Source organism: Cottoperca gobio, chromosome 24, assembly GCF_900634415.1.
Source record: "Cottoperca gobio chromosome 24, fCotGob3.1, whole genome shotgun sequence".
In the NCBI taxonomy this organism is placed as follows: Eukaryota; Metazoa; Chordata; class Actinopteri; order Perciformes; family Bovichtidae; genus Cottoperca; species Cottoperca gobio.
The window spans coordinates 11,300,574-11,415,162 of record NC_041378.1 but is presented as its reverse complement, the minus strand read 5'-3'; the positions used below and the strand labels follow the sequence as shown (position 1 = coordinate 11,415,162).

General features: G+C 41.2%; 7 protein-coding genes across 14 annotated transcripts; 3 read left to right on the top strand and 4 right to left on the bottom strand.

Moving 5' to 3' along the window:
- Positions 1-511: 511 nt before the first annotated feature.
- On the top strand, positions 512-16,571 carry wdr26b (WD repeat domain 26b). 2 transcript variants are annotated; one of them, XM_029462951.1, is made up of 14 exons: positions 512-1,260; positions 3,389-3,488; positions 4,846-4,902; positions 6,598-6,734; positions 7,821-7,918; positions 8,021-8,177; positions 8,553-8,691; positions 9,354-9,494; positions 9,853-9,972; positions 11,022-11,167; positions 12,013-12,091; positions 12,198-12,327; positions 12,541-12,735; positions 12,938-16,571. In XM_029462951.1, the coding sequence occupies exons 1-14, from the start codon at positions 956-958 to the stop codon at positions 12,961-12,963; spliced, it is 1,830 nt and encodes a 609-aa protein (XP_029318811.1). In that variant the 5' UTR covers positions 512-955; the 3' UTR covers positions 12,964-16,571. The 2 variants fall into 2 exon arrangements, with proteins under 2 accessions (XP_029318811.1, XP_029318810.1); XM_029462950.1 differs by having other exon boundaries at positions 8,021-8,201.
- Positions 16,572-17,710: 1,139 nt separating this feature from the next.
- On the top strand, positions 17,711-27,340 carry fez2b (fasciculation and elongation protein zeta 2b). Of its 5 annotated transcripts, XR_003831674.1 has the most exons (12): positions 17,712-18,115; positions 21,541-21,649; positions 22,204-22,320; positions 22,512-22,653; positions 23,602-23,729; positions 24,128-24,277; positions 24,542-24,622; positions 24,745-24,769; positions 25,219-25,294; positions 25,440-25,505; positions 26,167-26,194; positions 26,612-27,340. XR_003831674.1 is itself a non-coding variant. In XM_029425302.1 (11 exons), exons 1-10 carry the CDS (start codon positions 17,808-17,810, stop codon positions 26,175-26,177), a joined length of 1,188 nt encoding a protein of 395 aa, XP_029281162.1. In that variant the 5' UTR covers positions 17,711-17,807; the 3' UTR covers positions 26,178-26,194; positions 26,612-27,340. The 5 variants fall into 5 exon arrangements, 3 of the variants coding, with proteins under 3 accessions (XP_029281162.1, XP_029281161.1, XP_029281163.1); XM_029425302.1 differs by lacking the exon at positions 24,745-24,769 and having other exon boundaries at positions 17,711-18,115; XR_003831673.1 differs by lacking the exon at positions 26,167-26,194.
- Positions 27,341-29,968: 2,628 nt separating this feature from the next.
- Positions 29,969-34,236, bottom strand: LOC115003630 (usherin). Of its 2 annotated transcripts, none has more exons than XM_029425506.1 (5): positions 33,929-34,236; positions 33,075-33,241; positions 32,201-32,975; positions 31,930-32,121; positions 29,969-30,816 (listed from the first exon to the last, which is right to left on the bottom strand). In XM_029425506.1, the coding sequence occupies exons 3-5, from the start codon at positions 32,210-32,212 to the stop codon at positions 30,727-30,729; spliced, it is 294 nt and encodes a 97-aa protein (XP_029281366.1). In that variant the 5' UTR covers positions 32,213-32,975; positions 33,075-33,241; positions 33,929-34,236; the 3' UTR covers positions 29,969-30,726. The 2 variants fall into 2 exon arrangements, with proteins under 2 accessions (XP_029281366.1, XP_029281367.1); XM_029425507.1 differs by having other exon boundaries at positions 31,948-32,121.
- A 6,218-nt stretch (positions 34,237-40,454) lies between these two features.
- On the bottom strand, positions 40,455-68,101 carry LOC115003998 (estrogen-related receptor gamma-like). Of its 2 annotated transcripts, none has more exons than XM_029425955.1 (8): positions 67,854-68,101; positions 54,505-54,756; positions 54,253-54,410; positions 52,240-52,356; positions 46,688-46,798; positions 45,583-45,765; positions 40,991-41,260; positions 40,455-40,699 (listed from the first exon to the last, which is right to left on the bottom strand). In XM_029425955.1, the coding sequence occupies exons 2-8, from the start codon at positions 54,741-54,743 to the stop codon at positions 40,455-40,457; spliced, it is 1,323 nt and encodes a 440-aa protein (XP_029281815.1). In that variant the 5' UTR covers positions 54,744-54,756; positions 67,854-68,101. The 2 variants fall into 2 exon arrangements, with proteins under 2 accessions (XP_029281815.1, XP_029281816.1); XM_029425956.1 differs by having other exon boundaries at positions 54,253-54,407.
- A 4,704-nt stretch (positions 68,102-72,805) lies between these two features.
- Positions 72,806-79,774, bottom strand: gpatch2 (G patch domain containing 2). The gene is made up of 6 exons (XM_029425858.1): positions 79,729-79,774; positions 77,559-77,685; positions 77,005-77,044; positions 76,777-76,841; positions 76,458-76,546; positions 72,806-74,828 (listed from the first exon to the last, which is right to left on the bottom strand). Exons 1-6 carry the CDS (start codon positions 79,772-79,774, stop codon positions 74,659-74,661), a joined length of 537 nt encoding a protein of 178 aa, XP_029281718.1. The 3' UTR covers positions 72,806-74,658.
- A 5,345-nt stretch (positions 79,775-85,119) lies between these two features.
- On the top strand, positions 85,120-95,994 carry lpin1b (lipin 1b). Its single transcript, XM_029425227.1, is given in 20 exon segments — positions 85,120-85,319; positions 85,705-85,800; positions 87,269-87,558; positions 88,506-88,619; positions 88,717-88,834; positions 88,931-89,198; positions 89,710-89,803; positions 89,909-90,093; positions 90,203-90,296; positions 90,481-90,550; positions 91,095-91,187; positions 91,747-91,779; positions 91,781-91,809; positions 91,901-92,039; positions 92,187-92,335; positions 92,775-92,861; positions 93,042-93,194; positions 93,369-93,483; positions 93,625-93,728; positions 93,814-95,994. Coding segments are annotated over 20 exon segments (2,598 nt in total). The 5' UTR covers positions 85,120-85,127; the 3' UTR covers positions 93,989-95,994.
- A 4,093-nt stretch (positions 95,995-100,087) lies between these two features.
- LOC115003440 (NLR family CARD domain-containing protein 3-like) lies at positions 100,088-111,290 on the bottom strand. Its single transcript, XM_029425219.1, has 6 exons — positions 111,105-111,290; positions 109,236-111,024; positions 108,955-109,128; positions 103,155-103,328; positions 102,947-102,994; positions 100,088-101,058 (listed from the first exon to the last, which is right to left on the bottom strand). Exons 1-6 carry the CDS (start codon positions 111,139-111,141, stop codon positions 101,049-101,051), a joined length of 2,232 nt encoding a protein of 743 aa, XP_029281079.1. The 5' UTR covers positions 111,142-111,290; the 3' UTR covers positions 100,088-101,048.
- Between the last annotated feature and the right edge of the window lie 3,299 nt (positions 111,291-114,589).

Here is a 114,589-nt window from a genome sequence, read left to right as displayed (position 1 = left end):
CCTTTGCCAACTAGTCTTCCTGTGACGCTTATTTGAAAAATGGGGCTTGGATTGTTTAGTTACAGACACAGTCTGTGATCTAAATGTCTACAAGAGCATTGCCCCAAAACAACAGAAAATATATTATTTTAAGGTGACTAATTAAATAGATTCAATGTGACAGCAGAGTTTGAAGGAAGTGTTCAAAGTAGCATATTTTACAGAATATAATAACCACCCTTACTCTAGTCTATAATATATGTAATTATGGACTGGTCATGACAAGTTATTGCTGCTTTTATTTTAATTTAATTGTATGCTTACATAGTTAGTGTTTAATGTTTTTTTACTTTAAAAAATCTGCAAACCTGTGGACGTTATGGTAATTTTTAATTCCGGATATATTAAAGTCATGACTCTGGAGACATTCAAATGAATTTTTATGTGACATTATTGTTGTCAGTTAGTTATTATGCTAACTAGGTTCTCATGCGCCACCCATGGATTATAATTCTACCCGGAAGTTTGGTAGTGTAGGAATTTCCGGTTACGTCAGGGCGTAAGGACTCCATTAGAGCTGCAGCTGTTTTGAGAGAAACAACAACAAAAACGGGCTAACTGACAGCGCTCCCACAGTGACAGTCCGCTCTGAGCCCGACAACGAGGCCTCAAATCTGGAAGCTTAACCTTCATTTCCCACCCGGAGCTCCGCCGGCTTCTAACCACGGCCGCTCTCGGTGAGGAAACTCTGGCCTCCGCTTCCTCCTCCTCCGACTCGGACACCGGCGGAGCGTCGCCGCCCCCGCGGAAGAAGCACCGAGCCTCGGCGGCGGAGGGAGCAGGAGAGTCCGGGGCTTCAGCAGTTGTAACAGGCCTTTCTGGAATTGTCTTAGGACTTGCGACTCACTCTCCACACTCTCAAGCCACCTCAGCCATCCACTTTAACCGAAGTGTTGTCAACGACCTCAGCAGCAGTATGCAGGCAAACGGGGCAGGACAGGGACAAGAATCTTCAGATCTTTCCTGCCTTAACAGCGCACAAAACGGGGAGTCATCCTCGGCTGGCGGAACCCACTCCAATGGGCTCCTCTCCAGCACAGACAACGGGAATAGTGTTGGTACCAGTAACGGGTCTTCAACCGGGCCCGGTTCGGGGACTTCGGCTGCCTCTACGGCTTCGGGCTCTGAGGTTGGCTCTCTGAAAAAGAAAAAACGACTATCGCAGGCGGAGGAAGATGTCATACGATTAATAGGGCAACATCTCCACGGACTAGGGCTAAAGTAAGTTTATTCAAAGTCGAGGAAAAAAACTACAAAAGCATATAACGTTAGCGTTGAACATATGATGTGTAATATACATTACTCGTGTTTCGCGTGAAACTGCTAAATAGCGGATGGTAAAAGCGCTGTTAGTGCGCTTGACAGACACAAACATGGGGGGATGGGGTAGTTAGCCTGTGAGCTCGGCAGTTGGTAGAAAGAAGGGGTCCATCTTGCACAATAACAGTTAGCTTGATGGCTAGCAGCACTAGCCTGCGCTGAGGTGCTATGTCCTGACATTAAACCTTCACACAAACATAAAACACAATCTAAGATTTGTCTGCTTAACACATCCATCGTTAGCTGAAGTATGTTTTATATGCCAGTTACGCCATGATGCAATGAATAACGTTGTAGATTTTGCACAGAATAAAAGGCATTACATCATCTAACGTTAGTAACGTTTATTTAAAGATCCGTTGATTTGTTATGGTATGTAAAGCATACAATGTAATGTCATGCGAAGGGATCAACATGATTTAGCATCTTAATTAAGTACACAAGCAGGATTGTCGAGTTTGCACTGTACATGTTTGTTTTTCGATGCTATTGCAAAAAAAAAAAAAATGCGGAGGAAATGTTAATGTGCGGATTGTCAATGTCGGTTTTCGCCCTGATTGTTGGTGTTTTCCTTCTTGGCTGCCTCGGTTAAACCGGAGGAACATTAATAGGTCGGCCACAACGTAATAACTAGCATGGTTATGAAAACTGTCCTGGTTATTTTAGTATTTAAACTGCACCGTTTGCACGTCCTGGGCTGTCATTTTGTCTAGTTTTTTATTGATCAAATTAATCACCCTTTTATACAACTATCTCATGAACATAATAACTTTCTCCCTGGATTAATATCTTTATTTTTCTGTCGCTGTCACCGTGTCTGAGCAATTTGTCAACAGTCAGTCACAAACACTGACGCGCATGTTTTTATTTAAAGACGGCAGTCAATACCGTGGGCGACAGTTGGTCCTGTATTTTGCAGAATATGTTGGTTTCATGGTGGCTGAAGAATGCGCTTTCTACCAGCTGTTTTACATGTAAGCGCTGTGTTTGGAATCTAATTATGGCATAGTGGGGGTTTCAAGAAATGTATGTCTAGCCCTCTGCTTCAAAGTGGCAGTGGTAGTCACTGTTGAATAGCCAAACATCCGCAGATCTCTGGTATCCAACTGAGCAAGTGTAGCTGCCATTACAAGGCATTATAAAACACATCGTTATGTTTACAAATAGGGTGGGTCAGGGGGAAACACGACATTGCCTGGTATGAAACAGAGCCCCTACATTTCAGCTGTGGAAATGCAAGATAAATCAGTGTAGCAGCCAGCTGGATGAGAGGCTCAACACAAAGCTGCTGCGCCACTCTATTGATACCTGAGAATGATGTCATCATGCTGAAGGTGTCAGCCACCCCCATCCCAAGCCCACTTTCATTATCTCTCACCCTCACACATCTCAGCAGACATGTTTTGTGGTGGAGGAGTGTGTTTAGCAGAGGTGCTGTTTGGACAGATGGTTATGGTTCATGGTTGACAGGCAGAGAGGGTGATGTCAACTGCAGTGGATGCTCGGTTCATGTTAATGTACCTCCTACTGTTCCACAAATAATGCTCTGGTGACATAACTGCTCTGGACTGACTTCCTCCAGACATTGTTGGCCATGAAATTGCCTTCATCCTATTGTCGGCCAATGACGTTCTTATTGTCCCAGTGTTGAAATGATTGTTGCCGATCCCCCACTCACTCACCTATTTGCTCTCATTGTAAACATGGCACAGTGGTGAAATGACATGGGTGATTAGATAATCCAGAACATTTGAGTAATCTGCCTAGAAATGCCACTTCATTAAATCATGAGCTAACTTTTTCATTATACTGATGAGCTCACTTTTTCTTAGTCCTGACAGGGCTCCTAATTCTCATCTCTCCACTTGATTCTTAAGTTTAATCATCTCATGTTTAATACATTTTAAAGCTACCCTCCCTCTCCTTTCTTTTATTCCAACTGTCTTGTGTCTATATTCCAGTCTAACTTTGTCTGCCTCTCTCCTCTCTCTCTATCTATCTCTCTCTATCTATCTCTGTATATCTGCAGTCAGACAGTGGACCTGCTGATGCAGGAATCAGGCTGCAGACTGGAACACTCCTCAGCTACCAAGTTCCGCAACCATGTCATGGAGGGGGAGTGGGACAAGGTTGGTCTTGGGTTACCATGGTTACATAATAGCACACATTTTGATAGACAGGGAATTGGTGAGCTTTCTAGTCATCTGTTGTCCATACTGTACTGTAAAATTAAGAGTTTGGTAAAAAAAAAAAAAACACAACAGAAAACATATTTTTGCAGATCGTCGCATATTTATAGACAAAAGAAAATATTATTCCTGTTCGGAAGTGTTGAAGGAATCCTGGGAAAGCTTAAGCAAAGTACTTAAAGTGGTCTGCATTTTTGCCACAGTTGCACAAGCTCATACTATTATTTGACTTACTGTTAAAGTGCCATTTGACTTTGAAATGGGCAATTAAAGGGCACAAAGCTTTATTGAAACACTTTCTCCGTCGAGCATAGAATTAGTGTATTTCATGTCGTGGATTGTATTTGACAGAAAAATCTAATTGTTTCTTCTAATTATTATTATTATTATTATTATTATTATTATTATTATTATTATTATTATTATTGAGATTTAGGGAAAAATCGAACTTCTGGTGGTTGAGAAGAATGTTTGGTCGGGCAACGGGACATGAATTATTAAGGAATAGTATATGGTGGAATAAAACTGCTCATTATTAAAATAGCTTCTCTAGGAAAACATTTCTGTCATTTCTATAGCAAAATAACAAGACACATGCCCCATTATGTGCCCGTTATTTTATTGTAATATCACAACAATGGTTTATCAGAATACCCAAAGTATAACAGATCGTTATTGCAGGTTGTTGTGAGAGCTCAATTAGTCCGATAGTGTGGAATTCGCAAAACATCAGGTTTATATTGGCACATTTTAATGTAATTTGCTTTTAAATCAACACTCTCGGCTGTATAATCCTGTTCTCGCTGCAGAATAACTCTCATTCCAACATTTCAGATCCGAAGCTTATAAAAGATCTTATTAAAAATGGCCTTGAGAATCTTCTGGAATAATGAACCTATGTCATAACTGCAGGATGGAAAATTAACACCAGCTTTGAGCCAAATGGTGGTGCCTTTTTTGATGTAATAGGTAGGTTTGTACTTTCCACAAACCAATCATACCAGCCGCTGTTTTGATTCCTGAAATCTAGTTTTTCGACTGGTACAATGTTACAGAGAGACATAAATGTGTTATGTTGTCATTTATAATAATGATCACAGCACATGAAGATCAGCGCCATTGTTAAAGCCTCAATCCACTCCTCTTGAACAAGAAAGTGACAATAAGATCTGTATTACTGTTCATGTGATTTTTTTTTTTTGATTTTTTTTTCCCCTGTGTTTGCATGGAAACTGCTGAACTGACCATTTCTCTCTCTGTCTCTCCCCTCCATCACCCTCCCTTTGTTTTGATCCAGGCTGAGAATGATCTCAATGAGCTGAGAGCACTGATGCATTCTCCCAATGCCATTGTGGTAAGCTCCCCTTGAACTAAACTGAATGACAGCCGGTCTGGAGGTTCTCGAATGGTACTGTTATATTGCAGGGCCGCAGGTTCACTGAAAGCTTAAATGTTCTGGATGACGCCTCGGAAAGTATAGCGGCAGGAATGGACACCACATTGCAATTAGGGATTGAATGCGGGTTTCTGTTGTTTCTAAAAAAAATAAAAATGTGGTTCGACACTGCTTTGCTTGATTAAAACTAATAGGACTCAAAAATAGGCCTGTTTCTCTATTTATATATTTCATGCATCTAGAGCTCTACTTTTTGGCTGATTATAACCTGTTGCAGACAGAAATGCCAAAGATATGTTTTGCCATTATATACTTTGTCCACTGGAGTTTACTGTAATATCTTATTTAGTACATATGGTCACAATTCCATTTTAATACAACAAATTAAGGGATACTTGAAAATGTTAATTTGTCACATGTAAAGAAAAAATACTACCTGCCAAAATATTTTTTATCAGAATATATATAAAAGCTCAAACATCCATGTCTACTTTAAAACCTATTTTTATTCAAATGTTACTGCGAGAGTATAACCAAACTGATGCAATTAAAAGTGCACTTACTACTCAGAGATTTTAGTATGCATGCCAAATTTGCTTGCTTGTGACACTATTGTCCCACAATGCATTTGCACACCAGAAATAAAGGAGCTACTCGCAGCTGGAAATCTTAAAAAAAAAAAAAAAGTTAAATATTAAAACGAAATTTAAACTGTGCACATTTTAAGTGTGTTCCATTTTTTTTGCTGTTATACACATTTCAAAGTACATGTATTGTGTATACTAACTGCATACTGTGAAGATTTGTAAGATAGTACACACTACTGTACTAGTTTGGAAATGGTGCTTAGCTACGGCTAATTAGCCCCAGATAGCGTGCTAATTAGCAGACAAGATGAGCTTCAAAAAACGGTCCCATGTGTCTCAATCAAGTGCCTGCTGCTCTCTGTCAGGAGTCTGTCTAATTGCCGTTGCCAGTTGGGTTATTGAGAGAATGACTGCAGCTGTTGATTTTCAGCTGTACAATTTGGGTAGCCATTTTAGGTCCTGAGTTGTGGCAGGTTTGTGTTGTCATTGTCAACATGCAGTTCTAGCAGGCAGTTTACTTTATATCACAGGCCGAGTTGGAGAGTTAGGAGACGTCTGTGTGTTCTTGCACTCTTTATTTGTAGACCTTTTGTGGGTGGATGTTCTCATGAATTTATGTGAAGTAGATTTAACTGCTTGCACCCGTTGTCAGGGCTGCAGCTCCTACTGAATACCTGAGATAAGACATACTCTTAATACCACAAATGTCAACGCTGACTAGCAGCAGCGACTGGTAAACACTTGCCAGTGGTGTTCGGTATGAAGGAAATAGGCTACTGTCATTACCATAGGTCTGGGTTTCATCTAGAAATATGTTCTGAACCTGCTTCCCTGCAATATGCTACGACCATTTCGAGCTTTGAAGGAAAATGACTGACTATAAAAAAAGTTTTGCAATGCACAGCAAGCTTTTTATGTCCTTCTGTAGTTCTGCAGACCAGCTGCTGTTCTTATCAATATCAAAGGGAAACCTGACACACTAGTGTAAGTTTAGTTGTCATTCTTTCTTCCTTTTTTTAAAATAGTTTTTATAAAATCTCTTCTCTGTCTCTCATCTTCTTCTCAGCGTATGAAGTTCCTGCTGCTGCAGCAGAAGTACCTAGAATATCTGGAAGATGGCAAAGTCCTGGAGGCTCTGCAGGTGCTCCGGGGAGAGCTCACGCCACTCAAGTACAACACAGATCGCATCCATGTACTCAGCGGGTACGGTTCCAAATTTAATACTGCCACACAAATACACACCTACAAACTTAGTAACAAGACAGTTTTAACCGGTCAAATCCACTGTGAAATTGATATTTATATATGTAATAAGTATTTTTAATGTTCAATGTTGCAACACAGCTACTGTTTATCAGGGAAAGCTTGACTATTGATGATAATAGTCAAACTTTATATATTATATATATTTAAATAGTCCTTTAAAAGAACTACTTTCAGTATTTACCCCTGATTTTGTTTCTGTGCTAATGTATGCTTTTACATTATGTTAAAATCAATGGCCTGAATCCCATTGTTCCATCTTGTTTAGTTTGTTAATAATTTGGTTCTCCAATAAGTTGTTCCTCTGACATACAGTATAAAGGTGTCAGTAGCTATAGGATCACCTGATCTGTGTTCTGATGTGCCCGATGCCCTCGGCAAACACATTCCTGCGATCTATTACCGAATCAATTAGTGTGTATTGATCATTCAACACTGCCGACAAGCCTGTTTTATCTTAACAGACTGTCACTCGGTGTAATCTATTGATCTGTCAATTGTTTTAGGCGGATCGGTCGGCTGTTTCCGAATGTGTCCTTGACTCTCGTCATTGTATTTTTCTCAGCTCGTTACGAAAAACAATACCTGCATTCAATGCACTGTTTCCTCATTTTGGGTTCCGCAGCATATTGTATTTCCCACATCGATTTCATTGTTTCATTCAATCTGTACCGGGTGTAGAACTAGTAGAAAGTGTAGTACTAGATTAGTAGCTCAGAAATGTTTAACAGTGTTTAATGTCTGTGTCGTGTTGAAGATGATGTCACGGCAGTTTCACGCGGCATCACTATGACGATTCACTAAGACCCCTGCCTATATTCAGGGCATATTATCTGCAGTGGAAAACAAAATCGAGAAAAGTACCTGCGTACCAAAGGGGACACAAACCGAGCTGTACCATGCGGTGGAAATTCAGCATTGTCCCATCACACTAATCACTATTCTGTTACTATGTTATGCTCTTGTTCTTGTCAAAGGTTTTTTGTGTATGTAGTTTCTGAGCTGTGTGCTTGTGTCTTCCTGCAGGTACCTCATGTGTAGCCATGCTGAGGACCTGAAGGCCAAGGCAGAGTGGGAGGGCAAGGGCACGGCCTCCCGCTGCAGACTGCTGGACAAATTACAGAGTGAGGAGACATGTCTAACCCTGTTGTCCTAACACGCACATTGCATACCTACAACGCCACAACGTACTTAACCAGTATGTCTGCTTTTGTCTGTCTTCATAGCGTACCTGCCACCTTCTGTGATGCTGCCCCCTCGGCGCATGCAGACCCTGCTGCGGCAAGCAGTGGAGCTGCAGAGGGACCGCTGCCTCTATCACAACACCAAGCTGGACAGCAGTCTGGACTCGGTCTCTCTCCTCCTCGATCATGTCTGCAGCAGGTCGGTACTGCATAGCCCTCACTGGTAAATTATCATACTGCAGCATCTGATATTTATGTATCTGTTGACCTCATGCTGAGGCATATGCACTGAAAGCTTTGCTTTGTATTTGTCTTATGTGCCTGAATTCTTAACTCATTTCTCCTCTCCTTTTTACGTCTCGCCCCTCGCACTCTCACATCTCACTATCTTATTATGGCTGCACTACGCTTGTTGTTTCATACCTTTTATCCTTTTCCCCCTTTTATCCATGCCATTATATTGTATGACTCTGCAATGATTGCAACATTTTGAGATATAGACAATATAAGCTAACTGCTGTTGCAGACTCACACGATGAAGATGTTAAACCTTTGGTCTCTCTCCGCATCACAGGAAGCAGTTCCCTTGTTACACCCAACAGATTCTGACAGAGCACTGTAACGAGGTGTGGTTCTGCAAATTCTCAAACGACGGCACCAAACTAGCCACGGGCTCCAAAGACACTACGGTCATAATTTGGCAAGTGGACCCGGTGAGTGTGACAAATACTCAAATAAACATAACTCCTTTTTTTTATGATTTCGTCCACAGCTAGAATTACCCTGCAGGAATGTAGTGGTCAGGGCTTTATTCTTGGCATTTTAAAATGTGTATCTTGCAGTACTTTTTTAGAATTTACCATGGTAACCCTTATGTGTGTATTTTATCCAAATAAACACACTTCTATTTTCTGTTTTAGATTATGTTCTTTATGTATCTTAAGTTGCCACTCTTAAACCTTTTAGACAAAGTCTGTCATTGTCTCAAATGTATTACATGTATATTAGTATGGTACTCTTCATTGCATCCTTAACCTTTTTAGTTTTTGGTTGTTTTTTATTAAAGTAGAAAGTCTGTTTACCTTTCATTTACTAAATTGCGTCCATTCACAGATTATATTTATTTTAATTCTGGTTAGAATTTTTAGTGGACCTTTTGACATGGAATGAGGAAAATGAATTTGACGGGCAGACTGGACGCTGTTATACCTTGAGAGCAGTCTGGAAACTCTTTGAATTTTTCTCTTAATGTCACGGAACTTCTTGACTTCGGCTTGAAAACTCCTAACAGTAGCGTCGCTGCAAACGAGATGCCCAACACTCAGTGTGTCAGAATTAATTTCATTATAATCCTCTTCGTCTTATCTCTGTGTAGGAGAGCCACCAGTTGAAGCTGCTGCGAACCCTGGAGGGTCATGCATACGGCGTCTCTTACTTAGCCTGGAGTCCCGATGACACCTACCTGATCGCCTGTGGACCCGACGACTGCTCTGAGCTGTGGCTCTGGAACGTTCAGGTAACAGTTACTTGTGATACCGCTCAACAAACTGTGTTTCCATATGCCAGCCCTGGCCGTTTTTCATGTGAACATGAGTGCACAAAGGCATAGATCGTTGTTGTCAAAGACTTGAGCTGTCTAATTCAAATTCAGTAAACAAGCTGCAAAGAGAAACAGGCCATAAGCCTCCCATAGATACTCTGTAGGCTGTATGTACTCAATGACTTCTCCTATCCCTTTCCCTCCCCTTTTCTTTCGTTGTATCCACCCCTCCCCCACTCTTACTTAATGTTTTTTCTTGCTGTCTCCCTCCCCCCCCATTTTTCTCCTCTTCTCTGTTTTTCCCACTGTCTCTGACAATCCCCTTGATGATCAGACGGGGGAGCTGCGGACCAAAATGTCCCAGTCCCATGAAGACAGTCTGACCAGTGTGGCATGGAACCCAGACGGCAAACGCTTTGTCACCGGAGGGCAGAGGGGACAGTTTTATCAGTGTGTAAGTGAATGGATCATTTCTTTCCGCAAACAGTATAGATAGGGTGCAAACGCGTGACAAAACTGTGTGACGTATGCGTGCGACACCATGTTGGATGATATACAAATCAACAATGGCGTCTAAAGCGAACAACAACAGCAATACAACTCCGACTTCTTCAAAGTATTGTGACTCTCTGGAGTCCTCTGCAAAGGCAAGATTCAGAGGGAAAAGTCCAAATTTGCGGTCGTGACCCGTACACGCTAAAGCCGTCGGATTATATTGTTGCAGCAACTCCCACGCGAACGGGCGCCGTCTTGGTTGTGTATATCATCCAACATGGCTGATTTACGGGTTGGGACGTAAGCGTGAAGTCACATGCACACGATCTATTGTTTAATGTGTTTGAACCAGTAAATGTTTCCAATGTTTATTGTCTATATTCCTTAAAAATGTTGAATAATTCAATCAATGCTGAAGGCGGGTGAGGGTGGGGGCAAAAAAGGGTTGCGATTGTATGTCAGTCAGGGTGTGTATATACAAAGTGTTGCTTTGACCTTAAGCAGGCCGCTTCAAAAAAATGTGATCTTTTCTTTGTATTGATTTTCCAGCCCAAACCCGATAAACCCATAAGGATGATTTCTTTTATTATCACATTTTGTTGTGTAGGACCAGACCTCTGTGTAGTTCATAATGTCTGTAGATGTTAGTCAACTGGAAATGAACATTTAAACTTATTTCACCCAGATTAGAAAAAGCTGCCAAGAAGATGACCTAGAAACAAGCTTAGTAGAAATGTCAAAATGTACAGCTGTTTAATTTGCGTTGTGTGACAAACACACATGTGACATTTTGTTGAGAGAGAAAAGGAAAGCAGTTTGACCTTTTGAAATGTTCTTCAAATTTCACTTCTTTTTTTTTTTTTTTTATAGTCTGATTGTTGCACTGTGTTGGTGCCTGAGCAGAAAGAAAGAGATTCTAGCAGGTTAAATAAGGTGGACTACTGTGTCCATGTTTTCGTTCCCCTGTTAAGAATGTGAGATTGAGGGCTCTGCTGTCTGTGTTGTCAGGACCTGGACGGTAACTTGTTGGACTCCTGGGAGGGCGTGAGAGTGCAGTGCTTGTGGTGCCTGGGCGATGGCAGAGCAGTGCTGGCCTCGGACACACACCAACGTATCCGGGGGTACAACTTTGAGGACCTTACGGACAGAAACATGTATGTGTCGACCCTAATAATCCCTATACTGTGGTGTGTGTATATACATAAAGGTTAAATTATTAGTGGAAAATACAGCTCATTTTGCTCATGAGTTTGATATTTAAGGGAAAAACATCGCATATTGGTCTGTTTTGAGAGTTTGGGCTATTTTGCTTCTTCTTTCTGACAAGTGGAAAGAAAACATCCAAAATACACATTCGGGTGTTTATTTTACTAACTTTTTGTCTATTTGCATCTGTAGATGACCTAAATTCACCAAAAGTTAGCATAACATAATACCTCATTTGCATATTTAAACATAACATTTCAGAAAACTGGGAATGTTTCATGGTGATATCTATTACTTAGAATTGTTTACCCCATTCTCCAGTTGTGTCTTGCAAATGCATGGAATTTACTTCTCTTCAGTTTCCTTCCTATCTACATACTGAAGGTTTTTACAGAATGGTTTCTTCATACATCATTCATAGCCTGATTTTTGTATTTCTTTGTATTTTATTCTTTTTATGGCTGTCGACAGTATTTTCTGATTTATGGAGTGATATCCAAAATTCCCTCTGTAAAATGTTTTGACTCTAAACATATAAACACCCCCTCTCCCCTTAAACATTTATGCAAATGAACAAATATTTAATAATATAAATTCAGAACTTTTTAAATAAAAAAAATACATTAAGATAAAACAATATTATCTTAATGTAAGTCATCAACTGGGGAAGTTTCATGGTGATATCTATTAGTTATCATTTGTACACACTATTCTGAAGTGTCTCACAGGGGTTTTGTATGTTGCATTATTCAGTACGTTGCCTTACAGCCTGTTGTTTACATGTCCTCTACAGAGTTCAGGAGGACCACCCTATCATGTCTTTTACTGTTTCAAAGAATGGAAGATTAGCTTTGTTAAATGTAGCAACTCAGGTAAGCTTTTTAACCAACTCCACCGTTATCAATATCAATACTTTGTTTTGAGAAACACTATGCAGGACGTTCCAGCAGTTATAGGATATTCTTTCTTCTTTTGTAGGGAGTGCACCTGTGGGACCTTCAGGACCGGGTGCTGGTGAGGAAATACCAAGGTGTGACCCAGGGCTTCTACACAATCCACTCCTGCTTTGGAGGACACAACGAAGACTTCATTGCCAGTGGCAGCGAAGGTAGAGTCAAAGGAATAACACAATGGCTGCTTTGTGATCAACTATAGACCGCATTAACGTATCTTCTTCTCATTCGGTGGAAATCTTGCTTTCTCTTGCATGTTCTCGCTGTAATCTGTAACATTTATCCGTGCGTTCTCACTTTTCCTCCCGTGTACTGAATATCTCCACATCCACCTGTTTTTTTATTCCATTCAAATCCCTTCTCTACAGACCACAAAGTGTACATCTGGCACCGGCGTGGTGAACTTCCCATTGCTGAGCTAACAGGCCACACGCGCACTGTTAACTGTGTGAGCTGGAACCCGGCCATCCCAGGACTCTTGGCTTCCGCCTCCGATGACGGCACAGTGCGAGTCTGGGGTCCTGCACCCTTCCTCGACTCACAAGAGGCGGACGGACTCAACGGTAAATCGCCAAATCTGTTTTTACAAGTACAAGTAAGCATTTGTAGCAAAAACAATTACCGAAATGATCGTTAAAATTTGTTCGGCTGAGAGTTGGGGGAGTTGTTTTTGTAAATTGTTACTGTCGTTTAGAATGTTCTTGAATCGCAAGGTGTTGCAAATCTATTTACGTGATCTCTTTAACTTTTTATTTTCCTCCCCAGAAAACTGCAGTAACATGGACAGTTGATGGTCACTTACGGAGCAGATGACATCTCTCTTTAACAACAATCCAAGAACCCAACAATAAAACAAAAATCGAAACGGGCAAATCAAATCCAACACCAACCGAAAGCAAGACAAGAATAACAAACGAAAAAAAAACACCCAAGACAAAAAGAGAAAACAAAAGTGAGAAAAATGTGTCTCCTGACTGGCCTAGACAAAAACGGTGGAGGTGATGATGGAAAATTCAGGTCCTCATCCAAAAACCTGATCCTGACCCAGAGGAAAAAACCAGCGGGGATTCAACGAGCTGTGACGGCTGTTCTCCTCCTCCAACCGACCCCTTCTTCCCCCCATCTCGCCGCATGGTCACCAGCCATGCCAGGTCCTCGCAGTGTTTTCCAGTAAACCCACCTTCAGTTTGAGCTTGGAGCACATCAAGTCCCCCGTGATGCCTCCAGACAGACACCGCAGACCAGCCGTCTATCATTGGACTAGATCTGTCTGCCTGTTTTGTCTCTCACATTACCTGTATAATGTCTCCATCGATATGGGTGGGGTGTTGTTGGGGGAAGTTGGTGCATAAGGGGGATATAGCAACTCTTCTGTATGTATGTTTTCCTCTTCCCCACTCTCTTGCTATATTCTTCGTATTTCGATCCGTTGGACAAAGGCTGAAAATCCATCATAAAAAACATTTGACCGACCAGCTGACAAAGAACACAGACAAAAAAAAAAGGCTATGCTAAATGTTGGAATTTTTTTATAATAGTCATAGCGTAATTCTCATTTAAGAGGTGAATCTTAGCTCAAGTAGTGCCCGTGGAAAAGCTTCAGCGTGAAGATTCCACTTTGTGTTTCTCGACTTTAGGAAAAACAAACTTTTTATTCCTTAATTTAACTTCTAACAAGGACAGTCGCTGTAATGTTTTCAGCTGACAGCCCACCCCTCCCCCCAAACCCCTCCTCTGTCGAGCTAGCTACCGCACAACTCTATAACATCTGCCCATGAGGAGATGGACCGAGGGATTCACAGGTCACATATCAACGGTGAGGGGGTCAGACTGGTGGTGAGGTGGGGTTTCCACTGTCAGGACACATACTATGACCTTTTCTCAAAAGACACGCTTTCACATGTGAAAGAGTTCAAGTGCAACTCGGATTGCACGCCGGTGACTGCTGTCCCTCCTCTGTGTGTGAGTGTGTATGTGTATGTGAGAGTGAGTGAGAGCGATTATGCATGCACACATTAGTGTAAGAGTTGACATTTGTGGGTGCAGGTTGTAATTGCCGCGTGTTTTTTGTACATGTGTTCAATTCACACCAGCAGAAGATTCACCCCCTCTCCGCCTCCTCTCCCCAATGCTCCTAATCCCATAGTAAAATTGTAAAGAGGATTTTAAAATTCTAAGTTATCCAAAGCCCCATAGGGACCTCTATCTGTGGAACAAAGAATACTTGAGAGCCATTTTGTAAAGAAAAAAGAAAAAAAACTTTTCTTTAATCTGGGGCTTTAATTTTTTACATTAGAATTTTTTTTCTCCTTACCGCGTGGCATTCGAACAGCACTGAGTTATTGGCAATGGATCGTCTGCGGGGATAAGAGAAAAAAAGGACATTTAAATAGAGCAATTTGAGCGAGGCATGTTTAAAAAAAGCAAAAAAAAAAAAAAAGCTGTAAAACTGTCGTGTTGTTAGCAAAGGGTCATTTCATATGAGAAGTTTAATGATTGTTAAATATTGAGCGAGTAGTTAGCGCGGCCCTAGAGAGAAGAGGCACCAATAACCAGAACCACTCTCTGAGCATACAGTGATGGGGAGTGCTGTTGCAATCTTAATTTAACACACACACAACTGCCTTCCTGTTCATACAGTTGCACACAAACCTTCAGTATGTATGAAACCCCCCCCCCCCCCCCCCCCCCAACCACTGTACTTTGAGTGGTCTTTTTTTTGCTCACTCACACCTACTGCAATGGCATAAATCCATAAGCTTCTCAGAGCCTTATGGTCGCCACACTTGCCGCTCTGATGGTTTATAAGGTTGCATTGGCAAAGACTCTAAACCTAACGGGAGATCGCTAAAGGATTTGAACCCTCACTCTGCCTCTATGCACCCAAAAGCAGTGACTGATCATCTTGTAGACATTATAAAGCAGAAACCTCGCACGTATAAGGCATAGCAGCCTCATCTCGAGGGTACCACTCTTGGAGTTTCAGAGAAAATTCAGCATTACAACCCCCTCCCTCCCTGCGCTCCAGCCAAGTTATTCAGTGGTCCGTGCACCATTCAAAGCTTTCTTCCTCCCTTTTTCAGGGTATGTAATGACTATTTGCTACAGACTGATATACAGTAAAACATGTTTAAAATCAGTGCTTTTCTGTCTGTTTTTATTGAACTTTTTTGTTACTTAAATTTTTTGTTCACATTATATCATTTTTTTTGGTTGACCTCTATCCCTGTATGATCATATTAAAATATAACCAGACATTTGGAGTCCTCATTTCTTTTGTAGTCTTTATAACCACGCCCCCCCCACCCACCTGTTATCTTTCTTTTATATATATTTTGTTTGTTTCTTTGTATTCAGTTGCATTTTTATCTACCACTACTATTACAAATGAATATGCACAGTAACACCCATGCCAGCTACAGTTGGAAGAGTTTTTATTAGGAAGTGTGTTACCTACAATCAAATCAGGTTTGAACTTATCCACCCCTCGCCTTTTAAAAGAGTTTCCTTCATGTGAAAATCTACTTTATCGCATGTCTGTGTAATTAAGCAAAATCTCTCTCTTGGTGTGCCATTGTTGATTGACCTGACCCTCATCGAAGCCAAATCACTCGCGGCACACTGGTGTTTTCTGTAGGTTATGTGTGTCACGCTCTGATATTCACACTTTAGAAACCTATCTCTACTCCTGGACTGCAGAATGGACTCTTCTTCCACACACAATATTATTTCAGAAGACTTGAGGCAAATCGCACACACTAAAGCCCAACAAGAGTTTCAGTAAAGCCCATCATTCACCTGCTGGTGACAAATGCTATGTCTGTATGCAACCTGGTGTTTACTCTTCTTTTGTCTGAGTTTACAAAAAGAGTTGTTTCTGATTTTAACTATGTCTTATTTCAGGTGGTGGGGAGGGGCCGGGTGGGGGATACTAAGGGCTTACTGTAGCATCTCTAAGTTCCTTGGCGGGAAGGGGTGATGTGTGGCTTTGCGTTCAATGTGTTATTTACAAAAGTGATTGTACTGTTTTGTATTGTTGTGTAGGAAAAGTGTCATGTATGCATATTTTCAATAAAGCATTCAGGGTTTTAAAAAAAAATAAAAAGGCCCTTGGAAATTTGATGGGGTAAGAAATTGTGTAGACCCCTAAAACAAAGTTTCAGATACCCAGAAAACCCTTCTCTCCCACCCCTTAAACGCAGAAAGAGGACCCTGAATCACTGCTTTTGGCAAAGCATGTGTCCAAGGGTCTCTGGAAAACAATGGGTTTAAACGTTATCATTTATTTCTAAATGTCTTTAAAGCTATTTTGGGGCCAGCATGTCTGGTAAGAGGCTATCTTCGATGCGATTAGGAATAATGACAACAATTGCCAATAAAGTGACGTTATTTTGACTAAGTCTTGTTGTTGACCATACATTTCTTTACAAAACTTGCCATTTACTTTAGAAAGTGGGTGTCTGCTGGTAAAATGTGAAAATATCTTTGTAAACCCAAAGCGTTCAATTTAAAAAAAGTTATGAATCCTGTGAATTGATACAGACAAAAATATAAATATCATATAATAAAACCATGGAATTGTAAAATAATCCAATTTCACAAAATGCCCTTTTTGTCTTGATTGAAAGATAATGGCTTTGTGATAAAAAGTGATATTATATAATAAAAGGGCCATTGGGAAAAATGTCATTAAAAAGTACTTGGGGGAGGACCCTATGGAATAAAAACTGCTGGACTAAAATAAAAAAATGACCTGCAATAAACTCTGTTATTGTGATAGAAAAAAAACTTTTTATAATAATGACATGCATTTTTGTACAGGATTATTTCACTATGTAGTAGTTATATTAAACATTTTGTGTGTATTACTTAATTTCATGTTTTATTTATGTAATTTAGACCACTGTGGGTCTCCAGACACATTGTGCCACCTGGTGGTATATTTCTTAGTGAGTAAAAACAATAACACATTTAGACAAATATTAAACTTACTGCAAATAAATGATAAGAATCAAATAGTAAAGGATAAAAAAGGGCATTAAACCATGAATAAATAAAACTTGAACAAAACAATGCTGTTTTATATTATATTATTGGATTTTAATCATGAATGCATTATTATATGTATCACTTGAATTGTGCAGCTGGTAAAGGTGGGGCTAATTGTAAGTATAGCTGAATATATATCAATATATCATACTTTATTTGTTTATAATAAGCAATAATCATTGCTAGTTGAATAATTGCACAGGTTATATAAGTATAGTATATAGTACAAATAGCTGTAGGAAAACATTGAGTTCGCTTGAGACGCAAGATGTCTGAGCTGTTTTCCTAAAATAAAATAAAAAAATATATAGTTAGAGTCTCTTCTGGCTGATAGTGACATGGCTCTAATATAAAGAGCACAATAGAAACCCAGCCGACATGGGTTTGTTTTGCTCCATTTGAGAGGGAGGGGCGTCCAAACCTACGTCACCCTGGTCCCCCCTCCCCTCCCCTCCCCCCCCCTCCCCTTCTCTCTCTCTCTCTCTCTCTGCCTCACACCCTCACCGTCTAGTCCAGTGCATCTAAGCCGAGAACAGAGCACCATCGAGGGGTGTAACTGGCTGTCAACAGAGCTCCTACGGCAGTCATGGCGGCGCCGTTAGCCCACTTCGACGAGGACTGGCAGGATTTTAACGAGTTCAAGCCGTCCTCGGCGTCGGCCGAGGAGCTGGATCAGCTGAACTCAAACGTGGGCGACCCCTCGTCAGGCCTAGACGATTTCTCAGACCTGGACAACAGCTTCTCCGGGGAGATCTGCAGCTTCAAATCGATGGAGGACCTAGTCCAGGACTTCGACGAGAAGCTGACAGTGTGTTTCCGAAACTACAACACCACGACGGAAAACATAGCGCCCATTAAACCTATCTCAGAGGATAATTACTTGAAGGACGACGAGTGAGTGTGAATTTTATGCGGGTTTTTATTTACGCTAACTTTTAATCTCTTAGCTAGCTAGTGACGTTAGCCTCAGCAGGCTAACCTGGCGTTGATGTGACCCAGTGAGGGACTCTTATTAGCTTAGCTGCAATCAGTGTTGTCCAAAGTTTAGCCAGCTAGCTAGTGAATGTTTGCGAAACGAGACAAGACTCGTAATATACGAACTCAGACACTGGAGAAGCAGCAATACGTTACAGTGTTACAAATGACACAAGTATTAACATATTTGACTGTTCAGTTCTTGAAGGAAGTCCTGCCACGTTAGCAGTACTTGATTTGATGTTTGTTGATATGAACTATGATCCCTTTGATCCATAACGTGTATGTTGAGAGTAGGTGACTGTTGTTCACCGCTCACTCTCTGTGTTTATATCACAATGATCCTATGAGAAAAATACATTTTAGACTTTACTTTTAGGAGCCCTAGTCAATCCTCTTACTGCAAACACATTATGTCATGTTTCGTACATGTAATAGTTTCTTTCCGAATAGCTACACTGTCAGCAACAACCCTTGTTATCTCAGTCGGAGCTACACATTCACATTGACAACAAGTTATTACTTCCCAGCAGCTAGTCACGTCAATCCAGGAGCATGGATTTACATGAACACACTGTAATTAAAGACCTGTGTGTGTGCTGCACACTTCCCCCTCCGCCTTCTTCTGCATGTAATATTGCAACATTTTCATACTGTTATTTCACATACTGTATGTAAGCTTCACTTGTTCCACTAAAAGGGAAATCACGCACATGTCCGTTCAAATGTGTTGCACGGTAAGCAGATGACCACTACCATCATGCATTTATATAACTGGGATAAAAAGTAGTGCGAAGTGCACACTTTTAACAACATGTAATCTATTTTGATAATCGATTAATTATTTGAGCTAAAATGCCAAACATTTAGTGGTTTCAGTTTCTTAAATGTGAGGATTTGCTGCTTTTCTCTTTATATAGATTAGCTTTTCTTGCCTTTACCATTTTAAACTGAGTGACTTTGGTCACAGATGGTCAGACAAAAAAAAGATGTTCACATTCACACTCTGGGAAAATTGCAATGTCCATGTTTTTCCCAATTAATAGATAATGATAAATAGTTTAAACGAGATTTGAGACAATTATTGGCAGATTAATCTATAATGAAATTATCCAACAATTTCAGAGTTAGTTGACGAACCACCTGATTATTTGTTAATTGGTCTTTAAAATGTTGACAAAGAAAGCAGCAAATGTTCACGTCTGGAGCTTGTGCATGTTTGGTATTTTTGCCTAAAATAAATAAATGTAACAACTAATCCTTTATTAAAATTGTTGGCAGTTAATTTACTGTTAATCGACTAATCATTTCAGCTGTACGATGGTTTGTGTTAATACTGTATCATGCTAGCTACCTTTTTGTTTAAGCTAATATTAGAGAAATATCCAGCAGGTTATGTCACTCGGACATGAGCACTTGTGACTGGACTCAAACAAGAAAAACAACCTTGGGCATTGTCTTTTTCCGTGAACATTTTGTAACTTAACTGCTACTTTGCCACGCATGGTCATAAATACAGCAGTGGAGAGCTTGTCACAGCAAAGAGCAGTAACAGTCTCGCAGGTAATTGTGTTTTAAATGTTTAGGGGAATGTAGGAAGGCTGTTCAGACAAGGAAACAAGCATCTATGGTTATTGTAGTTGAAGAAACAGGAAAGAGGGAATGGAATAATTGGACAGCAGCCTAGTGAAGCCCAAAGAGCAGCGCCAAGCTCAGTGAGAGTCTTTTCTGGATGACTGCACTTTTGCTGGACGTGCCCAGGCGCTTAACAAGTTCTCAAGGAAGACCATGGCATAGACGAAAAACGGGGACGACAAGGAGGAAGTGTGTGTGTGTGTGTGGGTCGAGTGAGAATAGAGAAAGAAAATTGTGTTTGTGTTGAAGCCAAGTCGTGCATGTGGATTAAATGTGTGCGTGTGTGTGCGTGCAAGATAAAAACAACATCCACACAAATATATTCCAGCAAGTAATTCAGACAAATTGGCAGCGTTGAAGTAGAGACATGGAAATTGGTCCCTTGAAATCTAGACTGGCCTCGTTTTGAGATGTAAATGCTCTCAGTGAAACTAAAGCTAATCGTGTATTTGGGCGTGCACTCACATGCCCGACACAGTGTCATTGCTTGAAGCACAAAAAAATATTTCCTGTCAGCCTTTGCCCTATTTAGAACAACCTCTCGGCCCCCCAATCCCCAAGCTGTGCAGGAACACTTCGGGGGGAAACATGCAAATTACGTAAATACTTGTGTGTGTGTGTGTGTGTGTGTGAGAAAGAGAGAGGGAGAGAAGGGGGGGGGTGTATGACGATGCAAGGCCACTCTGACACATTGGTTCACAGCATCCATCATCACTCTGCTCGCAGCAGTCGGTGACAGGAATAAAAACACAGTGACTTGCACGTGCACTTGAATCATTGTCCTCCACAGACTCCGTTTCCTGTCATAGAAGTTTAAAACATGCACAATGTCATCAATTATTAGTTTTGTTTCCCAAAGGGTACCACATGAAGGGGCAGGGTTATTTTTTAGCATTCATAGAATTGTCTGTCAACAAATCCTGAATTACATGTTAACATGTAATTTATCAGGATTTAATAATTAGCCTGAACCGTAAGCTGCTCGTTGACTTATCACTGGTTAAGTGTAATGTGTAGAGCATATCAAGACAAAAGTCTGATTTTCATTTCATTGTTCATCCCTTTTAATCTGGAAACCAGTAACTTTAAAAAAAAAAAAAGATGGTGGAATTCACATTTGAACAGTAAACATGTTTGTTTTACAGACTCTGTGCCACCATCTGCTGCGGCTGTGATGGCTTCTCTGCCAGTGGGCATGCTGCAATGTCTTGCAAACATTCAACAGTCTGTTGGCGTAATCATGACACTGGCATTATCAGCAAACTTACAAAAGACTCTAATGATCCAAACACACTTTTCTCACGGAAATTAATTCCATATGAGCTACCACAAACGTCGCTGACCTTTTGCTTTAAGGTTGGAGCTACTGTATATGCGTCAATGTTTCTCACCCGGGTTTACTGGGGCGAAAATGACGTGTGATTTAAAGAGTTGTTACATTCGTCAGAGGTTTCATGCGGCTGCTGCTGCGAGCAGGAACACAGTGACGTGGAGAGGGTGATCAGAGAGCAGGACATAACGCTGCCATGTAATGCTGTGTCACAGTAAAACCAGAAGGAAACCGCGTTTGTCTAATCTACTGCGAGTTGGAAACTCTTCACTTAACTTCCGTCCTTACCTCACAACGTTATTCTGTTTCTTGTACTGTTATATTATATATTATTCTCCAATCCTAATTTAATAATCAAAACCTTTTTACCTTCCTCCAGGGTGTGGAACGCTCTCACGGATAATTATGGCAACGTGATGGCGGTGGACTGGAAGACATCACACACTCGCTCACTACACCTGCCCACCCTCAACATCACTGAGCACGAGGTAACACACACACACACACACACACGCCGAGTAGAGAGCTGAAAGTCGTCTTCAGTGTTTGATAATTATGAGCAAAATAATTGATGATAAAATATATTAAGAATTGCATTGATTCCACAAACGAGGAACAAACTCACTAGTTGACTGAAAGCGCTTTATTTTCCATATACTGTACGTCACACAGACGTTTATGGGCATAATGAATGAATGAATGATCTTTATCTTCATTGCAAGTTTCACAGAAGATCCATCTCTAAGACTCATTGAATTATGCAATATTTAAGATCTGTGTATATGATGGAATAGTGGTATTGGAATATGCCAGAGGCCACCTTTTTATCCCTGTGGAAAGCCCTGACACAGTAACTGCTCAGGGCTACATTTCCATAATCCTGCACTGTTTTTGAACTTTGCAGAAGAAGAGCCAAGACTTAAATGTAAGCAGTTTGCTCCTCTGCCTTCAATCTGCTTAACCACCTGTTTGTCTCATCCAAGTTCTCTTTCTGTCTCTGTCCCTCCCTCTCAAATCTCTCCCCTCCTTCCCCGACGGTCAGAAGTTGGATAACCAGTCTCTGGATCTGTCTGACGACGAGGAGCTCAGGGAGCAGATGGATATGCACTCCATCATCGTCTCCTGCATCAGCGACGAGCCGCTCTACACGGCCGAACAGGTATCTTTTTAATAATATTCTACAGCAAAACACCGTTACCAGCTGTAAACATCTATGTGTGAACCGCAGCTTGTAAATGACAACCCTCCCTCCACTATGTCCATAAAGCAAACACAGTCACACACACCCTTTTAAGTAAACCTATAAATGAAAAATGTAAAACGTGTAAGAATCTAAAATGTGTTGTTTAGGTGATCGAGGAGATCGAGGAGATGATGCAGGAGTCTCCAGACCCCGAGGACGACGAGAGTCCCTCACAGTCCGACCTCTCCATGCTCTCTCAGGACTTCCACACCCTGAAACGCTCGGGCTCCAACACCAGCTACGAGGACCGTGAGTACTGCCGCCGCTGTGTACGTTTTTCAAGAAGAGAATATAACTCTTACTGTTGTTTGTGTTCTCCTCCCTGTGAGACAGCAGTGCTTTGCCATTTGACAGTTATCTAAATAACTCAATGAAGTGTGATGCTCTGTCTGGTTCACGATGAAACGGTGACATTCTTACGTAATGTGTAACAAATGCAAACAGACAGCAATTACGCAACACAATTTCTAATGCAAGGCTGGTGTAGACGGAGCAGCTGCACCCAGGTTGCATCAAGGCTGTAGATTTTGTTTCAGATATCTGCAAATATTAACTACATTATGTAGTGTGTTTATCAGACAGTTTTTCTTTTAAGAATTGCCAGAATGACCCCATTTATCATAGCCAGCAACTGTAGAAACAGAAATGATCGACAGATTTTCATATTTCCGACGACCCTTGAATGAATCACGTGACAAAAAGGTTGAAATTGTGATATTTCAACAAAATCACTTCCTCTACTTTTCTCAGTTAAAGTTTTGACAAAAATAAAAAAGTTTGCAAAATAAAAAAACAACAACTGTAAAATCTGTTTCAATCAATGCAGGACTCGGTGAGTAAAAATGAGCTAGGAGAAAAAGACTTCAGAGGGTTAAAGTGTACCACGAGACACCAGATTGCCGCAAGATTTGTTAAAATGTATCAATATATTTTCCCTTAAATTCACGTCGCTTCCAGCTTTTGACTCCTGTCTTCACCCGAGATTTTCACACATTGTGTCTTTATCTCCGTCACGCCACGTGTGTTTGTTAACCATGTGACATGTAACCGATGTTAGTAATGGAAGCCACGACATAAAAGGGTTCATGGGTAATCAACATAATGTATAGTAGTTGACTTCTGAATACTCGTACCCGTGCACACAGCAAGTACACAAATCTGCTACTTCTTCCTAATCTATCTGCACTCCGTCCTCAGGGCTGCGTCAGCTGTCTGTGTCTGAGCTGACGGAGACTCTGGAGGAAGTGGAGACGGCCATTCGCCGCTACAGTGAGGAGCTGATCCAGGCTCTGGCCCTGCGAGACGAACTGGACTATGAAAAGGAGGTACTTTGATTTTTATCTTCTTAATCGCTTCGGCATTACCACAACGAGGCAACAACATAAAACTGCATCTGGAGTCTGTGACAAGCTAAGAACCCGTCCAAAAGTGACCAAATTATTAGCATTAGACTTTACAGTTCTAATCCGCCAGACAATTGAAAACAGCCATTTGAACATCTGTTCAAACAGACTGCAGCGTTCTGTCTGCTGGCGAGAGGTCAGTGAAACGTTCGCAGCTTTCTTTTTACTTTTTGCTTCAATGCCGTGACTGTCGCTGTGTATTTTTAACTGCAGATAAAAATAGATTTTGCTTAGAGCATTGTTTTACAGGAGAAAAAAAAAAAAGGGAATTGCAGTTTGATCCTTAAAAACCTGCATAAATAAAGGAGTTTTATCTCCAGGTGAAGAACAGCTTCATCTCGCTGTTGATCGACGTGCAGAACAGACAGAAGGAGCACCGCGATCTGCTGCGGAAGAAGAAGAAAATCAGGAGTACGACTACGATCGGGCCCAACGGCCAGAGGACCGCCAGCACGCACATACCAGGCACGGTGAGTCATGTGGCGACACGGCGTGGGAGGCACAGATAAAAAACATATGCCTCGAATGCATGAATATAATGACATATACACACTTCTTCAAAGTATAAGCAGAAATGCTTGATGCATGACTTGACAGTTTGCGTGGGAGAACTGCTTTCACACGAGCACCGAGGGTTTTGTGCCAAACCTTTCTCCTTCTTTTCCCTTAAAATAGAAACCTCCTCATCTGTCTTTTACTCTTTTTTTTCCCCTCCTTCCTCTCGTTCCTTGTAGCTCCTCACTCTTGAGGGACTCTCCAATGTCATTCAAAATGGCCTCCGTCAAACTTTTGGCAACACAGGAGGGGACAAACAGGTGCCCCTGCTCTTTCTATCTTTCAACTCGCGTTGTTTTTTATCTTTTCAGATATTTCTGTCTTCTTTCAGTTTTGTTTTTTCCTCTTTTTTTTCACCACTGGCATGTTTCCTTCTCCACAGCTACCGCTGGCGTTTGGTGTCACATGTACGCCCATTTATTTGATCTGTTTTCTCTTTGTGGTTGATTTTAATCTTCTCTTTTTGCTTTATTTAGTCGTGCAAATTATCTTTTTTTTTTTTTTATAATTTGCTTTATGTCCATCATCACTTATCATTTATTCATTGTGTCGTAGTTTTTTTTCCTAAATTTATTTGTATCACTTCTGCAGCTTTTACTGTGTTGTCATCTTGTTCTGTTGTTTTAAGCCGAGAGGCTTTCATTATCTCGCATCAGGAAGCATTTACCATCTCATCATGTGTTCATATGACCTTCATGACACTGACATCTCTTACAACACAGTTTTGTTTTAGATAAAAGTAGAAGACAATGCAATGAAAACAAATGTTCCAATAATGGATTTTCATTTGTAATTGTGCACCTGTTTGTGTACCAGCATTCTTTCATTGTGTCTTACACCATCGTCTCTCTTTCAGTACTTAACCACAGTAATCCCTTATGAGAAGAAAGCTGGCTCCCCGGCAGTAGATGACCTCCAGATCCTCACAAAGAGTGAGTGTATCGACACCCTCGCAAAAACACACACACACACACACACACACACCAGCTGGACCATAATGACAAAATTAGATGTGGTATTCGCCGCAATTGTTTGTTTATGTTTTCAAAATGTAATGTGCTGCTTTGTCATTGCTAGTCCTCCACGCCATGAGGGACGACAGTGAGAAGGTACCTGCTCTGCTAACAGACTACATTCTCAAAGGTAAACGCACAGCTGTCCTCGATCAGTAAAACAATTAAAAAATCTGAGCAACTTCAGTCATAATAAGGTGATTTATTGCAGTAATGTAAAAAAAAAAAAAAAAAAAACTACGGAAGCCCTGAGAGGCAGGTAAGAAATAAAACTTCTGGTGTTACAATAACAAACACACACAAAAGTATCCACCTACCAAAACTTTTTTTTTGACCTGGTTTAAAGTAAAAACTTGAAAGCTTTTAAATCCGCAGCTGTTTCACGATTGTGAAAAAAGAAAAGAAAAAGGAACGTAGAAAGATTATCCCTCACCTGCTCTTAATTCATAAACACACGAGAGATAAAACAATTTATCTCAGGCTCAGCAAATCGACCACCAGAATGTTTTTTCCTTCTGTAGAAAAGTGACTTTAGAGAGAATTCCGTGGTGTGTTTCGCTTGTGTTGGTGTTACCTGACTTCCTGCCCCCTGTTGCCTGAAAGAGGAAGTACAAAATGTTCCATTTTCAGGGAAGCCGACAGTAGAATAAAAACAGGACAACACAGAGAAAAGTAGCACTCGACACAAACATTATTAGAGGGAGGGCGGGAGAAATGCTTTTCTTGCCACCCTTCACTGTTGACCTGTACCTTCCTTGTCTTTCGTCTGTGCTGCATTGTCCTCTGGGTAGCTCTGGTATGAGAGCGGTGGAAACTGAGGTTTGTGAGGCACTGACACATTAACACAGATTCTTCACCTTCAGCCTTCTTCTTCAGAGTCTTGTCAAACGCCCCTTTTCTCTTTCTCTCTCTCTCAGTCCGTCTTCGTAGTTTCACTCCACCCCCCCCCCCCCCCCCCCTAAAAGCAGCAGCACTCGCTCTTCGCTATAGTGCGTGCTGTGCGGCGCTTGTGGCTGCACTACACCTGCCCTGAATCACGTGAATACACATAATTCCTCCGTTACTGCGAGCTTGTAGTAGCAGCTGTTCTCGTGTGTGCTTCTCACCTGGTTCCCCCCCTCTTCTCTCACCCCACATTTCCCCCCGTGGTAGTTGCTCTTCCATCATTTACAGCTCTCCATCATGTGGGTATCAAAGCAGCATTGATCATAAACCGATCTGTTCTTGTCTCTGCAGTGCTTTGTCCCACGTAAAGCCAAAAGTGAGCCTCCTGTTTCCAGAACCATTCGTTGGACCATCAGAAGAGGGTTCTGGTCATCTGGAAGATAACGGATTCAAAAAAAAATCCTTCTTTCCTCCATATCTTTCATCACATTGACTTTCTTTCCTTGTGGCATTTTTTTTTACTCTGCCACTGTTGTTGCTCCCAAGATTTTAACTCTAGTTATAACTCCTTGCTCTTTATAGTTCTTTTCATATGTAATGTTTTAACTTTTAATGCCTGAGTGCTACAACCCTGTATATACTGATAACTTGTCTGTGGATGCCAGTAATCAGTATTAGTCACTTCCTGATCGGCCAGTGGCTCTTGAACGGAGCAGGGTCGTCTGCATGCCTCTGCGAGGGAAATGCAGTCCAATCCGTCTGTGTTGTAAAGCCAATGCGTTTGCATCAGCGTGGCTCATGCCTGACGGCGGAAACAAATCCTGGCAGAGTCTTTGAAGTGCCAGGCTGGTTGTGGCATCGAGCTTAAATCCTGTTTTCCCCTTTATGGAAACCTTTGCTTTAATGGCCGATTGATTGCATATAATGTCTTGGGGTTGAGAAGAATTAAAGAGCAAACCCTTTCATTTTAAAATTCAAAATAAGTCGATCGCTATTTGCATGTTTGTTTTGGGTTTACTCTCAATTTTGGCTGTTAGTTGAATGTTAAAATGAAATATTTTGTATACGATTTAAGAGAAATTGCAGAGTTTTGGGAACTTTTTACTTTTTGAAAAAGGAAAAACAAAAAGGTGAAATGACTTGAGAAATAATTGCTGGATGAACAAACATGTAAAGCATATTTTTGGAGAGGGAATTATTTTTAAGTGAGATTAGGGCGTTGTCAGTCGCCACCTTTTGTGACCGCAGTGCAACATCCTTTTGTAAATTCTGTCCATTGACCTCTGAGCCCTCGAGTAGCGACCGCCACCCCCAACAACTTTATCACTTCCCCAGGAAGTCGTCATTACATGAGTCTGAAAATACCTCGTATAATATTATTGCGTTAGTAGAAAATGGCCGAACGGGTCGTGTCTTTAGATAAACAGTAAGATTATGTTAGCTTTGATAATTGTGTAGTTAAGCTTCTGTTATAAGTGGGTTTTCTATCTGTTAACCCTTTAACTGTTGTGGAAATGTTGTGGTAGCACTTTAGTCCGTCAGTGATCTGGTCATGTAGTAGTGGAACATGTGGTTAGATTAGCGTTAGATGAAGCTTTAGCTAGCGGTGCCAAAACACGTCAACATGAAGGATTGTTGTCATGCATCCAACTGTTTACCTTATTAGTCATCATAGGAATTCAAACAACCTTAAAGGGGCACTCCACTGATTTTACACATCGAACCATTTCAGACAGAACTCCTCGGCCTGTTAAAACAGTTGTATCGTCTCGTCTGCGGTTCTGGAGGAGTTTTTCTCAAACATGACCCCGATGACGTCATGGTGATGTCATCAGGGTCATGTCGACTTGGGTTTTGAGACTCCGAAAAGCCTTTGTTACAAACTTAGTGCATGGAGTCTGAAAGAAACAGAACTACAGCACAGAGTTGGATCATGCGAATTGTAGGCTCCTGTACGAGAGACTAGAAGTCAGAACATTCATTATTCCGTGTCTCTTGCGAGTCTCGGGTAGAGCAATACTAAATCCCTGGAGCGTCCCTTTAAAGCCTCGTAGCGCCAACTAGCACGCCGTGTCTGTTGGTGCGCTAACGTTCAGATCACCAGCTACTACAGGTGCACCACTCACTGTCGAGATCAGGTCTCGTCTAGCTCTCAGGTACGGCCATCAGTGTTAGTTTAAAATCTTGTTCTGAAAGGTCCTGACATTCCTGAGTCTTTGTATGTTTCTGGCAACATTTTTAGTAGCTAGACTTTGCTGCACTTTTGTCTTCTCACAAATTTCTCTTAAGTACCTGGACGAGCCAGTGGAGGTAACCATGGCAGCCTCTTGACTAAATCGGGGTAGCATTACAGATGTTTACTTTGTCGACACACAATTCAATGCTTAAAGTCGTAGTCTCCGCTTAGTAGTGTAGCTAGCTAAGAAACGGCACAGTAGCATCCGCTTGGTGTAGCAGTCTAGTGACGATAGCGTAGATGCGTCTAAACTTTGGAGGAGGAAGAGAAACTCTTAAAAAATAATAATAATAATTTCCTTTTTACTGGTTAAACATTTTTATGCATGTCTCTCATGCATGTGGCCAGAAGAAGATGGCCTGGGAAGATGACGAAGGGGTGTGGTAAAGTTATTAAACGTTGGGGAGATTGCACAGCAGGTTACTTACATCTGAGGGGTCCATTTCTATTATTTTGTAAAGGCAGACAAATGCTTGTAGTGCGATATTGAACTATTTATATGTGGCTGTTGTTTCTACTGTTGATAGCTTTGCAAACATCCTTACCCTAGCATGTGCTAAATGCACTTTACTGCTGCAAACACATTTCTTATAATGGTTCATTTGTTTGTTCACGGACGTATTAATATCACACTAAAGGGACGAGTGCATGTCGCAACTGAATGCAGAGAAACTCAAAGCAAATAAGCATTAATTTAAACAGTTTGGAAGGTGTATATATATATATATATATATATATATATATATATATATATATATATATATATATATATATATATATATATATATATATATATATATATATATATATATATATATATATATATATATATATATATATATATATATATATATATATATATATATATATATATATATATAAAAATAAAAAAAAAAGGGGGCAAAGTTAATCATCAGAAGGCTTGTGGAAGTGAAACATCTCTCTATTGAGCCTAATCTTACAAAAGCTTAAATAATCTTTTTAGTTTTATAATGAAATGGAGGTCACTGGAGCTTCTGGATCCCGTCTCAGGCCAGAACCCCTCACCTGGTCTCTTGTTAGCGGACATATCAGTGTAACTACAATTTAGAGATTTATATTTATAAATGTACAACAGAACAAGCGACAGATAAGAGGCTGCCTTTGTAAATGCCGGATAATTTTTGTACATTAAAACAACTCCTTTTTGTTTTTAATGCAATAGAATTCCCCAGTTTTGGGGTTTTATGTTTACTGTCCCATGTGGTACTGCATTATATTAATTTATTATGTGAATGTTCAGTTTTGTAACCATATTTTTGACTGTACCGGTACAAGTGTTTTGTGCCCCATTGCATTGCTACTCATTTTAAATAAATTAATATGTGAAGAATTGTATTTGGTTTTGGCTTTGTGACACTTTCAGATAACATAATGGGTTTTATTATGGTTTATTTATTATCTCAGGAAGCAACCTTTTTTTTTTAAAAGAATACTTAAACCTACTATGTCTAAAACAAACAAAATTACCACATTTGGAGATCCATGGTTTTCACAGTGACTGACACAGGTACAGTTTTTAAAATGAAAAATAAGTTATAAAAGAAAACCAGTTCTGTAGTTTAAAAACAAATTCCTGCATCAAAGTTTCTCAAACCTGAAATGTGATTAATGTAAGTTGTATTCACTAGTCCTCGGGTCCACCAGACAAACAGGTTTTTTATTCTATTAACCAAAAAACTTCCAAAGATGTGTGAAGATGACTGCAGAAGTTCTCAGTCATGAAACTCAGTTTGTCTGTCAAATAAAAAAGTATCCCTCTTACAAAATGACCAGTTAAAAATACTCTTTATAGAGGGAAAAAAAGCTCAAATGGATACCTATGTTCTGCTGCATCACCACACAGTCTCTTTGGTTTGTCTTTTTCTCCATGTGTGCTCGGAGTCTCTACTCTGACTTCCTCTTTCCCACTCCAAGAGAATGTATTTTGACAAGTTGTGCTAAAACTTCACATCCTCGCTTCCTTTCTCCTCCCAGTTGCCACAGTTACTCCAGTGATCTTGTCATGAGTCATGTTTCCTTAGTGAGGGAGAAGAAACCTTGCCTGTGTCTGACCTCGTTACAGCTCCTAAGCAGCCACAGTGACACTTTAACGGGTCAGGGTTTTACGCCAGCGAGTTGCCTCGCTTATCAAAAAATGTTAAACATCCATGGCCGGTGTGTCCTGTTAGGTTCAGAGGTCATCCTCGGGTCACAGGTTGGTGTCGGTGAACATGGTGTGCTCCTTCCTCACCGTGCTGAAACCTTTGACGGTGTCAACAAATTCCTCATCGTCCATAAACTGAAAGGGAGGAGGGCAGAGTGTGTTAGGCGGGAGTTAGCGCATGAATTCGAGTCAGGAAAACTTTGAAGTGTTTTGGCTTGTAGGACATCCTGCATAATGTGTATCTGTCTGTCCTCAGCTAATCTAGCATACTACTTAACCCATCACCCTAACATTTGTTGTACTCATTTATGACTGTATGCTCAAGGACCTCGAGTGGTTGCAGTGATTCACAATTTTTGAAAAACGCATTTTATTGACTGTTTTATACTGTCATTGACTGTTTTATACTGTCATTGACTGCGAGCTCCTCACACCTCTTAACCGGCCCGTGGGAGCCGCATGTGCTTCTGTAGCAAGATAAATATCCGGCAATCGGTTTGGCTAAAAACAAGCTTTACTTTGTCCACATTTCAGCCTTTGTTGTGGCTCTAAACTGGCATCTATAAAAAAATAAAATTGGCCTCATTTTTGAACCATCTGCAGATTAATTCCATACCCGAAATGTTATGATCCACTTAATGTAGGCACGATGCGAGATGATTACATTTCTGACTGCGTTCCAAATCGCATACTTTTTCTTTTTACTTTTAGTAAATGCTGCAGGTACCCGATCAAAGTATTTACTGTTGCATGCAGCATGCACACAATTTGGACACTTCGTCCTAACATGGCGCCTTGAACTTTGACCCTATTGCTTAAATAGATGGTGTGCAAAGGATTGTGAGTCAGAATAGCCTGAAAAGCAGGCTGGCTTGCATACTGTAAATTGCAGTCGGACATCATGGCGTTTTTGGCATATTGCATTTGACACACTATGTTGACCTATTGGGACACACTAAATCTATTCTGGCATAATAAAAGTTTTCATTGTCTTCACCGCCATCTTGACTGTAAGGGAGCCGGGAGGGACAATTGAGGGAGATTTAAGTGTGAGGGGAGAGGGAGAACTGCACTCTACTGAATACACTTTTCTAGTTCCCCTATGTTCTCCCTTTATTTGTATTTTGGTGCACCGTTGCAAATGTGCGTAAGACCAGCAGTGTTGGAAAACGCTCTGAAATAAGAGCACACAGCTCAGCTCTGTAATGTGACTGTGGTAGCAGAGTGGTCTGAACAGGTTCAGCATACGTTTTTGGGGTCTCTCACCATCCCACTGTCATGGCCTGAAATGTTTGGGTCCCAGGTGTCGTCGTCTCCCGCGAGAGACTTCCCGTCCATCACCTGGCTGACGCTGCGCCTCAGGGAGTTCACACTGAGGATCCCCAGCTCACCCTGTGGCGCGACCTCATCCATGGGCTCACATTTAGACTCCAGCACTTCCTGGTGGGAGCCGGAGAAAGACAGATATTTATGCACACGTGCCTGTGCAGCTGCTTTTTGTGATTGTGATGATTTGTACCTCTATCTTCATGGTGAAGCCCTTGAGTGTCACACTGTTGGAGAAGCCTGTTGTGTCAGGCACAGTGTCAAACTGAAAAGGAGAGCGGATGTATCATTTACACTCATCAAGTCCGTCTCACTGATATTATGGAATTATATTTGTGCCTGGGATTTTCCTGGGAAAACATAAATGAGATTTTTTATAGATTTTTTTTGTTTGTTCAAATTAAGTAGTTATTTGCTTGATGATAATTTATCTACAAAATATAATTATTGAGCTTGCAAAAGTATTTTTCTGTGCTGAGAAATGAGCCACAAATATAACTCCATAGTTAAATAGCGCAGACCTCATAGAAGGAATTTGCCGCATGTATAAAATAAACATAACATTTCAATTAAAATACAGGCAAACTACTTCAAAAGTCAACAACACAAATATAGAATAGAAAAAGATACTTTAATATATGGGCAATAATAATTTTTTTAATGAGAGAGCTGTGTAATAAAACAAAACTAGTGACTAATCTTTTTTTTAATGTATTCTATTGTATATTTTATATAACTGTGTATTCTAGTTTACTTGTCCTAAGTTACAGGTCTGTTGTTCTCTGCTGCGACGAGGCAGAGTGTCGACCATTAAACAGGTTGTTTCTTCATGTAGTGAATAGTGACAGTAAATGTGCTCTCACAAAAACCGAGTTGCTGGCTGGATAAACAGCCATGGGGCGCCTCTTCTTCATGGGCAGGGACACCAGCGGGGGTCTCTCTCTGGTGAAGGGGGGTTTGTTCAGGGCCTGGAAGGAAAACATAGATACTGACCTGTGCTGCTGTTTGGGGTCATTTCCTCTACTGGCTGGCTGTCACACACTTAACCCGGAATAACTGTCTCTTACCTTATGGAGCATGACACCTAACACGATGGCCAGCAGCAGCAGGGCGATGGCCGTCATCACTACGATGAACCACAGCTCCCGGACGAGCGGCCGGTCTCCCTGACCTCCCTCTGCCCGCTCACCTCCACCTCCACCTCCTCCTCCAGGAGGAGTGAGGCTCCGTGAATCTGGAGGGAAGAACAGCATTTTGAATCTGTGGTTTGATAGTCTTTTCAACATTTACGATCCCAATTATTACATTGTTTTTGTATCCATGTATTCATATATCATTCTACAGAATGATCAATAACTGAAGCTTTGTTAGGCATCATGTGTAGGAATATGTGAGATTTATTTGTATATTGTCATACAATTTAAAAAATAAATAAATAAATAAATAAAAAAAAGCCTTCGATATTATCCATAGAACATAAAACCTGCTCATCTAAATGTCTCTAAATGTATTTATTCAGACATCTGTTGGGTTCACGTTTGATAGGAATACATCACAAGTCAAGTCTCCGTGAGATAGAAAGACGATCACACATGTGCTGCCGTAGAGATAACACTGTAACTAGAGACGTACTCGTTCCAAGGCCTAGTTTCTAGCCTGCACCTCACTCCATTATTGGCCACTTAATCAATTCCTTCACACGTCTGTAGTCTTAAACATGTGAAGTTATACTATAGAGAATAGTGGTAGGCCCTAAAGGCAACATGATGCTGTGAAAATGTATATAAGAATGCTTCTTCTTGTTCCAGGGAAAAGTGTGTCCAAAATACAGTCTAAAAATCTTGTTTTTATACTGACGGTGAGAGAAAAACAGTTCTGAGTTTAGACCCTGGATGTGGAAAGTGTCCATCCAGAGACTTACCAGTACTGAGGTCCGTGGTTCGGCCTGTGGCGGGGTTGCTGGCAGCCCCTCGCTGTGTGATGCATCGATCAGAAGGGCAAAGACCTGCCCGGCGTTTAGGATCACACTTGTCGCCCCATCAATATTTTACACCATGATACCTTTACCTGCAGACTGCACACAGATGACCAGAGACTTCAGAAAATGTTTTTCCCTCCCCCCATGTCTCGTTCTCCCTGCTCTCAGGCCAATGTTTCCTAGAGAGCATGAGGTAGAAACACATGAGCTAAAAAAAAGAGTCTGCGAGTGGGTTCCTCTCGCTCCATCAACCTTTGCTTTTTCTTTTTTTTCTTCCAGCAGTGCCATGGTAACAGCCAGGTGTCAGGTTTCAGTTTACCTGCAGAGGCATGGCAGCAGCCATATCAGCCTCTGATCCTCAGGAGCAGTTAGTTTGTCCTGTCTTATAAGAATGTATGCCCCATGTGTGTACATAACATTCCCAGAGTCAAGAGTGGGACATCCTGTGTGCTCTTCAGTGAGGGGACACAACACTTGAGGTATTACATTTCATGACAGCATAAAAATACATTTGCTTAAAGACATACTGTGCTTTCCTAAGTTAGAGAACATAAATACTGATTAAGGGGCTCCACAAAGACTTTTAATAAAGTATAGAATCCCTTTTTTGTTTTGTTTTTTTACCATATTAGAGACAAAATCTAATTACCCGCCGTTTAGTAGAAAGGAAAGAGTCACTTAATACAGCTCTCTCTGCCCTGCAAGTTGTTGTTGTTTTTTTTACAAATAGAAATCCAATACCCTACTGTTTCCTTTTATTCATTAAAATAAAAAATATATAAATTATTGTATGTTCTTTCTTTTTTTAATTATCATTATGTTCCGTTCAGTTTTTTCTTCTCGTGTGTGTACATAGCATGCAACTTAATATACATTATTGTACCACTTAAATAAAAAATAAAAATGAGCAAAAGGATGAAACACACATAGAAGTGAAGCTCATAGAATTTGCTCCCCTCCCAAGTCTAAAGTTCACAATGATAATAATATATTTTATCTGCGCACAAAACAGAAACATATGTGATTTAATGAGTGAATATATAAGCTGAAATACTAATGATTTTATATGACTGCTACAAATACTATTATTTATTTATTACTATTATATGTTGTTTAATTTTTTTTTTTATAATGATATAATCTCTATAACTATGTCTTATCTTTTATGTTCTTGTGTATGCTGTTGGGGGTTTTATTGCAACCAACCAGGTCGTATGTAATGACCAAAAAGATAAACCTCTAATGTTGCTATATAATGAAGTCATGCTTTATTCTCTAACATACCTGCTGAAATTCACTTATGAGTGGAAATAAATTTGTCCCATCGTCCCATTAATTGAAAGCCCTTTTTTTTTTTTGCTATATGCCTGTTTAAGTTATATTAATGTGTTAACCTTGCCATGAACTGAATAACCACATGATGGCGCTAAACCGCAGCTGCTGTGTGTCCAGTATAATGAGTCAACAGCAGCAGGGCAGAAACTCAATATGCAAGTACAGCTGCAGTGCCTCTTGTCCTCAGTCATAGCTGCTCAGAAATAGATCAACAGAACTCTCCCTTTGTCTCCCCGATCCAGACAAACCAGCTCAGTTGAGCTGAAGACCCCGATGTGCAAAAAAGTCACTTTTCTTCTGCGTCGTCCTCAAGTGACCTCTAACTGTACATGTACTGTTGTCCATCTGCTGGGGGGGGAATGATTGAGAATGACAGGCCAGGTACAGCGGCAGATTTTAACAGTTTGTCAGGTTGTTCGTGGTAGTTCCTGCAGGAACGGCATAAAACTTTAAAGCGTGGAACCCTGGGATGACTTTATTTCTTCTTCTACCTCAAAATGTCTAAATTAAACATGATCTCCATGGTGTACTCGACAGTGGCGCCTCCCAGACATTATATTTTAATATGATGTATTCACCCACTTAATGTTAAAGTCCCACTAGAATGTGTTTTCTCGTTGTCACTTCCTCGGGATGTTTGACCTTCACGGTGCAGAAGAACGTAAAACGGCAGACTGTCTGTGCGCACCTTAAATCGGAGTTTGAGATGCGTTCGTACGAGCAGGATTTGTGATATAACAAGTAGTATGGCAGCCAATTCAATAAAGAAATAAGTAGAATACTTTTGAAATGAATGAATATTTGCATATTCATAGATTATGGCTTTTTCAACGAGGGAAAGGGGAGTAGATGTTATTTTGACAATTTGGATAAACCCTATCATACACAAATGTAAGTATTAAAGTCTTAAAACATGTCTGGAGGAGATCTTTAAGATTGAAATGTTTGATATGCAGTACGTTTGTAGAAAAACTCACGTTGGAGACGGAAGTAGAAAATGTAAAAGAGTTTTAAATCACCAGGTTTAACATGTAACTCATATTCCAATGTATATTTTATTTCATTTTTATGACAGATTCCTCAGACTCCTGATCCAGTGAAGGGAGGTTCACCGCAGTAGCAACAACGTCCTTTATGTCAAGTTCCAAAGTTTTAATTACTTTGGGATGAGTAACATCTCTTTAGGATTTCAGCAAAAACACACTTGAGTGAAATCATGAAAATTATAATCGTTATATTTGGAGAAACCCAAAAAAAACGTATTTCCTGCAACACAAGGACCACTTTGAACACTGTTGCATAATAATTTCACCAAAATCAAAGTCATTATTTAACACGTTCTTTGAATCTTTGAGCCTTTGGTCCCCAGTCCCAGACATCACCACTCTGTATAAGAGGGGGCCCCCACATTAACTAACTGCTCATTTGATTTATTTTTTTACAGAAAAGCTCTCCTCAATCTAATACCCTAATCAGCATTCATACCTTGCCATGATGATTCGGGACAATGCTTTTTTATTGAGGAAGTGATCTCACCCTTGAGTGCCAGAATCAGCCTTTTTTTACAGCCCATCTCCTCCGGGCCTCATCCATCACCGAGGTGTCTGGGCGACACGGCCACTAGACACATACTAACTCATTTAAGGAGAGGGACATATATATATAGGGATATATCACTCAAGATCACTAACTCACTTACTGACGGCTGATGTGCTGAAACATCTCCAGCCTGCTCCAAGTCCCTCGGTGCACTCCGTGAGTTTTAAGCACAGAAAAATAAGGAGATTATTCAGCTTCTACTGACAGATGGGGGAGGGGGTGAAGGACAAATGGGTTCTCTTTTGGATTTTGATTTGTCTTTCTATTAATTCATCCATCTTTATTCTTGGGGTTTCGCTGGCATTGTCTCCTCTCGTCTCGTCTGTTCTCCTCGTATGTACAAACAAGATCACATGCTTCATGTTACAGTACCAGTCGTGACTGATTGCCCCTGAATGCAGCACGTCTCTCCAGTTGATACTTCCTTTATGGAGCGCAAACTCAATCAAAAAGCATGTAATGCTACAAAATATCTTCGTGTTCAATCACCTGTCTAACCGCAGCAGAGCGTTGCTCGTCATCGCAATAATTTGCAATTACTTTTTCAAAATGAGTGCCGTAAAACGTGGCTGTCAGAAATATTGGCAACACTTTATATATACAGTATTTAAACAGTTAAAGTTAGACTATGTAGCTTTTGCACAATGACCACAAGTTACAATTATGCGACATCTGAAGTTAGCTACGATTGGCCACCATAAGCTACTTGTAATACCAGACCACGTAAAGATGTAGCAGCAAAACCTGTGAGTGTAATAACATTTAGCAAGGGAGCGTTTTATTGCTTATGAATTCAACTTTTCATTTGCATGAAGAATAATGTATAATTTCTTCTTTCTACATAGTCTAGCTTTAATAAATGGATTAATAAACATATATAATGTATAACTGCTCAGGTGTATAAACAGATTATAACTGATTAACAATATGATGTCGTAAAATACGTCTTCATATATTACGTGAATATAAATATCTTTACTGTATCAGATTTATCAACAAAGTACTTCATATAATTATATCTATACCAATGTATTGATTTATTTACGCTCCATACTCTACCCATCAATGAAGGCCACAAGATGCTGCTGAAAGCCTTGGAATAAATCTAATAAGTGGACCTTGAGTTGAGTTTTCTTCTTTTTTTTTTCAAAGTCAAGAAATTAAGCTTCAATATCAACTTGTCGTCATGAATTTTGAACATATTTATTCAAACCGTTTTAAACCCGCCTGTGAATGATTTGCCGTATTGTATAAACTATAACACATTTGTTCTTGTGTGTTTGTTCATATATCACTAAATAAAGTTACACATTTACAGGATGCTTCATAAGATGTAAATGTTTGCAAATATATTTATGCGCACACATTTTTTTTTCTAACAAAATAGATTAAAGGGGACATATTTTGTTAATCTTTGTAATTCATACTTGTATTTTGGTTTTCTACTCATTCTACTGCATTTTTCCGTGGACTGAGCGTTTTGATACTTTCACAGTATTTATAGAATCTGCTTTATAATAAAACTAAGAAACATGGAAATCTAACTTTTTATAACATGTGCCCTTTAAGTGTGTACATACTGCTTTTAAAGGCTAAATAAAAGGAGGTTTAAAAGCAAAATATGATCACCGTTTTACCTAAAGCTATAAATATATGTTGTAAGGGAGGATGATTGTATGATGAGTGGACTGTCTCTGCTCCCATCAGTCTCCACAGGCATGAGGTGACCAGCACTCCCCGGAGCCACTGTTAAGACTTCATTACATTATAGCTGTTAATTATAAATCTCCATCACAACTTGGCCTAAATGTGCAGTAATAGGCCTTTACTTGGAAATGATAGTCCATTGTCAGACCGCGCAGAACAGACTGCGTCCACTTACCATCGCTTAATGAATTTTCTTCTGTTTATTGAGAAAGACGACACTCGGATGACATGAGCTTTGCATTAAGGGGATCATCTTTATTGCCCAAGAATCCACCTGAGAATGAAATAGCACGGCACAGCTCATCCAAACAAAGCTTATTTGCATCTTTAAACATCTCTCTTGGCATAAGACATGACGTATATACAGCAAAACGTACAGTACATACATTTAAACCGGCATACTGCTGCCGTCATCTTGTCACAAAAATATGCACATTATAGCGTCACAGTACAATACTTTTATTCTTTGTACTGAGTTTCCTTCCGAGTTTCATCCCTTCATTTAACGTGCGCGGAAAACAAGACAAATTTCAGATATAACTACTCTTCACACAAAACACACTAACAGATTAACAGAGCGCCAACACCAGTTTCCCCAAACCTTATGGCTAAAAGTAGTGCACAAATTTCATCCTACACATAGACTTCTACCATAGAAAGGACATCAAATGCCTCTCTAATCCAAATGATACAGTATGGCAGCCATTTTACATAGTTAAAGTTAAATCTACGGGTCTACGACGACTCTACGACATTATGATCAGTACGTTCTCCAATTATAATCATGTTTCCTTGAAGAATGATATGGTATACATAGGTATCAGTGCTGCAGCAGAGAAGCTAGTAAAAAAATCATCTTACAATGATATCATTTAAAAATCTTTTTAAAAAAGTATTATCCACTGTAATTGCTTTAATCTACTCTTTGATAATGCTACATTAGAAAATAATAAACAGCAAACAAACAGAGCCACGTTTAAATAAATATCACTTTGCTGTCGTACAATTGTATTATGTATCATTAAGTACTCTTTCCCTGAAATCTTCTACTAAAATCAGGACGCCGGTTATTGTTTTATGAGATGCTGGCCACTTAATAGCTTCCCTTTAATCATTTATATATGAATGTAGTGGTTAGATAGATATTTTTGCGATACACAACACAGCAGGGATGCATGTTTACGTGAATGTCTTACAGGCCACATTATATTATTGTGGACATATGCTGGTATTAATAGTACGAGTCTTTACTTTGGCAAGACTTACCTCTTCGGACACATTTATCTTTTTCTATACAAAAAGGACAAACAAAATGAACTCATCAAAAGGCTCTCTAAATGCACTAGAATGCAGATTAACAGGCTTCAAGATGGATGAAATAATCCATGAGGATCTTCAAGTATCAGGTGGTCTTTTGACAAAAGAAGCTCTACTTTTGGCATGTTGATGTAAATATCTCTAGAAGGCGCTTTCTTCTGCTTTAATGCTGTCTGTCCATCCGCCTTCGACCTTTTCGAAGCAGGTCAACGCGTTTAAATTAGCGTCAAAGACAGCTAAAATGACAATGTCCTCGTCGTCAAGACACTAAAAGCAAATTAAACTGCTCCGTTCAAACTTTCATTGGGAGAAGAAAGGATGTCGCTCTTAAAATGTTCCATCTGCTTGCCTATAGAACATACTTCCTGACGATCGCAGATTCAAAACTTCATGTCGGAGCTTAAATGGACAAATACATGGTGTCGAACCCCACCATTACCCGTTATCCTTCGCTTCCTGTCACCCACGGCGTCGGGGGTCAGGAGGAAGCTGATGGCTGTCTGTGTTCGGGTCAGGCCTTGGCCTCCAGCAGTTCGAGGAACAGTTTGTGCATGGGCACGCGGCCGTCCTGTTTGATGCTGCAGAAGTGCTGGACAGCACGAGCAGCCGTCTGACGGAGGAGAGGGAGGGTCATGATCAGTTTGCCGGCCCGCCGAAGGTCCTCTGGGTGGTGGGTGGCCTCGTAGTCCTGCAGGGCCCCGTGTAGGACGTCCTGGAGTCTCTGAACTGCCTCCAAGTCCTCAATCTGCATGGAGTCTATAGGGAGAGAGAGAAGTGAGGGATTATGGTATGTCATAGAATTTAAAGCGATAAAATTGTTTTTTTAACAAAGTAAAAGCAGAAATTCAAAAAGCTTGATTCAAGATTTTAGTTGGTGGTGCAAGAGGAACATTTACCAAACCATGAATGTCTGTACATAGTTTCATTGAAATATTTCAGTCCGAACCAAATCTGCGAACCGACTGACATCCATGGAGCAACATGCTATCATAACTAAACATTGTGCAGATACAAAGCCTAAGGGGATAATAATAACTAACTTAATACCTGAGTTAGCGAGCGCGATAGCCTTGAGGACCACAAACTCCTCCTTCTCCAGACCCATGGCTTTATACTTCTTCGCCAGCTGCAGGATGGCGTTGTTGAGGTCGAGCAGCCCGGCCAGCTTTGACTGCTCCTCGTCCATGACGTAGTCCTCAGCGTACACCAGCTTGTCCTCCAAGGCCAGTGAGCGGAACACAACTCGAAGGATCAAAATCTCCATCCAGCCGCTCTGCAGCAGACTCATCTGGTCAGCCAGAGAGAGGGAGGGGAAGCCTAGAGAGATGCAGAAAAGAAAGATTTGAAAAATCACTTTGCATATTACGCATAAAGGTCAGTTTATTTGTCACGGTTAGTCCTCTACTAGGCCTGTAAAAACAGCTATATAATGTCTTCAGGGTCATCTTGGATTTGGCACAAATATTTTACAATAAAACCTGGTATAAAACTTGCAGAATGAAGTTTGAAAGAAATGTGCATTTAAGGTCAAATGAAAGTCGGGATATTTCAGCTTCTACAACAAAAATTATTTTAATCTGTCCCTCGCAAGTCTCCCAACTTTCTCCCAAATCGCTGGAGTACCTTCAAATAATTTGGTTGAACTATTTCTTGTATTGTATCCAAATACCCTCAACCTGCTACTTCTATTTAAATGAGTAATTTCACACAGTTTCCATCTTAATAATAATTTGTATTCATTTGAATAATATTGATATTACAGATTCCTGCATAAGAAGACCACATTGCAAAGGGCATAACAAAGGACAGAGGGAGTGAATAGGGGGTGAATTTAATTACACTCTGTGGGACACACCCACTTTGATTGACAATTACACCCCACCGGAGCATGATTAAACCTGCTCACGTCCCCCACATAAACCCGCATACACACACTCACACGCACGTTTACTGTAATTAAACAGATGATTTTACAGAGCGAGGGGAGGCGGGGGAGGCGTTTGTGTTTTTGACACCATCGGTGATTGTTATCAGGATCCACTGCTCTTTACAATCGCCGCGGGGATGTGAGTGGCGCCCGTTTCCCCACTATAGCTCCCTGATTGATTGGAAACGCTGTCTGTGCACAATTTCATTGGTCGATAGGGATCAGTATTCTGGCACTGGACCATCGATCAGGGACAGAGACCTGTGTGAATGTGTGTGTTGTGGCCCGTGTGACGAAGTATCAGACAATATATTGATATATTTTAAGGTAAAATACCGGTTTAACCTTCAATAAAGAGGAAAGAGCGTGTTTTAGAGGGACGAAGCAAAGGGCGATAAGGAGTGCTGACATTCGGGGAGAATTCTCTTGCCAGTGTTAGATGTATCATATCAACAGCAACATACTTCCAGCCACACCACAGTCGTCTTTAACACACACATTTGACAGCCAACTTGCAGTACGGACTCAAAAAGGCCGAAAGCAAAGAGGGCAGTTGGTCTTTAGCCAGCTCATCTGCCAGTCCGGCCCTCAGACTTCAGACCACATCACCGTCAATCTGCATGATAAAAGCGGACGCAGAGGAGGGGGAGCAGCCAGGACAGTAGCCCCATCACACTCACCTCCCCCTGGGCAAAGAACTCAGATGGCTCGGCCACTTTGCCCAGGACCCTGGTTCTCCCAGCGATGGGGGCCGTGTGGCCTGCCACTCATCCAGAGCTGATGTGACATGGCCATTACGCTGCTAGGAGGGGGCAGTCTTTTTTTTTCTTTTTTTTCTATCCATTCTCCGTGTGTGTGTCTCTTCTATCTACCTTTCTTTCTTTGTTGAGCTGTTTTGGTTTCTTTTACTTCCTCAACCTGTTCCTTGAATGATTCTTCTGTCCCGTGATCTCATCTCGAGTCACTCTCACTTTTCCCATTTCTCTATCTATTTTCATTATAATTCTCTTTATCTCTTACTCATTTTCTTTCTCTGCCTCTCTGCCCCTGTCTTTCTGTCCGTCGTTTTCTATTAAATCGAAAAAGCAAAGGTTCACGGAAGGTTCAATGTTTTCAGGCAACAGTGTCGTTTTTTTTTGCCAAAACAAGAAATTAAATGTATTTATTCTCATGAATAATTGTTGTATATTATTGTGTGGACTTTTGCATCTCTGACCAAATGAAATCCTTCTTTGATTAATAAAGTTACATTTGATTTGATTTTTTTAATTTAAATTTAGTCTATAGAATCTTAAAAGTAAATACATATGCTCATCAGGTGTTATCTGAGTACAAGTAATGTATTCAATTTATTTGGAAAAGCAACAAATATATGTTTTATAATGACTACAAACAGAGGAAAGCTAATTTCAGTGTTTGTAAAGGTGTAACCAGTGAATGTTTGATATTTATAATTAATAAAGGACTTAATTATTAATTAATTGCCACAAATATGTTCATATGCTGATTTTCTTTCTTGTCGAGAGTTAGATGTGAAGATTGATACCACACTCGTATCTGTTCGTTGAGTATGAAGCTATCGTCAGCAGCTTTAGCCTTAGCTTAGCATAAAGACTGAAAACAAATGAAAACAGCTAGCCTTGCTCTGTTGCAAGTAACAACATCCACCTACCAGCAAACCTCTAAATCTTCAAAGTAAAAGTATCATAAAATAGCAAATTGGAATTTTTCCAGCTGTTTCTCCCCTTGTTTCTAGTCTTAATGCTAAGCTAGGCTAACCAGCTGCCGGCTCCAGCATCACATTGATTGTACAGACATGAGAGTGATATCTATCTCACTTATCTATCTAATGTACTAATGAACAGTACCTACGTGCCGATCAGGTTTTTATAATCCTCTCCTGTTTTTTTAATTAAGAAGATTAAAATGATTTATTTGCCTCAACTAGCCTGATGGAAGTGCACTATTTGTTGCATTTTGTTTTTGGTGACGTTTCAAAACTTGAAATAGAATTTGCTTGACAGTCCGGATGAATACATGGCTCTCTGTCTCGCTCTCCCTTCGGGTGGGTATCTGCTGTGTGTACCGGTGCTCTCCCAGCAAAACCCTCCACTGGCAAACGGCTACAAATACACCCATCAGTCGCACTATGTCTGTCTCGCGCACTGACAGTAAAGAGCCGACAACGGGAGGAAAGGGGCAGACAGCGACGGCCTGGGGAGGTGGGGGGGGGGCCGAGCGGGGGTTGTGATGCTCTTCTTCCTTTCCTAACAGAACAATGGAAATGCTGATGAGGGACACCGACACACACTCAAATGGTTGCTTCATGTCCAAGAATCACAGGGACAAATATAGTAGAGATACAAGAACACACACACATAGACACACACACATAGACACACATAGACACACACACACACACACACACTTTGTTTGTTTTGTAAGCATCTCAATCATAGGACATCAACAAAAAAACCCAGGTGATACCCTGGTGATGTTTTGGGTGTGGATAACCACAGCTGATAAAGCAGTCAGGGCTTCAGTTCAAGGGAAAAACTGGTGTTTGCTGGAGAATGATGATTTATTTCATTATTGGGGAACCTGTTGCTGTTGAAAACTTTGGGGTTGACTCTATAAAATACATTTCTGGGGTGTTTTTGAGGTTTGTAATGACCTATCAACTGGTAGAAAGCTTTTAGTTTATAGAATGTCAGAACCTTGAGGTGAAGTCTTGTTTATTATTAGTATTAAAGTATCAAATCTTCACATTTGAGAAGCTGGAAGCAGTGAATATTTGAAATGTTCGCTCAATAAATGGCCTAAATGATTAATCACTTATCAAAATTGTTGTCACTTAACATAACAGCAATTTAACAGGGAGTAATTATTTTATTCCAGCTTTTTCAAATGTGAGAATCTGCTGCTGTTTTCCGTTTTACACCTTTGCAAACTGAATTTCTTTGGGTTTTGGACTCTTGGTTGAAAAAAAAGTAAGATATCAACATCAGTTGAGAGCAGTTCACAACCGAGGGTGGCCCAGATCACACATTCCCAAGTGTGAAAAGTGCCTCTGAATAAATTCAGTTTTTCATTTGTGAGTGTTGTAAAGGTTTCCAAAGCCAAGTATCAAAAGCAGAACTGCAAACCTCTGTTGCCACCGCATACGATTACAACCGCCGACGTAGCTGCATACCAGCGTTTTAATCCCACTAAGCTGTCAGAATTCACTTCCTCTCTCCTTTCCACCGTCTCATCCAAAGGGGGGGAAAAAACTCTAGACATCCCTTCTGCTGTTCCTGTGTCAGAGGAGAAGCTAAGTCTGTTTCAAGTGTCAGGAGGATTTCCGTAATTCAGAGCCGGCCGCAGCCCAGCAAATTAATTAAAACTTCCAGGTAGCCACTGGTCATCTGGTTGATATATTAGGAACACACATTTTGTCTGCAAGGGCATTACACACACATGCACACACACACACACACACACACACACACACACACACACACACACACACACACACACACACACATACGCACACGCACACAAGAGAGGACAAGAGACAGATAACACACAGCCGCGACAGCATGCCCTCTCTCCTCTGGGCATCTTGGCAACTCACAACAATCTCCTCCTCTGATCTGATTATAGACTTAATGTGAGCTAATGTCTGCGGTGGAGTGTGTGAGCGAACAACTGTCTGACTGACTGATCGTACCTGGGATGTGTTTGGCCCAGCCGATGTTGACCACCAGCTCTCTGTCGGCCAGGTCACACAGCGTGGTCAGAGCCTTGATGTCGCTCTCAGGTACGGTGGGGTCCGGCATGGCGAAGATGCTCTCTGGCTCGGCCACCAGCAGCAGAGACACCACCTTGTTTTCTATCACACCGCCAACCATGACTGAGAGAGATAGAGAGGATAACATTAGATTATCATAACCACCTTTTTCTAATCAATTACATGTAATAAAACAATTTAAACACATGCGTACAAATACCATCGGAAACTTGTGTTGCTGTCTAGTGAAAACCATGTATGTCCAAATTTGGTGATTTAATTTAAAAAGGATAAAATGTTCCTTTACGCTAAAGCTGCAGCGATTTGTCGCCCAATCGTTTAGTTTATCGAAAGAAAAATGATCTACAACTATTTTAATAATGCCCGTTTCAATTAAACTGAATTTCTTTGGGTTTTGGACTGACTAAACAAGACATGTAAAGACATCACCTTGGACTTTGAGAACCTGGGATGGAATCTTTTCACTATTTTCTGACATTTTATTGATGAAAAGAATATTTGATTAATTGAGAAAACATATTCACAGATTAATTGATAATGAAATTAAATCATTAGTTGCAGCACTACTTTATGGGTTGAGAAAACATCTTTATTTCTAAAGCTAAATAAACCAACCCCACACTGATTATCTGAAAAAAAACTGCATGGTATTATGTAAAAAGAAAAGAAAATGTGGCTGTTTTCTTTAGCTTGTGAGAAGATGAAGTTTTGGAGATACATGGTTTTCACAGGTCGGCAACAAAGTTCATTACGTTCATTCAAAGCTTCCCCACGTCTCACTTTAAAAACTACAGTTGGCATTGATTAACGCCAACTCATTAGCAAATACGAGCCATAAAAATGATGAAGTGTTACGACAGACACCAACACATCACAGAGATTTGAACTCGCAAACCACCACACAGATAAAACCACAGCCTCTAATATCTACAATGAAACAATCCATCATAGACTCAACAATTATGTACTACAGTCACGTTCATTATGAATTACAGTTATTGGACGCTTTTCTTCGTACACTTACAGGTTTTTTTCTGAGGCAAGGCATTCTGCGGGTGCAGATACGGGCTGTTCTCAGCGTCTATTCTCCTCTTGTACTTCTGTCTGCCGCCTCGAACCCGGTCCAGACGCACACCTTCAGAAACACAAAACATCAGGACATTAATGATGCATTTGGCGTAACAGTCACACTATTAAAACATATATTTCATCTTTGATTTTATAATTAACTAGAATTGCCACCAATCCGTCAAGTTTACAGTTGACGTCTGTCAGTTTATCTTAGCACACTAATTCTTGAGTTATGGCCAAAAATGTGTTTTGTGAGGTCACAGTGACCTTGACCTTTGACCAACAAATTCTAATCAGTTCATCCTGGAGTCCAAGTCAGCGTTTCTGTCCAATTTGTGAAGAAATTCCCTCATGGCGTTCCAGAGATATGAGGTTCACAAGAATGGGACCGCCGGACGGACAGACAACCCGAACACATATTGTCTATGGCCACGGCTAACGTCGGCGCGGAGGCATAAAAATGCATCTATATTGTGTGATTAGAGAGTAAGATCATGGTGAATTTGTTGAAATAAAGGATTAATAATATTGTTAATTTATGAATAGGAGAGTATTTATAAATACAACAACCCCTAATTCATCATATTTCATTAGCATTGGTGAAAAGAGCGTAGATGACAACAGCGACTCCGAACACTGACTGCAGTTCACATAAGTAATCAGTTACCAGAAAGAGGCTTCATACTGACCCATCGGGATGTCGCCCAATCATCTGCTCTCATGTCCTAACAATCTCAAGGAGACATGAACGCAACATGTCTAATGCTGGCACAGCAGCACGCATCCTGTAACACGACTCCCAACGACTTCAGAGCAGCCGATGACAACTGCTCACGTTAACGAGCATTGTGGTAGCCTCGACACCATGGTGATGGGTTTTAAGAGTGTGAGTGTGTGTGTGTGTGTGTGTGTGTGTGTGTGTGTGTGTGTGTGTGTGTGTGTGTGTGTGTGTGTGTGTGTGTGTGTGTGTGTGTGTGTTTGTATGTTTGTGCGTGCTGAGAGTAACAGTCACCAGGTGTATCTCTAAAGAAAATGTGTCCAGCGAGTGTGAACGTGACTCAGGGAGCCTTCAGTAGTGGTGTCGGGTTATCCGATCCACACAGAGGCCATAGTGACCCTGGATGGATCTATAATAGCCACTCTGAGGGTATTATTTGCCCACTTGACACCTCAGAGTGACACTTCATCCCTTTGAGCCTGCTTCCTCCTCTACTTATTCTTACTTATGCGGATATTTATGGAGAGCATGCATGAACATCTACGTTAAATAACATAATGTCCTTTTAATCAGGCATGTAAAATGTGTCGTAGGGTTGAAAGGTTCTTAGTTTTGCGCATCATTGGTTTGAAAAGCTATTTTGTGTCATTTTATAGTTAATCCATTACCATAACAACAATTTTGTTATCGAATTTCTGCTTTATTAGTTAACGTACCATGAACAGAGATAGGTAGGATGGAAAGACAAGGCCTCTCATAACAAAGCGATGGTGTGAGAATCTGATCCATGATCTTTGCTGTAAGACAACAAACTAGTCCACAAGTCGACTATGAAATATCATACTATGTTATAAAACTTCCAAAAGGTTTGATTGCAAGATCCCTACCGAGCCACCTCCTTAAACGTCCTATTACAGTACTGTTTATATTTTCTCAATCTAAATCTCAATTTAACCCTTTACAGTTTGGGATATTTTACATCGGGGATTTGTATTTTCTGTGTTTTTGGGATTGTTTTGTCAAACCATTTCAAACGTCAAGCATGAACTTTGACACAAAGTCCTAAAAGTGTTATCGAACTACTGAGCTAAGATGTCAACAGATCCATGACAACGGACCAAGATGAAGTGGTTGAAGTGAAGCTCCAGAAAAAGCTAGAAAATCGTCCTTGAGTTGGGATTGTTTTTGTCAAAAATAAATAAATAGTTTGAATCCCATTTAATTTAAATTATAGCTCCAACAACCAATTACATAAAACCAACGTTCAACCAACCATCAGCCCAAAGTCCAGTCCAGAATCTACTGTAATCAAGCAAGACAAACATATAACTTGTAAGCCAGTCCAAGACAGGAGATGTCATGCGCTGATGAGTTTTTAAAATGATCTTACACACGATTGTGGATCACATTTGGTTAAACGATTGGTAAAAACGTGAGTAGGCAGTCTTGGGGTTAAAATTAAGAAGTGAAGAGCTCGTACTCACAAGAGGAGTAGGGAATTAAAGAAGGGTTGGTCGGGTAAACTCAATGCCCCCTAACCCTCTGTTGATGTCATGAGGGGCAAATAGTAAGTGTGGATTATCCTGGCCACTTGGCAGGTGCCAGTCCCGGGTGTGAGATAAGAGATGAGGGCGCTTACTTGTACATCCGATTTGACATCAACTGTTGGCAAACACTGGATTAAATCAAACAACTTTGGTCACTCGATATGTCGGAAATATATACGGGTACATTTGTGTGTGTTTGTGCTCAGATCTGACAGTTATACAAACACACACACATCAGAGCTAAGTGTAACTCTTCATAGTGGAATGTGCTGACAACCAAAAGGCCAAGAATAGCTTTGGTGGATAACAGGCACACACACACCTCCCTGTTCTTCTGTACAGCCCATCAGAGTTCGATAAACACGGACTACTCAGACATTGATCTATTTTTTGCCACTTTCAGTGCTCAGCCTTCTATTGGATCTTCAGATGGGAGGCTTTACAGGTTCCCAAAACACATACAGTGGAGCAGATAACAGGTTACCCCCCCCACCCCCACTCCATTAGCCTCCATCACTGCTACCACCAGCATGTGTTCAGTATAAACAATCTCACGCTTCTCAGATATTGTGACAAATGTACACAACGCCACTGTGGCGTAAGATTCCCTGCACACTGCTTCTTAAATTAAAAGGATTTGGAAAGTTGGCAGTGAAAAGCCCACATAGTCTCACTGTTCTGTGTTTCTCAGAATACAGATTAAGGCAGGATGATTAACACACCTGAGACCAAATAACTTAACCGGTAGCAGGAAGTGCGGATGAAACGGTTAAGAAGAGACAAAGGAGAGGATGGTACTTTACAGAGGTATGGCTGCACTACTTGCCATATCTCCTAGGAAAATAAACCATTAAAAAACCGGATCACACAATTACATCTGTATAATAAACTGTATTTTTTTAAGTATTGCACACATTTTGCCAACATACATGTTTTTACTGCCCTTAGAAGCGACAGCAACTACAGTATTGAGCACTAAACAGGGCTTAATCAAATCCTGCCCGGGGTCTATATGTCTTTTAGCCGTGAATTTAATACGGCTCTGACTCTTCCCATTAAACCTCACAGCTCCTCTGTCTCAGCCTTTACTGCGGCCTCTCCGGGGAAGAGGGGCATTACGAGACACGATGAAGCGCGTTACGAGGACGCTTACGACGGGAGTTACGAGGGGCAGTTCGCATTTCACGGAGGTCCAGAAATCCCACAAGGCATCTGGAGGAATTTACGAGGGGGGAGGGAAAGCAAAAGGGGGCGGAGAGAGGAGAGGGGGGTTGAGAGGCGGACTGGGATGCTGTTGATGCCCCTACCCTATTAAAAGCAGCTAATTTAGAAAAATGGCAGACACACAGACACACTCACAAACACAGAGGTGTGTGCAGGCTGACATGTGTTTAAACAAACTCATATACACAAACTGATACGCGTGTAAAGATACTATAATTCTGTGTATCCATAACTCTCTCTCTCTCACACACACACAGACACACACAGACACACACACACACACACACACACACACACACACACACACACACACACACACACCAGCAATAAACAGATGCTGCTGTGTGTTTGGAGATGAGTAGGTGGGATTAAACAATCATTTCAGTTTATTACAACTGGGATCTTATTTTCATAGTTTTAGCCACCATTTCTATTGGTTACGATAACTTTATACTTGTGATAGTAATTGCAAAACTGAGTGCACCCAAAATGATGGTAATAAAACGGTGTGCGCACAACTATGATATGCGCTGTAGACTTTATTGAATGTTTATAAAACACGGTTTGGGTTATTGGCTAATGTTACGGTTTATTTTTTATTTTATCTTCCAAATATGTCATGTAATATAACTTATAACTGACCCGCAAATTCACGCAGTTGACCATTAGCAAGCCGTCGAATAGAGAGCCGAGAAGTCCAAAATGAAGGAAGCTAACGTAGCTTGTCCCATTAGCGACCGAGCTAACAAGCTTCTAACTGACAGCTAGCAGTAAGCAAGCATTTCTCACCTCTTCCCTCTTCTATAACTATTCAAGGAATTAAATGGTGTAAGCTTAAATGCTTCATCTTTACCTTTATTATCACTCTGTCCTAACATTGTACCCACCACAGACACACCCACAAACATTTTATCTGCTCTCCCCTCTTTATTATCATCTCTAGGCCCAACACTGCATGCAGCAAGTGGCCGGTACAGTAGGAGGTCGCTAACGTTTTCCTTTTTGAGTCACTTCTAAATCTGGACAACACTATGTCACCAGACTGGCACACAGTCAGACCAAAGGAGCACCTGACCACTGTCACAGACTCTTATACATGTCACCACTCTCAGTCCATATTTTCAACCATATGTCAAGATGTTTTGCATCGTAGAAATTAGCTGTACAAATTATGTGGGAATGTGAAAGCCCGCTAAAAGAATTTGGTATATTTTATATGTATTCAACCTAATTAAGTCTAAACATGGGTATACAATACTTACACTGTGTAAGGCACCAATGTGTCTATAACTCAGATTTAGACATTTAAAAAACTTTATCGTCCAGCACAAAGCAATAGGCTGGGTTAGGGAATAAACTCTCATTAAATCCCCCACTTGTAAAATAAAATATCTCACACCTTTTTTGAAAGTCCCTACATTTAAATTTTTCTTTTTGTTGTGTCCCAGGAGCCCTTAGTAACAACTTGTTCCCTTATCTTAGCTGCTGCAGTGTTGCAAACACACCTACACGTACACACACGCTGGCAGATTTCCAGAAGCTATTTTGGAGAAGCACTGGTGAAGCAAAGACTGACACAATTGAACAGTTAGAAGCATTCTCTTCCCTCTCAAAGACACGGCTACGCATTGTTCAGCTCTGTGTTTACTACACACACACACACAGACATACACACATCACAGCTGGCACTAAGGGGCTGAAGTTTAACTGTCAAACGTTTTAGGTTTCACTAGAGTCTTCAGAACTACAGTACATGGCGTCGCCGGTTTATCAGGTGAGACATTTAGAGAATCTCAGTTGGTAATCGGTGTACTGTTTCCAGGAATGCACAACATAGAAGTTTCAGTCAGACTTGTGTTAGCCTTCACCCTCTGTGTGCTTTTTCTCCGTCTCAGCTGTCTTAAGGATAAGGTTTGAACTCCAGCCAAGACTACCAACCGATCAATCCCAGAAAAAAAGCAACTCAAACAATGTTTTGACCCAGGAGTGAAAGTGATTTGTTGGTGTATAGCTGACCTTCTCTCAACATGCCCACGGACAAACATTTCACGAATCGACAGGCCTGGCAGGATTTCCTCCTTCTCTTGGTGATTTCACATTCATTGGATGCTGGGCAGCTGTATTCAATGTTACCTGGAGGAGAAGAGAGGAAGATTAAAAAAAAGTTTTTTTCAAAATATCATTGGAGCAAAAGTTCAACATTATCGTTCATCATCTCTTGATTTAATTCTTACAAAATTCTCATATTGAGATGCATAGTTATCATGTCAAAAGTTGACTTTCACTAAAATGTGTCAAAACAAGAGAACTTAAAGGGGCAGTTAAGTGTTCCATAAAGTTAAAGGACTCACGAGAGACAGATAAAAAAAGAATGGACTTCCTGGTGTGATTTATGCCGCCATATCAAAGGATCCTACACTCCCCATAATGCATCAGGAAAGAGCATTTCATTAGACTGTCCCTGCCTTTTAAATTCCAGTTTTTGTGCCTCGCTTTAATACATTTGTAATCTCAAGCAGAAACTGACATGACATCACTTTGACCCGTTACGAGTAAACTGATGAGTGAAATCAGTGGAGTGCACCTTTAAATGATTATTGAGGAAACAGATGAATTGAGGATAAACGTTATATCTTATGATTTGTACACTTTTAAAAACACATAATTCAAAAAAAGTCATTTTCACCATTAACTTTAACTCACAATCAGTGCAATCACATACAGAAACACGTGGTTCCAACACCTAATTGGGAGTAATAGCCATGGCGGCCAAAAGTGTGCGTTAAGCCCGATGGCATTCAGTCAATTGCAGGCGCTCTCAGCTGCCACCCTTGATCAGAAACAGGAAGTATCTGATGAGCCAGACATCAGATCTCCCCGGTTGATCTTACAGCCGTTCATCTGCTTTGCCCTTTGAACCCATTACAGTAGCCAACTTTTAGGCCTAAACACATCGCAGCCTGCCGAGTCCTGACCTGGGCCGCCAGCCCACAGAGCACAGGACAATCCTTTTAATACACCCACACTGAATACTGCTGCCACTAACAGCTTTCAGGGGTGAAGCGAATGCGCGCACATTCAGCACTATATGTTATCTGAAGCTTTAAAGGCTAACCTCAAACATGTTGACTATATACACGATGCGCTGTAAGTTTAACCGCATATCAGCTGTTAGCAAACAGGTCTTTATTCAAAGCCCTTCTGCAGTTTAAGACAGGAGGTGGAATCTGTGAGCTAACTGATTGGGTTTGTTTATACCAAAACAAAAGACTGCATCTGCACCATGTTGCTAGTAAAACAAGTGCATAATGATGCAGGAAGGTATTATCAGCCATGCACAATAAACACTGTTACTAATACCCTTTTTTCACCAAAATTAGCACGTATATGTGTTTTAAACGGGTAAACCTGCTAAAAAATATGTGTAAGCCTTTCTGTTTTTTGGTGTCTTGTTCAACGTCACAGACGGAAAGCAGGGTTAGTAAACAGGGAAAATGTTACAGTGGTTAATTCTTTTTTACATCTGTTACTGTCTCTCTTTCAAACTCTCAACCCAGAGTTGGTGATTATTGGAACAGCAGAAAGACTAACAAAGATGGTTTTGATGAGTTTTTTGTTTCTGTTTAACTTGTTTAAAGTATGTTTTACGATGATCAGCGAGGAAAACTGACTGCTGTCTGACTGGAGTTTGGTGGATTTGAGGAGAACATATTAATTGTATGTTTTGTACGTTAATAAGTTATAATAATTGTACAAGTCCTTATTGATTTTAGTTATTATATAGTCACGTGAATGCTCATCACATAGCATCACGCCAGATTAGAGCTGGAGCCAATAGATACACGTGACTACTGCAGAGTCATTTGTCCCGGAAATGAATTCTGAATGTAAGCTTTCCATCTGAAGACAAAATTGGTTGTTAAGTAGTTTTTTTTTTGTCCAGTTGGAAAAAGGGCTGAAGTACAAAACTGATTCTGATCGCTGAGCCTAAATATGTATTTCATGTGTGTGTTGTTGTCTCTCTCTTACCCTGGATGGTCCTCTTGAAGAACGCCTTGCAGGCTTCACAGGAGGCCACACCATAGTGGTAGCCCGAGGCAACGTCACCGCACACCAGACACACGCGCTTGGCCACCGAGCCCAACATAAATTCACACTTCACTTGTGTTCCTTCCTCCACAAACCTCCTGTATAGAGGTGGAGAGGAAGTGAAGGGGACACATTAAGAGGAATGACTGATTAAACACACACAATAATGGACAGTATAATGCATACACCAACCTGTTTGCTCCTCCATTGTTGGCCAACCCCGCTGTGTGACCGTAGAGGCTCGGTGAGTCCAGCCCATTGATGTGATTGTGGCCTTTGATCAGGGGCCCGTAGCTGGAGTTTGTGTCTGAGGAAGTGCTTCCGGGACTGGGCTGGGCCGGGCTGACGTCGCCCTGAGAGCTGGGGCTGGGACTGGTGGGCTCACGCTTTATAGTGGAGGGACAGGTAGGGTCCAAGCCCCTCACTGACATCCTGCCCAGGTGTCTGGAGAAAAGAAGAGAAGAAGATATTTTATTTACGGTACATATGATCATATATGCACTGCCAAGGAGGTTATGTTTTTTTCCTTTATTTTTCCTTTATACAGTCTCCCGATTCCACAACGTCCACGCCCCTTCATTCATGCATTCATCCATCCCACTCCTATCTAAACCAGCCGTTTGTGATTCCCCACACATGCAAAACTGCTGTCCAGTACACTGCTTTGTTTTCAAAGAGGGACATTGCTTGAGCAAACCTCGGGAAGTAGTCAAACCAGAAATCATCCGCTTCATCATGGCCATGATGTAAAATCCAAACGCGCTCTTCTTTTTCTCTCTCTATTGTCTCCTTGTGTCTCTCAGTTACTCATCATACTCGACCTGTCAACTACTCTGCAGCACTACAACAGTTAACGGCTTTATTTTATTTTTTACTGTTAGAAAATGTTCACATTAAAATAATCCATTGAATAGGAAAATAACAAATTTGAAATGGAATAACTGAGTAAAAATGATAGTGTTAGTTCATTTGTTTTAAGAACAATATACCTTGCTTTATCTGTTATTAATTATCAAAATATTTTTCTAATGACACAAATAGAGACATCTCTAACTTTCTATGAATACATTCAATATAAGTGCTTGAAATAAATCTCCCTCTGCCTGCATGTTAAAGTGTGTATCATTACTTTATTATTGGATCGAGATGTGACCACAACAGACTCCCTGTCACCACGACAAGGAGAAAAAAAGCATCTGAAACCAGCTGAGATGTACACTAGGCTCACAGGCATGTGATCTGTGCTCACACACCCTGAAAACACACACTAACTCACTCACATCGTGGCGTCAGGCGTTCATGTGTGGATGTAAAAATAAAAACCATAGACAGGCTCCCACTTCTCTACACACACTTCAGATTCATGTGATCAGGAACATGTTCAGGCTCCATGCTCTCTCACACTCACACTCACACTCACAGACAGACACACACACACACTCACACACTCTCACACTCTCACACACACACAGACAGACAGACAGACAGACAGACAGACACACACACACACACACACACTTACAAACACATTTTAAAGCAAGTGTCTTTATAAACACCCCGACACATCACTGGTATGCAAATGTTTGTCGCCAGGCCAACTTTAAAAAGACCCCTGTTGTCTCACACACACTTCTCTGCTTCACACACTTCCACATGCAGAGAAAAACACACACACACACACACACACACACACACACACACACACACACACACACACACACACTCTAATCTTGGCCTGGTGAAGTGTATGTCCAACTCAGTCGGTTTCCTGTCATGTAAATCAGTGGCTGGCCACAAGTCATTTGGTAGGCAAAAAGACTGGCTGCATTTAACCACCTCCAGAGTAAATCATGGGCACGCGCTATTGACCCCTCTACAAACCCACAAAAACAGACGCACAGTAAGAGACAGAATGACAACAAGTAAAGATACCAAGAGAGCCAATAATGTTCCTACAAGAAAACCAAGCAACTGCAGTAGCAGTTTACAAACATTCAATGCAATATAATCCTGGCATCTGCTATCTTAAGTGGGGCATCATTCATTTATATTTTCATCCCTTAGTGCAACAATTGACCAATTTTCCTCTTATAAGGTTTTCATGGTGGTGTACATGCTGGCACATATTTGCTTATTTACACAGCAGACATTAGCAATTATTCGTGAGTTGTATCTTTGGTGATCGGACTAATGTAAGGCTGGATTCACACCAAATCTGGCGTAGCAGGGATTAGCTCAGGGTTGTGCGGTGGTGGACTACGGCACGGTTGTATGGCCATTGCAGCGTGAAGTCGGGTTACGATTCTTGTTTTTATCAGCATCTGACGCATGGGAAGACTGGCGGTTTCCCTGCAACGCCTGATTTGGTTGGAAAGTCCAATGTGCACTCTGCTTTTAGCTCTCTATTGGTCTCCACCAACTCCTGCCCTCTTTCGCAACCTCAATCACAGCGGTAAACAATAAAGTTGCGGAAAACAATCAGCCTTAGGATGCTAAAAGGTTCCATAAAGATGTCTGTGGTGATAATTTGCTGTGGGTTTTTTTTATATTACGCCAAGTTATTTGATCTATTGTTGATAAATATTAATTGTGAACAAATACTTCTGTCATCAGTACTGACATTCGGGTATCATGTCAATGCTAGTATTGAAACATTCTCAATAATACTGAATTTTTGTCTTAAGGTACATTTGAACTCAATAACCAATAAACAGGACATTTCAACTGCCCCCCCCCCCCCATTCAATCCACTTTGAAGACTATAAAAACAGTACAGTTAAGAGATTTCAGTTTGCTTTTAAAGTGGCTCACTGGTTTACTTATTGGTCATCCATCACAGGCTTCCATATTGCTGTGTCAAGTCTCTGACAGATATGGAGTAAGATATACTTTGTGCTCCCCCATTATAATGCATCACAGGGAGGAGGAAGAAGAGGAGGGAGGTGTTGGTGTTTTGCTTTCATAATGAAATGGCATTAGAGTGGGGGTGATCAGATGTGATGTAATATTCACTCTGACAGATTACTAATCTACAACTCCTAATAAAAGCCCATCAAAAGACGGTTGGTGCAGCTCCTACAGCGGCATGCAGCGGGGATAAATCAAAGAGGGTGTGTGTGTGTGTGTGTGTGTGTGTGTGTGTGTGTGTGTGTCAATGGGTATTCAAAGTTATCGTACCTTACCCCTTTGTGTCCCAGTATCCAAAACAACTCTAATTGCACCTTGGCAACAAAGGCAAAAAATTCAGCGTGAAACGACAAGGAGACCGAAAGAGAGAAGAAGAGAGGCGGGAGGAAATTACAAGAGAGGCAGACAGATAGAGGGAGTGTGAAAAAAGCCGGGAAGGGACAGAAAGAAAGGGGCTGTGCTTGTGGCTCATTAACCTGGGGGTGTTGAAAAGAAAAGAGAGACGGCAACACTCACTTTCAAATGAGCAGAGTCATAATGCAGACAATGACCCAGCGGATGAAGGAGGGAGGGAGGGAGGGAGAGGGAAACGAAGGCAAGGGAGGGAAGGGAAATACAGAAAGAAACAAGGAACGTGACCAAGAGATATAAAGAAAATGAATTAAAGGCAAATCAGGCCTTGGGAAAGTGAGAATAAAATGCAAGGAGACAAGAATACAAATACTGACTGACCTTTTAGCCCTAACCCTAACCCTGAGGAGCAGTTATTTAGGTCAGTGGGGTCTCAGTAGTGTTTTTTACTAATGAGCCAGTAGGAGATGAGCAGGGATCAGTGGGCACCCCAGCCAGTCGTAAGAGCCTTAGTCAGGCTTTGGACGAAGCTGTTAGCAAGGAGATGAGGTGCCTGTGGCTGGAGCTTTGGACCTGCAGGCTCTGGAAACATGGATAGCGTGCCATGGAGCGGATCATCTGCGGCCAACGCAGCCTTTTTTCTTTTCTTTTTTTTTTACATATTCTTCATCTGGCTGCTTCTGTCACCAGCAATCAGCCGACCTGTACGTCCACATGTCTGTCTGCCTCCAACTCTCATCTTTCTCTGCCATGGAATCTTACTTCCAGTGCTCGGTGAGATGTTTTCTCAGAGCGAGAGTGATTACGCCACAGCTGATAAAAGCTCAGCCGTGATGATAATGAACATGATTTTTTATGATTACAGAAAAGAAAAGGCAATCAAAAAGCTGTCCCGGGGTAATCAAGCAGCTGCTTCGCACATCTTTTCACAGGCTTTCTGCTGATTTAGGCAAGCTTTTCACCAGCCTTGCATGTCCCGGGCTGTTCTCAAACTGGTCTTAACCACTCACCCCTCACTATCAACAATGACAACTGTAAGCAATGCAAACAAACGTCCACACCAGCTTCCCCAAAGCACAGAGAAAGAAACTTTATCTTCGTTTATTCACGTAAATCTTTTCGCGTTACACCTCAATAGAGCTGAAAGGATTAGTCAAATAATTGATTAATCCATAAACAGAATATTAAGCAACTACTTCGATCATCGATTAATACTTTGAGATATTTTTATTTTATAACATTCTCTACTTACTAAATCTTCTCTGCTTTATATAAATGTAAACTGAATATATTTAGGTTTTGACTGTTTTGAGGGTTTAGGAAAGCGTGATGAGCGTTCAGACATTGTATTGACTGCACGATTAATTGATTAATCGAGAAAATCATCATCCGATTAAATAGACCTAAAACTGGTTAAGAAAATATATTTATATCGACTTAATTCAAAAGAAAGATATATGGTGATGATGATTTTAAATGTGAGGCATATGTGCTTCCTTTGAGAGAAACAATGAGACGGAAAATTATAACAAGTGTATGAGCAAATATTGTAAAAGTAGACGATCAAAACGGAAAGTGACGATGCTTTGCAGTTGAATTGTTGAATGTCCTGCAAACACTTTTACCGCTCGATCACACTCGTTTTTCTTGAGTTTTTCTGATATAACATATAATATATAAGTTTGATTTAAATTACCCCGATGAATGAAACTAACTCTTTAAAGTATTCAAATCAACTTGAAAATCAAAAGCATACAGCTTATAATAACTGTGCTGCACATATAGAAAAACAGAAGATATGTGAGCACAAGCAGACACTTTTGAGTCATAAGCAAACACACACACACACACACACACACACACACACACACACACACACACACACACAATCACAATCAGACATCTGAAAGAACCTTATCTTACACAATTCTAGCTCAGTTTGCTATTACATCTTGTTCATTTTGAGATACACGTCATGCTCGTGGAAGTACTTACTCTGTGTCAGAGTGGTAGGTGAAACACTCTGGGAGGTAGAGGTCGACTAAATCCATGTGCACTCTGCCACCATGCTCTGTAGAGAAGAAAATGAACGTCTGTTTCTGTCTCCCTGCTCTATTTCTCTGTATCTCTTTCCTCCCTCTCCTCTGCAGCTTCTATAAACTGTGTCTCTCACTGCACTGTTTGTCACTTTCTCTTTACTCTGCCTCCAAACTTTGTCTCCATCTACTGCTCTTTCCTCTGTGCTATCACACTCACAGCTCCTCTCATTGTCCCTGCATGCGTCTGTCTTCCTGTCACTCACACACCCTGGCTGCCTTTGAAGTCCTGACTGTTGTGACTAGCTGGCTGTGTGTGTGACAAGGGTCTCCAGGCTGAAGCTGGCCCTCATGAATACTCAGCCACACACATTTGAATGGCCTTCCCCCAGAACGCTGAGCTGGCAGCTGATTGGCTGTCCTCTGAGCCAATGAGCCAGCCCCTCACTGAGGCAGGTGGAGATGACAACAGAGGTTCTTAGAAAGAACTTCACAAGGGGATGTGGAAAAGGGAATTCTCACATTAATAGCAGGAGAACGTTTTTTATCATAGTGTTTGAAAACAATTGCCGTCATTTAATGGTGCCAAAAACTACATCCATCTATGTATATATTTAATAAAAATGTTATAAGAGTATAATGATCTATGCAGTGTTTGTGTGAAAAGGTTTTAAAACAATTTAGACAACATATTACAAAACCTCAGTCAGTTTAAAAATAAATATGATAAAAGAAATACCATCAGAAATCAGTTTCTAGCTGTAAAATCAGATTGAATGAATAGATCCACACCAAAGACAATATATACATATATACATTGATAAACATTTATCAAGGAAAAACAAACTGGTTCCAGCTTCTTAAATGTGTAAATAGGCTGCTGTTTTCTATTATTATAAATTGAATATATTTGTGTTTTTATGCACAATATATCAGGATCAAATTCCTAAAAAACTGCAGGGCCACTGCAACTCTCTTTTAAATACTTTTTTGTTTGCTGCTGCCTTTTACTAAATATAAATATCTTCCCCTGCACCGTAACTTTTATTAAAGTTAAAGCCTTTTATTGTCATTATACAAAAAGTACAACGAGATTCAGAGTGCAACTCTGTCCCAGTGTGCAAAAAATACAAAGACATACTATGCCTTATTCTATTTTATGTTGATTGATTTTATATTCTTTGGCATTATAATGACTGTTTTTTACTTTATTTAAGTGTCCTTTTAGGATGTGATTTAGTTTTTGCACTTTGTCTAAATGCTTTTAATGTTTTACAGTGTGCAACGCTGGACAAGCATTACCTTGGAAAATTGTGATGAGCATTTTTCACTATAAATATAATAAAATATAATCAAGAAATGAATCGATAATGCATCAGCATTATTCAGATCTGTAGGAAGAGCTAGGATAGAGGGAAAATGCTGAATGTAATAAACTCAATAATGTTCTCCAAAATAAAAAAATTCTTTTAAATCAATGCCACGTCTAAAACAAAAAAAAGCATCTTCCCACACAGATATGAATGAACATATGAACACAGTTTGTACCCTTAGCTGACTTATCTGATCTAATAAGCTATGGCCATGAGCTTAATGTGATCACATAAGTGCACACACAATAAGAATAACAGTAAGGAGTGCTTGGCATGGAAAAATGGTTAACAGGTGCGACAAGATCTAATGTGATTGTTAAAACAACAAGGCACAGGAAAACAGAACATGTACAAATTTAGTTTAAAGTTTCTCTCAGCTAAACCTCCAACGTCCAAATTCATATTGTCCTGTTGTTGGAGTAGCTTTCCTTTTGTCTGGTGATGCATCAGGGACTTTGCATATGATATATGTAATAAGGCTCTATGTTGTTCAATTTACCCTGATTTGATTTGACGAGACTCCAGTAAATATAAGATAATACTTTGATAATAACACTAATAAAACAGTAATTCAGGCTAATGTTATACTGCCATTTCTCCAATGAGAGTGAAGTTACAGTAAGTAGCCCAGGGTGAGATGCAACCTGTTGTCACTACGTCCTAATCCACTTAAAGCAGATTCACAGTTGAGCCCATGTCGACAAAAATCCCTCTTCATCCAGCACACACACAGAAAACAGCCTCACTGTGTGTTTGGCTGTGTGGAGATACACACAGAAACACTCTGCTCAGCCTTGTTAAAGAATTCATGGGTCAAATTCAAATCATGGTGGTACACCCTGAGGTCCCGACTCAGGCCTCGGTGTGGGTGCTTTCCACAGAGCATTGAATAAATGATGCAGTATAGAGTGGAGTGCATAAAACATTTTCTTTTTCATTTATTTCTGAATTAATATATGACACAGTATCGTCTTGGTACAGCAATGATGTGTTCTCCATCAATGTACAAGCACTGGAATGTATCTCACTACTCCAGACCGGTTCTTTTCAAAAGAACAAAACATAATAGAGAGACCAACTTTATTTTTTAACTTCCTCACTAGAAAAACTTGCTAAAATTGCACCCTGTGTCTTTTACGGTGGCGGAAAACAATAGCCAAAAATTCACAAAATGATTACATGGTGAAATAATATTGTAGCATCACAAATGTCAAAGGGAGTTAGGTACTCATAAACTTCAGAATTTCTGCTCTTTTTATGTCAGTCTCGGTCTGTCTCTTTCCATCTCGACGACATGACGTCGAGCTCGTGCTCTGACCTGACCCTCGCTTAACCAACCTCCACAGGAATGAAATCACCTGCGCTAATCTCTTGCTCTGATAAATGCCAGACAGCAGACTGCCTGGAGTGGGCCTTATCTCATTACGCACCACATGAAACAGATCGCCAAAAGAAATACAGCAGCCACATACACAGAAATGCAACACGTGTAAACAAATATGCGAACGCAAGCGCACGCAAACACAAAGGAAGAGAGCACGAATGAAACCCCCTGAAAGATAAAGAGAGTGTGATTTCTAATGGTACATAACTTTATCTCAACTATAAAATACAAAAAGCCAGACACTGAGTGCTACTATCGCATCAAATCTCCTTAAGTTAATGTATCACATAAAACATTATCTACACTGAGAAATTATCTTTTATAAACCATTTAGAAAACTGAATGTTGACGCTAAAGCGGCTCTTATCTCTCAGTGGCTTTTTGTTTGGCAGCTGCCGTCAATGGATTCTTTATTTGCTCAAACAAAGCTGAGGGGTTTTTCACATATTCAGGTTGAAATCAAAATTTGAGATTAATAATTTTATCAATGGTTGATATTTTCCTTGGCACTGGCCGCGTGGTTTTGAGACGCACTACAATAATATAAGGCACACTTGAGCCAAGCCAGAGTGGCGTCAGGCGAGCCACTTGAAGGACCTGAACGCTCCTGAGTACTTTATTTTATCTGATAATTTACTCATTACTCTGTGCCACTTTATAAAAGCTTTTTGTTTCACTTCGCAGTGGTTCTATGTCAAAGGTTGATGTTGTTTGAGGTAATGTAAATAAAAAGTTTACAGACTGAAAAGAAGTCGCACTCACTGAACTAAATCGGTTGATTGAACAGTTATCATCAAAGAGGTTCAGAATAAATTCAGATTAGGGATGCAAATAATGAGTATGAAGTCAAATAATCTTTCAAAGGTTTAACCATGCTAGCGGCGCGGCCCCAGGGATGACAATGCAGGTCTGTCAGTTGGTTGGTCCACCACTTTGTTCTCCCATCTAGCGACATCTTCATGTCAAGATTTAAGTACGTGAAGTACTTTGGTTTATGACTAAATAGCTCAGCTGTAGCTACTTTGTGTTTACTGCTAATTAGCTAATGTTAGCATGCTAACACGCTAACCTAAGATGGTGAACATGGTTAACATTAGGCTACACTTGCTCAACACCAACCTGCTAGCAATGTCATTGTGAGCATGTCAGCATGCTGAAGTTAGCATTTATCTCAAAGCCCCGCTATGCCGCATGTAACCTTGTTTTATTTGATTATTGTTTAGGCTAACCTCCCTCACAACTTCCCAGAATCCAACACTACATCTTCAATTAGCTTGTTTTGACCAAATAACAGTCCAAAACTCAATTGTACTCCATTTTAAATTATATGAAGCAGAGAAAAGCAGAAAATCCTCACATCTCAGAAGCTTTTTCTTCCCTCCAGTTTTTGACATTTTTGCTTGTAACTGCAGTTCTATTATTGTTGTTGATATATCGACTAATCAATCATGTATCTAATTCAGGTTGCACAAAACATTTTGGGAATCTTTTAGAAAGACAAGCTAGACAGATGAATAATCTATGGCAACATATCTGCCAATGTTAGCAGACATATTGGTATTGGCTAATATGTTGGTCAATAACAAGACATTTCAGGACAGAAATGTCAAAGATAGCATCTGTTTGAGATGATTTAGAAATAGTCTCTTTATTACATTGTTTTTCTATCAGAGAGCACTGTTTATTTTGAAGTTTATTTTGAAACCGTAAATAATGGAAGGTTATGGTTTTTCAGCTAATATATCTTTTTTTTCCAGAAATAAGAAGAAACGGAAACAAGCTCAATGCAGCAAATGAAATTGAGCATGCATGGCTGCAGTTAAAAATCAAAATATAATATTTTTACACCGCTGAGGCTGAATCGAAGACAGGAGTTCAATAGCTGCTCCGGAGGGACGCTGCCTGTAACAGAGCACCCAGCTGCCAGCTATTGACCACATGAATCCTTTTCTCTGAAGAAAAGGAAAAGTACTAGTGAAACAGACACCCTGCGCACATGTGTGTGTGTGTGTGTGTTCACCCCTTTCTCCTCATGCCTGAACTCACACCCACCAAATATCAGCCCCTGGGGATGGCTGTCGGATTGACTTCCAAAACTGGACAGTCACTCTGCAACTCCAACCCCCACCATACACACACACACACATTAGCATCATCCCTCAGATCTAGTGAGTGTAATCTGCTTAGTTTATGCCTGACTCACAGTCATCCATCAATTACTGAGACAGAGGGAAAGACTATTGACACTATGTGCAAACACCATTGTCTCGCTGCAGCGACACAGTACCTCTCAGACACTACAAAAGGAGTGATGGGGGAAGTAAAAGTAGAGAAAGAGAAAAGGAAGAAGGTGGAGCTGAAACATAAGAGGAAGAATATGATATAGAGAAATATGAAATGGAAGAGCTTTATTCTGTATGCACACTGTAAAGTTTGGTGTCTTTAAATAGATGAATGGGAGGGAAGTGATACATAAAATGATGGATTAAATGACGGATTGTAATAGGATCATTGTATTGATCTGGAGCGCACTGTACAGGGATCAGAGGTCACACACACACAGACATCCATACCAGAAACCTGGGAAAGCCTCTGGGATAAACTTAAAGCCACGTAACCATAGAAATGTCACTTAGTGCTACTGGGACCTGCTGCCGCTATCCTCGGAGGGTCACTGGTCTTTAAATGGTTTTCACTTATCTGGACATTCTACGGTCCCAATGGGGATGAAGTGAGTCAGTGCTGGGAAACATATGCACAGGAAGGCATTCGAGCGGGCAGGATTTCATTGGGGCTAATTTGGGATAATTTTATGAGTATCTGAGACCAAATACACAGAGAAACACTAGAATCTCAGGCTCTTACAACTGGTTTACATTTCCTAATAATAACTTGGCTGGACTGCCCCCTAGTGGACACATTTCTTTAACATTCGCAGCAGCTTTTCTTTACAGTGAACTCACCACAAGCTTTATTAGGGCTGGTTTAACTTGAAATCATGTTGCACTAAAACTTCAAAACTATCTTGTCAAAATTTAGATAAAACCTCTTTAAATGTTAGTTCAGTTTTTTCTCTAAACCTAAATTGTATTTAATTCTGTTTGCACCAAAATGTTTTATTCCAATTTAAAATGTGATCTAGTATTAACTTTAAACCTTGAGGACTTTGAGGAGGTTTAACTTTTTAAATGGCTGCCTTTATGAGATGGATTGAGCAAAAATAATTAAGTTCTTTCTTTCACTCCAGTTGATCCATTAAAACTGCTTGCCAGTTGCTCAGCAGTCGCTTTTTTCCTCTCTGTACTGTTTTTTTTTAATCTTCTATTATTAGACTATATTGCTCCATTAATTCGGCCAACATTCATATAAATATATATATATTTTTTATTCATTTATTTTACATATTAGTTCAACTTTATTTTGGTTTATATCAATAAAATTGTGTTTGCTAAACTGAGATTAGTTTTTAATTGTAATCTTCTTAATTTTAAATCTGAATTTACTCTTTTTAAACCTAGTTTTGCTTAAACTCCGATTAGAACTGATTTTAGATTGAATTTATCCATGTTGGTGCAACCCAGTTTAATGGGATTGTAATGTGACTGAAGTTTATCCTGATAATGGAGTCGATTGCATTTGATTGTTTCCCCCATTCACTCTTTATGCCATGTGCCCTTCTGAAGGTTCTTAGGGTGATTATGTAACCAAGCCTATCCTAACAACATAATTTGGATTACTGTAGCACCCTCAATATTCTCTACGACCTGTATTGGATTAACAGGTCATCCTCCGGTCTCCGGATAATCGGCCTTTTTCACAGCGACGTTTCGTTTTGAATTGTCATTGTAGGAAAGCGCAGGTGCTACTAATAACACTAACGATGGCTCCGTTTATTCAAGTGTCCCGGTGAGGGGACCCTGAAATCAAAGCAGCTGATCGTTAATTATATTATTTACGCCTGTGCTTTTCCTGTGACAATTCAAAACTACTTGTAATGGAGTATTTGTACGTTGTTATTGGTACTTTTCATACAAATCCTTTCTGTTTTTTTACCTCTCCTTTAATACACACACACCTGGTTCCCAGACCCGTCTCAGGTGAGGAGGCTCCGATGCGGGCCCAACACACACATAAAATCATGGGAGTCAGCACCACACACCTACTGCTGATGTCAGGAACTATTATACGCACTTTCACATAACCACATTCACATAACCACATTCATACACACACACACACACACACACACACACACACACACACACACACACACACACACACACACACACACACACACACACACAACCAGCAGTCTATCTCATCATATCATTTTTATCTCCACAGGTGGCAAATTTAGCCCTCTGGCTCACTGTCAGCATGTCTACAATAAACAAATCAGCACAGACATACATGGAGACTAAAAGAGCTATCCTGTCACGTTGGTTAAAAAAAACAGTCTACCACAGCTTTATGATTTTGCCTGCTGGCTTTCTATCTCCCCATCCATCTAGAGCCAGCTCCTCTAACGTGGCCTAACACATCCTGTCAGCAGCTCCACAGGTGAGCCAGTCTCAGCTCGCGTCACCGCCTCACACCATGGAGAACTAACGCCAATAATCTTTCTCCGATTCCACCGCCTCCTTCTTTTCTGTCGCCATCCGTTCCTCCCTGTCCTCCCTCATCTGATCATACAGATGCACCCATGAGGGCACTGCTGGGATTTCCTTGCTTTCGGATAAAATGTGACGCCAGGCCCATAATTGCCTCATGGCCCCCTCCCCCCACCACCCATCCCCGCTCTCACCCGACACCACCAGGCTTTGGGGTCCTCTTGTAAGTAAACCCCACCTTCCGGTCATCCTTCAGCCCGCTGAGCACGGTTCGCTGGTTCCTGGCTACGCCGAGGTAGACCAGGTCAAAATGTAATTTTCAGCAAGATTACACACGATAATGACTCGTTTTGGAGAGTCGCCAATGGTGACTTCCAATTATAGATGCACTAATAAGAACTAATATCGATCTGTCAACAGAAGAGGCGAGGAAGAGCAGAGAAGTTGTACAGCAATGTTATGTTTACTGACATCTTTCTTGACGCCACACACGCACAAAGACACACACACACACACACACACACACACATGCACACACACACACACACAAAGACACAGTGGACACTGCTGCAGAAAAACTGAATATCTGAGAAACTGAACTGCTTATAAACTCTTACACAAGCTGAAAAGCAAGTATTGAAGGGAACCAATAAAAAGGCTGAGAGATGAGTTCACCTGGGAGCAGAGTAGACCTTCACCTGGTCACACACACACACACACACACATACACACATACGCACACACACACCTCTGTTTCCATTCAAACACCAAACTGGACTGTTTCTAAGCAGACAGGAACAAAAACACATTAGTCCATTTGCTGCAATTAAAAGAAGCCTGCTCTTATTTCATCCCTATTCGCTCATCTTATTGCACTTACTGTCAGTTTCATCCACCGGCTGGTTGGCTGCTCCTCCGTTCTACAGCTGCAGTCAGTCAGTCAGTCTCAAGGACAAACGCTCCAGCTCTCCTCGCCTCCAGTCTCTGTAGCTCAGCGATGCAGCAGCGCACACACACGCACTCTCCCAACACACACAAATACATAAACACACGTTTCCTCTCTCTCCCTCTTTCTCTCCTCCCAGCGGCTCACTCTCATCCAGTGCTGAGTTTACCTACCTACCTGCCTCGCTTGCTCGCAGGGGAGTCCTGAGAGAGTGTCAGACAGAAAGTGTGTCTAAGAGGAGAGGGGTGGCGTGGGGGGCAGCCAGCGTTCCCTTATATGCAGAGGGAGGTGGTGAGTAGAGGGGAGGGTAGAGGACACACAGCGCTCCTGTATTCCCATAGATACAGAGGAGGGATTTCTATTGCAGCCTTGCAAAGATGGGAGAGAGGGAGAGAAAGCCAGTGATGCCTCTTGCAAACTCCTCTGGAATTAGCATTGGCATTACTCCTCTTTGGTTAGCTTTTCTGGTTGTTATTAGCGTCATGAGCTAACGTTTTCGTGCCAGCTATCGTTGGCTAAGTCAACTCACGTTACAACAAACGTCCAACTATTACTAAAGATTATAAATCAACTACAGTGAAGAACCAAGATTCACATATTTAAATCGTGGTATTTTAACGACTGTCGTGGGAACAAAAACAATGAAGAAACCCGTCGATATGAGATGAGCGTTGCTGCTAGCCAGTTAGCATAGCTAGCTTTAGCTCTCTAGCTGGCGGATTCACGAGAGTTGAGTGGACGTGAACAATATGTTACGTCTCAACGATTTCAAAGACCACCTACCAGCCGGTTCCCGCTTTGCCGATGGTTTTTAGATTAGCTGCACGGAACATTAATCCCCCCAAATGCCAGATACCTTTAGCCAGAAACTACGGACAAACAGTTTATACACCACAGAAACCATCCTGACAGAAAAGCTAACGATCAGCTAGCTGGATCAATATGCGACAAGAGGAGGACAAGCAGCAAGAGGTATTATGTTGCCTTCAAGTACAGCAGGAAACATCTTTTAGCATCATGACACGAGAACACAACAGCAGATCTAAATAAATATAATAATAATAATAACTTTATTTGTAAAGCACATTTCATGCAAAGATGCAGCCCAAAGATGCTTTTCATCACCATACAAACAAATTGAGGAGTATGTGCATCTGGACTCAACCAGTCCACAGACATACAGTCAATGTAATTTGAAGACTAGTTGTTCCAGAAAAGATAGTAGCCTACATGGAACTTGAGTTAATTTATTTTTGTCCTATTTGGTCAAATTAACCAGCAAAATCTAACCCGACCTCAATCAAAACACATAAGTGTAAGCCAAAACGTAATTTAAATGTAAGTGTAGAGGTTTAGTTTAGTTGATAAACGTAGGCCTTTGTTTTTCGTAGGATATGTGACTAAGAAGATGCATTTAGTTTCTGGATATATTCAGTGATCATTCACTACCAAAGACACATGAAGTGGAACAACCTAAGAAGGGTCTTTGTAAATCGGAGTTTAAATGTTGCAAACTGAATGCAACTTCAAACCCTTCAAATCTGCACGTATTTACCTGTTTTGACCACTGGAGGGCAGTGTAGACTTTTATTGAAAAGGCTTCACATTAGAGGTCGATGCCATGGTTGCTAGCAGTCTGCTAGCCTATCAATACATACCAAAGGTCCACCAAGTCAAACACATTAGTGGCCAAAGCGCCATATAAATTACAGTAATGATTGGAAGACTCTCTGGGTACCAGAAAGACTTGGAACTTCAGCCCCATGTGACAGGTGTTTTGATCTTTTCTGAATGTCAGTGACGGCACTACCGTGCTCAACATGAGGTCAACAGCAACAACAGGTGTCACAGTTGCAGTGTTAACTAATGAGAAATTTACACATTGAAAAAATTCAGGCTTGAGAGGGAGGGAGACAGAGAGAGCATCATATTTCAGCGATGTTGAGTCAGCATGTGAATGTGATGCATGTGTTGATAGGAGTTGGGAATATTTAGAGGGCATGTGCTTTTATGGGAAATTATGGATTAAAAAGTGAGTGTGTTTGCGCCATTAAAGAAACAGAAACTAGAAAGTTCTCCTGGTTTGTATTTAAGCAGTGGATGTCATGAGAGGCTCAAATGTTGATATCCAGTCAGGAATCAGCTTCATCCACGTTGGACTTGTGTTTTTCAACAGGTTTGATTGTACGAGTTATATTTTGATAAGTAACTAACTATTTTGTTGCAGCTGGAATAGTCCTTTCCAGATGTGTCCTTTTTTTTTTTTAAAGGGGACATCTCACTTTTTCATTGCTTGTGCACATACATTGTGGAGTGATGACCAACCCGCAAACTGTAAAATAATACGTCAGTTATTTTGTTGGCTGCCTCGGTCAGAAAACATGGCATTCAACAAGCCATTTAGATGCGATTCCCCTTCCTATGTCACATGCTGGCTCATTAGAATATCATCACCTCGGGCTTGAGAACTACCTTGGTAAAGGTGCGTCATTTCTTCTCACAAGCCAATCAGAGCAGAATAGGCTTTTATGGCAGGGGGGGGGGGCTTAAAGAGACAGGCACTAAAAAGGAGCATTTCAGAGATTGGGTGAATACAGCTACAGGACTGTCTCAGAAAATTAGAATATTGTGATAAAGTTCTTTATTTTCTGTAATGCAATTAAAAAAACAAAAATGTCATACATTCTGGATTCATTACAAATCAACTGAAATATTGCAAGCCTTTTATTATTTTAATATTGCTGATTATGGCATACAGCTTAAGAAAACTCAAATATCCTATCTCTAAATATTAGAATATCATGAAAAAGTATACTAGTAGGGTGTTCAACGAATCACTTGAATCGTCTAATTAACTCGAAACACCTGCAAGGGTTTCCTGAGCCTTGAAAAACACTCAGCTTGGTTCAGTAAACTAAATCACAAGTATGGGGAAGACTGCTGATCTGACTGCTGTCCAGAGGACCATCATTGACACCCTCCATCAGGAGGGTAAGACACAAAAGAAATGTCTCAAAGAGCAAGCTGTTCACAGAGTGCAGTTTCAAAGCACATCCACAAAAAGTCTGTTGGAAGGGGGAAATGTGGCAGGAAACGCTGCACAACCAAGAGAGATGAGCGCAGCCTTAACAGCATTGTGAAGAAGAGTCGCTTCCAGAATTTGGGGGAGCTTCAAAGACAGTGGACTGAAGCTGGAGTCCAGGTATCAAAAGCCACTGTTCACAGACGTGTCCGGGAAATGGGCTACAATAGCCGTATTCCCATGGTCAAGCCACTTCTGAACTCAAGACAACGGAAGAAGCGTCTGACTTGGGCTATGGAAAAGAAGCACTGGACAGTTGCAGAGTGGTCCAAAGTCCTCTTTTCAGACGAAAGCAAGTTTTGTATTTCATTTGGAAGTCAAGGCGCCAGAGTCTGGAGAAAGGCTGGAGAGGAGCAAAATCCAAGTTGCTTGAAATCCAGTGTGAAGTTCCCACAGTCAGCGATGGTTTGGGGAGCCATGTCAGCTGCTGGTGTTGGTCCACTGTGTTTCATCAAGCCCAGAGTAAATGCAGCTGTGTACCAAGAGATTTTAGAGCACTACATGCTTCCGTCTGCTGAAAAGCTCTATGGAGATGAGGAATTCATTTTCCAGCATGATCTGGCACCTGCCCACAGTGCCAAAACCACCAGTAACTGGTGTACTGACCATGGCATTACTGTCCTCGATTGGCCTGCCAATTCCCCTGACCTGAACCCCATAGAGAATATGTGGGGTATTGTGAAGAAGAAGCTGAAAGACACCAGACCCAACAATGCTAATGAGCTAAAGGCCGCTATTGAAGCATCCTGGGCATCCATAACACCTCAGCAATGCCACAGGCTGATTGCCTCCATGCCACGCCGCATTGATGCAGTAATCCGTGCAAAAGGATTCCCAACCAAGTACTGAGTGCATTAATGGACATTTTCAAATGTTTGATTTTGTTTTGCTGTTATAAATCTTTTTTTTTACTTGGTCTGAGGAACTATTCTAATTTTTTGAGATAGGATTTTTGAGTTTTCTTAAGCTGTAAGCCATAATCAGCAATATTAAAATAATAAAAGGCTTGCAATATTTCAGTTGATTTGTAATGAATCCAGAATGCATGACATTTTTGTTTTTTTAATTGCATTACAGAAAATAAAGAACTTTATCACAATATTCTAATTTTCTGAGACAGTCCTGTATATTCAAACACAGTATGAGGAAAATAATGTGTTTTTTGAACATTAAAGCATGTAAACATGTCTAGTAACCAAAACCCAAAATACAAGTATAGACATGTAAATGAGCAGGATATGTCATTTTTGATGGATTATTGGCATGGTCGATATAACTGGGGGATTTGAGGTCATTTCAGGTATATCTGTATTGGAATAAATGTTGGCCAGTAAGAAACGAGACACTGCAGTACAGAAATGCAAAATATACATATGAAGTTATTTTAGAATGAGTCTTCACTTCATCCATCACAGCACTGTCGAGTTAATTCATCGACTGTAAAATGCATCGCTCAGCTCATTTCTCGGTCACAATTATTTAATTACTAATAAATTAAAATAGTAGTTTAAAATGTTTTTGAATAAACGCGTGTCCACAGGGAATCTGTCCAAAGCTACCACTTCTAAAGCTCAACAAATGAACACATTACATGTTTGTGTCGTCATATCACATTATTCCTTGAAGGGTGCTTATCAAAATGTTTGTGTGCATATTATAAGACAAATATATAATTATCAGTGGTTTATCTCTCGAATTTTGGTATTAATTTGGGCTTCAAAGTCCAAATGAATTATCACATGAGCCTTTGGTTTAAAGTACCTGATGAACTAGCTGGTGGGACAGGACAATAAGTAGCACATAGTTTAGGCAGTCTTTGAGTTTAATGCTTGTTTCTGTCACTGACATCTCACACTTCTCTGAACAGGCCGAGCGGGAGATAAAAGACCATCCATCTGGTGCTCAATGGTTACAACAACAAAGTAGAAGAAACAAATATTGTTACAGAACAACTTCCTGCACATTTATTAATTCATAATTCCATGTTTTTCTAGACCATCTATCTACCTGCACTTAAAAATAATTTCAAATCTGTATTCAGGACAATCTATGGTCGCAGGCAAGCTATATTACCCAATAGTCTAAATGAACACAAGAAACAATATCACAGTTAGGTAAGTGACAATGGGTCTAAAATGAAAACAATAAACTAAAAAGGTCCTGCACAGTAACACAGGTGTTTTCACTTCTGCCTGATTAGACCTGAAGCGGTCTGTACGCGCCCTCAGTGCTGAGACAAGCTCTAATCAGGCTAATTAAATGGAAACACTTGTGAAACAAAAAGGTATGTAGGACCTTCAGATGGCATAGGGCGTGTTTGAAATCGCATACTAACGTACTGCGTACTAACGTACTGCGTACTAACGTGCTGCGTACTTCCTACTAAATTAATGATTAAGTATGTCATTAGCATATGACTATCATCACTGAAGTAAAGTCTTCTCTGCATCACATGACGTAACCAGTCCAAGCTGCCGTTGAATGAATGGAAATTGTTGAAAACGTTGATTTCACAAATCTAAATCATTACATCTTCCACTCAATTATATTTTTCAGTATGTTAAGGAAAATTAAAGTTAAATATTTTAATGTTATATACGATTTCTACAGTACATTATGTGAGAGCTCCCACGTTTTGTACCCTAACATACATATGTATATACTCAATTTTAGTTCATACTTAGTATGAATAGTATGTTAGTATGTAATTTCAAACACAGCCTGTCAGCAATAGTCCGTGATTTTTTCATCATCTGAAGACATTAAATTGAATTAATTAAATTAAACTAAATGTATTAATTCTCTCTTTCATTGGAAATTCCAAAGCTGTATGGAGATGCTTGTAACCTGACATATTCATCATATTCTATATGTAAAGTCATTGAGCATGGCTATAGTAGGTCACAGTCAAGCAAGTCATTGGCAAGACTTAATCTCACGCGTTTTCTTAGTAAACAGCAGCAGAAACTGCAGCAGACACAGCTGCACGTGCATACATAGGGGTGCTTAATGAAGGGAAAATAGTGGGTTTGGTTTAAACTTTTTTTTTTTTCGACAGATGAAAGCATTCTCATGACATGTTCCAATAAATGAACAATAAAATAGATGGGAAAAGATCCTGATATTCCAACACACATCGCTACAGTGCACCCTTACTTCATTAGCCTAAAAAGGTATGGCCTACTCAAATAGTCCAAGATTATTGTGCAATATCGGACAAAACCATTTATCGTTAATTCACTAACCAATTCTGCTGACTGAAAACAAACCACACTGTCATCATTGGCTCAGTATAACACACTGATGAGGCATCAATGTCATTTTCCTCCAACATGGAGTTTCTTGAGAGGAAGTGTTTGCAAGTTGTCTTTTCTCCAGCTCAGTTTTATTCACTTTCACGCGTCAGTCTCTCCAACTGTGTGGATATCCCAGGCTTCTTGCAGTTTCCCCAATATGGGAAAGTTTCTCTTTCAACAGACTGTTGCGAGGACAAGCCTCATTCCTTCCCTTCTTATGACTCGCATGTGTGGATTATTCTGGACTGTTTTTTTATTGTTGATCGCCCTGAGCAGCATTTCATCTCCCTCACTCCATGTAGCTCTGTGAGCCTCATGTCCACGCCTGCTTCAGGTTCAGGATCCAGAAACCAGGTGGTGTTCAGTTGAAGCCTAGACCTGTGCCTTTAGGTCTCTGTGTGGCCCTGACGGGCTCCGTCATGCCTCTGCCCTCTGGACCAAGGCCCATCCCCGGGCTCCAGCCCATACTCTGCAACATGCGGCTCCCCATGTTTGTGTCAGGGATGGGAGGCGCGTTCTCCCCGACCACTCCTGAAAAGAGCGGTCACAGGTTAGAAAAGAGTGAGATTTCAACAGCTGGCGTGTAGCTGTACATATCTATAATATGGTTCCTGTTGCTCTAATGTGAGGATTTGGTCTTTTTTTTAATATATAAATGAGTTATGTTTGGGTTTCAGACATCACCTTTGGCTCTAGTAACTTGTAATGGACATTCGTGCTGCACTATATTAATAAACTGACATTGCGGTATGAAACAAAGTGCCTGTTTTTGGTCAACATCGTCCTTTCTGTAGACAAAATATTTCCTTACAACTGACATGTTTTTCTACCGTTTCTTTCAAATGTTCAGGTTGTGATCAACAGCGAGCGGGGCCTGCTTTGGTTGTTTCATAAATTGATCAAATATGATTGTGATTGATGGTTCGCTGTGCATGCAGAGCCTGCATGTCACTCAACAAGAACCCCAAAATGATGTTCTATCAGACTTGTCTTGTAGATTTATCATGGAAAAAAAGAGAACATTACAACTTTACTCTTTTGTATCAAGCAGCAACAAAAATACATGATTAGTTTGAGTCAATTTGCCTCGACATCGCACGTCCTGCTGCGGGACTACTGCTTGTGCGAACATCGCAATGTCGTTGCTGAATATATCGTGCAGCCCGAGTGGACATGTTAATTGATTAATTAAGAGTCTGTCTGCCTAACGTCTGTCTGGTGCTGTCTCTGTATGAAAGTACGTCAGTCTTAAACAGACTTATCATTTTGTCCTCGCCCTTCCAGGAACTTCACGCTTCAGTCACAGAGGCCGACCTGTTACCCTTTTTTTTTTTTAATCCCATCTTGATTTGTGTGGAGCACAGGGCAAAGCCGCACGCTCGTTTACACAGATGATGGTTGAGTCCCTGGTGGGTTTGAGCCAAATTGTCAGGATGTGAACTTGGCAGGCTTTAGTCGCCGCCACCACCTTGCTGCGAGGTCAGCACCTGCTGTTCCTGAGAACCGCATCCGTGTCTGGAGCGAGCATCAAATGTGCTTGATGGTGGCTAAGCATCGCTGATTGTGTCACTTTGGACAATAACAAATACATGAAATTACATGCATACAATTCTAGTGTTACTACATACATGATAATGGGAGTTTGATCCAACAGCATTAGGCTTTGCTATCTTGTCCTTCCTCCTGCAAGAGCATCAACTAGCCCAGAGGTAAAGAGAGTGGTTTGGGGGAGGGGGGTGATGCACAAGTGTTACTGACTAAGAGCTAATCCAGTATCTCTGCTCTAACAGCATGACTAGCCAGCTGACTCTTGCCCAACAAAGCTTAGGAGGAAAGGGGGTTAAGAGCTAAAGCACGGTTTAACAATGAGTGGATGTGAGAGGGCACAATATGAAGGAGGGAGTCCCTTCTCTCAATTTATGCTTTTTAAAAATGCATAGTGAATCCCTAATTTTTCATCCCGAGTCCCTTGTGTTTACATCAGTGTATGTGCGAGACAGAAGGCAATGAGGAAAAGCAGGCTGGTGAACATGCTGGGCTCCACCAAGAGGGGGAGGAAAACAGGCGAGAAAGTAGCGAGAGCCAAAAATACAATAAAAGGGGCAGTTGGTAAAAAGTGCCAGATGGTGCGTTAGGTGTAGCTAGGTCTGCGTCCAATACCTGGGGGGGCGGTGGAACCGAGGGGTGCTGCTTTTCGCCTCCGCTTGACATCCCCTGTACACAGAGAGCCGAGGTGCCCGCTGGTCTGTCTGCAAAACCAGCCAAGCGAGACAAAAATATGGGAGTATTAGTTTAGCTCAAATAACACTGTGGAAAGTATTCTTTTAGTTTTGGAAAAAAAAATACCCATTGTGAAACCAATGGGGAGTTATGTCGATGAGACTGCAGACAAAGCAGACAAAAGCAGGTACTAAAAAGGAAATTAGTCTGCGTTTTGGTCATAAATCACTGGTGTTGTAAGTTAAACTGTTGTTCCCACCTGCTGGCCGTTTTTACTGAACAGCTTCTCCGATGCCCTCTGTCTGACCGTGGGTCCCAATGCAACTGAAGTGGCAGTGAGGGAAAGAAGAGGAAAAGTTTAACTTAATGCTCAAGCAGTTAGCAGGTAATCCTTGCAATAAAACAACGCTAGTTCATTTAGCACCAACCACAGAGGTCCTTGTCATAGATGGAAATCTAAAGAAGTAAGTAAAGAAACATGGCTCACCTGCCCATGCTCTCTCCTCGAGCCCGAGCTAAACCAAGGCCTGTTGGAGATATAATAATGTAATTAAGACCCTTAAAATTCCCATCAAGGCAGCGTTCCAGAGACAGAAACCAAACTGCTATTAATCATCATGTCTTGCTGTAAGTTAACTGTTGGCCCTTGTCCATTACAGAATCCCAAGAACCTTTTTAGACTTTAACTTGGGAACATTACTTGCATTTGGACTGCAGGAAGTTCCAGTTTACCTTGCATTTATATTTTCTGAATACTAATTTTAGACATTTTTATTGCATGTTTTTGTTTTAACTGCTGTCTGAAAAACTAATTTGTGCAAAAGACTCTTAAATTAGATTTTTAGGAGGAAAATTGTCTCAACCGCTTTATTTGTATACACCTTTCATGAAATAAAATGCAGCTCAAAGTGCTACAAATCATAAGAGCAGATTAAAAAAAAGAAAACATATGAACAACAAGGACAAGAATATACACTGAAAATAACAGAACAGTCAGAATTAATATTAAAATCTTTTAAAAGAGCGGCGATGGGGACTCACTCATGGGGGTCCTGGGTTTGTCTGCCCTGAGTTTGTCTGCCCAGTCGGTCGTTGAAGCCTTGGCTGGAACTGCCTGCTTGAGATGCCTGCTGGTTGCTGTGGAAACGACTCAGCCTGGCATGGAACCCTGAGGAACACAGTGCGGGTTCGTCAGCGCGTAAAACTCATGACGTTGATTATTTAAATGATAATAGGTAGGGAAATGATGATCACAATCAATAGAAGTAAAGGAGAAGGATTGTGCTTTTACATGCATGTATTTCACAGAATCAATAGAGTGAATGGCTCAGAGTGGAAATCCGGATAAATGTATGTTTTGTATCACGACAGAGCAGGACTGTAAACTGTTTTTATTCAATCTGAACAAAGATCAAATGATAGCCACAGCATTTTAAAGTGACGGGTCATGTCGCTGGTTCATTGGACAGCAGAGACAGTGAGACCGGAGATGTGTCTTTCTGTAATCCCCCTGTAAGGCGATCGGCTTTACTAAACTTGGGAAGAAGAAAAAGAGTGTGCCTAGGGGACACGAGGGGACAGTGGTGATTTGGGCTGGCAGGAGAGCCTGATGGCTCAGGGGATCTTGGTTTCTGAGTTTTGGTTATTTGGTAAGAAGGGATTCTACGTTTCATGAGAACAACATGTGCCATATAAAATTACAGCATGCAGCTCATTAGTTGTGGTCGGCGGGGTCGTTGGTTCGATCCCCAGCCCCTGAGGCAAGATACTGAACCCCAAATTGCTCCCGATGGCATGGCCAACAGTGTGTGAGTGTGTGTGAATGGTTATCCCTACTGAAGAGCTGATGTGTACCATGTATGGTAGCCACTGACTCTGTATGAATGTGTGTGAATGGGTGAATGCTGACATGTGTTGTAAACCGCTTTGAGTGATCGCAAAGATAGGAAAAGCACTTTATAAATGCAGTCCATTTACCATTACTTTGTTAGGCACATTCAGTCATAAATATAATTTATTTCTCTTTTTTTCGGGGTTGTGCGACATGTCACACAATCTTGGGATGTTGATTGAGAAAGTTCTTTAATCATGTGACCTTTTGTGACCAAATCCTCCCAAAATATATTTGTGGATACTTTATTTTTGAAATATCCCAGTTTAAACTCTTAAGTTAATAAAAAGAAAAAGAATCCATCTTATTTTCTCTTCCTTTTCACAGTCTACACAGCCATAACTCAGCATTGTTTTGCCCAAGAGGGTTTCAAACACGCATAATCCCACTAATTAAGGAGCAAGAGCTTTTTTCCCTTTTAATCACTGTATGTGAGTTTGGCAGTTCCAGCTAATGTTTCTGTCAGGTCTCATGACTCTCAGACCAGAATAGCCTGAGCCAACCAGAAGCCTTGATATCAACCAAGTACGTAAAACGATTATGCAATGAATTTGTTAAAGCACCGTTCCCTTGCTGAGTCAACTGATATGACATCTGAACAGGATGACTAGTACTTGTACATGTTTGTTTTTGATAATTAGAGGCACATTGTGAGGCGTTAGTCAACTTTGTGTCACTGAATCACTCATTTAAAATGATCGTCAGGGTTCTTCCGTTGCATTCCTTGAGGTGAAGGAAAAATTGGTTTTGGAGTGCAAACATTTAACCTGGAAGTCGGCTATAAATGATCCCTGCTTATAAATAAAAAAGAAGTGGGAGGTGTAACACCTAAATGTGCGAGTTATTGGCTGGTTGTGCACAGAAGCTGATGTTTCCTCTCTCCCAGATTCAAAAGAATATCATTAAAAATCCCTTAACTATTTGTGTCAGATATAAGAACGTAGAGTAAACAAATGGTTGCCCTGCTACAGTGTGATTGGTGCAAACAAAGCAATCAGCTCATGGCTACAAACCCGTAAATCCAAAGTTGTGATTGGCTGAACTGAGTGTGAGACCACAACAGCGAAGACACTCCTCCAAGAAGAGAGGGGGGATTTGTTTTGGGTGCAATGCTAAATAAGGTCAACCTACAGGTAGCCTACCAAAGTAGGCAAGATATAAGACTGTGTGAGTGCATGTAAAATAAAACTTAAGATATTTAAAGGGCTTGCTGTGGTGGATGTTTGTGTTTCTACTCTGTTAAAATGTTGCTGAGTGGTTTAGTGACAGAGTCATACATCAACTTGTTTGTCGTAGCCCCATACCGGTCACGGCACTGACCATACATGAAATTGCTATCATATGCTGTTTTGTGTCCAGAGTACATCCAGACCTCTTCCTAGCAAAGCAGCTCATTCTTAGAAGCATATCCACGGGCAGCTGGGGGGCTCATATATCCTTGTAGAATCTAAGTGACACTTACATAAAGACTGATGTCTGTAGACGTAGCAGTACCAGTATGTTGGCTGGCCACATAGTGTTAAAATACAGCGATATGACGATATGTGTCATGCTGACAGTAATTATAGCAGTATCTAATTTATAGAGAAATTTAATATCACATTTTCAAGCAAATATAAAAAAAAGGTGTTACTGTAAAGGGGAGAAGAGCTTCCTGAGAAATGAGGAAAACGTTGTCAACCTGAAGGAGAAATGTTAAGAGCACTCTTTATATTTCACGGGAAATCCCTCCATTTAGACAAGGATGATGGACAAAAGTGTAAACCACACGATAGTACATTTGACATAACTTATTAGGCATTAAACAGAACCATCAATCTATCCATTCATAAAAACTGCTAAAAGTCAGAGTAAAGTAAAATTAGAGATTAGTTTCGAAACACATCATACATGTTAAAAAGCAGTTGCTGAAAATGTGTTCAAAAACACGCTGAACTATCTGAACTATATAGTGCCAAAATGTGAAATCTGTAAAATTGTGGACAAATTGTTTTGAGCGCTACAACCCCAGCAAAAAGCTTTACTATCCGAATGTAATCAATTTGGTCTGATAACAAGTCTTATCGAGCCACACGATTAAAATATTTCCCCATTTAAGCTTTTTTTTCCACAATTTTGAAACCTAATTTCACATACCTTTTTAATTTATTCAAATTTGACAGAGTTGTTAATAACACATTTCTTTATGACAAACTCAGAACACATTTATTGTGACTTTACCTTTAATGTTGAGGTTGCAGGTTGATGCAGGGTCAGCGGGTTAACAAAACAAAGTTCTCAGGCAACAAACTGTTACTGAACCTGCAAGATTGTAAATCACAAAACACACACACACACACACACACACATACACACACACACACACACACACACACACACACACACACACACACAAACTCACAGCTGAAGCAGTGCAAGATGAGCCGCAGCTCTGACAGTGTGACATGTGCACTGCTTGCTACTCAACAAAATGTCAACTAGTTCAAATGTATGAATGAATCATGTCTTTGTTTTGAGACAACAGCCTCTCAAGATAACAACACACAAGGTTCAGCGTCGGTCGACTGTGGTGGAAAACCCTCACAAAGATACGCATTCTTGCTTTTCTGGTTTAGCCCAGAAAGTCTGCTTCACAGATTCTGGAAAAACAATTAGTTCCCATGCACACACACACACACACACACACACACACACACACACACACACCAAACTGACTCTTGTTGTAAAAGAGCTGCATGTGAGGCTGTTTGGTACTGGAAAGAGGTTTCCATGAAGAAATACTGTTTATTTTGCTGTCAAAATGTTGGCTGTGATCCCACCACACACACACACACACACACACACACACACACACACACACACACACACACACACACACACACACACACACACACACAGAAAGAGAGAGTAACTTTGGTAATAATGTAGCTTTCATGCCAATAAAGATTATTTGAATTTGTTATGAATTTGAGTGCATAAGTAGTTGAAGTCTCGGTCTTAAGTGTATCAATGTACGTCTGTGTAAATCTGTGTCTCTGTGTTTGTAACAGAAATGTCTTACTCTTATACATTCAGGAACAGATTTAGCTGGTGTTGAGTTCCTCATAATGACTGTACCAGTCAACCACATCCTCCTGACACACAGTTTCACTACAGGGTCTCAGGCTACACTGCCAAAATCGCATGTGCTAAAATAGAGGCCTGTGATTGGCTATAAAGATCACCTCACTGCATCAGGCTGGGATACTTCAAACGCTGACGTAGCTCCACGTTTTCCCGCCGTCATAACATCCAGTTTGCTGCTGCTGGATACAGCTTCCTTCAGAGCTCTCTAAACTAAGACATTGTATGGTGGTAAGGTTGTGATAAAATGTATCATTTAACATGTTGTAGGCTATATAGTTTTTATATGAAAAACATAAAGAATACATCTATATTCTATTGTTTTTAGACCAATTATTACCAATTTTACAAACTTGTAGATATGTTTAACGTGCCCTAATAAAGCATAATGTGTGGCTCTTGTTGTCATGTAAAAACAAAAATGATAATCCCGCCACAAAATATGACAATTTGACCATTCAACCGTCTGTAACAATGTAAGCATGTCACTGCAATTTAGTTGCCACTGTGGCAGCTGAAACGATGCGTTTGGCAACTCAACATCTCGACGCTGATTGGTCAGCGGGCGGGTACTGTTGCAGATGATGTCATCCACTGATGAGCCTCGCTGCTGAGAGAGACAGAGAAACCGAGACGGTAGAAATTAGTATCGCGTTGACTTAAATAGTCCGCTGTAAATCGGTGACAGCAAGTCAAGGCTTTATCAAACACCCAGACATCACCTATATCGGGGAATGACGCTTCTATGATGTGTTGAGCTGTCATTCACCGCTGTGGAAACGCCAGACTCCGTGTGTTGTTAAAGGCTGTCAGCATACTCAGCTATAGAAGGTATGAGCCTGTTTTTATAATGCATGTGACTGCACCTGCCTGTCTGTGTGATTTTTACACAGTTGAACATACATGTTATGGTCAATAATATTTTTCTTATATACTTATAATGTATCATTTATTTATAGTATGTAACATTTGTACTGTCAGGATGTTATGAGTCAGCTTTTTACCTACATTTATTGGATTTTAAATTCCCTTTTAAATGTGTGGTTGGGTTGGGAACACTGTAACAGATTAGTGTGAGGCACATGTATTGTTGTGTGTATGCGTCTTCTTCATTAAACTAATCATTCACTTCTTCCACTTGCTGAGGCTTTTATTTTCTTAAATGATGATGAAGAGGAGTGTAGATAATAATTTGTGAGGCATATGTGTTATGTCCGTGCAGTAGCCTAACATGGGACTGATGAGACTCTCTGTCTGTACTTGCAACACAGTATCCACTGAGTGGCCCAGCCAGATTCCAGCCTGCAAGAAAATCTTCATAACTGCGGCTTGTAAATCCATTAAACTAATTACCATACCACCGTTAAACACAAGTCCCTGGCTTTTTGAAAATAGTATTTCCCAAAGGCTCAGTCACGACCACTCATTTTTGAAACCAAGCAATTCTGTCAGTGTTTTGAGACATTGTTCCTTTTCTTGTTTTGTCTGTAACTCAAGAAAATCTATTTTTGGATGAAACTGCTCTCAGCAAGTTCACACAAAAAGTCTTCTGCTTTGAAAATCAGCTTTGTTTACGAGCAGCTCTGTAACTAAATGCCTCAGTGAAAGGAGAAATTAATAATTAAAGATGGTTAAGGGTCATCTATAGGCGGCATTTAGAGACTCAGACACTGTTATGGCTCATCAGCTGCTCTAAAAATAGTGGTGCTGTTCTTCTGTGAGGAGCTGGTTCTCGTGTTCACATGCTCAAAAAAAAAAGGGGGGGGGGGGGGTGTTGGCATTGTTGTTCACTGTTGCTGCAACATTTTGGGGGCCCCTGCCAACTCAGTCAAGGTCAGACCCCCTTTTCTGTTATTAGACAGCTACAAACCCCCAAGGAGTCTTGATAGCTATACAAATGGGGTGTATCACGTGTGGCCAATGATGTTTGCATCATAGAAATTTAAAAAATAGTAAAAAGTTAGGAATTCATGTACCGACACGAATGACGTCAGACACAACAAGGTTATATTCTTTACCTGGTGGCATTTGGTTCTTAAACTTAGCTTGTTTCAGAAATGAAAGAACAGAAATCCGTGTATAAGTTATTATTACGTAACGGGAAACAAGACTAAATGTGACAATTTAGGGGAAGTGTTTGCATGGTTTAAATATTTCTCAATAATGTAGATAATCTGCTTCTTCAGGACTGTTCGGGTTCATCAGATTAGACATTTACAGAAATGTAAAACAGGCAAAACTGTTAGAAATGTGTGGGATTCCCTCAAAAAGAAACTGATTGAGAAAATACCAAAGATGTGATCACCGCTCGCCTTTTTCCTTATGTTACTGCGTTAATAATAATTAAAGTGTACAGTACAGTGTCGCTGTTTGGGAACAATGCAAAGATGATCGACACACTCGGACTAATGTGTTCAGTCTAGTTCTTGCATAACAGCATCCGTTACCTTGAAAAGACTTTCACATTGTTGACATTCACAGTGCGTCTCGTATGTCTCAGAAAGCCGAGGTATTCTGCCGTAGTAATAAACGGCAGGGAAGGTTATGACATCACCTTCCTCCTACATGAGTACAGACATGTCTAAATTGGTTTGCCCTTTGACCTCTGTTGTCGGGGTCTGCTGTATGAGAAACAGACGGATAGGATTTCCAGACATATTCAGGAAGGAGAGGAGAGGATGGGAACAGGTCGTTTCTACAGTATGTAGGCCGCAGTCTGTCCTGGGAAAAACTACTGAACAGGAACCAGCCTCCATGTCCTCTTTCCCTGGCCATACCTCACTTCAGGTCAGCGTTAGAATAACTTCCCCCCGTGCCCCTGAGGGACAATCCTACATCATCAGTCGTTTGATTGACAGATTGAAGAATGGCACAGCAGATGCCGGGCCATGAACACCTCTTCCTCTAACGGTCGACTTAGTCTGAGACATTTTTGTGGAGCTCAGTGATCACGACTATTAAAGGAATACTTCACCCCCCAAAATGACCATGTTTATATCAATTAGTCACCCCATCTTACCTTAAAGAAAACTTTGTTTTTCTCGCAAGCCTCCACGGCGAACTGAGAATCCAAAAACAGAGAGAACATTTGTAGGAGTAGTGCTCGAGCGATTTAAATAGGAAAGCTTTCACGAAAATGCATGTGTTTGGGAAGTAGTGAGCATACGACTGGTTAAATCAGACTTGGATTATACTGCACAACTTGTGTGAGAGTTTGTAAACGGATGTCTTGATATAGTTTTGCTGTTGTTTCATTCATCATATTTTTTCACCGTGGTGACTAGTTGTCGTATTTGTTGTGACGTGTTCCTTTAAGTCAGGGGTCTTCAACGTTTTTCACGCCAAGGACCCCCAAACTGATGTAGCATGGAGCAGGGACCCCCTGCTTCAAACGAAAGGGGGGGTGCTGTCGGAGTTCTGTGCGAGGGGGGGTGGGGAGGATGTGAATGTGCAAAAAAAACCAAAACAATTTTACGACCCCCCTTGCATTACCTGCTAATATAGACCTTTTGCTATGTATGTAGTTTATAGTTTTAATGCTAAATCATCTTCTCCCCCCCCACTTTCACTGTTGCCTCCACCAGACCCGTCAGACGATGAACTACGTGGGCCAGTTGGCAGGCCAGGTGTTCGTCCAGGTCAAAGAGCTGTACCGAGGCCTTAATCCAGCCACCCTTTCCGGCTGCATTGACGTCATCGTAGTGAGACAGCCCGATGGATCCCTGCAGTGCTCACCTTTCCACGTTCGCTTCGGCAAGATGGGGGTCCTCCGATCCCGGGAGAAAGTGGTGAGGGCAACCGCCTTTGTTGTTGTTGAGAGAGCTGTAACCTTTGAAATGCTTGTGGATTAAAGTCTCGTCTCGCTGTTATGATGCATGCAATTGGAACAAACGGTCCTGCAATTGTTTTAATCCAGGTTAAAAACTTTTCTCTTTTCATGTCATTGATTGAGCTTAACCGCTTTTACAATGTTTTTATTCAATCGTATGTACTTTGTATTAGATTTTTATAGTACTTATCTTTTAATTATATTACCCTCTGTGTATTACTATTTTATGTACTTTGTTCCTTTCATTTTTTTTGTTTTTTATTTACACTGAATTGCCCTTGTGAATGAAATGTGCTTTATAAATAAACTTGCTATTGCCGTTGTTATCCTCCGTTTTCCTCCAGGTGGACATGGAGATCAATGGCGAACCAGTGGATCTACATATGAAGCTTGGGGACAACGGAGAAGCATTCTTTGTGCGAGAAACAGAAAATGATCGGGTAAGCATGGCCATAATCGTAACTAAAAGATTGCTAGTTCAAAGTGTAATACGACACCCATTAAATGGCGGACATCGATTCAAATAAAAAAATAGTAGTTTGAATAAGGTTGCGCTGATCCTTTCCTTTTTGGCTGAACAGAATTCCTCAGATATCAAATGTTGTGGCCTAATGAACGAGGATCAACCTGGACTTGAGTTTCCTGCCAAAGAAATATGCTTTTAAGTAGGTCATGTGTATTTGTGTATTTGGTTTTTACTATTAGATAAATGTTCAAAGGGTTGTCAAGAATAGACGTAGTAAGAAATACACTCCCTTATTCTAATGTTGTGTTTTTATGTTTATGAGGCCCATAAAAAAACATTCAAAACTCAGTCTAAACTTCATGGAAAACTCAGCAGCTGTTTTTCCTCAGTTCTTGGAAAGCAGACTTTTTCCAACAGTAAGTGTTTTCACTGCAGGTGTCACGTGTACTGTCATTATAAAAATGTTTCGTCACAATTGTATGTTCATGAGCATGTGTGCATATAAAGGACACAAAGAAGTGTGGAACTACTGAAGCTGGGGAAGCCGGCACCAACAAGGGAAGTGGGTGATTTATTCTCCCCAGAGTGGTGTCAGATTCCCAGCAGGCCTGGGAGGGGGGGGGGGGGGGGGGGTTCTTGGCACATGGAGTATTGTCAGACCACAAATGATATGGCTATACCTCACTTTTTCCACCTTCTCTCTCTTTCCACACATACACATTTACACTCCCCCGCACTGACAGCAAGAGACCCTCCTGGAAAGACTTTTCTTTTGGTTTTCCTAGAAGGAGGTGTTTTATAAAAAAACAACCTCCTTTCACAGAATTGAGGAACAGAGTCTGTTTTGGGTTGGCTGTTTGGTTTCCTCACAGCAGAAGTGGCTACAAACTGTTTGGCAGTGATTGCACACATTTGCCTCGGACCAAAATTGTGCAAAACACTAACAGTAGAGTTATAGTGGGAGTGGTTCCAGATTTCAAAATCTAGTTTTAACCTGCTTACAGAAATGATCATGAGTGGATGCCACAGAAGATGTTTTGCAATATTACATTTTTCAGGGTTTAATGTTATTTCTAGCGGTAATATTAGTGCAGGTTGCACTTTTTGCAGCACAAATAAATAAATACATGCAGAAATAATTATATTTATTTGCAAACCGTAGCAAATTAATATAATGTATGTTGCACATATATATATATATTTATTTGCAACTTTTGATCTGCGATTTGCGATGTTTCGAAAATACATTTATTGCAAACCATCGGAAATTAATGTAATTTATTTTGCGCAAGTCAGACTGTGTGTGGAAGTTAATTTACAACTAAGAATGCAGAATTACTTAAAGACTGTTTTTAATGTCCGTTGATGTTTTAAATTTCACTTCATTCTCAAAATCATATTACTGATGCATCCTTGCCGTGATTTGATCTTATTCCTCGCAGGAAGTGGTTCCCTCCTACCTGGCCACCTCTCCAATCTTGTCGGACGGGGCCATCCTGATGAGCTCCTCCCTGATGGGGAAGGGCTCCCAAGGGCCGCCCATACAGACCCTGGGCTCCACGGGGAGCGCTGGAGAGACTGGCGGTGGGATGATGAAGAAGAGGAGGAAGAGGAGGAGGAAGGTTCGGCCGGACAGCGTGAGGAGGGAGGAGAGCGGGGACTACTCCGAGGACGAAGACATGTTCACCATAGACATCAGCTCAGATGAAATGACGGGGATGGGCAGCAACAGGTGAGGAAATGTGCAGAGAGTTCAAGGAGAAAGGAGGAAATGGAAGAAAAGAGGAATTAAGAAAGCCAAATTAAATACATGTGAGGAAAAGCGGAAGGCAGAATAAGGAAAGTGTTGATAAAAAAGTATAATGCATCACTGAATACAGTTTTGAGAGCATCTGTAACAAAATCATAAACAGACCGCCGTCTGTAGTGGAGAGGCCTCCAGCTGTGGCATACACACACACACACACACACACACACACACACACACACACACACATACACACACACCGATAAGACACTCAAGACTACATGGAAAACACTACTTCAGCTGTGTGATTTTTACTGCAAAGAAAAAAGAAGCTTTTTCATGTGAAAAGAGAAAATGTCTTCACTTTTTGTTTTTATTAAGTGTTGTGCTTACAGTTTGCCAACATGTAACTTGGCCTCTGCTGTGCATCTAAATCTAAATCACTCTAGCATGTGCATGATGCTCGTCAGGCATGCAGATATAGGAGCCACGTCCCGCCCTTCTCATACTGTAAGTGTTTAAGTCCATTCATCATAAATGAATACAGCACAAGTTGTAAATAGCTGCTACACGACATATTTATTTTCTTCTCTGCACGCCTGTGGGGGATACATGACATCAACATTCTGGCTCATCTCTACTGTACACTAATGTAGAACAACATTAAGCTAACAATCTACCTTTAACACCAAACCACGCCCTCATATTTTAGTGTCATTTCCATCAGAGTAAAAAAGAAACACAACCATAAAACAGCACTGTAGCTGCACGACTTGTTATGTTTTGAGTGCAGGCAGTGTGCAACGAGTTCAGGCATGATCTCTGCGGGCTGAGAAGTGAAATAGAATAGAATATACACTACATTATTAACAAAACACATTATTGATATTAGTAAGTGATACATTTCCGGTATTTTTTTTTGGGTGTTTCAGGACTTCATCTCGGGATGTTTTAAGAGATGAGACGACAGTCGCTTCGACCGGCGGCTCTTTCAAACAGACTGGCATCTACACTCGTTCAGACGGAGACTGGAGCCCCGTTCAGAGGTGCTTCACTCACTCACGTGATTATATATCTACATGTTATTATCCAGAAGAAACAGCTCTGTAATTCCTGATTTATCCTCTTTTTTTCCTCTCTCAGCCCTGGAAACTCTCGTCCCACGTCTCCCAAGAGCGACTCGGAGCTATTGACCAAGCCGTCCGACAATCAGAATCCAGCCATGCTCTGGGCGTGGGGAGAGCTGCCGCAAGCTGCCACAGTAAGCGAAAGTGTCCACTGTGCATACATACACAGACAGAACAACTTTCTGTGTATTTGTATTCATTTTGTGTCGTCCTCTACCCTGCTTTTCTAGCTGTCTTTCCTCTCGATGAAACCCATCCCCGTGTCAGAAAGCACACACTTCCGCGTGATAACTCACGAGACGTCGTCGGAACAGTGCGGATCCTGCTCTGAAATATCAGCACTCACCTTGCTGATGCCAGAGGAGACCAGTGAGGAAACAGTTGGGATGGAGTCAGAGTCCCAGACAGCTGAAGGAGTGGAGGCTCACATGATGTCTGACGTGGAGGAGACGACGCCTCATCCGCCGGGCAAGACGGACTCTCCATCCAAGAGAAAAGGTAACAGTCACAATCAAATGTATCATTCCTTCCGGGAGTCTTGTTTATCTGACCCGCCATCATTTAAATTGCGGAGGTTTTAGTAGTTCTCTACAGCTCAATGGCATTCGTTTGTGGTGTAAAAATCACCATAAAAACACACTCGGAAGGTCTTTCTAAATATAATGATAGTTACACAAACCAAAGGTAATTTCATGATATTAGGAGGACCTGAAGCTAAACAAACTGTAATCTGGATGGCTGTAAGGAAAACCAAGCTTTATTGTGTTTTTAGGGTAAAAATATTTATATTAAAGACATGCACTTTGCAGTAAAATCCACCACACTGTCTATTTTTCTTATAGAGGAATTGTGAGCCAAATATTATATTATGAAGAAAGAACTACATTAGTAAAGAAATCAGGATCTCCAGTCTTTCTCACAGTTTTAAGTACATTTTCTCATATATAAACCCAAAGCAAATACATAGAAGCTGACTATTTATTTCAACGGCGTCATCCCTCTGTTGCAGACAAGAGAAGCCGCCATCTTGGTTCTGATGGAATTTACCTGGATGACATCACAGAGCTCGAGCCTGAAGTGGCGGCCCTTTATTTCCCTAAGAGGTACGCGGAAGCACACAAACACACACGCTCGTAACTTATATGCAATTAAACACACAGAGATAGCCGAGCTTGACGGCTCTTGGTGGTCCCGTTTCTCCTCTATAGTGACGGTGGTGCGGCGGTGCGGAGCATCTCAGACCCGGGCCTCCACAGCAGCAGTTTGTCCCCACAGTCAGTCAGCTCTGGAGGAGACAGCGGAGTAGACAGCTACTGCGACCCCTTGTCCGACATGCCGACCATCGGCATCTCTTTGTGCGGAGGACTCAATGACAACAGGGAGATCACTAAAGGTCAGACACCGACACAGCTCGCTTCACACACTGTTTTTGTAAGCTGTGGAAAAGGGACACTGAACGTGTGTGTGTGTGTGTGTGTGTGTGTGTGTGTGTGTCCTTACAGAGCAGTTCCATGAGAAGGTCATCTCTTACCAGCAGTTTTCGGAAAACCCCTCCATCATCGACGACCCCAACTTGGTCGTGAAAATCGGCTCCAAGTAAGAAATTCACACTTGCTTGAGTGACAATATGTTTATGTCTAACTATAATAAAAGGACAGGCTATATATAAGTAGTTTACAATGAACGCTGTATGATTTTAACTGCCACACATTCCCGCAAAAGCTGTGTGTTTTTGCTGCGGTGACGAAATTGATTAAAATAAATGTGTTTTCTCCGTCAGATACTATAATTGGAGCTCTGCGGCTCCACTTATGCTGGCTTTGCAAGCGTTTCAGAAACCTCTGCCAAAGGTAGGAAATTGATACACAGCACAGATACTAATGACTCAGTTGGTTGTGTGACATGAATACACTTCCCCCTTTTGACTGAAACCGGTACTGCATCCAGTGTATGTGTATCCCTATACACCTATACTACCCATGTTATACAAGCTAAATATTCCGCTATCACAGTCTTTATGTTGTGTGATTAACATCCACTGAATCTCCTTAAAATGTGTCCCCCAACCCCCTCCCCCGCTCCCATTGGTGCATCCATCCATTCATTAGTCCTCTTGCCTCAGTTATATTCACTCAGCCTTAGAGTTTCTTGTCTGTTGTCTGACTGGTGTGGTGGGCTACAGCTCTGTATGTCAGGAACAACTCTTTTTCCCCTTTTCTTCTGTTTTTAAATTTGCTTCATTTTCCCCATTCCAACCGCAGACACATTGTCGCTTCTGTGTTACTGTTTGTTGATTTACTGGTCTGCTTTGGCTTACGTTTTTATTTTAAGTGTGCTTTTTTTTTACGGTGTTGTTTTTGCGGTTGTTTTGGGGTTGTGTGTGCTCCTCTCCAGGCTGCAGTGGAGAACATCATAAAGGAGAAGATGCCCAAGAAAGGAGGGAGGTGGTGGTTCTCCTGGCGAGGCAGAAACAGCAGCACCAAATCGGTAATTCCTTCTCAAATTTAGAGAAAGAAACATTTTGTATGCATACTTATTATTATTATTATTTTTATTATTATTATTAATTGTATTATTTATGACAACAATATTAAAATAATTAGAACATATATTATAATAACTCCTGTTACATAAATGGTTAAATAATAATAATAAAAAACATTATATTGATTTAAACATATACATTAAAAAACAAAACACCAGAGGGGTTATGTGCTACTGTAAAGTAGGCACATTTAAAATATCTAAATAATCAACACTTATATTGATATTCTACAACAGTTACATAAATGACCTCTATTATTACACATAACTATTATCCAGACTCGATCAACATGTGGGATAAATCCTTGTCCCTAAGATCTTTTATAAATGGGCCCCAGATATTTTTAAATCTTGTTTGTCTTTGTGTGTGTATGTGATTATTTACAAAAAACCCACCGATCCATCCTTTGCGTTTCATTTGAGTTTTTATAAACATATTGATACTAGTTTGTTTTACTAAATGTGTGAGTAAAGCAAATGAACACTGATTCTCCTCTCGCAGGATTCCGTCTCTGAGCGTGAGGCCTGCGGTTATGCCTGAGCAGGCTGGGAAAATGTCAAGCAGGTAAGGAACCCCCAAAACATTCATGTCCAGAATATATTCTTTTTTAAGTTAGTGAGGGACTTTAACACACTGTTAACCGGTCTGATGCCAGACACAAACAAGATTCATCCTCGAGTGACGAAGACCACAGGGCAGCCATACAGAGCTCTGCCTCCATCCAATCAGAGCCTGGCCTCACACCAGGAGGCGTGTCTTATAAGAAAACACTCCGACTCACATCAGAGCAGCTGGTGAGTGCAGACTTTGACAACTTTTAAGTTATTAATAGTCATTCTTTCTACCGCCATATATTATATCTTGTTTTCTCTCTCTCTCTCTCTCTCTCTCACACACACACACACACACACACACACACACACACACACACACACACACAGCTGTCTCTCCAGCTGCAGGACGGTCCTAACGATGTTGTGTTCAGTGTGACTACTCAGTACCAGGGAACGTGTCGCTGTCAGGGCACCATCTACCTCTGGAACTGGGACGACAAGATCATTATCTCTGACATAGATGGAACCATCACCAGGTGTGTGATACATGTGAATAATACAAACTTTACCTTTACTGCACAAGTGAACTTAGTTTGGGGAAAAAACGGATATAGATTTGTGGTCATCTGTATGTACAGGCCATTTTAATTTTTTCATTAATTAATTCTCTCTGCAAAGAGCTCTTACTGGGGGCTTCAGCAATTTCCAGTGTAGAAGGATGCATTCACGGGCCATGAGAGATGCAACGGACAGCACATTTCATTTCTTTTTTATTAAACTAAAACGTTAAGGGGCACTCCAGAAATGGCAATGAGGGGGCAGGGTGCAATATCTGTACCTAGGATTTCTGACATTTGAAAATGTTTTTCCAAAACCCTATTCATTTTGATCATGACCAGAAGTATGTATTTTTTCCTAATAAGGAAAAGCCTGCGCTCACTTGTCCCAATGTCATTTATGCGTGTTTGTCTCCAGGTCGGATACACTGGGTCATATCCTGCCCACTCTTGGGAAAGACTGGACCCACCAGGGCATCGCACACCTCTACCACAAAGTCAGCCAGTAAGCACTAATTCACTAACACACTGTCAGATGTAAACTGCTTTAGATCGTTTTGATCAAAGCAAAGCACAAAAGGCACACATTGCTTCAAAGTCTATTTCAGAAAAGACAGGCCAAAAAACAAGCGATCGTTATTAATACACATGCTTGTTCTCTCTTCTTTCTCTCTCGCTCGGTCAGAAATGGCTACAAGTTCATGTACTGTTCCGCTCGAGCTATCGGCATGGCCGACATGACCAGAGGTTACCTCCACTGGGTCAACGAGAGAGGCACCATGCTTCCCATGGGCCCCGTCCTTCTCAGCCCCAGCAGCCTCTTTTCAGCTCTGCACAGGTCTCTTATACACACCAACACGTACATATGTGTTTCTAAAGTATCACTCTATAGTCACGTTGTACTCTGCTGATTGTTGGTTACATCTCTGTGGTCTGTGTGTGTGTGTGTGTGTGTGTGTGTGTGTGTGTGTGTGTGTGTGTGTGTGTGTGTGTGTGTGTGTGTGTGTGACAGGGAGGTGATTGAGAAGAAACCGGAGAAATTCAAGGTGGAGTGTCTCAACGACATCAGGAACCTCTTCTACCCCAACACACAGCCGTTCTATGCAGCGTTTGGCAACAGACCAACGGTACTCACGCGTTATATAAAGAACAATTGAAAACTAAAGCCATTTGTGCTGCAGATTCTTGCATAAATTCATGTTATTTTTGCAAAGTTTAATTTATATGTACATCGTTTCTAACACCGAATTCTCATTTATATTTTGCAGGATGTATATTCCTATAAAGAAGTAGGAGTGCCACTGAACAGGATTTTTACTGTAAACCCTAAAGGCGAGCTTGTGCAGGAGCATGCCAAGACCAACATCTCATCGTAAGTCTCGCATTACACGACTTATTCTAACATCGTAATGACTTCAGAAAGGAAATCTTTCATTCACCGCTTTCCTCTGCTTCAGTTACGTCCGTCTGGGCGAGGTGGTGGACCACGTGTTCCCTCTGATGATGCGAGCCTCCTCCTCAGACTTCCCCTGCTCGGACACCTACAGCCACTTCACCTACTGGAGGCAGCAGCTCCCCCGGGTGGAACATCAGGGTACTACACCTCCACCGACTCCCCGCCTCGGCAGCTGACTACCCGTGGCCTGCTGAGCACTGACTGACCGATGGAGTGACGGTTACACGTGCGATGGTGTGACGGTTGCACGTGCGATTTGAATTTGTAGATTTTTGTAGAAGATGGAGCACTTTGATCGCACAGCAGAGAGCTACTTGAGTAGGTTAAATCTGCTGTGAATACTATTATAACGCACAAGGATGTAAGCGCACTTTTATGAGAAGATGGCCTCTGTAGCCTTCTGACTAGACTAGACGTATATATATGAGAAATTATTTTTATTTATTCAGGCAGCTTAGCACATATATTATTTTTGAGTGAGTGTTGACATTATTTCAGTAGCTAGACTTTCTAGGCTATTTATGCAGACAGTTGCATACCGTATTTATGGCATCTGTGCGTCACACAGAACAAAGCCACACTGTGCACACGTCACAGAGCAAGTTACTTCAACTTGTGCCAAATGCTCCATGCAGAATTTATTTTCTTACTCTGAATTTTTTTATCAAGACTGTTACAGATCCTCAATCAGCATGGAAATGCATATATATATATATATATATATATATATATATAGGCTAATTTTACTCTATAGCAACATATGTGTGCGTGCAATGTAACGTATTATTCTGTTTGAAAGAAATCAGTCAGGTCAGTATTAGTTACAGAGTACGTAAAGGGAGACATTACAGGTGAACAGGATGAAATATTTAAACCAATAGATATCACCATGAAACTTTACTGACATTAAGACAATTATTTTTTTGTATTATACGTTTTCTGAAATGTTATGTTTAAATATGCAAATGAGGCATTAAGTAACGGTAGCCTTTGGTGAATTTAGGAGAAATCTACAGACTCAAATAGACAAAATACCTAAATGTGTATTTTGGATGTTTTCTTTACTCTAGTCTGAAAGAAGAAAAGTTATAAATGCAAAAAAGTCCAAACTCTGAAATTGACCAGTGCTTAAAAAATGTATACTTTTGCCTGTAGTGTATCGCCTTAAATGAATTACAGAGCACAATGAATGAATGAACGTCTGTGTAGCTCCACATAATCCTGAGGGTACTTTATAAAGACGGTTCAGAATGAATGTTTATTGTTGAAGCAAAGTAATCCTGACAGGAGAACAGAAAGCACAACATCTTTAATGGTCAGAATAACTATCAGTTTTCTCTAAAAAGAAAATCAAAGAAAAATTGCTGAATCCTTTTTATTTTTCTATTGAAATTACACAATATGTGTTGTGATCAAAATGTCCTTTCTGTGGTGGGCTTCATGAAACACCTTTTAATGTATCCAGTTACGTCTATGTGACTGTTACATGTTCCTCTGTGTAAGTTTTATGTTTGTTTCCATAAATGCCATTAAGTATATTTTATTTATTCATCTGATTACATACTGACTGATATAAAATGTAGCTTACATTATATTATATATTACTCATTGGTTCTTTCACTGCAAGACCCCAAGTCTGAAACTGTTACACACTTGAAAAGTGATCTTTATTTCTTACAATACCACAGATAACCTGAGTTCATACATGTATGAGCAGGAGCTGCTATCATGGTGAGCTGCCGAATGTATCAGTGGTTTTACTGTGAACACAACAGTATCATTGTATTGAGTAAGCGTGTTTGTGAAAGAGGATGTGCATATAATGCTTTATTATTCTTTCCATGAAAGAGCTAAAATAGCCTAAAAGCGTATTATATTTGCCTTAACTGTGAACAATATGATCAATAAGTTGTTCATTTATTCCCTCCGTCCCTTCTCTTGACCAGTTCACTGTTAAAATGATGTAACAAACTCAATAAAAAAAAGCCTTGGTACAGCAGTGAGTGTGTGTCAATATCCACCGACCCCTGTATTAACTTTCAGCATGACAACTCTTCATTCACCTGAATACAGAGATGGAAGAAGTATTCAGATCCTTTACTCCAGTAAAAGTACTAATACCACACTATGAAAATACTCTACTACAAGTAAAAGTCCTGCATTCAAAACCTTACTTACGTAATTTTACTGAAAGTATCAAAATAAACTACCTTGTGCAGAAAACTGTTGTCAGTCAGTGTTTTACTTTTATATTTGTAGATACTAGACAGGAAGGATATGAGAAATTGTAATCTGAAAAGTAACTAAAGCGGTCAGGAAAAAATACAATATTTGCCTCTAATATATCTTCAGATAAATTGGACTCATCTGTCTGTCTGCCCGTCTGTCTCCATACAGATTATGCCATTGACCCCCCCACTTTACACCCCTGGCTGGTGTGATGCCATCGCTTGATGGTTGATGGTTGATGGTTGGGAATCTGTATCTGCATTCCCTAGAGGGAACAAAATTTAATCTCAACACAGTCCCTATATATGTATATCCCACAGTCAACACTTCCCAAGAGCCAGGACCGAAATCAGGTTGATTTTACACCTTATTGATGTTTCTAATGAATCGGTGTTTCTAATCGATAAGACTTTTGGGGATCCATGTGTTTCCTAATTCAGGCCTCCTCACTGCTCTGAACAGAATTAAGAGAAATGAGATGTCCTTCATGATGACAGACCAGAAGAACACCTAAATTAGATAAATTAAAGGCACCTGCAGCCTGTGAGCTCCTGTGGTCTGTCCATACCTGAGAGTGTACAGTCTCCAGTGTGGATCATCCAGTCCAGCTGACTTCACTCCTGAGTCTCCTGGATGATTGTAGCTCAGGTCCAGCTCTCTCAGATGGGAGGGGTTGGAGCTCAGAGCTGAGGCCAGAGAAGCACAGCCTTCCTTTGTGATCAAACAGCCTGACAGACTGGAATAAGGAAAAGAATATAGACTGAGTGTTTAAGAAAATCATCTTAGCAGGAACATCCTACAGATGTCGACCATATTCACCGAACAGATTTAACTTTTTAACAAAAGCTGAATACTGACCTGAGCGTTTCCAGTGTACAGTGTGGACTCTCCAGTCCAACAGACAGCAGCTTCACTCCTGAATCCTGCAGGTTGTTGTTACTCAGGTCCAGCTCTCTCAGACTAGAGGACTGAGAGCTGAGAACTGAGGACAGAGCTTCCCAGCTTCTCTCTGAGAGGTTACAGCCAGTTAGCCTTTGGAAGTATTAGCAATAAACACAAACAAGATTGTTTTGAGATTTGTACTAAAATCTGAAAATGTGAAGCCAGGTTGAAAAAAAGTAAAGAGTAGAGAAAAGTAAGTGATAACGGCAAATCAAACTTTAAGAGAGATGGATTTTAACAGACAAACATTTTACTTTCTTACCTTTGATCAGAAGAGTGGTGTCCATCTTTGAAGCAAATAGGTTTACCCATAGACCTGTCACTCTTAAAGGACACACAGCTGGGTCCAGGTTCAGGTTCAGGTCCAGGTCCAGGTCCAGGTCTCTCATGTTTGATCTTGATAGAACCACAATCACTGATGAATGCACAGGTACACTGAAATTCAGCTGAAACTTATGTTGACGTTCCAATATTTTAATACTGATAACCAAATGAGAGAAATTATTACTTTTGACCAGAGTGGTGTCTATCTTTGAACTCAATAGGTCGATCCATAGACCAGTCACTATTAAAGGACACACAGCTGGGTCCAGGTCCAGGTGCAAGTCCAGGTCCAGGTCCAGGTGCAGGTCCAGGTCCAGGTTCTGGAGAGTCTGCTGTGTGCTGCTGCTCCTCTGGGCTTCAACACACACAGAGCTTTGAGTGTGAATAATGATGGTGGAGTGATTTGAGTGCTGAGCTCTGACATGGAGAAGAGTCATGGACAGTAAAGAGATCTTCATCTCACCTCTGAGCTTTGGTTTGGCTGTCATGTTCTCCACACAGAGAGGTTTTAGAGGGAGGGACTCCCTCCTCTCTGTCCTCACACTGATTCATAGCAGAGCCCCCACCTTCACACAAACACAACAACATTCATTACAACAAGCTTTACATCACAGGACTCATTAGTGCTCATTCCTCTCAATAACAGGACACAAATATTCAGGGTGACACAAACCTTGTTGGAGCCCTGAACAGGATCTGATCCCCAAAATGAGTCCCACAGCCCCCAGAACCCCCAGAAATACAGCATGTTGACCACTAAATATATTAGTTACATTGTCACCATTTGTTCCAGCACATTCAAAAGTCTCTTCAACTTGTACATCACAAAACATTTTTACGAGCCTGCCTCCAACAAAATAACGTTCCCATACAACTAAACTGCATTCTCATTACGTTCTGAGGGAAACAGAGTTTCTCCTGGATTACAGTCGCAGCTTTAAACACGTGGTTAACGTTGTACATTGAAACAAAACAAAGCTACTTGTGTGGAAACATCATTTTAGGAGACAAGGTTGATTTTATATGAACCTAGAAATGTGATATAATCTCAGAATCACTTTTCATGCCAAAGTGTTGTACAGCCTCCAAAATATATTTGTTATAATCAAACATTTGGCCGACGACACTGTATTATATCTGCTCAGAATCTGTCAGATCTACCCCCAAATGTTTAATCCCAATCTTTAAAAAGCTTCTGAAACACAAGATATTTTCTTCTGTTACAATCCCAATAAATGAGTTAATGCAGCCACATGTTTGTAATGTTTAACTTTTGTCACATCCTGAAGAACAAAGTGCATTCTGGGGATTTATGGGTGCAGAGAGAACATCAACGTCTTTTAAATCTTTACATTTATTTTTAAATATATAAATATATATATTGAAAGATGGCTGTATTTGAGCTCTAAACTCTAAAGAGCATTAAGAGTTAAAAATAAAAGCATCTCAGTCACGTTGATCCAAACTGTGAGACCAGTTCAGACACGCCCTGCATCATTCACTGATGATGGGAACTCACATTACAACCAAACTGCTGTTAATTCTACTTGAGAAACACAAACAACATCACATGGAAATCTTTCTACAATCATTCTTCTTTACCTCGGAGAGAACTCTACACAATGTTTCAAACAGATATTTAGAATGAGCATGAAGAAACATGTGTCCTGTACAGTTATACAGCACAATCTGATCAAAGTGATCCTGATGATCAAACATTTACAGATTCCTCTGGGAGGATTCTCACCTGCTGAACTCACTTCAGGTCAATTTACAGACACTTTCCACCTTCATGTGTGGCTCCTTCCTCCTCAGTCCTGCGTCTGTGTGCATTTGATCTGAGGACGCTGTCACACCCTCATAACTTCAGAGTCTGAAAACACATCAGAGTGATCCAGCAACTCAACAACTCACGTGGCAAGCAGGAAGTAGATCGGTCCGAAGATTGGCAAGATAATCGAAACTCAGATACACACACATATACACACGAATCATCATGTCATTAAAGTAAGATAGATATACATAATATCTGTATCAATATCCACCGCTACTATTTTATCTAAATCTAATTGCATATACAAATAAAAGGGAGAAAAAAGAGAATAGGAGATACTGTATATACTGTACTGATGCTACACGAAGCGGACAATACTTTTGCACTGGGCTGAGATTACAGAAGTCTCGGGCCGATTAATCTCCAATTCACCACTCCCGACAATCGGAGGAGGAATCTGAGACCTTTGTCAGTACCGATGCTCCGCCCAGATTATCTGAGAATATGAGGGGTTTGCAGATCCAGTATTAAACCTCTCTTATCAGAGTAGGATTTTGAATTGAATAGTTTTACCTGTAATGGAGTATTTTGGATTGTATTACATTGTCATCAAACTGTCCTGGCAACTTAAAATGAGCTGCTGTCCAGAGAGATGAGTGAGGCAACAAACTGACAATATTTGTATGATAACCCTATTACAGATCTTCAATGTCTTTCTAACAAGTACAGTGAGTTGCATACAGTTTCATACATACTTTGATTACTTTTCAGAAATATTACATTTCAAAACCCTTTACCACAATTTCCATGACAAAACTTTTACTTCAGTAAATGATCTGAGTACTTCTTCCTCCTTAGAAGGACTATTTTGTTTTCCTTACATCAATACACAGCAGCAGAAGAAAAAGTTTGACAGATGTATAGATTTATTACTCAAAAGATATTTAACATAACATGATACAAAATACTTGTGAAGTATATTGTATCTTAAATCAAACATCTGCATATTGATATATTTGTCTTCCCTGTCGACCAAACTAAATTTCATGCTTTGATGAGTTTTTTTCTATATAAATATCTTAATTGAATGTTCCAAGTTGTACACAAAAGAAGTATCACAATATACACAAATGATGATGCATAGTAAAAGAAAATGTCAATGTAGTACTCAATACGTCTGCCCTCTGAAACTCATCTTGCAAATGCCAAATAATATACCATAAGAAATACAAAACATAAAAACAACACACAAACACAAAACTAATATCTTGGTACAACTCATTCACAGGACATTTAATATATAATCTCTCCAATTAAGTGACCATGAAAAAACAGGATATAAACTGTGTCCGTATATTCTTAAAATTAATAGATTTTCCTGACTGGTAAACTTGACAAACAACACCTCTATATGGAGAGTACATGTTCTCACCTGCAGGCAAAAACACATGAAACTTAAATAAATGAATGCAGGTAGTTTGAAGAGCAGCTCTTTTGGATCTCTGTGGCTCAAATTTGGTGAAGTTCCCCTCAATTATATTTGACAGTGAGTGCTGCTACTGGCCACACTGCGATCACAACAGCTGACGAACTGAGTTGTGAAGACTAAACCATTTAATCCAGCCAGTTTTACAATTAATCATTTTCATTCTCAACAAATAGAAATCATATAGTGACTAAGTAGATATTGCAATGGTATACATTTTAAGTTGTTTGTAGGTGGTAGTGTGCACAATGAGCAGTTATTTGTGACACTGAACCAGGCGAGGTGTAAGACATAGACCAAAACCTAAACCCAGGATAAAGAGGTTCATGTGGTGTTGAAGGTGTGGATGACCAGCCTGTGTAAGTCACTGCTACATGAATGAGTTCTATCGCTCTGGATGATCAGGATATGGCTGCTCCTCTCTCACATGTGTCACCTTCCTCCACGGCTTTCCACGGAAGTGATGGTTTCCAATGTGAGTTCACAGGAATCTGATGGAGAGAAAAAGACACAACTTTCTTTTTATTTATCATTTTAATAATGAATTCTATTTCATATATATTGTTATTTATAGATAAATAAAAGATTGTTGTGTAGCAGATTAGGTTTTCTCCTCCTCTCCTGCTCAGTAAATTGTCACCAGGTAGATTCAATAATTCACCTGTACCCTAATTACTCTGCGGCACCGTTCGGCACTGTATCTAGGCTTCTGGTTCTCTCTACTCTAAAGACATTGTCCACTGTCATTTGCTGTACATCGAGTAGTCCTTATTAATCCTTATTAATTAGGCAAGTTCAGCCACTGTGGGCCACCCACACTGCTGGCCTTTGTTAACTGTTAGACCTTCTCTCTTGCTGGACAGGAGCTGTTGGGCATAAACAGATGACAGGCTGATCTCCCTTCACTGATCCCTTACTGTAGAGCAGGGGTCTTCAACGGCCCCCAAACTGATGGAGAGATGGAGCAGGGACCCCCTACTGTATATATTGTATAGAATGGTGTTTTATATTAAACTGGGCCTAGTGCCATGTATAAACATAGCTACCCTGTTATTGTGCATTCAATACCTTGGAGGTATTTGAGACTAGTTTGTATTCAACAGCCGTGTCTTTTAAGTGGCTGTGGGTTGTCTCCAAGTGACGCTGCAGCTTTGATGGCTTCATGGATTGGTTTGACAGCACAGTAGAACAAATGACACACATTGGTAATTCAATGCCATCTGTCTCCTTGAAGGTAAATCCAAACTTCAGATAATTATCTGTATATTTTCGGGCCTTCTCTCGTTTGCGCTTCCCCTTATCAGCTGCTACATCAGCAGCAGGTGGAGCCTCGCCACTTGCATTTTCTCCGGTGGTTTCTGAGGTGGAAGTTCTCTCACTTGTGCTTGTGGAGTTTTTTTGTCAAGTTACAAAAAGATAAATTTTTTCTCAAAAAATACAAGGTATCTTCTTTTCAATGATATTGCAGCGTGCGTCCTCGTGTCTGGGATTGAATAGGCTCTCGGCCAATCACGGGGAACCTGACAGAGCCAGCGTGTAACATGCGGCCTCGTGATTGGTAAAGTGGCGATAGGGGTGGGTCCTCCTCTTTGTGTACAGGAGGTTTGGCGGGACAGGTCTTGGCTGGTCTCGTGCTGTGAGTGAACCGGGGCCCAGCTTGAGAGAGCTCCTGTATGTCGCTGAATGTGTGCATTGCTGACGTCTTCTGCCTCCATTTATCCATTCGCTACAATATGTTGGATTCATGTTAATGAGTATTTAAAGACATTTAAATTTGTGGAGAAAGAAATTGGTTGGAAAATAAAATGACAAATTAAAAAAATATATAAAATGGTCTAATCAACCAAACATTTGCGGACCCCCGGTTGAAGACCTCTGCTGTAGAGCATGCCTGGTGTAATAGGGATGATGTAGGGTCTTTTCCTTGTGGTGTGTAGCATCAGGAATAATACCTTGTCTTTTTCTGATGTGGTAAGCCCCAGCCCTGGTTCTGGTGTCTTCTGCTTCAGTAATGAAAGTTCATGTGCTGATAGGGTATTGGGCAATATTTTACACTCAGCCTTCTTGTTGTAAAGCAAATTGTATTTTAGAGTTTGTATTACATGCCTGACATTTCAAAAAGAAAAGAATATGCCAATAAAACATTTATAAATGTTTTTGGAATCACGTCTTCTTACAACTGTTTTCAAACCAACCTGTGTGACCTTTTTGAGTCTTAATTTCCTGGGGCTGAAATTCCTCTAGGTGGCGTTGTCGACACTATTACTAAACAATAAACATTTCCAAACAACCCTAACTATGAATGAGTATATATCACAATTATGGATTTAAAATTGTGTGCTTTTCTGTTCTCATTAATCAAACGGAATCCACACTTACATTTCATCAGACCAGGGTTGAGTGTTTATTTCTCCACCATGGTCAAACCTGGAAGAAGAAAAATAGTCAGATGATTATATTCTGTTTGTCTTTGGAAAGAACATCATCTAAGAGATTTTTTATCGATGAATCCTAACAGCTGTTCAACAGGAAGCAGTGTTCCTCAGTTTGTCAGTGTAACAGAGAAGCTGTTGTTGTCTGTTCATACCTGAGAGTCTCCAGTCTCCAATGTGAATCTTTCAGTTCAGCAGACAGCAATTTTACTCCTGAGTCTCCTAAATTATTGTTACGTAGGTCCAGCTCTTTCAGATGGGAGGGGTTGGAGCTCAGTGCCGAGGCCAGAGCAGCAGAGCCTTTCTCTGTAACCAAACAGCCTGACAGACTGGAATTATGAAAAATGGTTTACTCCTTGCAGACATATCAACATTTAACATAAGACCTTCCGTCGGAGACTGAAAACTCACCTGTTCCGACTGGTGATGAATGAAGGAAAAAAACTAAACAAAAAAAACTGTTCTTTGTATGTTTCACTTATATTGGTTTGGCTTATTTGTAGCTAATAGTTGAGTTCATATTCTATTGTTTCTGTATGTTGCACTTGGTTTGGCTTATTTTAAGTTATTGTTCTGCACTTAGAGGATTGTAACTATTTGAAGTTAATGTACCTGCAGGATTCTTGCTGTTCGGAGTTGTATCCCCTATGATTGTTTGCACTTTGCACTACCCAGCCCTCATGACCATAGGTGAGGGTAGGAACGAAGATCGACCGGAAGATTGAGAGCTTTGCCTTCTGGCTCAGCTCTCTTTTTGTCACAACGGTGCGGTAAAGCGACTACAGTACCGCCCCCGCTGCTCCGATTCTCCAGCCAATCTCTCGCTGCATCGTCCCCTCACTCGCGAACAAGACCCCGATGTACTTTAACTCCTTCACTTGGGGTAAGGGCTCATTCCCTACCCGGAGTAGGCACTCCACCTGTTTCCTGCTGAGAGCCATGGCCTCAGATTTTGAGGTGCTGATCCTCATCCCAACCACTTCACACTCGGCTGCGAACAGATCCAGTGACTGTTGAAGGTCACAGACCGATGATGCCATAAGAACCACATCATCTGCAAAGAGCAGCGATGAGATCCTCAGGCCACCGAACTGCAACCCCTCTCCTCCACGACTATGCCTCGATATCCTGTCCATGAAAATCACAAACAGGTTTGGTGAAAAAGCGCAGCCCTGGAGGAGGCCAACATTCACTGGGAACGAGTCCGACTTACTGCCGAGTATCCGGACACAACTCTCACTTTGGGCGTACAGGGATTGGATGGCCCTCAGAAGTGACCCCCTCACCTCATACTCCCGCAGCACATCCTACAGTATTACCCAAGGGACCCGGTCATACGCCTTCTCCAGATCCACAAAACACATGTAGACCGGATGGGTGTACTCCCAGGCCCCCTCCAGGATCCTTGCGAGAGTGAAGAGTTGGTCCGTTGTTCCACGACCAGGACGGAATCCGCATTGTTCCTCTTCAATCAAAGGTTCGACTATCGGCAGCACCCTCCTTTCCAGTGACTTTTTCTGACACTTAGCGCCGTTGTTTACGCTTGCGCAGTGACCTAAGTGCAGCAAAACTAACAAGCTAGCTAGCGAGTTACCTCCAAGTTTTAGCCCTCGGTTTTCTCTCTTAAACTTAAGAAAGGGTATAAAAATGAGTAAGCTGGACCAAGTAAGAAGACAAAAACGTATCACTTTCATATGGAACGGGAGGACTTTTTTTTCAGATGACATTTTCAAAGTGCGTTTGCCTCATCTGCCAGTCTACCATCGCAATACCAAAGAAGGGAAATGTGGAGCGACATTTTCGGATTGTTCATAGAAGATACGACACAGACTTCCCGCCGAAAAGCGAGCTGAGAAAGAGAAAAGTGAAGGAACTTAAATGCCAGTTGTCCAGACAGCAGTCACTTTTCTACGGACGTGAGTGACACAGCCCAGATGTGCATTTTCATTCGTATGGTGTTTACTGAAATCACTGCAAAAGAGGAGTTATTAACAGTACTGCACATGAAAGAACAGATGCGAGGAGAGGACATATTTCAGTCGTTCAAAAACTTTATCGAGAAAACCCACCTTCCGGTGTACAAATTGGTGTCCATCACTACGGATGGAGCACCCGCAATTGTTGGCCGCTTGAATGGATTTATTGGCAAGTGCAGGCAGGACGATGCATTCCCGGATTCCTGCATTCCTGAATTACCACTGCTTAATCCATCAGCAAGCGTTATGCGCTAAAATGCTCAACATGAAAGAGATCATGGATGTGGCAACGAAGATCGCCTGTTCTATTCGTGCCAGATCTTTTCAAAGACGGCTTTTCCGTGCACATCTGGAGAAAGCTGACTGTGAACACTCTGAGTTGTTGCTACACACTGACGTGAGATGGCTTAGTCGAGGGAAATTTGTGCAAAGATTTCGAGAGCTCTGTCCGGAGATTAAGGAGTTTTTCCGTGTAGCGGGACATGCAGAATACAAGCAGCTAAATGACGGTCAGTGGCTGTTAGACTTGGCATTTTTAACCGATCTGACAAACATGTTGAATGACCTTAATCTAGAGCTGCAAGGAAAAGACAAAACAGTGATCAATATGATCAGCTCAGTTAATGCTTTCAAACGAAAGATGTAACATCTCTCCTCAAAGCTGCAGCGCCATGATTTGGCAAACTTCCAGAACCTGGCGTCAGAGCTGGAGTTGCAAGGGAAGGCCTGTGTGCAACTCGAGCCAGTCGCTACATTCATGTGCTATCCTTTTCGGGAAGATGCTGAGGTGGATTCACTCGCATCAAAAATTGCAACACTGTTTCACCTGAACTCTTCTGAAGTGGAAAATGAGATTTTGACACTACAAGCCGACATTCAGCTGAAGTCCAGAGCTCATGGACAGTTCTGGAACTTACTCACAGAGGAAAAGTACCCCAACATGAGGAAATGTGATACCTCCTTGACTGCATTATTCGGCTCCACTTATTTATATGAGTCGGCCTTTTCACACATGAAGATCATTAAGTCAAAGCATACCGTTCCACCATGACTGATGATCATTTGGATGTGTGCTGGAGGCTGGCTGTCAGCAGCTACTGCCCGGACTATGCATCCCTGGCTGATTCCATTCAGTGCAAGTCATCAGAGTAAAGTCAGGTAATGACAAAAAATGTACATAGTTAATTGTGTTGTGTTGTGCAATATGGGCTCATGCGGGTATGCAAGGTACATCAACATACATTGTAAAAATAATTCTCAATATATTTATAAATAAATATATGTTTTGCATTTTTGTAGTAGGTAGATCATTTTGACTTGGTCATTTTATAAGTAGCTCGCATGCTGAAAAAGTGTGAGCACCCCTGCCTTAGGCATTGTCCCAGACATCCACGCAATGTTGACGAGGCGTGTCAAACAAGACAGCCCCTCAACACCCAAAGCCTTCAGTATTTCTGGACGAATCTCATCAACCCCTGTGGCTTTCCCACTATGGAGATGTTTGACTACCTCAGTGACTTCCGTCAGGGAAATTGACGACGATCCTCCATCAGCTTCCAGCTCTGCCTCACCATAGAGGGCGTGCTAGTCGGATTCAGGAGTTCCTCAAAGTGCTCCTTCCACCGCCCGATAACCTTCTCAGTCAAAGTCAGCAGGGTCCCACCCTTGCTCTACACAGCTTGGATGGTTCCCCGCTTCCCCCTCCTGAGGTGCCGGACGGTTTTCCAGAAGCACCTTGGTGCCGACCGAAAGTCCTTCTCCATAGCTTCTCCGAACTTCTCCCACACCCGCTGCTTTGCCTCTGCCACGGCAAAGGCTGCCGCCTTTCGGGTCCGTCGGTACCCTGCAACTGTTTCCGGAGTCCTCCCGGATAACATAACCCAGAAGGACTCCTTCAGTCGGACGGCTTCCCTGACCACCGGGGTCCACCACGGTGTTTGAGGGTTACCGCCCCTTGTGGCACCTAGGACCTTGAGACCACAGCTCATCACCATAGCTTCATCGCCCACTCAGGTTCAATGCCCCCAACCTCCACAGGGATGTCTGAAAAGCTCCGCCGAAGTTGAAGTTGAAGATAAAGAAGTTGAAGATCTCCCTGACAGGGGCTTCTGTAATAGCAATTTAAACGTCTACTGTTTAATTATGTACAAGTTCCCTTTGTAAAGCAAGCCAACTGCCATTTGATGTTAATATGGGAGTGTCTGTTAGATCAAACCAGGGCCAACTGCCATTTCATGTTAATACAAAACACAGATGCATCCTGATTAGACTGATTAACTCACTGAGACAGAATATATATATATATAATATTCTGTTTACATAACTATTACCTTACAAGCATCAAAGGGCAGTTTGGCCAGGTCCCCTGTGGTTTTTCATCACTTAGCCACCAGACCAAGTTGTATAAAATGTCTATGTGTTCTCTTCCAACCTGTGCCCTCCTACAGACTACGCTGTGTTCTGTAGAACTGGTACCTTTGAGATCTCAAATAAATGTACAAAGACAACTCTGTCTCTATCACCATTTATTTGACTTTATATACATCTCTCCAGAGTAAAGCAGGAAAACTTCCACAACACTTCCTCCAGACGTTCCCAGTTCACCCGCACTACATTGGGCTTACCATGTCTGTTCAGAGTCTTCCCCCACTCCTTGATCCAACTCACCACCAGATGGTGATCAGTTGACAGCTCCGCCCCTCTCTTCACCCGAGTGTCCAAAACATGCTTCCTCAGATCAGATGATACGATGACAAAATCAATCATTGACCTTTGGCCTCTGGTACCACGTACACTTATGAGCATCCTTATGTTCGAACATGGTGTTTGTTATGGCCATTCCATGACTAGTACAGAAGTCCAACAACAAACGACCATTCAGGTTCAGATCAGGGAGGCCGTTCCTCCCAATCATGCCTCTCCAGGTGTCTCGATTGTTTCTCACGTGTGCGTTGAAGTCTCCCAGCAAGACTACGGAGTCCCCTACTGGAACCCCCCTGCAGGGCTCCATTCAGGGTCTCCAAGAAGGCCAAATACTCTGAACTGCTGTTTGGGGCATAGGCACAAACAGCAGTCAGAGTTTTCCCTCCCATAACCCGTAGGCGTAGGGAGGCAACCCTCTCGTCCACCGGGGTGAACTCCAACGTAGCAGCGCTCAGCCGGGGACTTGTGAGTATCCCCACACCTGCCCGAAGCCTCACATCTTGGGCAAATGCGGAGAAGAATAAAGTTCAACCCCTATCCAGGAGTATGGTTCCAGAGCCAAGACTGTGTGTAGAGGTAAGCCCCACCAGATCCAACTGGAAGCGCTCCACCTCCTGCACTAGTTCCAGCTTCTTCCCCCACAGAGATGACGTTCCACGTGCACAGAGCCAGCCTCTGCTGCCCGGGTCTGGTCTGTCGAGGTCCCTGACCATCACTGCCACCCGTGTGATCCCAGCGGTTTTGCTCATGAGTGGTGGGCCCACAGGATGGATGGATGGGAGGCACCACGTAGCTTCTTTGGGCTGTGCCCGACCGGGCACCGTGGAAAACCTGGCCACCAGGGCTCCAGATGGGGGCCCCGGGCTTCCTCCGAGTAGGGTCTCTCCTTTCCTTTCCCTCTGTATCATGAGGTCGTTTTGAACCATTCTTAGTCCGGCCATTCGCCTGAGACCCATTTGCCTTGGGAGACCCTACCAGGAGCACTAGGCTCCAGACAACACAGCTCTCAGGTTCATAGGGACACACAAACCTCTCCACCACGGTACGGTGATGGTTCCCGGTAATGTAATGTAATGTAATTTAAAAATGGGAAAGACGACACACATAAATGTAATGCATTTCCTTTAACTAATGAAGACATTTCATTCTTATGAATGTGTGGTTTTCCCATTCTATGTTTGATACAATGTTAGAGAAAGTTATACAAGAAGAGTTGAGTTACTTCATAAACAGTAACAGTAAACAATCAACTTATAACAAACAGCTGAATACTGACCTGAGCGTTTCCAATGTACAGTTTGGACTCTCTAGTCCAGCAGACAGCAGCTTCACTCCTGAATCCTGCAGGTTGTTGTTACTCAGGTCCAGCGCTCTCAGACTAGAGGACTGAGAGCTGAGAACTGAGGACAGAGCTTCACAGCTTCTCTCTGAGAGGTTACAACCACTCAACCTAAAGACAATTAAGAAATAAACACAAACAAAATGTTTTACTTGACACATTTGACTTTTTTAAACATATTTGATGATATTGATTGTTCCACTGATCCATCCACCTACAGAGCTTTTTTGGAGGCTTTGACCACTGGCAGCAGCCTCAGAAGAGCCTCCTCTGAAGCAGAGTATTTCTTCAGGTCAAACACATCCAGATCTTTTCCTGATGACAATAAGATGAAGACCAGAGCTGACCACTGAGCAGGAGACAGTTTATCTGTGGAGAGACTTCCTGATACCAGGTACTGTTGGATCTGCTCCTGTAGAGAATGATCATTCAGTTCATTCAGACAGTGGAACAGGTTGATGCTTTTCTCAGGAGATGAAGTCTCACTGATCTTGTCCTTGATGTACTTCGCCGTTTTCTGATTGGTCTCTGAGCTACTTCCTGTCAGTGTCAGCAGACCTCGTAGGAGAGTTTGATTGGTCTGCAGTGAAAGACCCAGGAAGAAGCGGAGGAACAAGTCCAGGTGTCCATTTGTACTCTGTAAGGCCTTGTCCACAGCACTCTGGTAGAGATGTGTTAGTTTAGGTTTCCCTCTAAATACTTTAGCCCACCGGTGTCTTGTTTGTTCTTCTGACAGCAGATTGACACCAGAGGTGATGAAGGTCAGATGGACATGAAGAGCAGCCAGAAACTCCTGAACACTCAGATGGACGAAGCAGAACACGTAGTTCCGGTACATTCCTCTCTCCTGTCTAAAAACCTGTGTGAACACTCCTGAGTACACTGAGGCTGCTCTGATATCGATGCCACACTCTGTCAGGTCGGATTCATAGAAGACCAGGTTGCCTTTCTGCAGCTGCTCAAAAGCCAGTTTTCCCAGAGACTCAATCGTCTTCAAGTATGGATCGGTCTTAGCTCCTGTATCATACTTGATGTTCTTCAGTTCTGACTGAACCACCAGGAAGTGGATATACATCTCAGTCAGGGTCTTTGGCAGCTCTCCTCTCTCTCTGGTTTTCAACACATCCTCCAGAACTGTAGCAGTGATCCAGCAGAAGACTGGGATGTGGCACATGATGTGGAGGCTTTGTGATGTTTTGATGTGGGAGATGATTGTGTCGACCTGCCCCTCATCTCTGAATCTCTTCCTGAAGTACTCCTCCTTCTGTGGGTCAGTGAACCCTCTGACCTCTGTCACCAGGTCCACACACTCAGTAGGGATCTGATTGGCTGCTGCAGGTCGTGTGGTTATCCAGAGGCGACCAGAGGGAAGCAGTTTCCCCCTGATGAGGTTTGTCAGCAGCACATCCACTGAGGTGGACTCTGTAACATCAGTCAGGATCTTATTGTTGTGAAAGTCGAGAGGAAGTCGACACTCATCCAGACCGTCAAAGATGAACACAACCAGGAACTTTTCAAACCTGCAGATTCCTGCGTCTTTGGTTTCAGTAAAGAAGTGATGAACAAGCTCCACCAAGCTGAACTTTTCCTCTTTCAGCACATTCAGCTCTCTGAAAGGGAAGGGAAATATGAACTGTATGTCCTGGTTGGCTTTGTCTTCAGCCCAGTCCAGAGTGAACTTCTGTGTTAAGACTGTTTTCCCAATGCCAGCCACTCCCTTTGTCATCACTGTTCTGATTGGTTCATCTCTTCCAGGTCGGGGTTTAAATATGTCTTCTTGTCTGATTGTTGTCTCTGGTCTGTTTGGTTTCCTGGCTGCTGTTTCAATCTGTCTGACCTCATGTTCATCATTGACCTCTGCAGTCCCCCCCTCTGTGATGTAGAGCTCTGTGTAGATCTGGTTCAGGAGGGTTGGGTTTCCTGCTTTAGCAATGCCCTCAAAAACACACTGGAACTTCTCCTTCAGGTTAGACTTGAGTTTGCTTCGGCACACTGATGCTCTGGTTCCTGGAATGAATAAATCGTAGATGAAATTATTTGAGTGGATGTTTCCACATTTCATGTTAAATCTGTTAAAATCCTCTTACTGCTCTGCAGACAGTCAGCTAGCTGCTCCTGCTTCATGCCCCTCAGGAAGTGCAGTATGATGTTCAGAAATGCCTCTCTGCTGCTACTCTGCTCATCTTCACCACCCAACACCTCCTCATCCTCCCTCTGACTCTCAAAGCATTCTGGGTAATCTGATCTCAGGACCTTCTGGATCTTCTTCAGCTCGTTCTTCACAAAAGTGCCGATGTTCTCCTCCAGCAGCTGGAACAGAATTTGAATTGACATGACTGTAAATCCACTGTTAACTGGTGTGTTGTGGTTCTGGTCAGAGCTTTAATATGTTTCTAGTTTGTCTCTGTACCTTTCAGTTTCTAGCCTTCATCTCCAATCTAGCTTTGGTAGCAAAAACAGTTCCTGATGACAAAACTTTTTTACCTACCACATCAAGGCCTATAAAACTCAAATACTGCCAGACATTATAAAGCTGACTTCAGGTCAACTGCTGTGTTTATGTGCTGGTGAAGCAAAACTCTCTCATTTCACTTCAGATTATACAACTCTAGAAAAGTTATCACAGCGGCAACTATGTTATGTTAAACAGTGGAAATTTGGTGTTCACATTACAAAATAACCAAAGTAATAAATGTGCGCTTGCATGTATTTGAACCGCGCTTTTCTGGATTACATAGCATTGTGTTGTGACAAAGTTGGTAGTTACTTATTCGGCTATTCTTACCTCACTTCTTGTTTACATCCTGGTCATATGATTTAGGTTTGCGTTTTTGTTGTTTTGAGTTATTATTTCTCATTTTATGTTGTTTCTCACCTTTGTCTCATTTCAAATACTTCAAATCAAATTTATTTATATTGCCCAATATTACAAATGACAAATTTGTCTCAGTGTGCTTTACAGACTGTACAGCATACGACCCCCTCTGTCCTTAGACCCTCGCATCGCACAAGGAAAAACTTTGTAAAAGAAACCACCAATTAAAGAGGAAACATGGAAGAAACCCGAGAGAGAGACTGAGGGTGGAGCCCTCTCCCAGGACGGATAGACTGTAATAGATGTCGTGTGTACAGGATAAACAACATAGTAAAAATACAACATCCATATGACAGAAATTATGATGTGATCATATTTAAAAAAGGATGAATCCAGGATCATGTTAAAAAGGCTTCCCGGTGTCTCCAAAAAATGTATATTAACGTGGGCGTCAGGCAGGACCAGTCACGGTTCATGATGCCATACATCACTTCTTACCCTTGTGCGTTTCCCGCCTGTGTAATTACCGGACCCTTCCTCCCTTTTGTATTTAGTCTGGGTCTTACACTTTTTCTGTGCCCATTTGTCTTTACCGTTTAGTGTGTGCATTCCAGTCTTTTGTTGCTTGAGATTTCCCAGTGTTTTTCAGACCAACCTTCAATGATTTCGCCATACCAAATTATGATTATGCCATTGAATTCTGTACCCAGGCAGTGAACAACAATTCAAACCAAAGGCGCTTTATAAATACAATTTTTATTATTATTATTATTATTATATTAAAGGCTCCCATTGAACTACCAACTACCTATATTCCCTTATTTCCCTGGCTATGAAAAATCGAAAAGCAGCTGTTGGAAAGACAAAAGGAATAGTCCAGGTTTGGTGTGTTAACTCCAGTCCACATGAGGTTTGCTGGTTCGCCGAGCTCTCCTTTCTCCTGGGGTTCTAACTCCATCCGAAGATAACAGCCATCAAGAATTGATAGACAACTGTAAAAATGGCTTTGATTTTTCCAAGATGGTGCACTTTATCTCTCTGCCCGAGTTGTTGTTACGTCACATGTGTACTGTTTACACGGTTTTCCAAGGGCCATGGTGTCATCCCTAGGCCTATGGCCAGACAGAGCGACAGAGTCTCCCAAAACCTAACCTCCTGGAGTAAACATCTCATCTGGTTTAAGCATGCACACAACACACTGCCTTACTCCTCTACTGGTTTCTCCGTCTTTCAAGGCGCCTGGCTACCAACCAGCCCTGGAGGAGGAGTGTGTTATCGCCAGTAAAATCACGCCTTAACACCAGACTGTCAGTTACTCTTGTGGCTATTTTCACTTAACGTTCCAGCAACCTCAGCCCTTTTCCAATCTCTGGCACCGGGTTGCTAGTTGCTTATTCACCTAATCTTACCTTACTTCATTAGCTTCATGCATTTTCTGTTAATGGCACCAGGTTACCAGGTACTTATCCGTCTATTCTTGCCCCACTTCAGCTGGTTATGTTAACTTATTCCGATATTATTTCCTCATTCAACAACATGATGCCATTTTAGTTACCATCCTGTTCCACCATAAAAATCTGCTTGTCACTACTCTTACACTTCATATTCAATAATAGTATTCGCAAATCAGTTGATGGTGTGGACAGAAAGTATCAGAAAGTTAAGCCCCCTGGCAGTGCGGATAGGCACCACCACATCCTCCACACTGGCTCGCAACACTGGAGCCCCTAAGAGCTGCGTGCTCACCCCTCTCCTGTACTTCCTGTTTACGCATGACTTCATGGCAACCGAGGTGGTGAAAACTGCCGAGTACATCACCAGGAAGGAGCTACCATCTAAGGAGGACCTCTACACCTAGCAGTGCAGAAAGAAAGCCTGCCGGATTATCAGAGAGCCCAACCAGCCACAAACTGTTCTGTCTGCTGCCGTCTGGCTCTGGGACAACTGCCATTATACTTGGGGCAGCTCAGGAAGTAAAGCAGTCGTCCACTAATTGGAAGGTCACTGGTTGATCCCCAGCCCCTGCAGTCTACATGTTGAAGTGTGCTTGGGAAAGATACTGAACCCTGAATTGCTTTTGATGGCTATGCCATGGTGAATGTGTTTGTGTGAATGTTTATCGCTCCCGATGAGCAGGTGGCACCTTGTATGGTAGCCTCTGCCACTAGTGTATGAATGTGTGTGTGTGTGTGTGTGTGTGTGTGTGTGAATAGGAAATGTATGATTTCACTCACACACACACACATATCTGTTTCTTATGTCTTACTGTAAAGTGTTTACATTAGGGATGTACCCAAATAAGTTATTTGGTTGCTTGTTATTCAACAAAAATGAAGGCATAAATGACATGACAGATAATCTGTGAAAACATCATGTTCCCCCTGTCAAACTAGGCAGATTATGTTGCTGCATTGCATATCTCTCACCTCAAATGTTTTCAGAAACATATTTTAGTGTACTGTTGTAAAATGATAAAGATAATCAGAATCTTAATTCTTATTTGATCAGCGCTGCCTACTTGGACTGATTGATCAGAGTTCATGAGCAGTGTTTTTTTGCTGTATAATTTATTAGGAAGGAGGGAGAAATCTGGAGAGGTATCTCCAAACCTGGACCATTAAAAGGAAACAGAATACAATGGATAGAAAGCCTACCTATAGAGGTAAGAGCAACAATATAGACTGACCCGTTATGTCCAGCCAAAAAGCAGTGGCTACTCTTACAAGTGGACAGTGTACATTCAATTGTTTGTACATT

Coding starts and splice junctions, on each gene's coding strand:
- wdr26b (XM_029462950.1), top strand. CDS start 956: ATGCAGGCAAACGGGGCAGGACAGGGACAAGAATCTTCAGATCTTTCC. Junction 9,973..11,021: donor GGGGACAGTTTTATCAGTGT/GTAAGTGAATGG, acceptor CTGTGTTGTCAG/GACCTGGACGGTAACTTGTT. Junction 11,168..12,012: donor GACCTTACGGACAGAAACAT/GTATGTGTCGAC, acceptor TGTCCTCTACAG/AGTTCAGGAGGACCACCCTA.
- fez2b (XM_029425301.1), top strand. CDS start 17,808: ATGGCGGCGCCGTTAGCCCACTTCGACGAGGACTGGCAGGATTTTAAC. Junction 23,730..24,127: donor AACTGGACTATGAAAAGGAG/GTACTTTGATTT, acceptor TTTTATCTCCAG/GTGAAGAACAGCTTCATCTC. Junction 25,295..25,439: donor CCTCCAGATCCTCACAAAGA/GTGAGTGTATCG, acceptor TGTCATTGCTAG/TCCTCCACGCCATGAGGGAC.
- LOC115003630 (XM_029425506.1), bottom strand. Junction 30,817..31,929: donor TGGTGAGAGACCCCAAAAAC/GTATGCTGAACC, acceptor CCTCCCTTTCAG/TTTATGGACGATGAGGAATT.
- LOC115003998 (XM_029425955.1), bottom strand. CDS start 54,743: ATGTCAGTGAGGGGCTTGGACCCTACCTGTCCCTCCACTATAAAGCGT. Junction 52,357..54,252: donor CTTCAAGAGGACCATCCAGG/GTAAGAGAGAGA, acceptor CTTCTCCTCCAG/GTAACATTGAATACAGCTGC. Junction 45,766..46,687: donor CTTGCCTCAGAAAAAAACCT/GTAAGTGTACGA, acceptor TATCTCTCTCAG/TCATGGTTGGCGGTGTGATA.
- gpatch2 (XM_029425858.1), bottom strand. CDS start 79,774: ATGTACTCTGGACACAAAACAGCATATGATAGCAATTTCATGTATG. Junction 77,686..79,728: donor TGATAGCAATTTCATGTATG/GTCAGTGCCGTG, acceptor TGTGTTCCTCAG/GGTTCCATGCCAGGCTGAGT. Junction 77,045..77,558: donor CAAACCCAGGACCCCCATGA/GTGAGTCCCCAT, acceptor TATCTCCAACAG/GCCTTGGTTTAGCTCGGGCT.
- LOC115003440 (XM_029425219.1), bottom strand. CDS start 111,141: ATGAAGCAGGAGCAGCTAGCTGACTGTCTGCAGAGCA. Junction 109,129..109,235: donor AAAGCCTCCAAAAAAGCTCT/GTAGGTGGATGG, acceptor AATTGTCTTTAG/GTTGAGTGGTTGTAACCTCT. Junction 102,995..103,154: donor TGGAGACTGGAGACTCTCAG/GTATGAACAGAC, acceptor TTCTTCTTCCAG/GTTTGACCATGGTGGAGAAA.